Source organism: Pinus tabuliformis, chromosome X (assembly GCF_031772625.1).
Source record: "Pinus tabuliformis cultivar Carrire ecotype Pingquan chromosome X, CPIR1, whole genome shotgun sequence".
NCBI lineage: Eukaryota > Viridiplantae > Streptophyta > Pinopsida > Pinales > Pinaceae > Pinus > Pinus tabuliformis.
The window spans coordinates 558,636,196-558,780,374 of NC_142308.1; the positions used below are offsets into that span (position 1 = coordinate 558,636,196).

At 38.2% G+C, this 144,179-nt stretch overlaps 2 long non-coding RNA genes across 4 annotated transcripts; one reads left to right on the plus strand and one right to left on the minus strand.

Moving 5' to 3' along the window:
• Positions 1-9,838: 9,838 nt before the first annotated feature.
• LOC149141242 (uncharacterized) lies at positions 9,839-106,472 on the minus strand. Its single transcript, XR_016264822.1, has 2 exons — positions 105,953-106,472; positions 9,839-10,553 (listed from the first exon to the last, which is right to left on the minus strand). It is a non-coding gene; the product is annotated as an uncharacterized LOC149141242 (long non-coding RNA).
• LOC149141243 (uncharacterized) lies at positions 99,355-100,666 on the plus strand. Of its 3 annotated transcripts, none has more exons than XR_016264833.1 (3): positions 99,355-100,103; positions 100,313-100,420; positions 100,529-100,666. It is a non-coding gene; the product is annotated as an uncharacterized LOC149141243 (long non-coding RNA). The 3 variants fall into 3 exon arrangements; XR_016264835.1 differs by having other exon boundaries at positions 100,319-100,420; XR_016264834.1 differs by having other exon boundaries at positions 100,543-100,624.
• Positions 106,473-144,179: the final 37,707 nt, after the last annotated feature.

Below are 144,179 nucleotides of genomic sequence, written 5' to 3' on the forward strand. Positions count from 1 at the left end.
CTATATGCAATGATGTCATATAAGTCAATAAGTCAAGAAACTTTTAATTGATTTTTATTTAACTATCATGTGGTTTAATATGAATGTATAAATGTGACAATGTTATTTCTAGAATAAAAATCCATGTAAAAAATTGAAATTTCTAATAAAACATGGATTAATGAATTCACAATGCGCATTAAGTAGACTATTTAAGATCATTCAATAGATGGGCCATAAATGGATGTCTTTAAACATTTTGCACCATATGACATGATTTTCCCATCAATATTAACATTTTGTAAATTTCAATTCTTAAATAAGCAATTTGTACTTAAAATAATCTCATAGCATCCAACAAAACTTAGAAGCTATTTCTTGAAATCCATTTAGTTATATGTATTCATATAAGTTTATAAATGTAATTTATTTTTTAAATAAAGCTCTTAACCTAAGTAAAGATATATCTTTTACAAAACTAATTAGAATTAATTGATAATGAGCTTTAAGTGGTTTATTCATACTACATGAAAAATTAGGTGCCATAGATGATTGCCTTTTAATACATATTTAATGTTCAAAATCAATATCTTAACGATAATTTATTTGTATTTACATTAAGTATTTAATAATTAAAGAACACGGGGACTTATATAAACTTCAACTAAAATCCATGAGTTATGTTTCATAGTTATTTCTTCCCCATTAAAAATTCTTATCATTTTCTCTTCTTAGTCAAAGTAATGGTCAATCATGGTTTTCCATACAATTGGTTGGCACTACTACATCGAGACTATTATTTATTTTGACAATGTTGACAAGGAGAGATCAATATCCACACTACCATCAACTATAATAATCTTTGAAAACCCTTGCCTCCACTACTTACAAGAAGTCACCACTAAAATTTCTTGATTACTTCAATTTGTGACTTTGTCCATCATAATGGAATGGCTTGAATACCCATTCAAAAACTCTCATTTGATCTACTTGGATTTGAGTGGAGATAGATCAATGGTCCTTAAACTTCTTGAAATACCTAGATCCACAATGTTTAACTTCTATAGTGGACGCATGGATGCTATGAAGATGAACGATCACCCCCTCATCAGTGCTTCATAAAGGCACGAAGGGACCGTAGGAAATTGAACATAAAAACATTTTACTAAGTTTTTAGTAGATTAGTTTCAATGCAATGCAAGGGACGCACATCCTTTCCATTTACACTAAGATCCTCACATCACCATCATTCAATCAAAAAATCCCCTATATATTGGGGGAAAGGCGGTTAGAGTCGTCAAACACAAAATTCAAACATCAAAGAATCTAGTATGTTATCCATACTATTATGATGTTAGACATAATAATATGATTTAGCTTAAATCAATTGCTTCTAAGAGTTAGATTTCACAATCTTATTATGTATCTATAGTATTGTACATAACAACTCCATGTTTGACCTATTCATGATCTCTAATTGGTTTGAAATTACTAAAATTATTTTTATGTCGAATTAAGTTAATATGGAGATTTACAAATGAATGAATGTTGTTGAAGGCCTTGTAATAGAAAACTTCCAAATTTAATGAAATATGTGTTTCATACATTTTAATATATATTCTAGTATATTGAATGGAGATATTTATATTACAATTCTTTTGGAGTGTTTAACTTGCTATAATGAACCTTGTTGGTTACATTGGTATCAGAGCATTCCTCTGAATATACGAACTTTGTTCGTTACATTGGTATCAGAGTTGTTCGATCCTATGGTTGCTCAACAACTGCACAGAGCCAGTCTGATCCAGTCTTTTGCCATCAAAATTTGTTAACTTTGTTGTTGTTGAAAACGTTTCGCTACTAGTGTTTGGAGTTTCTCTGTCTCGCCATCAGGGCTTTGTCCATATAGTTAAATATATATAATAAACTATATATAGGTGTTCGTCTATGAATAGGTATCTATTCAACCACTCTTCCTTCGACAGGGGCATATTCATGTTCTCCTAAGCTGCAAACACGTGCAAACTCTGATTTATCCACTTTTCAATCTCTTTCTTAGTGGGGAACCACTTATCACACATTCCTCATATAGATTCCAGTCTCGGAAACAGAACCATTTGTTCGCTTGATGGGCACTGACCGAAATTCAAAGTTATCTGCGCCAACCAACAAAACCCTAAATTGTTGGCCCTTTCGACAACAACTCAACTAGTGCAGGCTGCAATATCACCTGAAGCAGTATTGGGGGATGACAGAACTAGGTTTCTGCATGAGAGGCATGTGTGATGGGTTCCTACTGCTTCTAGGGCTTATTTTTGTCTTCATGAACCCTAATCTTCTCGACACAGATAATTACAATGATTCACATAAACAAAATATATACATTTGTGAAGGTCTTTAAACATTCATAACATCAATAATTCATACTAATCTACTGCTTTCACGCATCCATTAAGCAATCATTCCTATAAATTCAAATACAGAGCGAAAATACAGAAAACTGCATAATTAAATACATATACACAGATGCACAATTTATGGATCAAAATTATCTTTATTATATGTATTCTTTCAAATACAAACTCTCTTTCCTGCGCACTCAGTTGTAGGGGCCCATGCACTCAGCCTATGGACTTACCAAGATCTTCACACACTCAGCTGCAGGAGTCTTCCCCTTCGCCTAAGTACATGAAACATAATTCCTTTCTTAGCTTACTTTCCCATACAATGATCTTCTATCAATTAGTTAGTTCCCTCATAGACTCGCTATGACCATTATATATATATCATTTTCTTTTACAATACCATGGTCCGCGGACCATGGGCGAGTCTCAAAACTTCTTATCTCCTAACAACCTAAAGGACAAAATCCCCTTTGACTCTTATTATCTTCGCACTTCACTTCAAAAAATTACGAAGACTTTACAATTATACAAAAAGTAAGTACCAAAACATGACCCGAGGGGACCCTATCCCAACAATTCTCCAAGAAAGAGTTAGGCCAAATCTCCCACGATGATCGATTATAGACTAGTTTAGTAGAGCGAACTTGTATGAAGTTCCACATGTCATTGTTTCAACCTTCGACCCTAAAAACAATACCCAACAAACTACAATCTATCCTATTTATGTCACTTTTCACAAAATTTAGATTTGATGCCCAGAGAGAAAGTTATGAGGCTTTTCGCAAGGTCACTTGTTTGCGATGGAATTCAGGAGCCTGGAAAAATCTTAACTTCCTCAGATCATATCTCTAAAAATATAGTGACAAAATATATGAAATTCATACATGAGGTTCACCACAATTTCGGCTCAAATGGGTTTTAATTTTAGCTTCTAAAGCTTTATATAAAAAACATTATAGTGAAAATTCTACGATGACATGTTTGAAGCAATGAAACCTTAAAATCCAAAGCTCTAATACCAAATGTTATGCAACCAACTCACAAAATAGAAGAAAAGATACACCAACAACTTCTAAATAAGCCTCTTTGAGAGGGAAGCCTCCTTTAAATTACACAAATGAACAATTCTTGGATGATACAAATGACAAGACCTCATTTCTATATATAGGAGTCTAAGGGGTCACAATATAATCAATGCCTACATAACAATAATGTTGTAAGGGCACAACAATAACAATAGGGGGTTGCACTAATAAAAATAATAGGCTACACTAGTAGTATAGGGACCTAACATTATTTGTCCTTCCACCTTGCAATTTCAGCTTGACTTTTCTGCGTCGCATGATTTTAGCCTTCCTATCATCCCCTAAGAAGACATCACCACCATCATATTTCTCATACTCGCAGAACCACTCCCTATGGGGAGTGAAGTGAAAGGATGCACCTGAGACAATCAACCATGACTCATGATATACATGTGTACTTGAAGAAGAAGCCAAATACACATCCCCGCCTTCATCTAAGGTGGTTTTTGGCTTTGCAGAAGAAGCATCATTAGATCCCTTTCCTTTCTCAGGATCTTTAGATCTACAATCCTTTTTGAAGTGCCCTTCCTTTCTGCATTTCTGGCACACCTTTACAAGTTTTACTAGAGATTAAGGTCTCCATCTATATTTAGATCTCCCCATTAAAGGACTTTAACTTATTTATGTTTCGAGACCATCCTCGTACAAACAAGGCATCTCCATTCTGACCCTCCATATTTTTTCGTCTCATCTCCTCCAATAGCAAGGATGAAACTATTTCATCAAACTTCAAGGTAGTTGTATCGCTAACTATTGCAACAACCAGACTATTTCGCGACACTAGTAGAGAACACAACAAAATGATGCACTTATCTTCATCTAAAATTTGAATATCAACAGATACCAACTAGCTTACCACAATATTAAAGGCGTTCAGATGCTCTGTCACCGAGTCTCTATCCTTCATCCTCAGGTTATACAGATTTTTCTGTAGGAACAGTTTGATCATCAGATACTTAGATTGGTACAAAGTCCCTAACTTGTCCCATAAAGCCTTTGTCATAGCTTCCCCCAATACATTCAATAATATTGAATCTGAGATGCACAACTGTATTATGTTCTTTTTTTTTCGATCCAACCTCTCCCAGTATTCATCTAACATTTCCATTGGTTTAGTACCTAGATATACCACGATCCACTGATATTTATCCACCAGCTGATCCTCCATCTTGAGTTTCCACAACTCAAAACTCTGAACATTAAATTTCTCGATCTCTATATTTCCATTGCTTGCCATCTTCTTTCACCACAAGAATCGATCACATAGATATCCCACTGAACAGGGTCTATCACAAGCCCGAGCAACACCCCTTAGCAGAAAAGGAATCCCCTTGAAGCCGAAACAACTATGATACCAAATGTAGGTTTTAACCCTGCAAAAAAACTAACTACAAACAAATTCTAAAAACTGAAAATAAACAATGACAAGAATATAAAACAAATAGACAAATATTTTCTCAAAACCAGGACTATCAGATTGATTTTTCATTATGTTGCTTTCAATGTTACAATGTGTATATATACATGTCAAAGCATTCATAACCCCAAATCCATTAACGCTAGATTAGATCATAATCATAGTTCCCTGGACTGGATCTACAAAATGCCATGTGCAAAAAAACATCATGCCTAAAACCATGTGAAAAACCCATGCACAAAATGATGGCTAGGTCCACCCACCTAATATAGGGTTCAAAAAAAAGGTCCCAGGTAGACCATGTGCAAGGGGCTACCTCCCCCGCTAAAACCCCCTGGGGGGGTTGCGCTTGCTTGTGACCCCCCTGTTGCGCCCAACACAACAAACATGTCACTTCTTCTCCTTGGGATCTTTACTTCTAGAAGTCTAGCTAGGGTTGAAGTTAGACTACTACAACACCCAAAGACACAACTCCTATCACAATGTTCCCTTTTCCAATCATGTTGTTGTCTCTGTTGTCCGATGAGGAATCCATGTTGAAGAATCTAGGTAAATTAGGTGTAGAGTGATTCTCTGAGACTAGACAACAATTTGTGAAGTCTTTTTACAATTTGTCTTTTGTTAGCTTAATATTCCTCTTCTCTTATTAATGCATGTGTGTGTGCTTCATCAAACTGCTATCAAAACATAAAACAAGAACAAAAGATGTTGGCTCTCTATCAGGGCCAAAACCTCTCTTCTCTTGAGAGGAAAACCCTTCGATAAGTTTTCTCTTATTGAAGCTCCTTTCTTGATCAATGCCAAACCCTAGACCCTTGACTACAAAATCCTCCAAGCACAAGTCAAGTCCTTCCTTTTCTCTGCACTATGTTTCCCCAGCACTTTGTCCACCTCCTTCCATTACTTCGTTCCCCGACACTTCGTCCTTCTTCTGGCACTTCATTCTTCCTTCCACTGTTAATAGACCTTCTAGAAGAGATACATGTCTTTAGTGATATTATTCACCTAAGAATATTCCCTCCTCCTCTTGATCAACTAAGTTCCTTCTTTATGTATAGTGATAGGCTAGATGTGACAACACTGCAGCCCTAATTCTCACATGTGTGAGAGTTCTTGTTGATGTTATATGACTCCTTTTTCCTTCGCTTGAGGTACTTCCTTCTTCTCTTAGATAGTAGGCCTAGTTTGTAGCCCAAACGATGAGAGATGAGCAAATTTAATGTTGTTGGTGTAGTGACCGCAGACAACACCCCTATTCTTCCCACGTGTGACTGCAATTCACCCAAAAACAATCCTTTATACTTCGGTTATATTTCCTCCTTCACTGCACTAGAGGCTCCTTTAAACTCAACTTTTCCACCTTTTATTTGACTTTAATTTCTTGTTGATTTCAAAGATGATTGTGTTCTCTTTGGAGGAGTGGACAGCCTCTATATATAGAGGATTATCCCTCCTTTAGGCCGAATTTTAGGCTAACTTTCTTCCTTGAGGAAGACTTGAATTCCTTAGCTTTGATGAGTGCTTTTAATGGTGCCATTACTTCTTTTGATGACGTCTTTGCTAGGAGATTTGACTTTGCTTGGAGGTCAATTCTTCGACTCTTATACACAATGTAAAATACCCTTAAGTCTTTAACATAATTCTTTCAACCTTTTGACTTACCTATAGCACTTTAACATGTGCTAGACCTACTTCAATGAGCAAGAAACGCATTGACATATATCATAAAATAATATATTTTTCTTGGATAAATACAAATATCAAAAGTACATTTATGAAGACCAAATCTAGTTACATTTCCTTCAACAATCCAAAGCACTTGTTTTAGGGCCTAAGGCTCCTCCTCAATGCATCCTACAATAACATATCCACCAAAAGAAAGATATGCAGACTCTAGCACATAAGAATACCCCTATTATGGTTGTGGTCTACCCCCGTTCTCCTATGTTATCCATCTTATAGGATGCATTGTGAAGGGAAGACCCTTACTAGCCCTCATGACACCCAAACCAACCTCAAATACACATTTTTCTACAACAGGTGTACCTGTGGCCCATATCAGAGACTAATCACACATATAATAGCGCATAAATACCCATCCTCTTACCTCATAAATGCAGCGTCAATCCAACAATAAATTCACGCCCAAATAGTATCAAGACACTTCCAAAAAATCGTCTTCCTTAGCCTCGGACTTCACTACCCATTTCAAAGTTTATCCTTGATGTGATTGCATATTGGATGTGTGAAATGAGGTCTCCCTTACCTCTTATTTATGCATTTCTCATGTGGCACGCCTAGCCCTAAAGGGAACCTCTACAAGCCAAGGTCGAGTTGTCCTTTATGCCACAAGCCCACATAATAACTTCAAAAATTCATATCTTCATTTCTACAATTCAGGTTCGAGTTATTTTAGTTGCGTCCATTTACTCTCGGATTCTTCTATCAACTCAAATCATCACATGTATAATTATCCTCATGAATTCAAACCCACATGTTTGGGCAAAAAGCCTACAGGCTTGGGTTCTTAGCCCATAAGCCACTTTTGTGTGCCAACTCCTCCACAATGTCCCTCTAGCCTAGGGTTTGGAGTAACTCCCATGCTATAAATGTCAACATATATTCACTAAGATTCTTTTTTTTAGTAAAAGGGACTTTGTTTTGCCCCTTGCCTTTAGAGCTTGATGATTTTTACTTTTTCCCATGTATTACGACAGTTATTTTCTTCTCTGAAATTGGAGCCATTCTATCTTTTTTTGTTTTCGCTTTTAAGGTTCGAGTTGTATTTTCCATTAAATTTTGTCCACAACTAGAAGGGGACTTTTTCAGTGCATAGAAAATTATGTTGAAATAATTACAAAGCACATCCAAACAAGGTTCAATATTTTTAAGATGAAGTTATTGTCTTGGTGTTTGCTAGAGCTACAATTGTTTCCAAAGAATAGTATGAGTTGAGTGGTTCTCTTGGAAATGAATATTGCAAAATGCAATTTAGATATTTAGAAAAGGGATCTATGTATAAAATATATAAATGTGAAACAAATATGGATTCAAATTCACTACTTTCTATATCTTGTAGTTAAAAACTATATTATGTTTTGAATGTCCAACTGTGATTGGAACACTTTATTCCTCTTTAGGAAATGTCAGGTATTATTTCTCATTATTTGTCATTTAAGAGGTGTTACTTGAAAATTATGGATCGTATGTTCTATGGATTATCAATCTAGATACTTTCGTGCATTTTTAAAAATTATTAACAATGCTCTGTTTTTCATTTAATGGATTATGTTATCTCACAAGTTCTTATGTGGATCTTTTATTAAATTATTGTAGCCTAAGCCTCCACTAGACATAAATAACCATGTTTATTAGATATGTGGATATGATGTTGGATTAGCAACAAATGGGGAGCTATTTGTATCTTGCAATGAGTGTGCATTTCTAATATGCAGGCCTTGCTATGAATATGAGTGGAAAGATGGAAATCAATATTGTCCGCAATGCAAGATTGAATACAATTTGCATAAAGGTTGGTAGAAGTTGGCTAGTGGAATCACCAAGGTAATGTTAGGGAAAGTGTGTGTGCAACTAGATCATGAGAAAAATATATAAATGTCACCTCATACAGTATGAGTGGTAACACTTAGAATGGCTAGATTCATGGTTCTTAGCATTGATGAATTAAACCTTAATGTTTGAAAATATTACTAGTTACTTATGTTTTCACACTATGTACAATGAAGCTCTATGCCAATTACATATATAATCGAATTCCCTTCTCTTTTACAACAATTAGATCGATGAGATTCATTGGAATATTCTATTCATTTGAGAGGAGTGTTCTATTGGAACGGTTAACAATAAATGATTACATAATTTCCCTATTTCATTGTATGTTTCCTAAAAAAATTGTGGTGAATTCTCCTTTCTCTATATGTAAACATTTATACACCCTCCTATAGAGCAATATTTAAAAATGTAGTGCATAAAAAAAAATGAAATCTAGTCAAGGAACATGAGTTGTGAGCAGTTCAACAACTTATTGATAGATGACCAAACTGACTTATAATGTGGTTTCATGATATGAGATGTATTGGTGTTTGTGCTGGAAATGACCCTGTAGTACGTAATTTTGTAGTGTCCATTATATTGTAATATCAAAATTCTATAGGAGGGAGAGGAATTCTGATAGATGTTGTGTTATGGGAAAAGAAAGATGTAGATAATTTATTCACATGGGGTTTTCATATGTTAACTGTCTACCTCATAAAAGTTGCAATTCACTAACTGGGGTTGGTGCACTATGTGTGATGATTACAATTTTTAGACAAGAGTAATATTGAGAGGGGGTGGGGGAGGGGGGATGAATCAATATTATGAGAATATTATAAAAATTTATGCAATTAGAACTTATTCATAAATTCACTTACACATATATAACAATATCATGCACATGAAAAACACAAGTAATAATCACATATAGACACTTGGATTTTAGGTGGAAAAACCCCCCTCCAGGGCAAGAAAACCACCAAACTGTTTGTTGTTTCTTCTTCTTAACTATTGATTTAAAATATTCTCATTTGGATTACATCAGCTAGCCACCACTAGCAATGGCGAACCTACCCCTTGACTAAAATGAGAAATGTTTTCCACAACCAACTCGGAGCACCCACTCCTATAATAGACAATCAACATGCACTTAGCTTCAAGCCCCTACTCCAAGTACAAACAATTCTTCTACAAGAAAATATGATTCAGAACTGAAAAATACAACTTCATAAACAAGACTAGCAACAAATTAGCACACTCACGCAGTCACAATTTCACACTCCAAATGAGAGAAGAATTCTCTCCACACACACTCTCTAAATTGATCTTCAATCTCTTCTCACAAATCTAAAACACTGCAGAAGAATACTCTTTGAAGCACAATGCAATTATGAACACTTTTAACTCTCTCCAATACTCACTTGTTGTGCACTTGCACTTTCATGCACAATCATTCAATCACACTGCTAGAGAACCAACCAAATGAGCAACCTTTCTCCACATATATGTAATATCTGAGATCAATTAATTATTGAGGTGATGTAACTCACCCAAATAGTATTCACATGCTTCAGATTTTATTGATATGTATTTTTTTTACCAAATCAAGCCCCTCATTCCACTAGTCTTTTGATAATTTTAACTTCGATCACCTTCTAGAGACCCCACGACTTGTCTTGACTATTTTCTAGAAAATTCTGACAATATACTTCATCAAAATAAATTTAATTCCAAATGAAAGTGAGAAATCTAGAGAATTTATCATGTTTTTACTTGGTCGCACACACAACAATAAGCATATCTAGTTAGTCACTCCCACAACACAGCAAGCCAACGACTGGAAAGTTTTAGTATCTCCCACAAGACTTTATCCATGTGACTGGGGGAAGAGCATAAGGTAAAACATGAGATATTTCCCTCAAACTTGCAACAAAGCTTCAGAAGGGTGACATGACCTCCAGAATTCCTTCAACCCATTATCTTCCAGCATTGCCTCCATCATGTCCTTCCAAGCAACATAATTCGAGCCACCCCCAAGGGCATACTCGAGCCTTAGTCCATAAAGAGACATCTTGCTAGCTCTGAAGAATTGATCCTGCAAATTCGATCTTCCTGCAAAGACAACTTCAAATTATTTTCTCTACTATGAATCCTGCTCTTATACCTTGTAGAAATTCTATGTAGATTCAAAACTACTCTTGTAATTTATTAAAACATAAAACTTGATTCTACTCTACTCAGCTACGGAAAGTGATTCATGATCGACAAAGGAAATCATAAACATGCGACATGAATCAATACACAAAAATGGAGAATTATCTAGGGGAAATCAACTGCTCAAAACCCCTTCCTATTTGTATTGCATTAATGAGAAAATAGAGAATAAATACAGTTCTTGCTCAAGCCTGAGTAACCTCTACACTAGTATATTCTATCTCATTGTTTCACAGACTGACATTGGCCAACACTTAACCAATTTTCCTACCTGCCAAGCTCCTATTTCCTTGTGGTGTTCCTTGATGAATTAGCCCCTATTAACTATGGAAATTTCTCTATGAGAATTGTGAAAACCATGTAGGCCCTTCTCTAACTACATGCACCACCTGTACACCTCGAAATAATCCACCGATGATAATACCCTCCCCTTGAAGTTCAATCTCAACTAAGTAACTTGAGTTAATTATTCTAGGTTGATTGATGAGTTAATTGGTTGATCACTGAGGTACACACCCCACTACTGGACCCTCCACAAGTTCTCTAACAGTTAGAACTAGTTAAACTCACAATAATTCAAATTAACTGAAATATATTGCTAGAAAATAGCAATCAATCATACTAAACTGAACTCAAGTGTCTCCTACTCGAATTAACTGAGTTAACTGAGTGACAAGTGCCATGTCACCTCAATTAACTACCTCCAAGTATTTTATTGAAATTCAAATTCAAATTTTAATCTAGTTTGACCAAGGCAAAGTCAAAACTAGTTTTTCTAGCTGTATTTTCAAAATATTATTATTATTATTATTATTATTATTATTATTATTATTATAAGCATAAACATGATATATGTTCAAATCATTTTATTAAATATTCATCAAATAGTTTAATTCATTAAATATATAATTTTAATTTGTTTAGACTTAAATTACTTTTTCTAAGCACAAATAATTATTTCCAAGTCTTTTTTTTCAAATGCCATCGATAACATACTTCCTCGCACTTGGAGTGGTTGAAAGGCACTTTGAGTGGTTGAGATGTAACGCTTTACCTCTGCAAGTTTAAATAACTATGACTAATACAATAGCATTAATAAATGTGGTTCATATATGTCGATAAGCATATATTAATCACATACACAACCACATTAATAAATATGGTCAATAAAATTTAATATTAATATTGATATTAATAAATATAAATAATAATATTAATAATTATTAAAAATATTCTTAAAAAATTGACATGTTCAAATGATTTCAATAACTATTCAAATAACCTAATTCATTAAATATAATAATCTTAATTTGCTTCCAATTCAGCCGATTTTTCTAAACACAATTAACTATTTCCACATCTTTTTCTTCAAATGCCATCGACTATGTGTTTCCTCACACTTGTAGTGCTTGAAATGTAATGTTTTACCTCTGAAAGTTTAGTTGACTATGAATATTTTTATGATTATGAAAATCATAAATTCACCTAACATTTTTATATTCTGAAACTTCGTTGGATTCAAATGACACACAAAAATGGAGAGGGACATGGGGAGGTGTCGAGGGAGGGCAGCGCTATAATCTTCCCTTCATATTGCACATCGATATTTTCAATTCCACATCTAACATCAATTAATTAAATGAAAATTATTATTAAATCAATTGTTACGCCCATGAAACGAATGAGTGAAATCACCTAGTAGAATGTTTTATCGAATGAAGAATATTCCATTGTAAACAAAATCCAATTCATTTATTTTAAAAATATATTAAAAATCCACAAGCCCACATCCACTTTAAGTTGAAATAGTTATGCTTATGTCTGTACATATTTCTATGATTACAGGATTCAAAAATTCACCTAGCACTTTTAAATTTCAAAGTTAAAAAACCTATTTCAATTTCAATATCCCAAAATCATTGAGATATGGGCTAATCGAAATTAATAGTGGTGAAGAAGTGGAAATAAACAAAAACATATTGGAATGAAAACAGGCCTAGTAAAATCAAAATAACTTGCCATATTAGCCCACAGGAATATTGTAATTTCCATATTCTAGTTTTTAAATATGTAATGGAGTGGATAAAACACTTGGCAATAGTTTGTCAAACTGAATAGTTGTGTCGATTAAATTATGTCACTCTAATTTGGAATATTTGAAGGTTATTAAATTTGGAACATTAATATAAAATTTATTATTTAAAAGAATTAAATTATAAAACTTGTTTTTAAATAAAATGAAAAATCCAGCATAGGATATGGCGTAGTTTTGCCATTTAAAGAAAATTTATACATAATAATCCAAAATAATATCCAAAGATCATTTTAAAAGAATTATTCCTTGAAATCTTGCACAAATAACTAGGCATAAATAACCCTCACTTACACTGCCTCTGCGTTTTAGTATGAATTGAATTCTTTACCTAAGATCAAGAAAAATTGTTGGCACAAAAAATAGACTAGGGTATCTATGCTAAAGGAAAGGCTTATTCGATCATCTTATGGGGTAGCATTTACTGTTGCATGTTAGCATTGAGTAGAAATTGAATTGCTTCATGGTTTTGGATGTAAGTATAAGTGGAAACAGTTTATATTGGGTGGATGTGATGGGCTAATTATGCTAATGTTTTATTATCTGATCCATTTATGTATTCACATGTGGAATTTGAAGCAACGACCAAACGGTGCTATATAGTATGAATCTAATCCAATTTGCAAACCAAAATGCGTTAAGTTTGGTAAAGCGGGAGCAAACAATAGTGGTTGGACAATGATGTTTGATGTGGAATTGAAAATATCAATATTCAATATGAAGCGAATATTATAGCACTTCGCTCCCTCAACCCCTCATTGTAGCCCTATCCAAAAGGAAAAATGAATTTGGGGACTTTCGTTACAACAATTATCCTTAATCATAAATTTTGATCACCATCCTTGCGATTCTGGTTGTCGCCATATATAATCGTTCTCATCTAACAATATAGAGTGCCTCCTAATAGCATCAAAATCCCTGGAAACAAAGTTCCATTGGGTGACAGGGTGATAAGTTAAGCATCCAAATGTTTACTCTAAGGGCTAAAGGATGAGGGATGGAGGAATAAAATAAATTGTTGTTTGTATTATATTCTTCTAAATTGTTTAAGAAACAGGTGTTAACTGCAATCAATTATTTCCATTGGGTGAGAGGGTGATAATCTAAGTATTCAAACGTTTACTCGAAGGGTTGAAGAATGAGGGACGGAGAAATAAAATAAATGGATGTTTGTATTATATTCTTTTAAATTTTTTAAGAAACTAAGTGTTAACTTGCAATCAATTAGCATCGGTTGCTAACATGAGAAATTCGATCCATTCTGACACCATCATGGTGTATTGAAACAAACCATCCCCCATAGCCAAACATCTAGGAAACTAACGAAATGTGACGCACACTATAGATTAATTAAATAAAAATTATTATTAAATCAAATGTAATGCCCAATAAGGAACATGTAAGTGAAATCATCCCATGTAATGCTTTATCAGGCGGAGAATATTCCTTGCAATCAAATCTTCTTTGTTCATTTTTTTTAAAATTAAAAATTTCCAAGCCCACATCCACCCTGAGTTGAAATAGGTATGCCTATAGGGGTAACTAAGTATTAAATATAAGATTAAACAATAAAAAATACTAAGATTAATAAAAATGTAATGATAGGTAGACATAACTCCTCTATTTTATAAATGGTATAATTATGTTTACTATTTTTTAAGATTAAAATATAAAAAATAAATCTTATGTGAGAACTTCTCTACATTAAAATGCAGAGATTGCCTTATAAATTATTAAGACCAGTAGAAATGTAATGATAAAAAGGCATTTCTCCCCTATTTTGTAAATGGTACATTTAGTTACTAAGTCTAATAGAAATCTAATGATAAGTAGACATTTCTCTTCCATTTTCTAAATGGTATAATTAATTACTAAGAGCAATAAAAATATAATGATAAAAAGACATTTCTAGACTATTTTGTAAATGGTACAATTAATTACTAAGACAAATAAAAAAGTAATAATAGATAGAGATTTCTCCTCTAGTTTGTAAATCGTAGAGTTAAGTTTGATTTTTTTTCCTAAAACCAGATATATTAAACTACAAATTATGTATGAGATTAAAAAACGAAAAATTAAAAAATAGATCTCCTATAAAAATTCTCTACATTGAAAATGTCTTATATAATTACTAAAACAATGAAAATGTAAGGATAAATAAACATTTCTCCCCTATTTTGTAAATGGTATAGTTATATTTGATATTTTTTACCTAAAACCAAATATATTGAAATTAAATATTAAAACTAAGTAATATGATGAGTTTTGTGTAAAAAACCAACTAAATATATTAAAAGCTAAGCAATATGGTTGAGTAGTATTGTGTATGACATTAAAATATAAATATGTTATCTTTAAAAAATTAGAATATTGTGTACGGCATTAAAATATAAATATATATGAAGATTATCTTAAAAAATGACGTATTGTGTATGAGATTAAAATATAAGATAAAACACCTAAATTGTCTTATAATTATTAAGAACAATAAATATGATAAATAGACATTTCTCCCTTTTGTAAATGGCACACTTATGTTTGAAATTTTTTCCCAAAACAAATATATTTAAACTAGGTATATGTATGAATATTGTGTAAAAAATTAAAATAATGTATAAGACATTAAACATAAATATATATGGATATTAGCCAAACAATTACAGTATTGTATTTGACATTAAAATATAAATATAAAACACTTTAATTTGTCAATTAAAGTCTGCCATTAAATTTAATTAATTATAAATTGCTTTGGTTTTCAAGAATATATTATTAATAAGCCAAAATGCTCTACAATTACCAAGACCAGAGCACTAAAAATGCAATGACAAATAAATATTTATCCATTATTTTGTAAATAGTAGATTGGTTTTTTAAAATCTAAAAAAAGATATATTAAACTGAGTATTTTTTTTAATGTGTTAACATTATGAAGTATTTTGTATGCCTAGAAATAATCAAAATATATTATCAAATTAACATTTCCCAAGTATTTTGTAAATTATGCACTCTGAAAACAGATATATTAAAACTAATTATTATGTGTGAGTAATATGTTTCTTTTTAATGTATTAACGCCAAGTATTGTGCATAAAATTAAAAATATGATATGAAAATATAAAAATTAAAATTAAAAATATGATATGAAAATATAAAAAATAAATCTCATGTGAGAACTTCTAATAGTGAGAGCATGAAAAAAATATATATAACCGTACTAATTTATTTTAATTTATTATCCCTCTGTACAGGCAAGTAATATTATAGCTATTAAACCGACCATTTATTATCCCCCTCTGCAGGCAAGTAATATTATAGCTATTAAACCGACAATTTATTATCCCCCTCTACAGGCAACTAACATTATAATTAGTTTCCCGGTAAAATAATTGATTTTTTTAGATTGCACTATGCCGGAAAGCTGGTGGAAGGGTAAACCGGCTTGACTTTTTGTGATAGTAGTTTTGCCAATACTCTTGTGGAAGGGTAAACCGGCAATTTATTACCCCCCTCTACAGGCAAGTAATATTATAATTATTTGCCATGTGAAATAAATTTAATTGTTTTTTGTGATTTTAGTTTGCAGCAAGTTCGTGGAAGGGTAAACAGGCGGTAAGCTGAGAACTTCATAAGCAAGCTACATTTCTATAACATACACTGATCTGGCTAGCACACAAAACCATTTCATAGTATGAAAAACACACAAAGAATGCTAAAGGAATCTTATCTTAATACCAGTATTGTTACGAATACATGTAAGAAACTATTACAGTATATGTACTTCATTAAGTATAGTGTTCCACCTTAAAACAAAATCAAGGTTTTTTCCTAAAACCCCTGAAAAAAAAAACAAACTTCTACTTACGAGTTGCTAACTAAATTAGCAAATTCTAAAATTAGATTAGAAAAAGAAAATATAGAAAACAGCCAAACAAGAGAAACCTTGATAGAAAGGTCTACTGCTGATGATCTTGTCTTTTTTTCTTTTTTTTTGAATCTAGGATAATCAGTCACTGGTGAGAGTTATTCTGAACAGACCCAGGATCAAATCTAACTGGCTGCCACTATAAACCTAGGCTATGTGCAACAACCTGCAAGCCGCACAATAGCAGAGAACTTATGCCTCAACAAGAGCCGAGACGTCCTCTATGTGGTGGCCTACTCTTCTAATCAAGACACAACAGGTCAAATATATACTCAATGAGATTTGAACCCTCATCTCGTGGGTTTCACCCATGTGGTGTGTCAGCAAAACCATGCATTGGCAACCCAAACAAAGAAGGAAACAACCTGATTCCGGCAGAAAATGTTATATTACCAAAGGACCAAATAGCCACTGGACCTTGGCTTTCTATGAGATTAAAACCCTGTGATGGGTAATGATGGTCTGTCGTGCTAACTATGAAGTCTCTGTCCAAAGGGTCTGTGAGGAATATTAACACCAGGGAGTGACTTTGTTCTTGGATCAGCCGAACCCACCTTAGCCCTCCCATATAAAGGAATTACATTCTCTTCAACTACGCCCTTGCAAATGGGGCATTTTTTTTTTTATTGAGTGCATCCATAGCCATTGGTGTAGGCAAGGCCAACAAAATAGATGACCACATTGAGTCACCACAGGATCCTGGGCTCATTCTAAGCAAATTTTGCAACCAAAACTACTTCCATCACTTCAGCCAGATGCTTGGTTTTTTTGTGAATGTCTCTTCATAAAATTGTAAATTTCTGTCCATTTCTATCTCGTCAAATTGTTGATAGAAATGATAGAGAGGTTTTAAGAATTTTATATCTTGTAATGTTATCTAAGTTTAAATCTTTAGCGATAATTTGATTTTGTTTTGTGTATCTATCATTAGTAAAATTGGAATAATTCGAGTCCAGGCCACAATATTGGAGAACAATGGTTAATTAATAAAATTGCAGTCCAAGTCACAATATTGGAGAACAATGGGAAAATGGGAGAAAAGCCCGTGAAAAGAGCTATACAAACCTTGACGCAAAGAAAATAATATGACAAACAGGGCCCAACACAAAAAAGGTCCTCCGAAAGCAAAAAGCCTTGAAAACAGCTACATAAGGCCTTATGCAAGGAAAATAATTTGTCAAGTAGGTCCTAATTTCAAGGCTAAATATTTTCGGCCAGGTTAAATATTTTTTGTCACAACAATTTCTTATTTGATTGTTTTAAGATTTCTGTGGTGGGTATCTTGATTTTTTGTTGCAAAATCTAGCATTTAGTTAACATTCAAATGCGAGGAATCAACAGAGCTCAAAATTGAAGTTACAGGATAGCTAACACTTGACCTGGCATTGAATCTAAAAATATTTTTTTGACAGGCAAGCCCTCACACAAAGAAAGCCCTCCGAAAGCAAAAGCCTCTGAAAACAACTATACAAGGCCTGATACAAATAAAATATTGACCAAGCCTAAATATTTTCTTTAGCAATAATTTGTCATTTGCAAAATCTATCATTTAGTTAACCTTCAAATTCCAGTAATCACAGAGCTCCTAATTGAAGTTACAGACTGGTTCACACTTGACCAGCTTGTATGGTGAATGGTCTAGGCAAGCATTAAAACCTATGCAGCCAACTAACAACCTGTGAAATGTCTTTCCCAAAGAACGCCTTAAAATTTTATATGTTGGAGTTGGAGGAGCCAATAGTTTTGCGTATATACTTACATGAGCTTAAGATGGTAAAAGATGGCAAAGAATAGGGTAAAATCTTGCAAGGCATGTTGAGCAGATTCTGAAGTGCGGTGTAGTGGCATTATCCATGGAAGGGTATTTTGCCTCGAATCCTCTCATGAAGGTGCTACAACACATTTTCCACATAAGAAGCCGCTAGTCCTTTGTGGTCAGAAAAACAAGTGCAAGTGATTCGAAGACAAATGGAGCATTGCAAGGCACCTGTTGTAGGTTCGAGTAAGGTCCCAACAGATAACAGGGTGGATGATTGTGGTGAGGATACTTCTTCTAATCATACCAATGGTGAGAATAGATGAGCTATGTCCAGAGGAATCAAATTGGATAGTCAGGTGGACTTCCCTTTCGGTCAAGAACGATTTCTAGACATCAACGTATGATAAATTCTATAATGCACGTTACCTATTTGGATTTATCGCTGTGTGATTGCTTTTCTAGACATCAATTGTATGATAAATTCTATAATGCTTGTTACCTATTTGGATTTATTACAGTGTGATTGCTCAGGCAAAAAGTGAGTTTGTATTTATTATTGTGTGATTGCTTAGTGAAAAATAAGTTTGTACACCCGTCTCTCTTTCTAAAACACAAGCAAATTGTAAACATTAAATTTATCTAAATTCTCTAATGCCCGTGACCCATTTTGGATTTCTTGTACAATTTGTGAGCATCAAATATATAATAAATTCTTCAATGCCCGTAAACCATTTTGGACTTCTTCTTGCTTGTGAGTTTCTACACCTCTCTCTGTTACATAGTTTATGAACACTAAGTTCATGTAAATTCTCTACTGACCGTCATCCATTTTGTATTTATTCTTGGCTGCTTATGATGAAAAACTGTGTTTTGGAATCATATATATTAGACTTAAAATTTCCGAGCATGGTTTTTAAATTAGTTTTCAGTGCACAAAAAATATTTGTTTTGAAAAATTACGAATTAATTCCCAAGTAACAACTTGTCAAATGTCTTTCACAAAGAACACCTTGAATCCCCCAATGATAAGGCAAGAGCTAACCAGCCATACATAGGGTATTAAATGCCCCTATGGAGGCTGGCCCATCTATGGATGTCGAGCGGGTCATGGGGGCGCATCCATCTCCATGGATTGTAACTCCGGCGGCCACCTTTGCGTTTCCGGCAATGAACGCGGGACCCACCAACCGCGAGCCCGCACCGTCTTGCCTTTGACAACAGCGACCTCGTGCCAAAATGGTATTGACTCCCGTTCGAAAATACTCTGCCTCTGCAACCCGCATGGACGAAACGCAAGAGCTCTGTTCAACCGCCGATTGCTTCCCCTCGCAGACTGGTTCCCGGGCTCCTGGTACATTCCTGGTAAAGATATGCTTATATGTATATGAAGGATATGCATTTGCGTTTAGAAGCACTTGCAAAAATGTTTTTAAGAGGCGGAAACTATTTTGCATTCCTTGTCTCAATTTTGTCTAGAACTAATGCTGACAAATGAGCACAGATCATGGTGATACGTTTATGTCAGTCTATAATGCAATTTAAACATCTGTTTGAGATGTGCGATGGAAAAAGTGTTCCAAACTCTAAGCTTTTCTGATAGCATTTCATAAATTTCTTGGTGATTATGAACCAGATGAAAATGTTTGAATTTAATATTCCAGCTACTTTTAAATACAGTAAGGTTTCACCAGTAGAGAGAGATTAATAGTCAAGTCGGATCCTTGTTCTATTGAAACCTGTTTCTATATGCCATTTCCAGGAGCTGTGATCTGTCAATTTAGTTTAATTAGTTGATTTTGACTTTTATTTTGAGCTAGTGAAGCTCAGGGCTAAAATGTAACTTCATGATTATTGTGTTCATGTCATGCATCTGGCTTGTTCGCTGTTGATAGTTTACATCATTAAGAGTTTGCAAACTGCATCTTTTGAATCTTAAATATTTTGATATATGTAGGCTTTGGTCATTAAGAAACCTTCCTTGCTTTTACATTATGTGAAGAATACTGGCATTTCTACATTTAACATGCATTCATCCCAACATACAAAGTGACAAGTTCCTGCCCCATAGGATTTCTCCATCCATATATAAAATTAAACACATTCGAGTTAAAGTTTGTTCTATAATGCATCTCATTTCTTCTACTATTTACGCTATTTTGAACATTTGTAAATTACTAGTATGAATTTGAATATGAAACCTTAAAGAACCACATAGCAGCAAACAGAGATTCATATGATGGAAGTTTTATTTTCGTGCAAGGAACTCTATTATTTGTAATGGATCGTCATTGTGGTAGATTCATGAGAAATCAAGACTCTTGTTCAGCTGACTTGTTTACACCATTATTCTTTGGAGTTTAATCAGAAGAGACTACTTGTGTAAGAGCTGGATGGAAAGCCTCACCCCATTCTAGCGGAAGAAGAGTTAGAGATTAATGTTCTAGGTTAGTGATAGACAAAATACTCTTTTCATTGAGAAGGTCTCCACTCCCATTGTCCTGATGCTCAGATATATGCCTTCTTTGCATAGACAGAAGATTAAAACGTGGATTAGTTTCTAGTTCCACCTATTGTTTAGTCCCAGGCTATTCCACCTCTGCTCAGCCCAGAGCCACATTTTTCAAAGAAGAAAGGTGACCTTGGTCTATTGAGAGTGAAAAAATTGTCTCCAGTCAATATTATTCATTATGCAAGTTGTCTTTCTTCCATTGATCATATATACACAAGTAAAGTGAGTTTCAGCCATGCAATCAAAATTTTTTGGATCACAATTTTCTGACCATCAATATAAACGTTTTCTGTTTTTTAGATGATGTATCTTATATTTCACTACTGAACAAATATATATCAAGAAATATACAAGTTGTCCCACCTTGTGTAAGCAAAAATAGCCAGCTTAACCACTTTGGCTACAATTTTGAAAGATTCTACATCTTTCCCAAAAATGCCAAGCCCAGCTATAATCTTAACTGCCAGCCCTTGAATGCAATGCCAATTAAAGAGTAATCTCCCCTAGGATATTCAATCATAAGCTTTTAAAAAAATAACATGCATATCATATGGACACTTTGTTATGTAATTGTTTTGGACTTCATCTGCGCATAACAAAGTGGAACAAACTGATTAAAGTTGTATAACAGTTTTTTCTTTGCAACAGATTTTGCATGTTATTATGTTTCTTTCAGCAATGTATTGATTATACCAAGATGAAGCATTTGAAAGTCTATAATACTGTTTTGTGCATGGGTAGGAAATATTGAAGGGGAGATAGGGAATTATGCTGTAAATGTGTTTATATCTAGTGGGGTCTTCAGTGTAAATTCTACAAACTACAAAAAATTGCATTTCAAGTGGTGTTCAATATTCATAGTATGAACTGTTGCTCATATGTTTAGTCAATATTCGTGTTCCCTCATTTGTATAGGGATTTGAAGAATGAAGAAGTGGGAATTGATCAATGAGTTGGAGGTTGAGGACCCAGAAGGGATGATAGAGTTTTCAGCGGAAGATTTGACATGGACAGAAGTAGCAGGAGACCATGTCGCGATTATTCCATATTGTCGACTTGAGGATTTTATAAGGGGAGAGCAAATGAGGGAAAGTGCACCTACTCAATTTGTTGCTAAAATTCGACGAATTAAAGATGTGAAGGATATCAAGAAGACAAATTCTTCAACATATCTAGAATATGTTGTGAGTCTCTCTCTTTCTCTCTCTCTCTCTCTCTCTCTCTATATATATATATATATATATAAAATTTTGATTTTAAGTTCGCTATGTCAAACATGCCTAAATATTTTATTTAATTTTTGGTGAATTCTTGATCACAGATATAGGTGTGCCTATGGTCCAAATCATGTACAATCCAGCAATGTGGCTGAACCTGGATCCACAACTAAGAAACGTCTTCCACGTCACAGCATCAAAGTTGGTTGTCAGTGTCACTTTATTATGCGACGACTTGCTCTTAGACCAAATGATGTCGTTCTAATATATACAGCATGCAGACATATTGATGACAAAAATGTGGTTTGTCATGGAAAAGAGGCAAATGACATGCCCAATAAATTCAATTTTGCGCCGCATTTAACAGAGCATATACGAACTATTGTTGAAGATTTGGTTCGTGATGGTTTTAATGCTACGATGATCTGGGAAAAATTTATCTTTGATTTAAGGTATGGATCTGGTGAGTTTTTCACAGGGGCACCTCGAGATTCTTTCATGACAAGAAAGGATGTGTCAAACATGTACAATAATATCAAGAGGCTAGAGTATGTGAAGCATGAAAGTGATCCAATGAGTGTGGATTGTTGGGTTAGTGAGTGCCCAGAGAGCTTTTTCTTCTACCAACAACAAGATGATGTTAAAAACATTCCTTTCATTATAGGAATACAAAACTAAGTGGATGCTTTCAATGATGGTGAGATACTCACACAACAACATGTTATCAATGGACTCCACTTTTAGCACTAACAAATATGGGGTAAACATATTTCCCAAAACTTCATTTATTCTACTTTATTTCAATGTCGTCCTCTTATATGCTTATAATCTTGTTTTCTTATTGTAATGCAGTATCAACTGTACACCATAATGGCTTTTGATGATCATCACAATGGGATTCCAGTGGCATGGGTAATATCATCTCGGAATGGTACTCCTGATATTTGTAAATGGATGTCGCAATTATTTGCAAATGGGAAAAAGGAAAACCCAGATTGGCATGTCCGAGCTGTCATCACAGATGATGCAGCAGCGGAAATCGAGGCATTAAGGTGAACCAGTTTTTTATTTTTAGAAGAGATAAAAAGCAATAATGTTCAAGGATATTCTCTTATAATGTTATATTATTTTAGGACATGCACAAACTGTACACTATTATTGTGTGTATGGCATGTCCGTAGAGCCTGGTTGAAAAATGTTGGAACGAAAGTCAGGGAAAAGGAAAATAAACTCCGTATCTTCCGTGCTCTGGGATTAATTATGCATTCGTGTGAAGATGATGCATCTGTACAACATGAAATTCAAAGTTTGATGAATTCAAAGAAGAAACTGTGTTTTTGGATTATTTTGCAACCAACTGGTTAAACAACAACAAGCTATGTAAGTTTCCTAAGGTTGCATTTTATCAATTTATTTTGTAATTGACCATTTTCTATTGTTTTTTCGTATCTAATATATGTTTTTTTTCCAGATATGTGGGCAAAAGCATATAGGGACTTCCCACATTCCAACCAGGATACTAATAATGCTATCGAATCTTATCACCAGTATCTAAAGCAAAGGTACCTCTGTGAGAAGAATGATGCGTCCCGTAGAAGGGTGGATTGCCTGTTGCACCTATTATTAAAAAAGGTTGAGTTGTATTACATTCACATGCAACGTCTAAAAAATGTTGGTTTTGTCCGAGCTTCAAAAATTGAGCAACAAATAAATTTAAGTAAGTGCAAAGCAAAGAATATCTCAAATGAAGATTGTATGGCGGATGGAAACAAGGAAAGTGAGTATTTGGTTCGTAGCCAAACTACGGCAACTCGTGATACATGGTATCATGTCATCTATAAAGGGCTGAACCTAAACTTTTGTAATTGCAAATGGGCCCTAAATAGCAATATTTGTAAGCATATTCTAAAAATTGAGATGGTAGTGACTAGCAAGGTTTCAAGGGGCAATGAATTGCCTAATGTCTGTAGGTCTATTACAGAAAAACCTGGATATTTACTTGATTTAAATGAATCGTTTGTAATGAGCCCAGAAATTGAAATGAACCTTCCAGCTTCTCCTTCCACTGATTCAACCATTGTAAGGCAAGATAGCGCCCTAACAATCGATGAGGAAATTAAACTTGTGATGTCATCAACTCATAAGAGATTGAGAGGTTTATTACAAATAACACCCACATCTTTGGAGCAAGCATATGCACTAAATCAATTGGTAAAAAATGTAAGCCAAGAGTACAATAATAAGAAATTTGATGTTGTAACTCCATCCAAGGTCACTACCAAGAGGCGATATAGTTTCTTGAGCCCAACAAAAAAAGGGGGGCAAGTGTTCCTGCATTGAAATCAAGAAAATACGGACCACAGTTTCTAAAGGTTGGACGGTGTCGTGGAAGGAAAAGAATCATGAATGAACAATTGGAGATTTCTTCTACAAAAGAAATCAATCTGGACCACACATCTAGAAGGGTACAAGGTTCTATTTTGCAAAATACTGGTATGGAAATATTAATTGATGTACCATTTAATGTGAAATTCAAAATATCATTATCTTCTTTGACACTTTATAAACTTGATGTTTTTGGTTTTCTTTTGTCCTGAAATTGACTAATTTGATGCTTTTGCTCGATATTTTTTGCAGGGATAACATATGAGGGATCTTGGCAAGGGAGCCAGGGTTACATACTGTCCTTTGAAGCCTTTTGAAATTTTACCATTTTTTACAAAAATTTGAAAAATGACCTTGGCTTTAAAAACAGGGTTTTTAAATCCAAGGTGAAAATTAACTGTACAAGATAGAAATTTTCGAAGAAACACTTTGAAAATCATCCCTCTGGCTTGCTGGGCACTTATTGACCTTCAGAGACATGACCTTGAAGACAATCTTGACCAAAACCCTAGACCTAGAATTTGACTTCAAGACAAGACAAGTAAGCTTCAAAAGAGTTTAAGGACTGAAACAACTTTGATCCAGCAATGCCAAGAGGGGGACAAAAACACCAGCTCCTCCATCAGGGTTATGGCATGCCTAATGGAATGCAAAAATTGACACTGATGAGACACCTACTTATGCAAATGCAAAGAGCTTTGATCGCTGATGGAGGGCTACTAGACCGACTCTAACACCGAGGAAGGACAATCTTCTCACATGCTTTCGACCTTCATAATGAGAATAGTTGGTCGATGAAAATGTTATAAATTTTATGAATAAAATTGTGTATAAATCAAAGTTACTACTTATAATTTAAATGAACCTATATTGTTAATTTGTTTTGTACTGAATTAACCAAAAGCATCTAAAAACATTTTTCTTAATTTGTTTTACAAGAAATAACGAGTGAAAAGAATCATCAAAGTGTCAACAATCAATCACAAGATGGAAGATATTCTAGCCTGAATATTCATATAGAAAATATGGACATAAACCTATAAAGGGCTATCTGCATCCAAGGGCATCTTGTGTGCATGACTTGTTGAACATGTCTCTAAATATTTCCAACATTATGTAATTTCAAATTTGTGCGGTTATGGTTTCAAAATTGGCACCGAAATGTAATGTCACATTTTGGTTCCATTAAGCACCATATGCACTTTATGGAGATCAAAAAGGAGAGTTGGATATGGTGAAGCAAATGGAAAAAGTACCAATGTACTCCCCATATTTAGATTTACGGAACTACAATATTCTCATCAAATAATCAACCTTGCTAGCTTGAAGTATTGTGAGATATGGAACCTTCAACTATAACAATAAAACTCAGATAGTTATGTGATTGCATGAAAGGCAGTGAAGATAAAGATATTTTTCATTTCACATTAAATGATACATTAATTGAAATTCCTATACCAATATTTGGTAGAATAGAATGTTGTACCATTCCGGATGTGTGGTCCAGATTTATTTCTTTTATAGAAGATATCTCCAATTGTTCATTCATGTTTCTTTTCCTTTCATGACTTCGTTCAACCTTTATAATTGTGGTCCATATTTTCTTGATTTCAACACACGAACACGTCTCTTCTTTGTTTAATTAGGCTCAAAAAACTATGTCGCTTCTTGGTATTGACCTTGAATAGAGTTACAAAACCGATTTTTTTTTGTACTTTTGGCTTATATTTGGTATCAATTTATTTAGTACATGTCTGCTACAAAGTTGTAGGGGATATTTGTAATAAACCCACCAATTACTTATGAGTTAGTAAAATAACAAGTTTAATTCCATCATCATTAGTTAGAGCACTATCCGATCTTACAATGGCGAATCAGTATGGTATGATAAATCCTTCACGTCGTAAATGTGGTTTTCATTAAGACAAAAAATTTGAAAGAAAATGGAAATTTCGTTTCAATTTTTGAAGTCTTTACAAATGTTTCATTTAAATCAAGTAAAATTCTAAGTTTTTCGGTAGTATACCTAGAGATATTAAGCAATACATTGTCCCTCAAACATTGTCAGTCACTGACATCTCAACTTTTAAAATATGCTTACAAATATTTCCATTTCTCTTATTTGCAATTACAAAATTGTAAGTTAAACCTTTTATAGATGAGATTATACCATGTACCACGAGTCTCCATAGTGTGACTACAAACCAAATACTCAAATTTACTAAGTCCATCGGCCACATTTTTCATCTGGGATATTTTTTGCTCTGCAGTTACTTACATTTAATTGTTGCTTAGATTTTGTAGCTCGTACAAAACTAACATTTTTTAAACATTTCATATGAATGTAACATAATTCATTATTTTTTCAATAACAGATGCAACAACCAATCTACCCTTATGTGAGATGGCATTATTCTTCTAACGAAGATACTTTGATTTATATACTAGTTATAATATTGAATAATGGTATTCGTATCTTGATTAGATTGTGGGAAATCCCTATATGTTTTGGTCTACATCTAATTTTTAAAAAAAGACAAACATATATTAGATGCAAAAAAAAATAGAAAATTGACCATTATAAAAAAATTGAAAATCTCAACTTCAAAATATTTGCATAATTTATTGTTGTTAACCCATTGGTTATAAAATAATTCAAAAGCGTAGATCCTTCTTTAAAATCATTAAAAAAAAAAATCAATTGCATGTGGTACAGATTTATTTTATTTATACAAATACATAAAGTCTCTTAAAGCACGGAATATACAGACATTATTTTATTTTCCCTTGACTTTATTCCCAACGTTTGTCAAACACGCTTTATAGACGTTCCATACATACAATAATAGTGCAGAGTTTGTGAAAGTCTTGAAATAACATAACATTAAAAGAAAATATCCATAAATCTTATTGTTTCCTATCTCTTCTAAAAAGAATAAACATTTCACCTTAATGCCTTGAATTTCGCTACTGCATTATCTATGGTAAAAGCTCAAACATGCCAATCTGGATTTATTTTTTCCATTTGCAAATAAATATGACATTCATTTATAAATATCAGAATTACAATTTCGTGATGATATTACCCAAACTACTAGAATCTCATTGCGGTGATAATAAAAAACTATTAACGTATAAAGATGATATTGAATTACAATAAGAAAACAAAATTATTAGTATATAGAAAGATAAAATCGAAATGAAGTTGAATAAATGAGATTTTGGTAAATGTGTTTATCTCGTATTTATTAGTGTTGAATGTAAAGTCCATTGATATTATATTGAGTGTGAGTGTTCAACCGTTATTGAAAGTATACATTTTTTTGTATGCCTACAATGAAATTGATGTTTTTAACACCTGTTGTTGGTAGAAGAAAAAAACTTTTTGAGCACTTACTAATCCAACAATCCACTCATTGGATCACTTTCATCCCCCACATATTGTAGCATTTTGATATTATTGTAGATATTTATCACATCTTGTCTTGTAGTAAAAGAATCCCGACATGCCTTTGTGAACACTCACCAGATCCATACCTTACATGAGAGATAAACTTATTCCAAATCATCATAAGCATTAAACCATCAGGAATCAAATCTTCAACACTAGTTCTTATATTCATTGTTAAATGGGCCGCATAATTGAATTTCTTGGGCAAGTCATTTGTCTCATTTCTATGACAAACCACATTTTTCTCATCAATTTCTGCACGCTGGATACATACAACCAATGTACAAAGTTTGATTTTGAATGGTTTTAATGCTACAATGATATGGGACAAGTTTATCTCTAATGTATAGTATAGATTTGGTGAATTGCAAGCGAGATGTTTTTATGACGAAACAAGAAATATTAAACATCTCCAATAATATCAAAAAAATAAAGTATATGAAAGATAAAAGTGACTGGAATGGATTATTAAGCTATTGGGTGCCCAATAAGTACTTTATTCTACTAAAAAAATGTTAAAAAAATAATTTTCATTGTACGATGACAAACAAAGTGAATACATTCAATGATGGTCAAACACTCACAACAACATTATATCAGTTGAACCTCTTAGGCAAGTCATTTGTCTCATTTCTATGACAAACCACATTTTTCTCATCAATCTCTGCACGCTGGAGACATACAACCAATGTCCAAAGTTTGATTTTGAATGGTTTTAATGCTACAATGATATGGGACAAGTTTATCTCTAATGTATGGTATGCATTTGGTAAATTGCAAATGAGATGTTTTTATGACGAAACAAGAAGTGTTAAACATCTACAATAATATCAAAAACATAAAGTATATGAAAGATAAAAGTGACTCGAATGGATTATTAAGTTATTGGGTGCCCAAAAAGTGCTTTATTCTACTAAAAAAATGTTTAAAAAATCATTTTCATTGTAAGATTACAAACAAAGTAAATACATTCAATAATAGTCAAACACTCACAACAACATTATATCAATGGGTTCCACATTTAAAACTAAAAAATATGATGTAAATCTATTTAACAAAATCCTCATTTATTCAATTTCGTTTTGATGTTTATATCTTATATACTTGTAATTTTTTCTTCATTATAATGTAGTATCAACTTAACATATTAGTGGTTTTTTATGATCATCTCAACATAATTTCATTAACTTATGTAATATCTTTATGAAATATTACATATGATATCTGTAAATAGATGTCATCATTATTTTCCATTAGAGAAAAAAAAAACAAAAATCGTTGATATTGTCATGTCCATGATTTCATCACGGATGTTGAAACAATAGAAATTAAGAGATTAAAATAAAATGTTTATTTTTTCTAGAAAAGATATGAAACAATAACGTTTATGGCATGTTCATCGAACGTAGATGAAAACTGTTTGAAATAAAGTTAAAGAAAAGGAAAATAAAATCTATTTTCTTCGTGCTTTATGAGAAAGGATTCCTTAGTGTCAAGATGATGAATCTGTACAACATGCAACTCAAAAGTTTTTTAATGTATTTAGATAATAAAAAATGTTTTTCTGAGTATTTTAAAACCACATGGTTAACCAACAATAAAATATAAGTTTTTTTAAGTTGGGTTTTATCACTTCATTTCGTAATTGAGCATTTATAGTGATTTCTTTAAACTAATATATGTATTTTTTCCCGAGATACGTGGGAAAAAGCATATAGAAAATGTTCACTCCAATCAAGACACAAATAATGTTATTGAATCATGTCATCAGTGTCTAAAGTAAAAGTACCTTCATAAGCAAAACAATGTATCACATAGAATGGTATATTGGTTAATGCATATGTTATTTACAAATGTTTAATTATATTACATTCACTTGCAACATTTAAAACATGTTAGTCTTGTATAATCTAGAAAATTTGAGTTACAACTAAATGCATGTAAGCGCAGAACAAAGAAAATCTCAGATGAAGAATGTGTGGATGATGGAGATAGTAAAAATAATTATATTGTTCGTAATCATAATAAAGATATTCATGGTACTTGGTATAATGTCATCGATAAAGGGTCCAATCTATGCTTCTGTAATTGCAATTAGACTCTACATTGGAATATTTGTAAACATGTTTTAAAAGTTGAAATATTAGTGAATAATATTGTTTTCAAGGATAATGTATTGTGGAATGTATCTAGCTTTATTACCAAAATGACTAGGATTTTAGTTGATTTAGATTAAACAATTGTAATAACCATGTTAAGATAGGATCCCCTAAGGTCAATTTTCAAGCAAAAGCCCAAGTTTTTGCATGTAAAGTGTAAAGTCTCCTAAAATTGTGGTCACGTAGCGCATAGATATAAAGTGTCACAAAAGGGATTTCCCCTTCTTTTATGTAAGTTGTGTCGGTTTTAGAAGATCTATCCATGGTCCACGGACCATGGGAGTGTATAAAAAGGAAATTCTTAGAGAGTTCTAGTTAGTGGAATGAAGATAAGACGAATGTAATGGATCAATAGGAGCTAAGAGTGAAGACTCTTAGAAAAGAGAGGCTCTGCCGCTGAGTGCGCAGAGGCCTAGCGTAGAGTCCGCAGCTGAGTGCGCAGGCCCCTGCAGCTGAATACACAGGGTAATTTAACTCTATGCACAAATCTGAAGTATCGATAAAGAGGCTATTCTGAAAATAATTGTGTTTTATCCATTTATTCTGTTATGAATGAATGCATTTATGTATGACAAATATTTGGTTTATGATTTAATATTGTATTGATGCGCGATTCTACATGGTTTACATTCTTATATGAACGAAAGTATTAATATACGTTTACACGAAGAATATCTTAATGCATGGTAAACATATCAGGCACTTCAGTCAATCCGAGTCATAACAGGCTTACGAGTGATTACAGAGACACACAAGTGATTGGTTTACCTGTTTAAGGTCCGCAAAAGATAGTCATAGACCTTCGCGAAGTTCTAATGGTGAATAAGAGAGATATATCGATAAGCTCTAAAAGGGTTATTGATCTACGTGAAAGCAGAGTTAGGGCATAAAACAACATCATAACCATCTCTGGGTGTGAAAACTTGGTTCTAGCATCTCCCCATACTGCTTCAGGTGAGATTTCAGTCCGTGTTCCGTGGATTGATGCCGAAAGGGCCAATAGTGTAGGCATTTGTTTGACTAACTTAATGCCAAACCTCGATCAAGGCCTTTTAAGCCAACAATTGGTTTCGTTGTCAAGATTGGAATCTGCATTAATAGATGTGTGATGTCACATCACTGGAATCCAACTAAGAAGGAAATTGAAGACAAGTTGGATAGAAAGATCCACGAATTCGGGGCGAAAGAAAACAGAAATCCGCAATTAACGAAAAAACAGTGGTTGGACAGATATCTATACACAGAGATACACAAAATCTTATTATGTTCCTTTCCAGTTGAATTATACGAATAGATCGCTCAATTAGCAGACGACTAAGAAAGGTGGAGGCTTGACGGTCCGATAGTGTGGACCCCGGAGTAAGTGCGAAGATTGGAAGCCTCTGAATATAAGATCACGCACGTTGTCGATCACTAGCTTGATCATATCATAGGAGGATTAGTGACAAAGTTCGCAATTGACACTTCGGTCAGTTACAGTGAGGCAGAGCATCACTTCTTCAAGAGATTGCAAGGTAAGTATTTGAGGTCTTTGAATACTTGGATTAAGATGCTCCTGTGTGAAAAGTGGGTTATGCAGTTACGTTGATATTTGGAGCTACACGAAGTGGAAATCTCTTCAGGGATAGTGGGAGAACAGGCCCAAAGTATATAGCCCGTCGATTGAACCTCCTCTGAGTGATGACGAAGAAGCAGCGTAGGCTTCACCGCAGAGCGTTGTCCAGTTGATAAGGCGATGGTTCCCACAAATACCCCATTCACCCACACCACCTCCATCTTCACCTCTGCCGCATGCACCTTCGCCCACACCGCCACCACCTCCCCCACCATTCAATATGGCAAATGCAGTGAAATTGCACATTTTCAAGGGTTTGGGAAATGAGGATCCGAACTAGTTTTGGTTCGTCGCGAACGTTGTATGCCAAGCTTAGGATATTACAGAGGATCAGATAAAGAAAGCAACGTTGGTTACTTCTTTGCAGGAATGCGCACTAACGTGGTACATTAAGTATTACACTAATAACCTGACAACTATGTTAGTAGGTATTCAGACTGCGCTGAATAAGGAATTCAGTAGGGCCAAGTTTGAAACACAATCTGTCGTTGAATTCAAAGAAATCATGATGAGGCCTGGCGAGACGACCTGGGAGTTGGATCAGAGATTGAAATTCAAGATCCGCAAAGTTAACATGATTCTTATGGATGGACAGCGCCGCAAATGGTTTATGGCTTCGCTCTTGCCTCATGTGAGGATTTCCTTATCATAGCAAAAGATTTGGACCCAGGCAGAGGCCTTGGAGATTGCGATGAGATTATATAAGACACCGATTCAAGATACTATGAGAGTTCAACAAATTCACGTGGAGTTGCAGAACCATTGCTTAGAATTCCAAAGTATGAAGAAGGATAGAGTAGTTCAGCCAGAGGTGCACGGAGAAATTTGATGCTTGAAATGCAAGAGTTAGGGGCATGACAAAGATCATTGCTCAATCTTTGCGAATTATGTTGCAGCAGGAGGGTCGATGACTCTGAGGCCAAAAGCTCAAGCATGACCAAGTAGAGGGGCTGTGATGTGGTGTGCCATCTGTCAGGTAGCTGGAAAACATGCAACGGCCAATTCTCACTTGCTGCAGAAATTTGTACAGACACCGCAACAACTCTTCTGCAACTTCTGCCAATCCGTAGGTCACGATGAGCGTAATTTTCGTAGTTATGAGTTAATGATGGAGAGAATGCCCGTGTATCGGATGTAGACAGAAACTCGGCCTATGGATCAAGGCACTAGGGGGTCACAAGGAGGATTTCAGGGACGCGAACGAGGCCGAGGCGGAGGAGGACCTGCGAGAATGTACAAACCCCATGCATCTGTCGTGCCAATATTGTACTCAGTTTGACCACGTGACAGAAGACTGCAATGTATTACGAGCTAATATACGTGAAAAAGGGGCAGAGCCTCAGCAGCCTACCCAGAACCTGCACATGATGAGGGTTGAACTGCGTGTAGAAGATCTTAATGTGAACATCGTTCTGCGAAGTGGAATGACGACTAACGAAGACAAAGGAAAGCAGCCTGAAGAAAAGGAGGGCGAGTTTGATCTAAAGCACGCAAGGGAAACGTTCATGGAAGTGAAGAAAAGCTTCGCTGAGGCTTTTACCTCAAGAAGTGAGGACAAGCTAGCTGAAGATATGGACCCATCTATGCTTACTTCTTTTTTGAACACCTATATGAAGATGATGCGCAATAGCAAGGCTGTGAAAGGATTACTGGAGTTGATAAATAAGTGCGGGGAAAGGAAATTCTCCTGACGCACCGCGCGGAGTCAAGAATATTGGTAAGCATAAGGAAAGAACGACGCGTGAGATGAGGCTCACTGCGCAAATAGGAGAGTATGAAATGGATAAAGTTATTTTGGATCTATGTTCAGTGTAAATGTTTTGCCTAAACAAATGTGGGAGACAATTGGGAGACCTAAGTTGCAGTGGTCTCCGATTAAATTAAGAATGACAAATAAACAGAGGATTATCCCCATGGGAAGATTGCATGGGGTAACAGTGGATATTGAAGGTGTGAGTGCGTTGGCCGATTTTGAAGTGATAGAGATTGTAGATGACAAAAATCCCTACCTTACACTCCTTGGGATTGACTGGGCCATTGACACAAGTGGGGTGATCAATTTGAAAAAGTGGACAAGATCATTTGGAAGAAAATCGCTCCGCGTAGTAATACCATTGGACCCAATCTTGTTGCAACTAGCAGAACCAGTTACATGAAGTGCCTATGGTACGCTATAATATGATGACTAAACCGATGCGCTGTGTATTTTCAGAGGTAAGAAGTCTTCTTTATTATGATGGTTTAACTGACATAGATAAATTTTTGGATGCATTTGAAAGGGAACTAGTACAAAAGCATCGTTTCCAAGCCTTGGATTTGGCGATATGCGCTATGACTGTAAGATGGTGGAGTATGCACAAAGACAGCGTTGATGACTGGCGCAAATACAAAAAAATTATGAGAATACGGTTTGGGCGCCCTAAAGTTAGATTGACGGAAAAATATGATGGGAGGAATCATCTGTGCAATCATTTGGCAAAATGGACTGAAGTTCATGGAACGGAGACTCAGCCTAAGTGGGTGCATTTGTTTTATCATACTCTCGATGTAATACCAATGAATTAGTACTTGGAAATAGAACTCCACCATGGCACAGAAGAATGGGCCGTTTTGCAATAGGTATTCTTGATTACATTCAACTTCGAGGATGGATTTGAATGTATTGATGAGGCGTTACAAGAGGTCAAGGCAGCAATCTTCAAAATACCGCAGGATCCCTTAGATTTAATTCAACCAGATTGGACCACCCAGCTGCGCCACGCCCTGGAGCGCTATAATGTGACCGCTGAAAAAGAAGACGAAGATTCGAGAAACATTAACATCTTGGAAACAGAAGGTCACCGCGAAGTTGAGGGGCCGCATATAGAGAATCCATATATCACCGCACCGCTTGTTATCGGGAAAACTAGTGTCCATTCAGAGCTGCTAGTCCCACTAAGACGGGTAGCTATCTTAGAAACAAACAGATTAAAGTTACTTGTGTTTTCCTTTATGAGAGAGAAGCAGAGAGCACCAACCTCAATGTTTCGCTAGTCTCCTTGCTTGTTTCCTCTCTCCTTTGATAGAGCTTTCGCCACTCCTTTCTCGCTTGTCCCGCTTCAAAGAACACCTGTAGAGTCAAGGCAGCAAAATACCGTCAAATCATAGAGATCTATAACCATAAATAATGTAGGATCAGATGTACATTAACCATATAAATGCATACACAAACAAGATTCAGAGATATACAAGCATATAGAGGAAAACGCAAATATCTTTACTGATAGAAGTAGTAGAAGAAAGGATTACAACCCATTGGTCTAACCCAGCGCCATCCTCCCAGCATGAAAGCCCTCTTCACCTCATGAAAAGCTTAGATCACCCAACGATACAGTGTTGCACAGATAAACCAACAGCGCTTCCTTACAAAATATAAAATTCCAACCTTTCGATCTCTAGGATGAGGGATCCATATATAGATGTTTGCAGGTGGGTGAGTCAGCTTCTGTGATTTTATTTAGTGTCATCTCTCTGATAGTTCTTGGTTCCACTTGGAGATTTCATGATCTCTTACTCATCCCTGGGCGAATTCAGAGAGGCAAGGTTCAAATGGGCAGTTTCTAGAAGATTCTCTGCGTTTCCACCTAGCCAACTGCCTCTGCCATTTTTCTGCTCTCGCTCATCACACCTTATAGAAGGGCTTTTCAGTATGCATCGCACTTTTTGCATGTGGCAGCTGAGATGCATCGCACCCTTACCATTGGGCAGTCTGTATGGTCCTGTTTTGACCAGTTTTGAGTAGTTTTTCAGGGAGAACTTCTAGGAGATGATGTAATCAGCTAACCTTGCTCCTTTAGGGTATGAAACAATGCTTTTAGGAACTTATAAGCCCTTGGTTTATGGACATATGTGATTGGGGTTGCAGTGCCCAAATATGTCTATAACAGTTGCCCCCTAAAGCATGAGGTCGTAAATCTTCTGATGTCGAGTTTTTTCGTAATGCTTTATCATGAGGATTCGAGGTTTTTCGAACTGGAAGGTGACCTGTAATAAGATACAATACAATACATTATCTTCATAATATTTTCATGATCTAGCTGAGGCGAGCATTCCCATGCTTAGCTTTATAAATTCATTTTCATGTACATTGGATAGACAACCATCTGTATGGCAGACTGATGATTCTAGTAGAGCCATCATCATTTGGCTTGGATGATTATCTGTGCAGCTATGATGTACATTTGATGTCTTTATTTTCCTGAATATATCGCAGCCCGGATGGATGAAACTAGATCCGGGATCTTCAAACTCGTTCAATCTTCGCCCGAAGTACAAGTTGATCCATGTGAAAAGATGTTCTGGTGTCGAACATGGAAAGACATCGCTTAATTACCAGCCAATGATGTAAGCTATTAACAGGGGCGAGAGAAATCACCGATAATGATAATGACCCTCAAGGCACTGCAGTACAATTCACGTGGTGTGAAAAGGGTTTTGACGTCAAACACCACGCAAAATATTTCGGTCGAAGGCCATTGATGTAAACCTGTCACTGGAAGTGAGAAACTTGCCATTGAGGCATGCAAGCTTCAAAGTACTGAAAGGGTTGTTCCTAAGTCAACTTCTTGGATAATGAGCTGATGTCGACAAAAGCTGACCCATCGTAGGAGGGCCTTAATGAATCTCGCATCTACGACACGAAACGGAGAAAACAATTTTGTGGAGGTGAAAACGATATGATGATATAAGGTTCAGGGTGGCGGTCATGAAATAATGAAGAGTGAAGGTATTGCAGCAGATGAGACACAAGCTGGGTTGGTGAATTCTCTGAGCGACTTCTCTTGAACATATCGGTGACACTAAAATGGATTGGTAGCGTTAACCCCAAAAATGGATGGTACGGTGGACCAATGGTGATATGACCGGTGAACAGAATAACCCAACCCGACTCAATCATGGTGATGGAGTGAAAGTGTCATGTTCAAGAGCGCCCTGCTACCAATAAAGTTTCTTCAAGTTTTCTTCCCAATTTTTCCCCAGTCATTTCTGACCAGTACCTCTTATTTTTGTCAAGCTTGAGGAGGATAACATATGCTTGTTCTATAATTTGCCTTTCGGGCAAACCCGTCGCTATGTTTTAACGAGCCTAACGACAGTGAAACTCGCTCTTGTCAGCATGGACAAGTTTGTCGCTATTGTTTTAACGAGTTTAACGACAACGATAACTCGGTTCTTTTCAATTTTAGAGTCTGAAAAGAGATGGAAAGGAAACTCCAATATTTCTTTTTCGTAATGTAATCCCTTAAGTCCAAAAAAGTGTAAAATAATATGAAAGGTATGACTTTTCGATAGTTTTAACGAGCCGAACAAGACAAGTGCTCAAAAAATTACAAAAAAATGAAAAACAATTTAATAACAGGTAGTGAGAATGCAATAGTATATGTAATTCAGTAAAATCAACTTGAGCCTGAGGACATTCTGGTAAGTTTCGACGTGGTCTCTCTTTATACTTGTATTCCTATCAATGAGGCCATGACGGTAATTAATAAGCTAACTGACCCAGATACGGCTAAGTTAGCTGAACTTTGCCTTACCTCCACCTTTTTCAGCTTCGAGGGAGAATTCTATGAGCAGACTTGCGGAGTTGCCATGGGCTCCCCCTTGTCCCCTGTCATCGCTAATCTCTTCATGGAGGAGTTTGAGTCTAAGGCTTTGGCCTCCTCTCGTCTCTTACCGAAGCTTTGGAAAAGATTCGTTGATGACACTGGTGTTGTCTGGTCTCATGGTCCGGTCGAGCTGGATCGTTTCTTCAGTCACCTCAATAACCAATCCGCCGCCATTAAATTCACGATGGAAAAAGAAGATAATGGTTGTCTTCCGTTCTTAGATGTTCTCATCTCAAAGAAGGTGGATGGTTCCTTTTCGCATCAGGTGTTTAGAAAGAAGACGCATACTGAACAATACTTGCATGCGTCTTCGCATCATTTCCCCGCTCAGAAGTTAGGGGTCCTTAGCACGCTCGCCACACGTGCTGTTAGAATTTCGGATGAGGAGAGCCTGGAAGCGGAAAAGGCTCATCTCCTTGATGTCTTTGAGAAGAATGGTTATAATAGGCACCTAGGTCATAAAGCCTTCCTCAGGGCCAAGAAGGAGCCTTCCATCCGAAAGGTTCCCAAAGACCGTACCTTGGGTGTGAATCTTCCTTACATCCAAGGGACCACAGATAGGATTGCGAGGGTTCTGAGGAAGTACGATGTGCCCGCAACTTTTAGACCTCTCCGCACTATCCGTAGCTCCCTCAGGTCTGTAAAAGACCCTATTGACCCTAAGGACATGAAGGGCGTCTATGTCATTCCCTGTTCCTGTGGGACCCCTTACATTGGTGAGACTGGTCGCTCTATCAATCAACGGATTAGCGAGCATTCGGCTGACTTAAGACATGGTAGGACCAAGTCCTCAGCCTTGGCTGAGCATGCGGGTAAGACTATGCATCATGTTTGTATAGAAGATGCTCAAGTCATTGCCAAAGTTGCGCAGTTTCACCATCGCAAATTTAGAGAGGCCCTGGAGATTGAGAAAAGGTCGAACAATCTTAATAGGGATGATCGCTGGAAGATTAGCAGTTGCTGGGTCCCAGCCTTGTCTCCCTAGCCTCCTCCTTCCCTTTTGTTAAGTCATAGGATTTCTGTCTTCCCTCCTCAAGTTCTGGTTTTGGCGGGTTTTTCTTAGTATTATGGAGTGCATGGGGTATTAATATAATTTTCGGCTTATTAGATTAACCTTATTCCAAGGGGTATTTCAGAATTAGATTTGATTTTTACCTTTATCTGATTTCCTTATATCGAATTAATAAAGACCCCCCTTTTTAACTAATAACATAGTTAATATAAATAATTAATGAATATAATTATTAAATTAATGATAAAAGGTGATCTAGTTTTACCAAATGACCCTTAGGTTAAATGGTAAACAAGAAATTAATAAAAGTATATAATGGATATACTTTTAATAAACTTGTACTTTTATTTTACCTAATGTAACTATATTCTAGGAATATTAATGGTTTAACTAGAATACTATTTATTGTTTTTAATAATATTAGAACTATAAATTATTAAGAAAATATAGATTATTGTATAGAACTTATTATTTTAATTTCGATTGGGCCTTTACATTTAAATATTAAATTAAAATGATTTTTTGGATTTAAACTTTTACCTATGATAACTAAATCCTAAGAACAATTTAATAATATTTAATCGTATTTAAATAATTTGAATAATAATAAATATAGGTTTTATGAAGATATAATTGATTAATGACCATTATATTTGGTTTACCATTATTAATTTACATTAATTTATTAATGACCATTATATCTAGTTTACCATTGGGTCCCTAGATATAAACAATTATTATTAAATAAATACACAGATAGTAATTTAATACTATTTATTTGTAATTAAATAATTTACGAATAATAAAAAAAAAAAAATATATATATATATATATATATATATATATAGGTTTTTAATAAATATGTAGATTTAATGACCATTATATTTAAAATAATAAATTTATTGTATTATTCAATTAACTAATAATAATATGTCCCTATTAACAATAAAATTATTAGTTTGACTTTGGTCATCAGGTCAAAATTAGCCGTTGCAATATAGCCGTTGGAGTCTCTGCACACTCTATTTAATCAAGCTAAGCTAGATTAGTTCTTCATCTTGTCCTGACGATGAACCACACTGGTTGGTTCGAAACGCGTCGACATAAGATTGATTATGTGATTTTGCCCAAGATTACTAAACAATGTTATGGATCACAGAAGTCTAAATTCCTTAAAAATCAAAATCCTTACCCGATACTTAAAAAATTGATTTAAGAGTATTCCACACTTGAGCATCAATACATAGAGAAGTCTTCGAGACAAAATCTTAAACTAATTATAAGCTACAATCGTTTTACAAATATTCCAAGGTCAAAAGACCGTTTATTATCATTACATTAGCCAAGATAGTATATTTAGCAACAAATACAAAAACTAAAATTGCCAACAATAGCACAAGTCAAGATGACTCTAGTGATTTTGCTGTGTTCACATTTGCATGTGCACCATCAAAGATGGCCCATTTGGGCAACAAGTCTTTCCCCTTTTCAGCCCGAAAAAAGCTATATTTTTGTATTATATTCATATAGAGGAAATTTGTATAGCAAAAAATTGTTGGAGACCACAAGATATAGCTGATATTTGTGGAACAAGCCACTATCATTAGGGATGGACAAAAAAGACCTATATATCTATTCTTCTTCAGATGATCATATGGTGAAACATTAGATACAGGCAAAATAAAAGGCTGTAACCAGATCCAAAAGTCGAATACTTAAGAATATTTTTCAAAAAGGAATTCTATTTAGTGGGAACCAAATACATACTGGATTGACAGCAATGAGAAAAGGAAGTTATGTACCCGGCATGCAAAATTCTTGAGTCTAGAAAGTTTTGTTGTCCACCGTTATCTGCATCATCCAGACTTCATGTTGAGATGAAAGACCCTTTTTGGATAAAGCATCTGCCATCCTGTTTTTTCCCCTGTCAAAGTGGATTATTGAGTAGTCTTTCCTGCAACTCCATAAAGCCTCAATCTTGTTCAGCCATCCTGTTAACTTGATATTTTTTATGACATGTTTTGACCGAACATAATCGATGATGACTTTTGAATCTCCGTAAATTTGAAGCTTTTGTATGTCTAGAAAATCACAAAAAAGATAGAAAACCAGCAAGAGCCGTAGCCTCTGCTTTATTGTTGGATCCGGCACCTACATTCCAATATATTTCGATCTGCTGTCCTTTTTCAATAATAATATAAACTCCGCAGACACATATTCCGTGTTGTGCCGCCCCATCAAAATAGGCACGCGGAATCCTCGTAGGATCCCTTGTTAGAGTCCTCCTCCCACTTCTGTCTCTGGAATGATAAGTCAATCCTAGCGCGTTGTGTAAACAAAGGATAGACTCAAAAACTATAAAATGACATTCCCTTTTTGAGTTGAAAATTGACCCATTCCGCCATTTCCATATGGCCGATATGGCCAATAAAGGAATGGGCCTCCAATCAATGTTCATGTCACCCCACCATTTAAAAGCCTCTGACATGGAAGGGAAGGAGATTCTTTTGATTCCAAAATGGGCTGCTAGATTTTGCCAAGTCATCTGATATTGAGGACAGAGAAAAAAAATGTGTAAATTGTTATCTTTGTTTGATCTACAAAGGGGTCATATGGCTGGCCAACTCCAATTTCTCTTTTGAAGATTTTCCCATGTGAGATTCTTGTTGTGGAAAACCAACCAAGCAAATATTATGATCTTAAGGAAGCAGCCTGTTTTCCATAAGGATGTTGGAAAGATGTGAGCCATTTGTTCAGATTCGGAATTAGGGAGTTGCTGATAAATCTGCTTAACATAAACCGAAGAAGTGCCACCATGCCCCTTCCAAATAAGGAAATCCACGTTCGCAGTACGAAAAATACCATGAGCCCGCAAAGTCGAGGTGATAGCATTCCATTGAATTCCTAGATCGTCATTTAGACTCAATTCAGATGTAGATTTCCATATTGGAATGGCACCCTCCCATTTGCGAATGGCCTTGTCCCAGAAAAACATACCCCTATTGTGCAATGCCCTTAGTAACTGAGCAGAAATAGGAATCTTCCCATCCCCACTTGCAAAAGCATCCAAACCAATAATAATTTTTTTCTCGGACTGAAATTTTCAGATCAGGTTTTGTCTGAAGAAGGGCTCTATTTTCCAGAAACCTCTCCAAATAGCAAAGCCCCGAGAGGATCGAATGGAACTCTATCTATACCAGAAAGACATGTCTTTATTATCCATGTACTTAGATATTATGGCCTTGCTCCAACAAGATTCCCCCATAATAGCTTTCCACATGCATTTACAAAGTAGAGCTTTTCGAAACAAATTTAAGTCCATTATGCCCCAACCTCCCATTTGTTTAGGTCGAGACAGCATCACAAGTTTTGTCAAATGATATTTTTTTGTTCTTTGTGACCTCCCCGAATGAAATTAGCAGTCATTCTATTTACACTGTTGATAATGGATGCAGGGATATAGAAGAGATGTGCCCAATAGACCATGATTTGCACCAACACAGCCTGGGTCAGAATCGCACAACCACCAATGCAAAAACATTTGTATTCCCATGTGGCGATTTTCTTATAAAAACGGTCGAAAATCCATGACCAGTCTGCAGCAGAATATCCAACAAATTTCAAATTGAAACCCAAGTATTTTAGCCCAAGCTGGATAGGAATAGCTTTAATATTGAAGGGTTGTGAAAGGAAAGAAATAAGATCCCCATTGATATTCTTGACATGAAAAGACGATTTTCCTTCATTGACACACATTCTGGTGACTTTTTGAAACTTCCCCAAAATTTCATGTAAACATATCCAAGATGCCCTGCATAGCATTACCGATAGAAGAATGTCATCGACAAATAGACTATGGGAAATGTAAATGCCCCTGCTAATAGGGAGTGGTCGGCATCTATTTTCAAGAATCGCCCTCTTTATATGTAGACTCAATGAGTCCATAACAAGAATAAAAAGTAGTGGAGACAAAGAACAGCCCTGCCTCAAACCCCTGGCAGCCTTGAAAAAAGGAGTTGGGATTCCATTTATAAGAACTGCAAAATTAACATCAACCACACAAGCCATAATCCATCTGGAGCATCTACCATCAAGGCCAATCTTAGCAAGGAGGCATCAAATAAATCCCCAGTCAACACAATAATAAGCTTTTTTTAAGATCAATTTTTAATAATGCAGCTTTTGTCTTCCTACAATGCATGGAATGTAGACATTCTTAAGTGAGAGCCACTGCTTCCAGTGTATTCCGATCCTTTAGAAATCCATGTTGCTCAAGGGACAAATGAATAGATAAGATATTCCTCAGCCAGACAACAATAATTTTAGAAATAATCTTATATAGAACGTTGCACAGAGAGATGGGCCTATAGTCCATAAAAGAAAGGGAGTCCTTTTTTTTTGGAATTAATGCTATATATGTGGAGGAAATATATTGGTTGATAATGCCATGAGTCCTGGATTCCTCAACCATATTCAAGATATCCAATTTAAATAAGTCAAAAAAATGGATGAAGAAATCAATAGTCCACCCATCCGGACCAGGACATTTATCTTTTTGAAAAGATTTCATAGTAGCTAATAACTCCTCTTCAAAAATCGCAAAATAAAGAATGTTGTTTTGATTTGCATCTAACATGGTAGGATATAGGTCGATACCCCATAATATATCCTCAATGTCACAACCTACATTCCTATTGTAAGCCCGTTTGAAATATTTCACCGCTTCTTCAGCAATGACTTGCTGTGAAGAATATGATATGCCTTCTTCATTCTTAATCTCCCAAATAGTATTTGCTTCCCGCCGTTTATTAGCGAGTCTATGGAAAAACTTTGTATTTTTGTCCCCCTCTTTGGGCCATATAGCTCGGCTTTTAAGGCGCCAGGAAGCTTCTTCTATTGCTAATAATTTTAGCTTTCTTTTCTCTAAATCCCATATTTGTTAACAGATAGCAAGAGGCATACAGTGAGCTTTAAAGTGCATAGATAATTTTTCCAATTTCTTACATATTTCCAACAGACCAGGTGTATTGGAGAACGATTTTTCACGTTGCTACCTTTTGACCCCTTTCCGATAAAATGACAATCGATCTAAAAAGGGCATGGGGGATCATGTTCCGAAAGAGATGGACGATGCCAAGCTTCATGTATGAATTTGTTGGACTGTTCATCTGCGAGCCATGTGCGGTGAAATTTGAAAGGATAACCAAATCTGTGACCAATATAATTCCAATGGATAGAAATGGGTCGGTGATCAGAGATGAAGGATGGAATGATCTTTATCGATGGGGATCCAAATCTTTCAATCAATCTCTCATGTAAGAGGAATCTGTCAAGTCTCTTAGCCAGAAAAGATTCATTCGATCGCCCTTTGTCCCACATGGGGCCAAAACTAGTTGGCAGAACATCTACAAAATTATGTTGAATGATGGCATCTCGAATCAAAACCCCCACAGGGTCATTCTCCCTGCCATTACCCCATATTTCATCATTACATAGAGTACAATTTAAATCTCCGCCAACTAATAGGTAATCAATTTCAAGAAGTTCCAAAGAGAGAAATAATTCTCAGAATGGAGTACGATCTTTGTATGGAGCATATACATTTAATATATGAACGGGCCCCGGAGAACCACAGAAATAGGCAAGAATAAGGATAGCAGCAAAGCATTGAAAGGCTACCGCCGTGATCCATTTGGGATCCCATAAGACTACCAAATCCCCAGACAAACCAACCGCGTTTGTCGCAACCATATGCCATGTGGGAAACATGCGTCTAAAGTATATAATAGATTCAAGACTGTCATGCATGGTCTCTTGAATTAGGAGCATTTTTTATTTTGAGGAGAGAGACATTTTTGAGGGCCTGAAACTTTGGGCCTACTCCGAGACCCCGGATGTTCATCGATAGAATGTCAATCATTTTTGTACCTCTGCAGGTCGGCTTGATCTAAGGGGCCCCATGTCAGAGATTCCATCAATAGCAATTTCAGAAATTGGAATGTCAACTAGGGAAAGGACCTGAATTGACACATCCTGTCTACCTCTCCTTCCCCTAAAATGCCTACTTCCCTGATTTTCTTTACGCCGAACAGTGATATTCCCTGCCGAATTTGGGCTAATAATAAGGGAAGGGGATCGAATCGGTCTATGGACAGTAAGACGCTGAAGTTTCAAGGATTCACGTTTAAGAAGTAGGTCTAAATCACAGTCGAAAGAATTACTGGGCGAGGATTCGTGGGAATTTGTAGGGGTGATTGAAATACAGGGAGCTTTGCCTTTGGGATCCATTCTGTGGATATGAGAGGGAGAAGATGAATCCTTTGGGGAGGGGTGTAGTGGATCTAGCTAGGGTACTAGACTAGACTCTATATTTAATATCGACCGAGGTGCGTAAGCTTAGAGGCGTGGTCTAAAATATATAGACATAAAGAATCTCTGGCCAAGTGAGTAGGATGTAAGATACAATGCTTCTTTACGAAAGACTGGAATATGTAGCCTATCATTCACACACTTAGATTACCCTACTGATATGCTTGATTACAGTGCTTTTTATGAGATGCATCTATCAAATCAAACCATGAACCTAAGTACTGCGTATGACTGTAACAATGGTTTTAACCTCCTTACAGAGATATCACTCAGAAAACCCTTGTTTGGTAAACACACACAGCATGCAAAGATATTTACACTATCAAACTATATAAAGAAAGCATAAATGAACTGTGAAGCAAAACAGAGTTTATGATAATGTCTCTATGAATCACACAGGGATCAAATCCCTTACAAGACTCCCTTCCAGATCCTAGTGCTGACCATTCAACATAACCATAAACCATTCATAAGCGCACACAATATACATGCAATGAAAATCAAAAACTATGTAACTGCTATGCAAACCGTGAACTGTATAAATCGAAAGCTATGTAATCGTCCTGTGATGCAAACCATATGCGATATAAATCAAAAGCTATGTAAATACTGTGATGCAAACCATATGCGATATAAATCAAAAGCTATGTAAATACTGTGGGAACATGTGATAACTGGAATGTAACAAAACAAGTGAACAGTATACCAATCGAAGAACGCAGGGCCCGTCCGCCCCTAAGGGTATACTGGTTACAACTGATTAGCTATCAAATCAACGCAAGAAGGATACACACGGTCGTGACTGTAAATAGGTCTGTGTATTAACTTAAAACTCTGTTCTGAGAAATACGATTCAACAATTCAACAACTAAAAAAACTAAACATAACCCTGACTGTATTTACATATGTGTACGCACAGCCATGTCATCGATACAATGAATGTACATTCGGCTGTTGCCGCTTTTATCACATAAGCCTTTTCAAAATGTTTCCATGCCAAGTGTTTCAAAAAGAACAAAAAGACTAAAATGAAAATGGAACGATGCTGTTTCTGCTTTTGTCTGTCAGAGTGCCCTGCTTTGACTTGAGTTGACCGCATACATAGGAGGCTCGATTTGGCTGGGAGAGAGGTGTTTGTCCATGCTTGGACATTCTGCTTTTCACCCATGCCTTTCGTTCCAGCTCATCTGCTGCGCCACATGTCAAACGATAAGCTCATTACAGGATGTGGGTACTTCCTGTAACCAAGTCATCAAAAACTTCCAATTCTTGAACATAAAACCCCTAAATTAATTTCTATGCAATTTAATAACTATAAAACGATTAATAATCAATATTCAAGGATTTTGAGGGATATATGATGAAAATGTATGGATAAATGACATGTTTTTGGGAAGGAAAAAGGGTCTTGGGATGATACCAACATCTCTCCCCGACTTAAGGACTTAGCATGTCCTCATGCTATCCCGGAAGTACTCCCCTTGAATTTTGTCCCTGCATGGATCTCTGCTGCCTTGAGCAAGGTATCTACATTCTTCTGCACCTGGTGGTCTTTCTGTCCCTTGAGCTCCTGCTTTAACTTTTTATATTTTTCTTTAAGAGCCTTCTTCTGATTATACCACTTAGTGGCCCAGTTGGAAATCTCAGTTTGCTCAGTCTCCAACTCACTGATTCTTTCCTTTAGCTTTTCATTTGTTTTCTGTGTTTCTTTGCTTTGCGCCCTGAGCATTTCATTTTCCCTTTTAATAACTTTTTCCAACATGTTAGCTTCCATGAGCTCTTCCTTCAATTCTTCAATCTGTTTTTCTAATTTCTTCTGTCTTTTGGTGGGAGGTGGTGAACATTTTTCTTGTTTGTTATGGCTCTCTACCTCTATGTCAACTTCTGGTGCTGGTAGTGAATGGTCACCACTCTCAGCGTCCATTTGTGCAGGTGCATGAGATTCAAACTGGTCTTCTTGCAGCTGAGTTTTTGGTGTCCTTGTTCTTCGTGAGTAAGTGGTAAAAATTTTGTCTTTCTCAGCCCTCTTGGCATCCTCTTTTTGCATGTTCCTGGTCTTTATGCTGCCCACAGGTAGAGGTGCTCTACTGGATTTGGACATTGGAAGTTCCTCATCAATGTCCTTCATAAACCCTGAATCTTCTTGCACTTCCTCTTTTTCCTCCTCATCTCTGATTTGATTGACAGCTAAGAATTCTTTCCATGGCTTCCCTCGCTTCTGCAACTCATGTTCAATGAGGATTTTAATTAGGCCAAAATGGTACAGGCTTTTGTCTTCATTCCCTTTTTGCTTCTGGATAGTTTTGGCCATCTTTGTCAAACTTTAAAGCAGAAAATATGGCACACTGATCACACATTGTTTCTTTAAATGGAGGAGTAGCTTGATGTGGTATAGATAAACAATACTATACCTACCTTCACAGGTTATGAACTTTTGGATAATGTAAACCATTTCATCCCAAGGATGAACTACCCAGCTTCTTGGAACACCCTTCTTCCAGTTTACTGAAGAAACTCTAGATCTGGACATGAACTGAGTCCAACTGCCTGAGCTATAGTATCCTCTGAGATTCTGAAGGAGAAGGTGCCTATTAGGGCCTTTTCTCCATTAAAGGTGAAGGCAAATTGTTTGGTGATTTCCTCATTACTCCCATGGAATTTTTCCAGAAAAGGTAACCACTGTGCTTCTCTAAGAATCTCAATGCAATCTTTATGGTATTGTGAGCTGTCAAATGTACTGGGTTCGACCCTATTAGTCATGGTGATGGCAGAGGGTTGTGCCTCGAACCCTTCTCTGTCTATACTCTTTAAAATTTAAACACAGAAATGCCAAGTTGGTTACCTGGTATATATCGCTTCTTTCGGCCTTCAATATGGTGCTTGGCCGGTCGATATGACTGTGATGGGAGTTAGAAATAGAATGGTGATGCTGTCCCTTTCGGCGCTCACTGGTTTCACTGTGTAAACCGACCCCAAACGGTGATACTCTCCTCGGCGCTCCTTGCTTCAAATTTTCACTTTGTAACTCCACCAAATGATAATAATCTCCTCGCGTTCCTTGCTTTTGATTCTCACCAACTCCACCCAAATGATAATAATCTCCTCGCGCTCCTTGCTTTTGATTCTCACTTTGGAAGTTATGGGAATCGAGGGTGGAAAGGGTGATGAAATAACCCTGTACTCACTTCACCATATAATCATTCATTTAAAACAGAGTGTTGTACGCTTGCATGCATGTCATCACAAGAATGCTGAGAGCGTACCCATAGTGCTGGGCTATAATGCTGGGTGGCGAAGTTATGATTCGGCTGTGTGTGTGGAGTCAAATATATATATAGGCCGCTTTTTATGATTTGACTGTATGGAGTGAAAAATATATATATAGGCCGCTTCCACATCTATCTCATCCTTTCTATTTAAAAATACACAGCTCACCACGTGCCCTCTTAAATTAGCATTCGGTCACATAGAGAATGTTGGTATGCCTGTAGGGATATGACAAGGTGGATGTGTTGGTAATGGGTGTTTGGGGTATGGATAGGTTAATGTAGGGGAATGATGAGAATTGGTGGGATAAGGGTGATAGATTGATGCATATGGGTATCCTTGAAATCAATTACAACAGCTTATAGTCACCAAAGTTACATTAAAAACCAATCTAGGAAATTAAATGCTTAAGAACATAAATACATTACTCCTTTGTTGATCATTTGACATGCTGAGTTGCTAATTCTTTTTGATTGTTCTTTTTGGCAGGTCCTCTGAGGGAGGTTGAATGCACAGGTCACAGGTCTTTTGAGAAAATTTTTTGAAGATATAACAGGTCCCTTTGAAAGATTTGAATGTACAGGTCCCTTAGAGAACTGAAGATGTAATAGGTCCCTTAAGAAAACTGAATGTAACAGGTCCTTTGAGAAAACTGAAGATGTTCATGCAGCTCTTTGTATTGTTACAGGTTCACTGAGCTTGCCATTTGCTTAAGTGTTGGTGCCCAAATCCTTGTAGAAGCTTGGTGGAAGTCTGTTGAAGTAGCCTTTGATGTCAAAAACTTTTTCTTAACAGGTCCCAACTGAATGTTTTAAACAGGTCCCATTACTGCTGGTTGGAATGTCTTAACAGGTGTCAATTGCTGAAACAGGTCCCTTCTGAAAATCTTAAACAGGTCCCATGACTGCTGGTGTTGGACTACTGGTGTTGGTAGCATAGATGTCTGAACAGAACAGGTCCCCCTGCAAAATATTTATAACCAGGTCCCTCTGAAATAAAATCATGACAGAACAACTTATTTGTTAAAGTCTGGAATTACTGCTGGTAACAAGCTGCTGTTGGAAAATTTACAGTGAAATATAGAATAAGAAATCTGAAGTATTTACAAGGGAGAGATAAAAGTAACAGAACAGGCATGCTGATGCCTCTCTCCCCGACTTAAGGTTTGACTTGTCCTCAAGTCATGATTCAACTGAGAAATGAAACAATGAACAAAAGAAAGAGAATTCATACCCGCCAATAAATTGGTTTTCAGGTAGGAATTCGGGGTTAGATTGTGCCAGATACTGGTTTTCACATCTAACCCATTATTATTTTTTAGTTTTTGTTTTATTTATTTTTTTATTTTTATTATTATTTTTTTTTTTCTTTTTGATTTTGAAATTGAAAGGAAATGAAATTAAGGCAGTGATACTGCAGCTGAGGGCTGCAGTATCTCAACCTCTTCTTGCTGAGATAGTGTATGGAGAAAATCTTGCTTGTTGATGGGCTTGTTGTACAGCTTCAGGCGATGACCGTTGACTGTGAAGGAATGACCTTCGCCATCAATAGTTTGGAGTTTTACTGAACCATTGTCATAAGCCTGAACAATTTCATAGGGGCCCATCCAGTGGGTGGTGAACTTAGCTTTATGATCCTTGAATTTTGAATCAAAAAGCAGAGCCCAGTCACCTTCCTTGAAGTGCTTCTTCTTAATGTGTGAATCATGCCATTGCTTCCTGTGTTGTTGCATGAGGATGGTGGTTTGTTCTGCTTGCTGCCTCATCTCATCCAGCTGGTTCAACTGCTGGATTCTCTCTTTTTGTGCTTGATCCAAATCAATTAGTAAATCTGCAGCTAATTTAAAAGTGTGAATTTGGAATTCAATAGGAAGCATGACATCCTTACCGTACACCAATTGGTATGGTGTAAATCCGGTGGTATCTTTCCAAGTAATCCGGTAAGCCCAGAGTGCCTCTTTGAGCTTTTCCTCCCAGTTTTTCCGGTTCATTGCAACAGTTTTGGTAATGATCCCCTCCAAAATCTTGTTGGTTGATTCCACCTGCCCATTGGCCTGTGGATGGTAGGGGGTACTTTTCCTATGCTTTATTTGGTACTTGTCTGTGATGTCTTTCATGAGCTTGGAGGTGAATTGAGTAACTTGATCAGTGACAATTTCTCTAGGCGCTCCATACCTCACAAAGATCTCCTCAAAAAGGAAATTGACTACTGTGTGTTCGGTTGCTCTTACCAGTGCTTTTGCTTCTGCCCACTTGGTGACGTAATCAGTACATACTAGGATGTACTGCTTACCATTAGAGGCTGGGTTGATAGGTCCTATGAAGTCCAGAGCCCACTTATCAAATGGTTCCAAGTGAACTTGGGGCTGAAGGGGCATCTGATCGGTAGCTGTTGGTCTGCCCATTCTTTGGCAGCTGTCACAACTCTTTACATACTTCTTGGCATCCTTGAAAATGGATGGCCAATAGTATCCAAGGGTAAGAACTTTGAAGGCTGTCCGCTTCGCTGCAAAATACCCACCACAAGGTTCATCATGGCAAGATTTTAAAATGTCAATTACCTCATCATTGCGTACACATCTCCTAATGATCATGTCAAAACCAGTGTAAAAGAGATCGCCATTAAGCCATGAATATCTAGCACTTTGTTTAATTAGTCTTTTCCTCTCCTTTGCAGTGAAATGTGGAGGTGTTCTACCTGTAGACAAGTAATTAGCTAAATCATCAAACCAAGGAGTTACTATGGAAATTGCAAATAAGTGCTCATCCGGAAAAGAATCCTCAACAGGAACAATCTCACCTGGATTTTGCAGTCTAGACAGGAAATCTGCCACCTGGTTTTCTTTGCCTGCTCTATCTAACACTGATGTTAAATTCCTGTAACAATAGTAACCATCTGGTAACTCTGCCACTAGTTATTTGTTTATTCATAAGATGTCGAATGGCAGAATGATCAGTATGTACAAAGACTTCATAACCAGTTATGTAATGGCGGAATTTATTCACAGCATAAATGATGGCAAGTGTTTCCTTTTCTGTAACTGTATAGTTTAGCTCGGCAGGTGTGAGATTTTTACTAATGATGCCTAAGGATGCACCTATTGCAGTGTCAGATGCATCGGTAAAAATATGAAATGGTAAACTCCAGTTAGGCCCTCTCAGGACTGGTGCGATAGATAGTTTCTTTTTGAGTTGTTCAAATGCATGTTGGCAGTTCGCAGTCCAATTGAAAAGTACATCTTTGGCTAAAAGTTTAAACAAAAGTCAGGCTATCTTGCTAAAATGCTCAATGAATCTGCGGTAATAACTAGCATAACCAAGAAAACTTCTTACCTCTCTCTGATTCTGTGGAATAGGCAAATCGGCAATAATCTGGATCTTGGCTGGGTCAACCTGGATGCCTTGAAAAGAGATATAATGGCCCAACACTATCCCTTCATTTAACATCATGAAGCACTTTTCGTTGCTGAGGGACAGGTTAGCTTCAATACACCTTTTCAAAACTCTCTCTAGATTTTCTAATGCATGTTCAAAAGAATTGCCATATACTGAAAAATCATCCATATACACTTCAACACAATCATGAATCAAATCAGCAAAAATAGCTAACACAGCTCGCTGAAATGTAGCTGGAGCGTTACAAAGTCCAAATGGCAAAACATTGTAGGCATAGGTACCCCAAGGACAGGTGAAGGTGGTTTTGTCCTGGTCTTCAGAGGCAATCCGGATCTGGTTGTAGCCACTGAAACCGTCAAGAAAGGAAAATGATGATTTGTCGGCTAGAGTGTCTAACACTTGATCAATGAATGGCAGTGGGAAGTAGTCTTTGAGTGTTGCTTTATTCAGCTGTCTGTAATCAACACAGATGCGCCACTTGCCATTTTTCTTGGGCACAATAACCAATGGGGATACCCACTGACTGTCAGAAATAGGATATATAAAGTTGACTCTCAAAAGTTTTTGCAACTCTTCTCTGACAATGTCTTGGAGCATGGGGTTCATTCTTCGTTGTGGTTTCTCACCGGTTTAATGGTGCTATCTGTGTAGATGTGGTGAGTGCATGTGTCGGGGTGAATCCCATGCATGTCAGTGTAATCCCAAGCGAAGGTTTTTTGGTACTTCGTCAAGAGTCTAATCAATTTGTCTTGTTGAGATGAGTCTAGGTGGTCGCCGATGTTCAAAGTTTTCCCTGGACTGATCTCTATGACTTGACTCTGTGTATTGGTGATGGATTAAACTGGAAAGATGTCATGAAATGTAGATTGCAAGGAGTGGATAGTGCATGTTTCTTGAAAGTTTTGAGCCAGAAGTACATCTGCAGAATTATATTGTTCATTTCTCAAATTTTCAGATACATCAGGTTGAGAAAGAAATAGTTCTACCAAATCATTATTGTCTTCGTGGAAATCATAGATCTGGTCAATGCTAAAAACAGATTGTACTTCCTCTTTGTCATTAAATTTATCATCAAGCCACAAGTTATGTGTTACTGCAGGTGATTGTGCCGATGGATAGAGGGTGAGTTGTTTCCTTTCGGTCCCTCCAGAGATGATCATGTTACCTGATAGGCATCCAATAAATGCATCAGCAGTCGCTAACCATGGTCTACCTAGAATGATAGGATGTCCTCCTAGATTGGATTTGGGTTGAAGGACTAGGAAATCCACTGGATACTCCCAAGAGTCCAGTGAAACAATGATATCTTCCAAAATCCCCTCAGGAATGACTTTGGACCTATCAGCTAGTTCAAGAACAATCGTGGTATGTTGCAAATTTATAAGCTGGAGTGTTCTCATGGTTTCAAGGGTCATGACATTGATTGCGGCTCCTAGATCTATCAAAGTGTTTGGAATCCGTATGTTGTTAATGATGGTGGTCACTTTTGGAATGCCCGGATCAACATACTTCTCCATGGAGATGGTATTGGTCATAAGGCCTGCTAAATTGCCTAAAACATGAATGGTCTGAGGATCAATCCTCTTTCTAGCAGGTTTCTTGAGACACATGTCTTTGATGGCTTTGGTGTAGATAGGAATGTCCTTTATAGCTTGCAGCAAAGGGATTTTTATGTAGACATTTTTAAGTTCATCCAAGACATCAAATTGTGGCGGAGGCAGTGGTGGTTTTACTTGAACCAAACGGTCCGGAAAAGGTGGTTGCAGTGATTGCATCTGTTTGTCCTTGGTTTCACTGCTTGGTTTTGTTTGAGTGGTCATTTCATTTTCTTTTTCTAAGTTTTCTTCTTGCTGATCTGTTATTAGATAATCCTTCTGAAGCACCCTACCAGACCTCAGATTAATGGTTTTGCAAAGGCAGTGTGGAGTAGGAGGTTCCTTCCTCTACGTTATAAGCTGGCTCTCTGCTCTATTGTTCGAATTTGGGACAGTTTGAGCAGGTATTTGTGTGGGTCTGGGAGGTTGTGGGTTAGTTGGAAATTGAAGTTGTGGTACATTTATTTGTGGAGGAGCAGGTAAGGTCTGTTGAGAGGGTTGGGCCTGATAAACAACTTGCTGAGGGTGCTGCTGATATGGCTGTGAGTGTGATGTATATGGCTGTTGGTACTGCTGATATGACTGTGGGTAAGGTGGGTATGATTGAGGATATGGATGGTAGGATTGGGAATACTGTTGAGACGGTCTCCAATGATTTTGTTGTTGGTTTCCATGCTGCCATGGCATAGGTATATTCCATGAGTTTTGTGCATACATCTGATCATTCATAGGAAATTGCATATTTTGATTAGGAAACATACCTTGGGGTGCTTGCCTTGGCTGCCATGGTCGCTTTGCACCCATGTAGTATACGTTCTCCATCTCTGTGCTGGCTGCCATGTTACAGTTCTGCAAAATTTTAACTTTAGGACAGTTAAACATGTCATGATGCTCAGTACAGAAAGCACATACTTGGATATTCTCTAGAGGGCAGTCTTTTAATGCATGTTTCTTGCGACACTTGGGGCAGAAAATAGCCATGATATTGTCTTCTTCCTCCTGTTTCTTTTTGGCTTTTAAGGTATCAATTTGGTTTCCTAGAGTGCTCAACAAATCTGTTTTGAACTCCTCTAAAAGATTACCAATTTCAGCCCGGGTGACACTAGCAGAGGCAGTTTTTGTGACCCTAGATGACAAGGTTCTCTTTCCCATTTTGGCTTTACTTCTTGAATATTTTTCACACAGTTCAGCTATTTCTTCAAAGGGTAAGGCAGAGATGTCACCTTTGCCCATTAAGTTGAGATCATCCATGTATTCTTCCCGGATACCTTTCAAGAATATTGTGCGGACTAGATCAGGAGGCATTGTTCGGTGTTTAGATTTTTGCAAGTTATAGACAAACTGTTCTAGGTATTCTTCTAAGGTTTCACCCTCCTACTGACTCATTCTAAAGATGTCATCTTTAGAGTCCTTGGATCTGCAATAACGCTGATATTTCCTCAGAAATATTCTCCTCATGCCATCCCAATCTACTATGGCATGCTCACCTAGCCCCATAAACCATTTCAAGGCTTCTGCCTTTAATGTGGCTGGAAACAATCTGAGTCTATGAGCATCATCCGTATAGCCATAAGTTCGACATACAATGTCAAACTCGAATAAGAACGAGTCCGGATCTTCTGAGGCCATACCATAGAAATTGGGAATAAAAACAGAGGTTATGATAATGTCTCTATGAATCACACAGGGATCGAATCCCTTACAAGACTCCCTTCCAGATCCTAGTGCTGACCATTCAACATAACCATAAACCATTTATAAGCGCACACAATATACATGCAATGAAAATCAAAAACTATGTAACTGCTATGCAAACCGTGAACTGTATAAATCGAAAGCTATGTAATCGTACTGTGATGCAAACCATATGCGATATAAATCAAAAGCTATGTAAACACTGTGATGCAAACCATATGCGATATAAATCAAAAGCTATGTAAATACTGTGCGAACATGTGATAACTGGAATGTAACAAAACAAGTGAACAGTATACCAATCGAAGAACGCAGGGCCCGTCCGCGCCTAAGGGTATACTGGTTACAACTGATCAGCTATCAAATCAACGCAAGAAGAATACACACAGTTGTGACTGTAAATAGGTCTGTGTATTAACTTAAAACTCTGTTCTGAGAAATACGATTCAACAATTCAACAACTAAAAAAACTAAACATAACCCTCGCTGTATTTACATATGCGTACGCACAGCCATGTCATCGATACAATGAATGTACATTCGGCTGTTGCCGCTTTTATCACATAAGCCTTTTCAAAATGTTTCCATGCCAAGTGTTTCAAAAAGAACAAAAAGACTAAAATGAAAATGGAACGATGTTGTTTCTGCTTTTGTCTGTCAGAGTGCCCTGCTTTGACTTGAGTTGACCGCATACATAGGAGGCTCGATTTGGCTGGGAGAGAGGTGTTTGTCCATGCTTGGACATTCTGCTTTTCGCCCATGCCTTTCGTTCCAGCTCATCTGCTGCGCCACATGTCAAACGATAAGCTCATTACAGGGTGTGGGTACTTCCTGTAACCAAGTCATCAAAAACTTCCAATTCTTGAACATAAAACCCCTAAATTAATTTCTATGCAATTTAATAACTATAAAACGATTAATAATCAATATTCAAGGATTTTGAGGGATATATGATGAAAATGTATGGATAAATGACATGTTTTTGGGAAGGAAAAAGGGTCTTGGGATGATACCAACAAGGGCCGTTGTGTGACAGGGGAGATTGGGGAGATGAGGAAATATATTGTATATGTGGGGTAGATGGACAAACCCGAGATGGCTTGGGAACAGATGGAGGATGAGGAATAGTAGAATCTGGATCCGGCTCCTGAGGCGAGGGAATAACTGTGAATATCGGCTGATGTATAGGCGGATCAATATATGACAGAATCGGGGATTTAGAAATGGAGGAGGATCGAGGGCAGGTCTCCGTGTTGGAACTATTCTGACAGAAAGGGTCCGCAGACAATGAGCGAGTGCGGGGAAGACTAGAAGACTGATTCCTAGAGAAACCCTGAGGCGTTGACAGGTGATCAATAGAGAATACAGGGTAGATGGACAAACCCGAGATGGCTTGGGAACAGATGGAGCATGAGGAATAGTAGAATCCGGATCCGGCTCCTGAGGCGAGGGAATAACTGTGAATATCGGCTGATGTATAGGCGGATCAATATATGACAGAATCGGGGATTTAGAAATGGTGGAGGATCGAGGGCGGATCTCTGTGTTGGAACTATTCCGACGGAAAGGGTCCACAGACAATGACCGAGTGCGGGGAAGACTAGAAGACCGATTCCTAGAGAAACCCCAAGGCGTTGACAGGTGATCAATAGAGAATACAGGGTCACGAAAAATGTTAGGAGGAATCGTGTTGATCCATTTCTACACTTACGTTCTCTTTCTTTACTATCTCTATTGCATCAACTCTAATTTTCTATCTTTCGTGTCAGTTGCTCCACCCTATTAGTCCTTTTGATTTCATCAACCGTGAAATGTGGGTGCTCCCCCTTCATGTCTTCCTAAGAATCGTTCACGATTTGCTTGAATCCCAATGAATGCGGCTTGGGATTGTTGATGATTTGCTTCGATTCCAATGAAACCTTTTCAATTGGTCACATTACGACACTCTCTTCTATAACTAAAATAGATTGGATGTTCTCTATTACTTGCTCTTACTTTATTTACATCTTCTCTGTTACCGCACCAGATTTTAAGGACAATTAACACGGTTTTTCCATTAAGAAAATAAGTACGCTAAAAAAACGAGTTAAACCATGCAATTTACAGGAAATAAAGTGTATCTGATGTCACAAAACTTGATAATGACTATATGTGCCGTAAACTACGCGAGAAACCAAGCAACTCATTCACTATGGCATTTTCGCGTTTTCTATGGATTGTGGTGAGGGATTATTTTCATGAAGGCTCGCCACGTCTTGTCTACTTCACCCATCTTAAAAAAATCTTGAGAGTTTTGGAAAAAAATGGAACAATCTACCAATTGTGGATTATCGACCTTTGTGAAAGAGATTCAAGTTAAAAAAAACGTGATCATAAAAAAAATGATGTGGTTGAGGACGTAGACGATGACATGTCCATAGTCAATGACATGGACCATACAGAAAGATGACACGCATAATGATGTGTGTAAATTCCACGATAAAAGTTTGTGGTTAATGACGTGGACGGTATGGATATGACGAAAGCAAGATCCATGTGGTGGTTTCAACGGCTGGCATTTAATTTTGTTTGATACCTTATTGGGTACTTTTATAGAAGATCCATACACCATACGTGGAAAAGGTTGTGTATCAATTTTGGTACTTCTAACGTTTTCACCAAATGTCAACACCTTCATTTACGATTGATGAAATTATTGCAACACCCCCAAGATTTTTACAAACACCAATGGCTTCCTTGGCGATCAACGAAACCTTTGCAATTTTTTATCATTTCACCCCATGGATTTATCTTTACGCTTACGCAAAAGATGAAATAGAATTTTCTCGAGATTTTTGAGTTAGAAAACAAAAACAAATTTAAACAAACCACTGATTAAAAAAATTCAATATAAAAATTTACATGAAATGTGACCAAATCTACCACGTTAATATTAAAAAACTAACACTAACAAAGCATTTATATCCAATTTCTATTTCTTAATTAGATTTAGATTTTGAGTTAACTAGTGTCAATATGAGTGAGTTCGAGTTCAGTTTTATATTTGGAAACTTTAAATTTAGTTAGTATTTGTATGTTGAAAGATAATTGGATTCATTATAATGAAATGGACTTGTCTTTAGTGTGATTTTCTTGGAATTTTTTGATGGGTTATTAGGGTTTAATTTCTCCAAAATCTGACAGAAAAAATTCATTGAAATCACAATTTTAATGGATAATCTTTGCAAAATCCAAGTGCACGAATAGAATCAAGATTATGTGTTCAATATAAAAACAATAATTTATATTATTCGTGTGTGTCAAATTCGTATCTTTCCATAAAATTGATATTAGAGTAAGGTTTCACAGAATCGTGGAAGAGCTAAGGAATCAATAGCAGCATCTATGGAGAAAAAAAATTGGTTTTGGTCGAAGATGCAGATGTAACACGCCCTATAAGTTGGAGTCAGGACATTATAACTCAGGGGGTCCTAGAAGTAGGCACTTCAAGGGAAGGAAACAAAAACAGGATGTGTCAATTTGGGACCTTTCCCTAGTTGACATTCCTATCTCGGAAATCGCTTTTGATGGAATCTCTGACATGGGGCCCCTTAGAGCAAGCCGGCCTACAGAGGTTCAAAAATGATTGACATTCTATCGATGAACATCCGGGGTCTCGGTGCAGGCCCAAAGTTTCTGGCCCTCAAAAATCTCTCTCTCCTCAAAATAAAATGCTCTTAATTCAAGAACCCATGCATGACAGTCTTGAATCTATTACATACTTTAGACGCATGTTTCCCTCATGGCATATGGTTGCGACAAATGCGGTTGGTTTGTCCGGGCATCTAGCTGTCTTATGGGATCCCAAATGGATCACGGCGGTAGCCTTTGAATTTTTTGCTGGTATCCTTATTCTTGCCTATTTCTTTGGTTCTCGAGAACCCGTTCATATATTAAATGTATATGTTCCATACAAAGATTGTACTCCATTCTAGGAATTATTTCTCTCTTCGGAACTTCTTGAAATTGATTACCTATTAGTTGGTGGAGATTTAAATTGTACTCTATCTAACAATGAAATATGGGGTAATGGCAAGAAAAATGACCCGATAAGGGGTTTGATTCGCGATGCCATCATTCAACATAGTTTTGTAGATGTTCTACCATCTAGTCTTGGCCCCACATGGGACAATGGGCGATCAAATGAATCTTTTCTGGCTAAAAGACTTGACAGATTCCTCTTACATGAGAGATTGATTGAAAGATTTGGATCCCCATTGGTAAAGATCATTCCATCATTCATCTCCAATCACCGTCTCATTTCTATCCATTGGAATTATATTGGTCACAGATTTCGTTATCCTTTCAAATTTAACCGCACGTGGCTTGCAGATGAACAATTCAACAAATTCATACATGAAGTTTGGCATCTCTCATCTTATTCGAAACATGATCCCCCACGCCCTTTCCTAGATCAACTGTCTTCTCTACAGAAAGGGGTCGGAAGGTGGCAACGTGAAAAATCGTCCTCCAATAGACTGGCTCTGATGGAAATATGTAAGAAATTGGAGAGTTTATCTATACACTTTAAAGCTCACTGTATGCCTCCTGCTATCCGTCAACAAATATGGGATTTAGAGAAAAGAAAGCAAAAATTATTAGCAATTGAAGAAGCTTCCTAGCGTCTTAAGAGCCGAGCTTTATGGCTCAAAGAGGGGGACAAAAATACAAAGTTTTTCCATAGATTCGCAAATAAACGACGGAAAGCAAATATTATTTGGGAGTTTAAGAATATGAAGAAGGCATATCATATTCTTCACAGGAAGCCATTGCTGAAGAGGCTGTGAAATATTTCAAACGGGCTTACAGCAGAAATGTTAGTTGTGACATTGAGGATGTATTATGGGGTATCGAACCGTATCCTACCATGTTCGATGAAAAACAGACAACATCCTTTTTTCTGCGGCTTCTGAAGTGGAGTTATTGGCTACAATGAAATATTTTCAAAAAGACAAATGTCCGGGACCGAACAAGTGGACTATTGATTTCTTCATCCATTTTTTTGACTTATTTAAATCGGATCTCCTGAATATGGTTGAGGAATCTAGGGCTCATGGTTATATTAGCCAATATATTTCCTCCATATATATAGCATTAATTCCAAAAAAGGAGGACTCCACTTCTTTTATGGACTATAGGCCCATCTCTCTGTGCAACGTTCTATATAAGATTATTTCTAAAATTATTGATGTCCGGCTGAGGAATATCTTATCTATTCATTTGTCCCTTGAGCAACATGGATTTTTAAAGGATCAGAATATTTTGGAAGCGGTGGCTCTCACTCAAAATTGTATACATTCCATGCATTGCAAGAAAACAGAAGCTGTTTTTATTAAAAATTGATCTTAAAAAAGCATATGATTGTGTTGACTGGGGATCTATTCGATGCCTCCTTGCTAAGATTGGTCTTGATGGCAGATGCTCCAGATGGATTATGGCTTGTGTGGTTGATATTAATTTTGCAGTTCTTATATATAGAATCCCATCTCCTTTTTTCAAGGCTGCCAGGGGTTTGAGGCAGGGTTGTTCCTTGCCTCCACTACTCTTCATTCTTGTTATGGACTCATTGAGTTTACATATAAAGAGGGCGATTCTTCAAAATAGATGTCGGCCACTCCCTATTAGTAGGGGCATTTACATTTCCAATAGTCCTTTTGTTGACGACATTCTTCTATCGGCAATACTATGTAGGGCATCTTGGATATGTTTGCATGAAATCTTGGGGAAGTTTCAAAAAGCCACCGGAATGTGTGTCAATGAAGGAAAATCGTCTTTTCATGTCGAGAATATCAATGGGGATCTTATCTCTTTCCTTTCACAACTCTTCAATATTAAAGCAATTCCTATCCGACATGGGCTAAAACACTTGGGTTTCAATCTGAAATATGTTGGATATTCCGCTGCAGACTGGTCATGGATTCCCGACCGTTTTTATAAGAAAATCATCGCGTGGGAATACAAATTTCTGTCCATTGGGGGTCATGCGATTCTGACCCAGGTTGTGCTGGTGCAAATCATGGTTTATTAGGCACATCTCTTTTATATTCCTGCATCCATTATCAATAGTCTAAATAGGATGACTGCTAATTTCATTTGGGGAGGTCATAAAGAACAAAAAAAATATCATTTGACAAAACTTGTGATGCTTGCTCGACCTAAACAGATGGGAGGCCGGGGCATTATGGACTTAGATTCCCGACCGTTCTTATAAGAAAATCACCGCATGGGAATACAAATGTCTGTCCATTGGTGGTCGTGCGATTCTGACCCAGGTTGTGCTAGTGCAAATCATGGTTTATTAGGCACATGTAACTATGGAAAATATTGAATCCACGTTCCTAGATTTCCATACTGTTGTAGTGTTTTCCGACACCCTTGAAAGTAAAAAAAAAAAAAAAAAAAAAAAAAAATGAAATATGTTAGTGTATTCCTTGACACAATTCTGAGGCATAAAGGTGCATATACTACTCCCTGGGTTATTTTAATTTTGAATTCAATTTTTAAATAAATTCAATTTTATAAAATATATAAAAATATATTTCTTATAAAATGTTTTTTATTTAAAATATTAATTTTGTGTAAAATTATTGGGTCCATAACCCATCTCTACGTCAAACTCATGTTACATATGCCTTTCAAGTCTACAAACTCATCAAAGTCATAAACAAAGTTAAGTTCAACACTTAAGCGCCAAGCCAAGGGACGATCCCACAGTGGGCATGGTAAATAATGGGAGCATAAGAGGTAAAAGTCTCGTATTTTTGGATGACCAATGCTCTAAACTGTTAAACATGTGCAGACTCTTAATTACTTATGATATATTAGAAGCGCTGACTCTTCACCTTTAATAGAATTTATCTTTGAAAAGACGTGTAAAGTCGAACTTTAGAAAATATATTATTCTTTAAATATTCAAACAGAGTATTTAACTAGTCATATACGAATGATGCGTGTAAAATCCTTTTACAGCGAAACAAAATATATTTAAAGCTTAAAGGGAAGTGACAACTAAAAGATGTAGAGTTAAATAAAACATAAATTTCAATTAACTAATCTTTGTAACTGATTATAACTTCGTGGAGGCTTTCATATAGATTGAGCCTCAATCTTATCTTACCCATAATTCCCATTAATTTCAAGCATATGCATATTTAAACAAAATGAAAATATAAATAACATAGAAGTACTCAAAGGGACACAAGTTGTTTCAAAATGAATCCAGAGTCTTCTATTAGTCTCAGAAAATAACTTCAGAGGATTTTCAAGTCTGCTCACGAGTTTATCACAAGGATTCAACGTTTCTAGCAAATAGATTAGAGATATTATTTTATTTTTAGTTATTGTTCAAGATTTTATTCCAGAAATATTGTAACAGTTTAGGAGAGATTTATTCTATATATTGTTTCATTTGTAATGTAAAAGGGTTGGCTTTTGATGCCAAAACCCTGTCACTTTGTAAAGATTTTATTACAGAAATCCTAATTGAAGTATTCTAGCTCTAGTTCTTGACAGAAATTATGTTTCTTGTATGTTTTTCTAGTGCTTTCATACCTTATTTTATGCACATGTTCAAAGTAACATGATTGAGTGTAAATCTCTCTAAATCCCCTGCAAAGTTATAATCATTTAAAGAGATTAATTAACTAGATTGTTTGTCTTGGTTAATTCATTTACATCTGTTAATTGTTGTCTTATGTCATTTTTTGAATGTGTTTTCTTTGGTTGTAGACATTTTCTACACGCATCCATTCTATTTGGTTGATTAAGTATTTAGTATAACCACTTAATTATCATGAATTCCCTTATATTCTTCTGTAAAATCATGTTATTCTGTCAAATTGGACGTTGGCAATTTGACCAAGAACTTTGCAAGAAAGGGATTTATCCATAAACAGAGATTGGACAATCATTAGCAACCACCCAAAATTAACCATAAATCTGGTCATTGTACTTCATAGATTGTTGTCCAGTGACAGTGAACAATGTTAAACAAAATCTCGTAACAATTGAGGGAGCCCCCTTAGGTTCAAGGGACAATTTGAACCTAAAGATTGGTCGAGTTGGTTTCTCGACGTAGTTTTTCCAACCAAGAATTGCCTACAAGAATTAGACTACAACACATACCATGCATAATCTTTTTGATCATGTTCGGCTATTAGATATAATTTCCAATAAACACATGACTGGCAACAAAAATCTGGTTGCAAATATGGATCAATTGATCAAGACAGAGGTAAAATTGGAGACTTACGAGAATGGCGATGAAGATGGCAAAGGAGTGGTCAACATTATGACCAAGCAGGTGAAACCGAAAACAATTTTAGAGATATATTATGTCCTTGGTCTTAAACATAATCTGATAAGTGTTAGTCAATTAACAGAGAAATGATACAAAGTTATTTTTGAGGGACAAGATTGTGTTATATATGACAAGCCTCAAAGAAAGCAGTTGATAATGAAGGTGCAGATGATGATGAACAAATTGTTTCCTCTGATCATCATGAATTACAAAAATCAAGTCATTTCTTTTACATTTGCATGTTTTGATGATCACTGGTTATGGCAATTTCGATTTGGACATTGCATTTCTCTGGTTTGAGATTGTTGCAGCAGAAACAGATGGTTAGAGGATTACCTCCCATCAATGATCCCTCTAATACTTCTGAGTGTTATATCTCAGGAAAGCAACAAAGTGAAAATTTTCTGAAAGGATTTGGATACAAAGCAAAGCAGCCACTAGAGTTGGTTCATACAAACTTGTGTGTACCTATGTGTACATAGTCGATTGGTGGAAGTTTATACTTCCTTGCAATTATTGATGATTTCAATAGAAAAATGTAGATCTATTTTTGAACTAGAACTGTGAAACTTTTGAAATGTTCAAATAATTTAAAGCCCTAGTAGAGAACCAGAGTGTTCATAAAATCAAGGTATTGAAATCAAATCGTGGTGAAGAATATGATTCGAAGGCATTCCACGCTTACTGCAAATAACATGGAATTAGAAAGAAGTTTACAACAAAATACACACTTGTTGACAATGCTAGACCCGCCAACATTCAAGGAATCACCCCTGTATGAAGTCCCAACTAGACCACACATCGTTTGGTTTAGGAGTCCCATCCGATATGATGGACCGGTTGCCATTGTCTTAAGGATTTGCCTCAACTCTTGCTTGTTAGCATAGGAAAGTGGTCTGCTTTGTCTTTGTGAAGTGGTGTTTGCGTGCCTGGTGAGTGCTAGTGTTACTTGTGTCTTGATGGTTCTTTCACTATAGAGGGAGAGGGTGAGAGTGAGTCCCAAGTTGGTTTGGAGGAAGCTCCAACTCTGCTAGGAACACACAACACAACGGGACATTCATAGCTTCTAGAGGAGCATTGCACACGGATGCGACAGTCACAACACACAAGGGATGATAACACGTACAACACTCAGCGGATGAGTCCACACGAGTGCAATGGTTGTTGCAACAAGTTTTATGTGAAAGGTTTGTCTGATGTCTGGGGAGGTAGCCACCACGGGCAAGAAAGCGTTAACAACATATACAACATATTTTCATTAACAGGTTATGTATTACAACAAGTGAAATAAGTTCAAGTGTTCAACATAGGTTAAAGCAACATGCATTACAGGTCTTCAAGATTAGTTTTACAATAGTTACAATACATGTGTGAAAACGTGTTGGCCTGTTAGCAGGCTTCTGAATTAAGCGAAAGTTCCAAGACACATCGTTACACCATACATAACTAACTCCGTGCGTGAGGCATTGGAGCCACTACTTACTCCTCAAAGAAAAGATTCCGGACTCTCTTGGCTATGTGGGAGGAGTTGAGGTGAAAATTCATTTCCATGTACAAATGAGGGGGTATTTATAGCCAAGGCTGAAACTAACCCTTGTGGTAGTTCGACTACCTCACGACTATTTAACTTCCATGACTTTTTGACTCTACATGACTCTTTGTACAACAAGTGGGTCTCTTGGAATTCCACGTTACATTACATTGATTGACAACATGGCCCACAATAGAGATGTGGACCACATGACTCATGACACAACTCGACATGACCGTGTTGGTACATTCGTGTTGATGTTAGATTGCATGTCAAGTTGTATTGATGTTGGATGTCTTCATGGTGTGTTACAGCTTCACCTGCGTATGGCAAAGTGCACAGGGTCTTCAATGGTCGTTGGTTTGCTTGATGTTTCTTTGGCACATTGCTTCTTTCTTGTATGTTGGGAGGCTTGACAGATTCGTATGTTCGCAAAAGGTGCATGTTTGTTCGTTCGTTGGTCCGTCCTTGAGCACATATTGCATGTTTGCTAGTTCGTCCGTCTGCGAACACATCATTGCATGATCATCCGTTCGCAAGCACATCTCTTTGCATGCATCGTTCGTTCGTCCATTCGTAAACTTGTCCTTCTGCATGTGCTCCCTTCGTTCATCCCATTTGTCGTCGTGCCATGTTTGTTGGTGTACCTGTACCTGCAGTCACTCATGATGAGACAACATCAAATCTAAAAAGCCTCCTAGTCTACCATGACACATGATCATTTTGGATGCAGGTGACCGGGAGAGACAGCAAGGTTGCGACGCGGGATGATGGCTCCAGGGACTGTTGATGGAAACTACACAAGAGTCATTGGGTGATGAAGATGGGCAAACTGAGACGACAGTGGCTGTCCGCGAAGTCTAGCTTGGATGGAAGGCAAAACTGCGCAAATTTTGACAGGGATAGTCTAGGCTACGGGAAGGCAAGGCAGACAAAAGCTACGCATTTTCCGAAACGAGCAGGTAGCAAGGCTTGATAGCAAAATTTGCACAGTTTCTTGGAGGAACAGGTCGAGCTGCAGGGAGGGCTGGAAAACAGGATTTGTGCAGTTTTTTAGAGGAACTGACCAGGACCCTGGCAGCCAAAACTGCACAATTCCTGGAGGGAACTGGCAGCTGGCTTCTTGGTCATTGGCAGCAGAAAATTCCCAATGGGAACATGCAGTCAATTGATAGGAGCTTGGCAACAGAAACTATGCAATTCCTGGAGGGAACTGGCAGTCTGTTGCTGGCAAGAGAAATTGCACTGAGGTTGGGAGGTCGGCCTATTGATCATTTCTACGTAATTTCTGAGCTAAGCAAACTGTTGGACAACAGAGGGCCTGCTCCAAAAAACTGCACACTTTTCTGGATGAGCAGTCGACCAACTGTAGGGAGGATTGACTAGGAAAACTACACAATTTTCTGAGGGAGACAAGGACGGGCACTGGATGTCTGTCCGACCTATCTACTCAATTTCCTTAGTCGGCAATGTGGGCAAGGTCAGCAGCCTCTGCACAATTTTTGAGGGGAGTCAATGCCAGGGTGGCTGTCGGGTCCAACTCTCTAGGTGACCAGCATGAAGGTCGATTGAATTGCTTGCGGGCAACGCAACTTGAACAAGATTTCTTGGTGCTTCTTCGATGTTCTGGGTGGCAGTCGATCGATTCGATGGCGAGGTGATGATCCGGCTATAGAGGGGATTCTAGTCCTCAGAACTTCAACAAAATGACTAAGTGTGTGAACGAGTGAAATATGCAAATGTGATATTACAAACACACACCCTCATGATTTGTTGACGAGACGACTCAAACCAACCAGGCACACATGTTCAACATGACTAACTGACAGTGCAAGTGACAAGCACGACACTCGTGATTGACCGTTGATTGATCGTGACCACGCTTGCGTGACAGTGGATGTGACTCCTCGTGTAAGTGTGACAAATGTTTTCATAGCCAACATAACATGTACACACGAAACGAAAACCTTGAGCATAACCAGAACATGGTCGCAAGCAAGACATTGACATCAACATGCAAAATCTTGGGTGGAATGAACAAGCAAGGTGGGTGTGAAGGCTCACACAAGCTCACGAAATGAACCCGAGTGTATGCCACCATCAAGTGAAACTCTCAAGGGAGGCCCTGAATTTGGTTGCAGACCAAAATTTTGGAGGGTGGTTGTAGTCGCTACAACACTTGGCGACACACTGATACAACTCCAGCTTCTCTTTTTTGGTTCATTGATAGCACAGGGCCTTGGTCTTTCGGGGAGTATTGAATCACTGTGCAGGGTACTTTGGCTTCCCCACTTACCCCATGGACATACATGGTTCACCTTTTGCCAACTCAGTTAAACACAATCAAAAGTTCATCTTGATCGCAGTGTTTCGAAACCGGGAAGGGTAGTTTAGCTCACAAGTTGAAGATTTTCAGAGTATAAGTTTTCATCTCTAGTGTTGCTCCGCTGCCAGCAAGGCTGGATAGTGCCCCGACAGAGTCATGCAGGAACACACACATTGCTCCACTGCCAGTGAGTCTGGTCAGTACCACTATGGAGTTGCATGCTTCACCTCTCCACGTAGGAAGCCTTTCTCTTCTTTCGCCTTTGTATTTTTTCAAGAGGACTGTGCATATGCACTTATTTATTTTTGGGGTGAAAGAGGGATCTAGACTTATTGAGAGCAAAAGAGGTTGTTCCTTCAAAGAAGCATGTAAGACCTCTGACATAGGTTTGCACATTTAGATTTTCCCCTTCTCCATTTCTACTAGTTGAATGAGCTTAAACACATAGAGCAAAAGGGTGAGTATAGACATGGTGATTCCCAGTGTGGACACAGGTTCATGGTTGGACCAAAACTTCCCTTGCAAATAGTTCGTATTTCCGTCAAGACTTCATCCACTATAGGTTATAACCAAGCACAGAGAAAACGGACACAAGGTTGGCCAAATGATATAGTGTCACAAGTCTCTTCAAATTTCAGCCACATACTCTATTCAGGAACCAGAACGTAGTAGTTGACAGCAGTTATTTTCGGAAACAAAAATAGTAATATACCAAGAAAATAAGACAAACGTGAACAAAAATACTAAGCAGAGCAAACAAAGATAATAAGCAAAGCAAACAAGATGAAAACAACAAGTAGCAAGCAGACTATGTACATGGCACAGGCACAACTCGGCCTACTGAAAGTAATGCTTGAGATCTTGGTCGTTGACAAGAAGGTTGTCACTCCTCCTGTCAAGTGATTGCAGACGATACGTGTGTGGGCCAAGCTTCTTGTGGACTATGTATGGACCAATCCACAAGGACTGGAACTTCGTATGCTTGCCTTTGTCTTCATGGGGCTTATCCCATTTCAGAATTAAGTCACCAACACCGAAGTTAGCTTTCCCGGCAGACTTCTTATAGAACCATCTCTTAATACGATTCTGGTGGAGTGTGAATTTTTCTTTTGCTTTCATCCTTTCTTCTTGGAGCTTATGGAGGGCATCCATCCTACGTTGTACTAGCTGGCAAGGCTTGCCTTGGGATTCTTCGGAAAGCTGAAGTGCAAGCAAGTAGATATTTGGTAGAAGGATGGCTTCTTTACCATAAACCAGGAAGTACGGTGAGGTATTTAGAGAGGGCTTGGGTGTCACACAATTAGCCAATAATGCATTCGTCAAGGCAGTATGCTAGTTATGTTGCTTGGAGAAAACGGTCCTCTTGATTATGCGAATGAGGTTTTTATTTGTGGATTCCACGAGATCGTTTCCTTGCGAGTAATAGTTAGATGAATGCTTCAACACAATACCATTCTGTAATACAAAATCATAGAGTTTAAAAGACGAGAAGTACGTTGCATTATCAAAAACAAGTGATACCAAATGTCGAAGCGTGAGATGATGTTCTGCTTGAGGACGCTAATAACCTCCTATTCGTTCACTTGTTTGAGCGGAACTGCTTCTATCCACCGCGTGAAGTAGTCAGTCACTGTTAGGATGTAGCGATGTTGCTTTGATGAATGTGGAAAGGTTTCCCCAATGATGTCCAAGCCCCACGGTGGAATGGTTGTTCACTGCAACAGGGTGCAGTGGGGTTGCTGAACTTTGTGTTCTGTCGGCGCATCACTGACCAACTGGACACTTGTGGGCATAAGCATGTGCATCCTTGAATAATGTGAGCGAGTAAAAACCATCTTGCATAACTTTGTGCGCAGTGGTGTTTCCCACAAAGTGACCCCCAGTGGGTCCGTCATGTAGATCTTGAAGTACCTTCTCTGATTCATGTGCCTCCAAGCACCTAAGAAAAACTCCATTACTGTGCTTTCTATAAAGCACTTTGTGCACCGACTGATATGTTAAGGCATTAAGGCACAATGCCCTCTTCTATCTAATGGAAAAGTGAGAAGGTAAGGTGTCGTGCTCAAGGTACTGGCGCACATCTGCTTACCAAGAGGTTTTGTCTTCAGTGGGTGTTGTTTTCCTTATATCTCATCCTTTTGAGTGAGTGCAGCTAGTGAATTGTCGGAGGTGAAAGTGTATAGCAAGAAATCCTTCTTGATGTCTAGGTTGTAGAGTGCAAGCACTTCCGCAATGGTCTGCTTGATCCGGGCAAATGCATACTTTTCCCTCTTACCCCAGTTGTAGACTTCTTCTTTCTTGATCATATCCTGCATGGGCTTAACTATTTGTGCATAATCCGAGATGAACTTCTGGAGGAAGTTTAACTTGCCCAAGAAGGACTGCATGGCTTTCTTGTTGGTTGGGTAAGGGATCTATGTGATAGTCTGGACCCAGTCCGAATCCACCTTGATCCCGCTTTTGGCAACAATGTTTCCAAGGAGGTTCCCCTCTAACACTGCGAGTACACTCTTTTTGGGATTCAAGGAAATCTCATATCTCCAGCATCGCTCAAAAATTTTCTTCAAACGGCGTATGTGGTCCTCGTCTTTTTAAGAACACAGTCACATCATCGAGGTATACCACTAAGCTTTGTCCGATGAGTCCGCGAAAAGCGATGTCCATGGCACTCTAAAATGTTGCATCTGCATTCACAAGCCCAAACGACATTCATCTATAAGCGAGCATACCCCCTTGGTACGTAAAGTAGTTTTGAGTCTGTCAGGTTCTGCTACCAGAACCTGATTGTATCCTGAAAAACCGTCAAGAAGGGAAAACATTTGTGCCCCAGATATTGTTTGCAAAATATGGTCCATAGACGGCACGAGGTAGTTGTCTTTGTCCGAGGCGAGGTTTACGTTCAGGAAATAGACACACAAGCGGATTTCCCCGGACTTCTTACGTAAAAGAACAAGATTTGAGACCCATGTGGAATGACGAACTTTGTATATGATCCATGCATCCAACAGCTTAGTAAGCTCTTTCTGTATGAGGGGTTCAAGCAGCGGATGTACATTCCTCAACTTCTGTTAATATGGCTTGACCCCTTCTTTGATCGGGATGATGTGTTGGATGATCCGCGTGTCATAAGTTTTCAAATCATCATACGTCCACGCAAACACATATCAATGTTGTTTGAACAAACAGATAAAGGTCTGTCACTCTTGTTGTGTACAACATGTACCAAGATCGACAAACTTCGGATCTTGTTATGTTCCCAGGTTAATCAGTTCGTGCCTCATGGTGGAACTATGGGTCTTGTTGTTCCTTGGCCCCTGAAAACGTTCTTGCAAGTCATAAAGCTTTTCCAATATTGTCACAGCTTTTGTAATAAGGTAGCCTTTCCTGTTACCAGCTTCTGCTTGCAGAGAGCGCTCGTGCTCATCATCATCTATCGTTGCATCTTTGAAGACATCAGCATTGTCCATGAAATGCAGTTATGTTGTCCGGGATAGATGGTTTGTACAAAATTTCAATAGTAAATCTATCCCTAATCGGTGACATTCTCGAAGCTGCATTTGCCAGTGCATTGGAAGTTGCATTACGCATACGTGGTACAACAATGATATTAAATGCTTGGAAGTTTGAGATTAGTCGTCATACCTCTTGCTGGTAACTTTTCAGATGTAGTGGTAAACAGTGAATGGTGTTATGTACCCTCTATACTACTATCTCTGAATCACCTACCACTTTGAGTGCAACCACGTCGAGGCTTATGGCTTTCTGCAAGCCTAACGCGAGTGCTTCGTGCACTCGAACTCCAAGCGACTTGAAACCAGATGCTTCCTATTGTAAGGGTCGATCAAGACACCTCGGACTCCTAAGCCATCCTATGTCTTTGATCCATCAAAGTACATGGTCCACAACTTGTCTGTATACTATTGCTACTACTGGATCTGCTACTAATGGTACAATGTACTGTACAAGTTTCACTACCATCAGTTGGGCAAGGAAGGAGTCCCAACTGCGTGTATGGTGGGGTTGGCGCTGGCCGTGCAGGAGGCAATTGTTTCAAGGAGGCAGTTGTCAAACATGAGATCTACGAAGGCCAACGGTTCATTCTCATCGTTAAGGGGAATGACATTATGCTTCATGTACCTCTCGGACAACATTCGGATTTGGTTGCACTTGCCCTTGTACAAAAGCTACATGTAAGACCAATCGAAAGCAAATTATCCATCTAGCTTGTTGGACCAGTCCCTGCTGAGTAGTAGACCATGCACTTCCTATTGTCCACAACCACCCTGTTAATGCATTGGTGGCCTCGACCGTCATGAGATAGTCGAATGATCATGTCTTGTAGTTCACCAATGGCTAGCACTGATGTTTGATCAAGTTGGATGATTCGCACAGAGGTCTCACTCCATTGTGCATTGATCTTTTTCGCAATGGAGAGCGGCATGACATTGATTCAACGAAGCAGTTATCAACATTGCAACTGAAAATTTCAAAAGATAGCATTAATGGAGGGTAACCTAAGTTCGCTTCTTCCATTCGGAGTGTATTGAGCAAAGTGGAAAGTGATCCAGAGGTCTTCTTGCTCCCTTGCTGGTAGAGATTGTGTTATTCATTGTTGTTTGTCCCAATGCGTGCAGCAAGATATCTCGCTGACTCTGGATCTTAGCCAATTCAAACAAACTGATGTTCGCTCGAGCTTTCTTCGTGTCATCAACAATGTTGTAGTCCAGAGGTAGTGAGGTGTCCGCGGTAGGATGGATGTTCGTGTTGTCCGACGTAGTGTTTTGCAGCTTGCTTCTCATGGATGTGCTCTTATCCATCATTGTGTTCCTAGACATATTTTGTATTTTCTACTTTGGGGAAGCCAATGCATCGACCTTCTTCATCAGCGGTCTCATCTTCTCTTGCATTTCCCCAAGTGTGGGGGGAGCCCCTTTACTCCTAAGATTGTAACGGTCAGTTTGCTTTTGGGGCTGCTTCTTGGTATTCGTCTTTGACATCGTTCGCGAGCACTGATACACGTTCACCACATGCCCAGAGCTTGATGGTTCATCAGGTGCAACCTCTTCATCATCATCAGTGTCTTTCGGTTGCTCCTACATATTGCTTTCCGCATCGAGTGTATGACTGCAGAAAGAGCTTGCGACTCACTTCCAGTCTGAACAAGAGTTCTCGAGATGATGTTCTTCATGGAAAGAACAGAACTTAGGATCTGCACACTATTCGACCTGGAACACAAGCTTCTGCATAGTTTTGGAAGCGAATCAGTTGTTGTTTATCTTCAAGGCTTCATTTCTGACCTTTATTTCCTTGAAGATATCTATGGTGCTTTTCTCTGGCTCGCTTGAAGTAGATGTACCTATGTGCATAATCTGTTGCTGCTCTTGTGAGGTTGTGGAGGTGGTAGGAGATTGTGTAGACTGATCACCCACTAATGAAGATACAAGAGGCTCATCAGTGGTGATGAGAGTTTGTTGCTCTGACTCTTTGCTAAGACTTAGTCTCGAGCTAAGCTTAGCCTTCTTTCTGTACATGATTTTAAATCCTTCACTAAAGATACCAGTCCCTATAGTAGACTCTTCCTCTCTACTCCTCTTCGTTGTCTTTTCTTGCATTGTAGGAGTTTGCACTCTTGATGAGGAGACCTGTTGTTCTTCTGCCTCTTGCAACGTGTTTTCAATCCACTCTAGCTAATTCTTATATTTTTCTATCTCTGGCCTAGGTGTGTGAAAATAAGGAGTAGACTTGGTTTCTACCCTTAATCTAGAAATTATCCCTAATGGATCATAGCACCAGGTCAAACTAAGATTAAATTGCATTTCCCTTAATAGTTTATCAACCCCTTGACCTACTGCCCTGTTGTTGCAAATGAATGGACCAACCTGCGTTTTTATCTTGAACTAAGACGTTTTCTTGGCAACAACAAAATGGACTTCATCCATGTTGATAATCTTCCTGATGTATTCTAAGGTAAAAATCCTCATTAGGAGGAATTTTGGCAGCATATATGGTGGCAACTCACACATCCAAAACTCCTTATCTTTGTGTAATTCTCATATAAGTACCAGTCTCATGTTTGTACCTGTTCTAACCACTACAAGAACTTTTTGATTTCTCCACTAATCCTTGGTTTAGTTCTGCTGCTTAGGAGGCTTATGGATGGGCGGACAAACATCTCAGTAAAATGTTTGTAAGTATATTCTTTCTGCTCTTTCATAACCAGAGGTGGTCCACAAAATGACCGACTGTTGGTTTCCTTTCTCATCCAGCTTTTGCAATGGCAAGTTCATGTTGTCCCCCTGAAAATATAGGAACATGTAGACTAAGACAGAGGCATATTTGAATAACTCCTCTATAGGAAACTTGACCAGCTGCTGATGGATAGACTCTGTAAGGAAATGGCTGAAATTGAACACAATTGAGGGCTGAGCATCATTAGAAAAGATGGATAAAAATCCTATAATGGCCTCGTCTACCATTTGGTCAGAATGGTAGCCAAGGAGGTAGGAAATGACAGTGATTATATGCTTGGCTCTCTCAAGGAATATGGATGAGGGATAAGGAGGATTTTTCTTTGGTGATGCAGCATCTTGTGTTAAGAATAATTCAAGATTTTGGGCTCTCTTAGCAAAGTCTAATTTCTGGTATATTTCAACCAGAGCTTATAGGAAAATGGGGTAGCATTGTTGACTTTGGGGGCTTGCATCATTTGATCAATAGCCTGAGGGGTTATGGTGAACAGAATTTGTCCATTGGGATTGACTATGGCCCTTTGGCTTGGCAGATATGAGGCATGGCATTTTCTAATGAAATTAGGAGTGTTGTGGGTACAAGATTTGACTCCCATATCTGGATATCGTCTGATTTATCAATGTATTTATCTTCGAGCCAGCGGTACATCTCGAAGAGGTCGAGCTCACAGAGTGTTTATCTATATCAACCATAGGGATATGATGAAGATCTACAGGAGGATAGATCAGAGGACTTACAATTTCCTTTGGTCCTTTGTCCTTGGGAGTCATGATGGCTAAGGCTGATAGTGAAAACTTTGATTGGGAAAGGAGACAATTCACGGACAGATAGAAAGTTTTGGGGCCAGGAACAGAAGGAATAATTTAAAAATGATCAGACGGGTTGTGTCGCTGGAAGTTGATAGTGTCAGGACCTGGCGAGCAACCTGTAATCAAAACAATGGCAATGTTAGAACAAGAATTCTATAACCTGTAAGCAGACAAGAAGAAGGTTTATATAGGAATTCTGGTTTTCTGTTGGTGGCGCGGGTCCGTTGAGTTAACGGCTAAGCAAATTAAATGCTTAACGGATTGATTATGGAGGGAATGGATATGATTTGATGGGGTTAACGGACAGATGAGGTGGCAGCAGAGAAATGGCAAATGCGCAATGGTCAAGTAAAGAGGAATTCAACTTTTCGGAGGGGGGGTGAGCGGTTTATGGTTTTGCTCACGGGGGGTCCAAAACGTTTTGGCGCTGCAATGTAGGGGCGGGCGCAGTTTGGTATACCGCCCATTTCGCACCCCCCCCCCCGGGGCAGTAAAGCTCGAATGGCGAAGGGGGGCCGAAATGGCATGAGGACCATCGGATGAGAGGTGATAGGTGGAAATGAAGAGTGATATGGCGGAGAATTAACGTGATGTGATGGGATGGATTGGTGGGATTGGGAATCAACATTTAATGTGATGTCGGGAAAATGGTATATAAGGGGGTATGAACTTAGGGAAATGATATAAAGAGAATGAATTGGTGGAAGAACGATACAGGATTAATACTTAAGATATGGGTTTTTTCAAAACTTAGGATAGTATTAATTTCTTCCGCACATGAAAACACCATGGATGTTTGATTATGGCGCATTTAAAATGAAGCTTTTCTTTTCTTTTGTTTCCCTAACATTTTATTTTCCTTTGCCTTCTTTATTTAGGGTAGCTAAATCCTAACATTTTATTGATATGGATGCCCTATAAAACATCAAATTTCCCAACATTTTAATTTTTCATTCTTTTGCATCCATATCCTATCTTAACATTTTCTCAAAATTATTTGACTAATATGCTAACTTATCAAAACTAGATAATGTTACAACATCGGCTCCAGCTAGGAACTGCTCCCCCCTATGGGATGCAGAGAACAAGCAAATCCAAGTGCCTTCTCCTCTAGTTATGGAGTCTTTGCTGAAACAGATACTCACTTGCAATTTTCAAAAATAAATAAACCCTATGAATATTTACAGATGATGAATGAATGAAGAATCAGTACTGAATGTAGTGTTTGAGGTATATCCCATTAACTGGCAATGAGGAATACTCTCCTTCCAAATTCTGTAGAATAAATGTATTGTTCCCTTTGACTTCTGCAATGTTGAAAGGACCAAACCAGAGGTTGTCAAATTTTGCATGCTTGCCTTGTCTTCTCTCCTTACATGCCACCTGAGCACTAGGGCACCTTTCTTGAAATTTGTCTCTCTAACCTTTCTATCAAACAACTCTTTCATCTTTTTCGGGTATTTCCTTAGCTTGCACTGAATTTCATCCGTCTTCATTCAACTCACTTATTTGATTAATTCTTCTTGAGAAATCATCTTTTTCTTCATAAGATTCTTGGAGGAACCACATAACAAGCAAAGCAAGATGAGTAGGAAAAATTGCTTCCTCGCCATAAACTAATTGGAAAGGAGACTTGCTTGTTGATCTTTTAGGAGAAACCATATTTGCCCAAATGGCATGAATAAAATGGTTGTCCCAACTCTTTTTATGGCCTTCAAGGGTCTTCTTAATGACCTTAACTAAGCTCTTGTTGGAAGACTTTTCTAGCCCATTACCCAGTGGATACTATGGTGTAGAATGATGTAAAACGATTGAATATTTTTGACAGATTCAATCATCTTAACACTGTTGAAGGCTGTTGCATTATTTGTAACAATTTGTTCAGGACATCAAAATCTTGACAGGATGTTTTCTTCAAGAAAGTTAATTACAATAGTATCAGTGGCATTCTTCACCGGTATGGGTTCTATCCACTTGGTAAAATAGTCTATGGTAGTTAAAATCCATCTATGTTGATTGCTTGACTGCCAAGGCAATCATTTTCATAGGGGATATGTATACTGATATATGACATCTAAAACATCTAGATTGCATCTATTTGGAATCACCTACAGTGATATTTAAAGAAAAAGTGATGCCATAAGTTAGATAAAAACCACAAGTTAAATGTAAACCTTTAAGATTCATTGGAGGATGCAAACCTAAAGGATGCTCCTTAAAATTATTCCTTGTCATTGTCAAATGTCTTTGTCGTTGATTGACTTCGTCTATCCAAAGCAACCAATTTTTCCTAAATCTAATCTAAGAATTGCACAAATTCTTGAGATAAATAAGCTATACATTTCAACTAAAATTAGTTTTTCTTCTAAAATTAAGAGCACAAATAGAACTTTTCAGGTCATTTTCCCAACAAAATCAAGGACAAAAGCCAATATCCAATAAAAAAATTTAAAATCATAACCCTACCTAGATTCTAATTATGTGTACTTTGTGAAAAAATACACGAGGTCACACAATACCTATACCATCCCCAAATGGTAATAGAACCTATTTTGGGTGGAAACCTCCTATCGTGTGGTGTGAACATTGGTACATGATTTATATGTAATTGGGTTTGATCTATGTTGTTAAATAAATAAATAAATTTCATCTAACCTAACACTACACAACGAGTTTAAACCATCTTTGATTTTCCCTTTGACAATGTCATCTAGCACTTCTGAAAACTTTTAGCTCGGGGAAGCATGCATAAGGAAAAAGCACCAGACTAAACATAATTAGATATAAAACAAAAAAATCATGTTGCAGACGGATACAGTTTAATTTGCATTAAAAACCATGACCCTGACATAATATAGGTCGCCTTTCTAATTGGAAAAAATCAAATAGGAATGAACAAAGGAAACCCACTTGCATTCTTTTGTTATATATATATACACACACGCAAGGTGCCATGGCTTAATCAGCGAAGTGTTTTACTTTTAAGTCTCTGACATAATAGGTCACGACCTGTCTAGGTGGAAGAAATCAAATTATGAACTAGGATTGAACGAAGGAAACCCACTTGCATTCTTCCTAAGAAAAAAAAATATATATATATATATATATGTGCATGATACCATGGCTTAATGACGTGTTTCACTTTTAATTAGTAGTTTTGAATAAAGCAACTTCGCATTAGTTTTATAATAGTTTTGAAATATGTATGCATTAAATTAAATATTTATTTATTAAATAAAATTAATGGTGGTTACATTTTATGTAGACCTTTCCCGATACTATCGAGGGAGCCATACAAACCATAAGCTATTTAGTAGATTGATCTCAATCTATTGTATCTACTTCAAGATCTCGATCTTCAACAGATAGGCCTTACATATGATCCTTCTGAATTAAGAGAGTATATGCCTTGATGGCCATGTAAGTATTCATTTTTATGTCTTGACGTAAGCAATGTGCATATGTATGTAAGCAACCTTAATGCATGCTTCCTCCCTTATTGAAAGACTAGGGATCCAATCAATACTTACCCCAATCGAAGAGAGAAATATAAGCTTCAACTCATATCCCAAATTCTTTTCTTATAACTAGTCGAGGATGGCTTAGAATGGCTTTTCTTAGGGCTTAAAGTTTATGGGGATATTGTACGGTAGCCTTCAAATTTTGATTCACGAGCTTTCCACATCACCACTTTTCTCTATGCAAACTCTTTCAGGTTCTACACTACATATCACCACTTTTCTCTATGCAAACTCTTTCAGGTTCTACACTACATATTAGTCTCTGCTAATTTTCACTGATTTTCACTGCTAATTTCCTTTTAGGAAAGACCACTCTGAGATAAACTTTGTCCAAATGCAAAATGGACATATGAAATTCTACTTGTTTAAACTTCAAGCCTTTGCTAGATGAACTTTGTTCAAACCTCTTTTTTATTTTGGGGGTGTACCTAAAATCATCCACATTGTTTTATCCATTTCTATACCCACAATAAAGGATGAATATATGTATTTCCATTTCTCCATCTAGAGGAAATATACCATCGTGGCTTATGCTTCCCATAATTGGTACACAAACATGAAAGAAACCATAATCGGTACTCATTCTCATGGTCCTCTTTATTTATGAAAATGTCTTGTGATATTGTTGAAAACACTCATATTTCCTAGTGAATACAATATTTAATACCCTGAAGACACTGACATTCTAATGTCCCCAACCTTTAGTCGGGAACCACTAAATCACCAAAACCAAAATTCACCATTTAAATTAACCACAATTTTTGCAAAAGCACACATAATTTGTCTATTCCATTAATGAGCCTTGTAATTCAATGACCTAGGAATGCACGACAATTATAATTAACCACTTCCCCATTCTTATTTAGGCATAATTTATTAACAGCCATCATCCACATAACTATAATTCACAGAATTTAGGGTTAATTATATCAATAACACATAATATTAAAGTATTGCACCATGGATTAACAAATAATGACAGACATTTGAGCAGAAAACTCTGGAATTAGGGTTTCTTAACACATCCATAATTGAGTACATGAATTGTGGATAACATATATCCATAAAAATAGATACCAACGCACAAAAGTATGCAAGCACTCGGAACCCCAAAACTAGGTTTCTACATAGATAATTTTCATCATACATCAATCAAAATACTTATCTGGACAAAATGAACTAACTGACCGGGCGATCTCCAATGTCCCCGACCTTCAGTCGAGAACCACTAAATCACCAAAACCAAAATTCAACATTTAAATTAACCACATTTTTTGCAAAAGCACACATAATTTGTGTATTTCATTAATGAGCCTTGTAATTCAATGACCTAGGAATGCACGACAATCATAATTAACAACTTCCCCATTCTTATTTAGGCATAATTTATTAACAGTCATCATCCACATAACTATAATTCATAGAATTTAGGGTTTATATCAATATCACATAATCTTTAAGTATTGCACCATGGATTAAAAAATAATCACAGACATTTGAGCACAAAACTCTGGAATTAGGGTTTCTTAACACATCCATAATTGAGTACATGAATTGTGGATAATATATATCCATAAAAATAGATACCAACACACAAAATTATGCAAGCACCCAGAACCCCAAAACTAGGGTTTCTACATAGATAATTTTCATCATACATCAATCAAAATATTTATCTGGACAAAATGAACTGACTAACTGGGGGCTTGATGTAGGAGCATGAGACTTGGAGGGAAATGACCTCAAACTTATTCCAAAAATACAAAAAAATCCACAAGCAAAGGAGTGGGATCCTTTAGCCATCAGTTTCCACGTTTTTCTAGTTAGGCATAGAGCTAGAATATAGGGTTAAATCATGATATAATAAATGTTAAATAGTTAAACTGTAGTGGAGGTTCTCGAGGAGAATACCTCGCTGAACAGATAGGATTAGTTAGCATAGTGGAGGTTCTCGAGGAGGATGTCTCGCAGAACTGATAGTTGCAATAAATTAAGCCTCTGTTTTAGGATCTGGTTGTTAGCATGAACCAGTATATATGTAAGTTTGATGTTATTGTAAGGGGATCTTGACCGAATGTGTTTATCTAGTATTGTTGAAGAAAAGAGCAGACATCTCTGTGTATTGGTCGATCCCGGAGACATTGAGATCTCCGAAACCCTTATGTGCATCTGAACTTATGTTTGTTTGTTAAACCTGGTGTTTATGCATATTTTGGCTTCACGCAACGGTTTCTTTTAAATCTTCACAACAACAGTTCGGTCTTTGTTTCCAATTAATATTTTGATTGAAGTCTGTTTAAGTGTGTTCTCTTCGAATCGGCGTGCTATGTTTCCTTTATACACATCGTTTAGTCCCGCAGGCGAAATTCGGGTTTACACTAAGAAATCGTGAAAAACTTAGTCCGTATTGAAAATCCGGACTTGAAATCTTATCAAGTGTGGTTGATATTCAAGTCGGGTCCGTAGACGCTATTGCATCGCAGCGTTTGAATGGAGAGGGACCGACCTTTGGGGCCACTGAAATCTAAAGTAGTGATACATTCGGATCTAAAATACTATAGAGGAGGGTTTGATGACCTATCGGGTCCACGAAGCTTATTGCATCGCAAGTCTTAAGCGGAGGAGCCTAGCATTGGAATGCTGAAAACCCCGATTGCGATTGTCGATAACACTAGAGTGTTATTACATTGAGAAAGGGCGTTAGCGGGTGCGATAGTGTTGTTCCATTCCCTGTGTAATCGCCGATAGCGACTGCCAATAGTGTTATTCCATTCCTATGGAATAAAGACCCACCGATAGTGTATTTGCGTGTTAACGCATCCCATTGGGGAAAACTTTCGCCGATATTGTATTTCCATGTGTAATGGCATTATGGCAATTTGAAACTGCCGATAGTGTAATTTACGCTTATTTGCGTTATTGCCATTTTAAACCACACCGATAGTGTATTTAACAACAATTGCGTTCATTCCATTCAAAAACCCCGCCAATAGTGTATTTTGTAGTTCTCGTGGAATTACAGCTCCGATAGAGGAAAAGAGGCTCTGTGGTGTGAATTGTTCCCGATAACAAGGGTCGGGGAGATTAAAGGAAAGGGATTGGTAATAGTGGCTAAAAGGGGGAAATTATGAAACAGTCAGTCTAGGAATAGATGATTGATACTCCAGTTAGGATTGAAGAAGGGTTTTCGCCAGAATTAGAGGAAATTATAATAGGACTGGGGCCACCATTAGTGGTATCAGAGGAATCTATTGACACTGAATTGAATCTCAGAAGTAAGATAAGGAAATCTAATATGGATTTCGGAGTTGGAAGAGGACGAGGACGTGGTGGAAGAGGTTGACCAGTTGAAAATGTTGAAGTGATGGAAGCTATGCACCAGATGCAGACTAGATTAGAGGCATTAACAGTAGAGAGAAATATAGATGATGGGGATATTAGTGAGCCTGAGGTTGAAGCTAAAGGAGAGGAGGAAATTGTAGCAGTTACTCCTGAAATTAGATTCTTCCAGTCGATGTTGAGATCCACAGCTAGGCCAAATACTAAGGTTTCAATATATGAAGGAGGATTGAATCCAGAAGAATTAATAGACTGGATTAATGGCATGGAGGAATTCTTTGATTATGAAGAAACAGATGACAAGGAGAAAGTAAAGTTCGCTGTCACCAAGCTAAAAGGACATGCAGCACTTTGGTGGGATGGAGTGCAGGCAAGAAGAAAGAGACTTGGCAAGCAACCTATCAAAAATTGGAGTAGGATGGTAGCACAGCTAAGAGGTAAGTTCCTACCAAGTAATTATCAACAAACCTTGTTCATACAGATGCAAAATCTTAGACAGAGGTCTATGACAGTGAAAGAATACATGGAGGAATTCTATAAGGTAAGCATAAGAGCTTGACAAACTCAAGATACAGATGAAAAGGTGGCTAGATATGTGAATGATCTTAAGATGGACATTCAAGATGAGATAAGTATATTGTCTCCTAAAACAGTAGAGGAAGTTTATCAGATGGTACTGAAAGCTAAAGAAAAACTCGTGAGGAAGCAGTCTTCCAGAGGGAGAGGTACTTAACGAGGAAGGGGAAGTCAAGGTGGTAGAGGAAGATCTACAGCACCTAAAGATGCAGCTAGCAGCAGCTCAACCCACCATGCAACCACATGAGGTGATGCAAGTGGCAGAGGGAGTTTTTCCAGAGGAAGAGGAGGCAGAGACAGAGGAAGAGAAGTAAGATGTTACAGATGTAACAAACTAGGACATAGAGCTTTTGAGTGCCCAGAGAATGCAGGAACAAGCCAGAGGAATGCAATTGTTGCTCAAGTTGAGGGAGAAGCAACAGCAGCAGCAGTGACAGAAGAAGAAAATATATCAGAGAGAGGAGAATCTTTGGTAATCAATAAAGCTTTGATCAAGCCAGTGAAGGAGATAGTTGAACCATCACAAAGAAAGACTTTGTTCAGGACAGCGTGTAAGGTTCAAGGGAAATGTTGTCAGATGATCATTGATAGTGGCAGCACTAATAATTTGGTCTCTACAGAAGTGGTGGAGAAATTGAAGCTGAAGATAATGAAACATCCAACACCTTACAAGGTGTCATGGTTACAAAAGGAACATCAGTTATTAGTGAATGAACAGTGTGAAGTGGAGTTGCAGTTGGGCAAATATAACGACAAAATTGTATGTGATGTGATGCCAATGGATGTATGTCACATATTTCTTGGAAGACCTTGGTAATATGACAAAGAAGCTATGCATGATGGGAAAAGAAACACCTAAAAGTTTGGTAAAGATGGTATCAATCATATGTTGTTGCCTATGGGAGAAGAAGATGCATCAAGGAAGAAGACTGATCCAAAAACTCTGTTACTGGGAGGAAAGGAATACTTGCAGCAGATTGAAGAGAATGAGTTAAATTTTGCTGTAATTTTCAAGCCCAAGGTAATAATGACTTCCACTAAAGTTTTTGATTTACCCATTGAAATTCAAGAAATGTTGGACAACTATTGTGATATCATTGTTGATGATTTGCCTAATGAGTTACCACCCATTAGAAGAATCAGCCATCATATAGATTTGATTCCTGGAGCAAATCTACCTAACAAAGCAGCTTATAGAATGACTCCTACAGAAAATGAAATGGTTAGGAAGCATGTGTAGGAACTGCTTGACAAAGCGCTGATCAGAGAAAGTTTGACTCCTTGTGCAATACCAACAATGTTGAGTCCAAAGAAAGATGGAGGCTAGAGAATGTGTACTGATTCAAGAGCCATCAATAAAATCAAAATCAAGTATAGATTTCCTTTACCTAGAATTGAAGATTTAATGGATTGCTTGGTGGAGCAAGGTATTTTACAAAACTAGATCTTAAAAGTGGGTATCATCAGATAAGAATAAGAGAAGGGGATGAGTGGAAAACTGCCTTTAAGATAAATGAGGGATTGTATGAGTGGAGAGTAATGCCCTTTGGGTTGTCAAATGCACCAAGTACGTTTATGAGGCTCATGAATGAAGTTCTTAAAGAGTTTATTGGTAAATTTGTAATAGTATATTTGGACGATATTTTAGTTTACAGCGGGTCTAAGGAGGAGCACATGAGACATTTGAATTATGTCTAACAAAGGTTACAGCAAGAGAAATTATTGTTGAATTTGAAGTGTTCATTCATGAAAGAGGAGTTAGTGTATTTGGGTTTTGTTATTTCTGCTGAAGGGATGAAGATGGATCCAGAAAAGATCAAGGCAATCATGGAGTGGCCTTCACCTAAAAGTGTTTTTGAGGTAAGAAGTTTTCATGGTCTTGCTAGTTTTTATAGGAAATTCATTAAGAATTTTACTAAGAATAATGCTCCTATTATTGAGACCATAAAGAAGGATAAACAGCTATTTATATGGACTGCTGAAGCAGAAAAGAATTTTCAGCTATTAAAGAAGAAGATCACTGAAAAACCTATTTTGGTTCTACCTGATTTTAGTAAACCTTTCCAAGTGAAGTGTGATGCCAGCGGAGAAGCTATTGGAGGTGTTTTAAGTCAGGAAGACAAACCTATAGCTTATTTTAGTGAAAAGTTCAATGATTCAAAGAAGAACTATTCTTCTTATGATAAAGAGTTCTATGCAGTTGTGCAGTAATTGAAGAAGTGGAGACATTATCTGATGTCAAAGGAATTCATACTTTATTCAGATAACCATGCATTACAGTGTATTATGCAGAAGCCAAAACTTAGCCGGAAACATGCTAAATGGGTAGAGTACCTTCAAAGTTTCCATTTTGCCTTGGAAGCACATAAATGGCCAATCAAACAAAGTTGCAGATGCCTTAAGTAGGAGAAATGTATTACTTCAAGAGAGTCAAATTCAAGTATTAGGTTTTGATTTTCTTAAGAAATTATATGAGACGGATTCAAATTTTAAAGAGGCATTTGAAGCTTGTAAGAACCCTGTTTTGATGGATAGGGATAGATAGTTGGATTATTTCTTACAAGATGGACTGTTGTTTAAGAGAAATCAGTTGTGCATACCAAACGGTTTTATGAGGGAGAACTTAATCAAAGAGAAACATAATGGTGGACTTGCAAGACATTTTGGTATAGAGAAGACTTGTGAACAGTTCAACAGATTTTATTTTTGGCCGAAAATGAGATCTGAAGTGGAAAAGTCTGTGAAAACTTGCAAAATTTGTCAATATGCAAAGGGAAGAAGCCAAAACACAAGTTTGTATGTGATAGGCCTTGGGATATGGTAAGTATGGATTTTGTTTTGGGCTTACCAAAGACTCAAAGAGGAAATGATTCAATTTTTGTTGTAGTGGACAGATTTTCAAAAATGGCACATTTTATTCCATGTTATAAAACTAGTGATGCTACTCACATTGCTAATTTGTTTTTCAAGGAGATTGTAAGATTGCATGGGTTGCCTAAGAGTATTGTCTCAGACAGGGATTCCAAATTTGTTGGACATTTCTAGAAGACACTATGGAGGAAGTTAGGAACTAAACTGAGTTTTAGTTCTGCCTATCATCCACAGACTGAAGTAGTGAACAGGAGTTTGGGCAATCTTTTAAGGAGTCTTACTGCAGAAAATCCAAAACAGTGGCATCAAGTGTTGGCACAAGCTAAATATGCATATAATGACTCACCTAACAGGAGTACAGGACAGAGCCCATTCCATATAATTTATGGAATGCTGCCAAGAGGAGTATCTGAGTTAAGAAACTTTGGAAAATATGAAATGAAAAGTGCAGAGGGAGAAGATTTTGCTTCAAAAATGCAAGCAATACATGAGCAAGTGAAACAACAACTACAGGATAGCAACATCAAGTACAAAACCAGAGCAAACATGAGAAAAAGAGAGGTGAACTTTGAAGTTGGAGATTTGGTTTTAGCACACCTAAGAAAGGAAATGTTTCCAAAGAGGGAGTATAACAATTAAAGTTCAAGAAAATTGGACCATGCAGAGTATTAAGGAAGTTTTCTGCAAATGCAAATGAAATTGAATTAGCCACCGATGTTGGAATATCTCCAATTTTCAATGTTGCTGACCTGTACAAGTATGAAAGTGAAATTGCAGATGATACAGAAGAAGATTAGGAGACACAAGAAATTTACTGGGTAAAACAGTTACCTACAGCAAAAGCATTACAGCCAAAAAGGATATTGGACAAGAAAGTGTTCAAGAAAACCAGAGGACAGGAGTACTTTCAGTATTTGATCAAATGGAAAGATCAGCCAATTGTTGAAGCTACTTGGGTAACAAAAAGCATGCTACAGAAGCTGGGCAGTTCTGTAGAAGATCTCATGGATAGGAGCCCATGAAAAATTTTGTCCTCAGGAGTCTGATGCAGGAGCATGAGACTCGGAGGAAAAGTCTTCAAACTTATTCCAAAAATATAAAAAAATCTTCAAGCAAAGGAGTGGGATCCTTTAACCATCAATTTCCATATTTTTCTAGTTAGGCATAGAGCTAGAATATAGGGTTAAATCATGATGTAATAAATGTTAAATAGTTAAACTGTAGTGGAGGTTCTCGAGGAGAATACCTCGCTAAACAGATAGGATTAGTTAGCATAGTGGAGGTTCTCGAGGAGGATGTCTCACAGAACTGATAGTTGCAACAAATTAAGCCTCTATTTTAGGATCTGGTTGTTAGCACGAACCAGTATATATGTAAGTTTGATGTTATTGTAAGGGGATTTTGAACAAATGTGTTTATCTCATATTGCTGAAGAAAAGAGCAGACATCTCTGTGTATTGGTCGATCCTGGAGACATTGAGATCTCTGAAACCCTTCTGTGCATCTAAACTTATGTTTGTCTGTTAAGCTTGGTGTTTATGCGTACTTTGGCTTCACGCAACGGCTTCTTTTAAATCTTCACAACAACAGTTCAGTCTTTGTTTCCAATTAATATTTTGATTGAATTCCATTTAAGTGTGTTCCCTTCGAATCAGCATGCTCTGTTTCCTTTATACGCATTGTTTAGTCCCGCAGGCGAAAATTCGAGTTTACACTAAGAAATCGCGAAAAAACTTAGTCTGAATTGAGAATCTAGACTTGAAATCTTATCAAGTGTGGCTAATATTCAAGTCGGGTCCATAGATGCTATCGCATCGCAGCATTTGAGTGGAGAGGGACCGACCTTTGGGACCACCGAAATCCGAAGTAGCGATACATTCGGATCCGAAATACTATAGAGGAGGGTTTGATGACCTATCGGGTCCGCGAAGCTTATCACATCGCAAGTCTTAAGCAAAGGAGCCTGGCATTGGAACGTTGAAAACCCCGATTGCGATTGCCGATAACACTATAGTGTTATCGCATCGGGAAAGGGTGTTAGCAGGTGCGATAGTGTTGTTCCATTCCCTGTGGAATCGCCAATAGCGACCACCGATAGTGTTATTCCATTCCTATGGAATAAAGACCTGTCGATAATGTATTTGTGTGTTAACGCATCCCATTGGGGAAAACAACACTGATAGTGTATTTCCATGTGTAATGGCATTATGGCAATTTGAAACCGCCGATAGTGTAATTTATGCTTATTTGCGTTATTGCCATTATAGACCTCGCCGATAGCGTATTTATACACAATTGCTTTCATTCCATTCAAAAACCTCGCCGATAGTGTATTTTGTAGTTCTCATGGAATTAAAGCTCCAATAGAAGAAAAGAGGTTCTGTGGTGTGAATTGTTCCCGATAACAAGGGTCGAGGCGATTAGAGGAAAGGGATTGGTAATAGTGGCTAAAAGGGGGAAAATTATGAAACAGTCAGTCTAGGAACAGATGATTGATACTCCAGTTAAGATTGAAGAAGGGTTTCAGCCAAAATTAGAGGAAATTATATCAGGACTAGGGCGTTTGTCAATATCACCTGCACCCAGGCCACCAGGGCTCTCCACATTTCTCCTACCCACAGACCTTATGGTTTGTCAATTTCAACAAGGGGTCACCCTTAAGCAAGGGCTGCAACATCCACGGGCAATGGTAAACCAATAATAACATGTCTGTCATGGCCAAGGTGCCAACCCAACAATCATGGCTATAACCTCAACTCTGCTTCCCAAAAACATGTTCTGAAATGATGCCTTACGGCTAGCCAGGAATGTCTCAGTTGCTTCCCTCGAACCTGCACCCAAGTGGTGCCTTGCGCCCAACCAGGGACATTGGAGGAAATTTCAGCCTAAAAATGGCCTCCTAAAGAGAAATAATAAAATAATAGTTAAAATAATAAAGTAAGAGTTATGAATTTTAGAGGGGAAAGAAGGAAACTATTTTTTTTAATTGTATTTTTCGCTTATCTCCTTATAGGTTTATTCAAGTGTAGACACTTGTTGGATAAGCCAAAAATACACGAGTGTCTACACTTGAAATTTGAGTAAATCTCTAAGGAGATAAGCCAAAAATACACGAGTGTCTACACTTGAAATTTGAGTAAATCTCCAAGGAGATGAGCCAAAAATACAATTTAAAAAATAAGAGTAGTTTTTCTTCTTTTCCCTCCAAAATATTTACATGTACCTCTTTTTAAATTTAAAGCATTTTGATTGGTTTACATATTATGACATGGAAATTACGTGAAAATTTCATGGGCACTTTTACGCTAAAATTTCCTCTAATGCATGTCACCTCTGGACTATTCAAGAGCCCATGTTGCTCCAAGGTTCCAAGCACCCTCCAATCCATAACTAGTTCAACAAGTCAGTTAGTCCAAACCCTAATTGACACACCCTTTTCTGGGATGACCACTCTCTCTACAGTGCGTTATCCCCTACAATGTCCCAGCTTGAGGAAGAGATCGAAAGAGGTAACCTCGAACCACTTTCAGTTCAATAGCTAGCCCTACTGAACCAGAGAGGGATCTAGGGATGAGAGCAGGCAATTAGGTCAAGGTATCAAGTGTGTAGTAACATGCATAAAGAGGAGCTAGATAACAGTGTGTTGTGGTGAACTTAAGATTTAGTCAATGTAGTATAGCTCTGAGAGTTTAAGAAATCATAATGAGCATGTGTAAGCATGAATTCATTAATCTTAGAAGAAAAGAAACACAAACATGATTTTCCACATAAACAGAGCTTAAATCTAAGAAATATGTCTATATGATTATAAGGAAAACCATAAGAAGAAGGAAAAACATGTAAAAAGAGATGATCTCATCAATTAGAAACTGACATAGACTCACTGAACAAGTATTCCTGAAAAATAGTTGCAACTACTCCTTGATTAGCTACAAGAAAACATAAGGTACAAGTCTCAAAACAACCATTTCCCCACCTTCAAGGGTCGAATCCCTAAGTGGTGGAACAGTTACCAAGAATCTCTCAACCAACAAGAGAGATTAAGAAGGTCAAACATAAACTCCTGTTTTAGACTTTGATTTGAGTTTTGCTACCTTTATGAGGCTTAATTAAACACAAAAACAACCTATCATGCCTATTAACTTCATAATTACATCATCAAGTTTTTAAAATGTCCAAATTACATGATAAAACAAAAATCTGGCGAAATTGAAGTGAAAAAGACAGCTATAGGTATAAGCGTAGTGCATTTGGCTATAAGCGTAGTGCATTCAGCTATAAGCATAGCGCCACATTGCAGGCAGATTTTGGAGGCCTTCAAGAAGTCAAATTCGAAAAGTAAGAGAACATTGAACTAGAATTTTATGTCTAGTTTCCAGATCAACTTTAATTTTTGGAAATGGAGCACGGGAAGGCCTTCAAAAATAAATTCTCCCGAGGTGACTCTACAAGCACAACGCCTATTCCAAAACAGTGGTAGAAAGTGTCTTTTTCACCCCTTTTTTTACTTTCTCTCTTCACCACTTTGTTGCCCTGCTTCAAAAAGTGGATTTTTGAGATCCTTAGGGCAAAAGCTATCCAAGGATATAAAATTTTCATCATTTGGAGCTCTGAGATGAAATCCAAGGCACTGCGCTTATATAATTTCCTGTGTTTTCAAAATAGTCAAAAATGACCAAAATTTTGGAAATGACAATATTTTCTCCAAATTTCCTCAAAATTGCTAAGTGAGGGTATAATAGGATATGTTATGCCATGAGTGAGGCCTCATCAAGTAAATCAAGCTTCTACTTGTCCTTTTGACCAATTATGTTTTCCTTGAGTTTGCTCTTCAAATGCTTGATCCTGACTTGAGATACTTTGTTTTTGATATAGTAGTGCATAGCCATGTGCCCCTGCAAGTTGTTGTTCCCGTTTGCCTTCTTGAGGAGCTCCTCTAGGTGTCCATTTACCTTATCAAGCCAAAAAAACCTATCTTCAGTAATTTCTCTAGTGATTAGGCCATCTACCATAAGCTGCTCTTTTGGTGGAGAAACCTCTCTTTGTAGCTCAAGGGGCTCTTTTAGATGCTCTAGTCCTTGGTCTCCCTAATGCACTTTGCTTTACTTTACCCTTTGACACTTCTATTTCAACAACTGCTTTGCCCTTTGTATCTTCTTTCCTTGAAGTAGTTGCTTGTTTGTCTTGAATCATCTGGTTCACCTTTAGTTGCATATTCTCTAGTTGCAGGCATGTTATTAGAGCATTTGCCTCTATCAATTTTCCTTCCAATCTCTTGATTTCAGCCTCCTTATCCCTAATGATCTGATCTTTAACTCTACCCTCCTGTCCTTTCTCCATAGCTGACACATGTACCTGTATGAGAGGACTCTTCATGTTGTGAGAAAATTGTGTCTTTACCTGTTGTAGGCTTGGCCCCTTCAACAATCCCTTGAGCAAACACAAGCCTATCACCTCTAGAATAAGTATGAGACCCTTCTGCCATGTATTTCCTTTTGGTTGATCTACTTGAAGAAGCAACCTATTGTTGCATTAGTAAGCCTGTAGGTGTTGTTTCATCACTAGACCTATTTGAAGAAGATGGAGGAAATGTTGAACTTGCAAAATGGTCCCAAGACATATTTTCTTGTGCTATTTTATCACAAACTATCACTTTCACTAGGCCATGATGAAACATACTAGTGTAGTGATTCTCCCCTTGCTTTTGTACCTTTTCTGCCATTTTGACCAAACTTTTGTATAGGACAAATTGATTTGTTGTACACCAGTGAAATGCATCAGAACTTTCATGTGATACTTACATATCCTTGAATACTTGCCTTCACATATGCAATACCTCATAATCATTTTCATGAGAGGGGTGTACCTATCCAACAAATGTCTGAATGGAAAAATATATATTGGAGCTACCTTGTATTGTGCGTTTACGTACATCTTGTAGTTTTGGAACTCAAGGTCTTCTCTTTTGAACCAGGTTTCTCTAGTGTCTGGAATCCCTGTAGCTACGGAGATAAGTTGCCTTGAAATAATGATTTGAAACCCTGCACCAGTCAATTGGTCATGATACTTCAATTCTTCAACCCTCTGATAGAATGTAAGGCACCTTCATCTTCAAATGATTTCCTAATTAAGGAAGATGATAAGACCTCATGGGTTGATGTAGGTTCATATCTGATGACATGTCCTCCTCTATGCTTCCTTTGCTCTGAGGTTTCAGACACCATCTTAGGATAGCAACTATGGTTTTGACCATAGGAAAATAGGGGATTTTCAGTAGCTGTGAGGGAGTTTGGGGAAAATGAGGGGGATAAGGATATGAGAAAATTCCAAGAAAATTTGGGGTGGTAGTGAGGGAGTTTAGGAAATTAGGGAAAGTGGAATTACAAGATTTGGGTGAGTGGAAGGTTTCCAAAACAAGAAAACACAGTCCTATAGTAAAAAAGGGTGCAATTTGTCTAGGGTTTAGGTAGAATTGATGAATTTTGGGAGTGGGTTTGATGGGAGGTGTTTGGGTGAGTGTATTTAGGATAGATGATGGTGTGGAAGCACTTAGATATGAGTTTTAGCAACAAATTTAACAAGAGAAGGATGAAAACCTTGCTAACTGCATTCAAAACCCTAGGAGGTAAACATGAGACAAATGAGCATAGATGAGGGAAATGAAAGAAGTTTGAACCCTGAGATAGATCACCAACCTGTTTCAGCAGTAGAACAATGTCACCATGATGGAGAAAACAACTACAGAGGATTCGCACTCTTGGAGAGATGATGGAGCAGCTACCTAGTATATGCGTAGCACAGTTTCAAAAATCAAGTGTTGGACGCAACAAACATTCTTGGCATGACAGAATTACCTTGGTGGAATGAGATGGAGTGTTGGAAAATGCAATGGGCAAATGAGGAATCAATGAGAGTGAGTGATGAGCTTGTATAAGTGGAGAACACTGATTTTCCCTTTGTACAATAATAGTGGACCCACCAAACAGTTTACACTTGGACTTGACACTTTATTTTTGTGATAGTATGATGATATTTCATTTGAAAGAATGAAATAAAAAAAAAAAAAAACATAAATTTCAAACCTTAGTTACTAAACTAATCTTCACTATTCCTCCTAACATGAATTTAAATGGTAAAAGGACCAATTTTCCATAATTACACCTAGTAACGTAGTGGTGACCTAATGATGACTTATTTAGTGGATTATGAACAAAGTGATTAATGGAACTCTAGTAATGATTATATGTCTCGACCAAAGTAGTGTTTATGACCATGAGACTAAAAGGAGTATAAGAGACTGACCTTCCTAACCAGTGTTCAAATTTTTATTGAACAAAAATTGAAACTAAAAATTTGACCAGAAAACCCTAAAAATAGCTATATAAAAGCAAATTTGATTGTCGGTGACTGACATGACTTAACAGGCACTAACACAATTCCCACCTTTTAGGGCTCACTAATCAATTCATAACTGAATCCAATGGGTTCATAACCAAATTGGTTCATATGAGCTTCAATAGGTATGAGTTTATAACTCACATTTCAAATCCATTACAAAGTACATCACTTGTTTCGTTTAATAATAATTAAAATAGATGTTCAACATATAACCTAAAGATATATGTTAAAGATGGTTTTACAGTTCTCATCTGCTATTGTGGAAACTAGGTTTCAGCCCTAGCCAACCACTTCCCCCTCCTCTTCTAGAGTTTGTAAATGGAGGTTTTTCGGGCTCTTACGACATTTCCTGCATCCTCGTCCTTTGTTCCACTTCAAAGCTTAGGCTTTCCCTTCTCGATGTTTTCAATCAAGTTTTCCTTTTCAATTCCGAAGAAGAATTCGACCTCTTCAGCAGTCAATTCCTTTATGTTCATGGTCTTAGAATCTATCACTAATAAGGGTGTTGGGTCCTTCACATCCTTGTTGGTCGATTCTGGTTTGCCCTCTAAAGAAGTTCCTAGCGTTACGAGCCTAGTTTCTTTCTCAACTTAGGTGGGCACTCGTCAAGCAATTCACCTTGTTTCTTTTTACAACATTGTTAAATCTGACCTTGGTAATGTTCCCTTGGGGTTGTTCCACGATTCTGTAAACCCTTGCTCTAGTTCCCATTTCTATGGGATGCGTGTTATTGAAGTGCCCTCAATAGAAGTCCCTTTAGTGGTTAAGGATTTAAGTGGAGCAAAAAAAAATTAGAACGTAGGATAATTTGTAGGTTCAATGGTCTATGGCCGAGGCTCGTAGATCTCCATTCTTGGATTTCTGAGCAAGGGAAACCTTTAATCTCTGATGAGTTGAACATCCATCCTCTGGCAAGAGGTTTCTTCATTACATTATTCGACAAAGTTGAATACCATGCATTGATTCATAATTTTGGTCCACAATTCTGGGGCAGTGCAGAACTCTCTTTGCAGTTATGGTTTCCCTCCTTCAACCCTCTCACTGCATCAATCTCCATTGTTCCATTTTGGGTAAGGCTCTCTAACCTTCCTTTGCATATTTGGAATCTAGCTTCTTTGACTACAATTGGTAATGTTTTATGTAGATTCTATTTTCAAAGCAAAGATACAATATATTATCTGAAGACCACATATGCACGCATTTGTGTGGAAATGTACTTTAGCAAACAATTTCTTGTTCAAATTTAGTTAATAGTTCTTACATATTTATGGGTGCAAAAATTGGATTATGAAAACATTTCCTTCCGTTGCAAAGTTTACTATGAGACTGAGCACTCCCTCAAAAGTTGTCCCAAAGATGGGAAGAAAAAAGTAGAGAAAATCAATCGAAAACCAAGATGGTGGGAGAGCACCACTTCTGATCATTATACAATCTCCAAGAAGAATCCTCCTCCAATCCTCTGCAATGATATCAATTTGCAAAAAGGCATACAGTGTTTAGATTCAATGTTTTCTCTTCCTAAAGATAAAGGTGTTACAATAGTAAATCAAGTAAAATGCAACAGTAGTGCATAGGTTTCAGACATCACTAGTAATTCAAATGTTCCATCAGAGAATTCCCTTGGAAAAAAGACTTTTGGGTTATTTACCCAATTTTGGACAAGAGAAAAAACATTGATTCAAATTTCAATACCTCTAAGTGTGTATCTCCATAAATCAAAATAAAGAAGGCTCCATCTTGGGTTGATCAGGAAGAAGTAGAAGAGCCCCTTCCAAGTCAAAAGAATGAAATTGCAAGTAGAGGTCATTCCAAGAATGGTGGTATGTTCGATTTTGAGAAAAGCTTAGGTTGGACTCAAGTGGGAGAACAAATGAAAAGCAATTCTCCAAGGATAATTAGAATTCATTCAAAGCTAAAATGATTCTAAGTTGAGAATGGGCTGCAAATATATTTGGTCTCTACAAGTTTTTTAGGAAAGTATTCAGTTGGAATGGGAACAATTTTTTTGTATTGAGTTATTTTGTAAGGATTTGGTTTGAGGCTTCATGGAGAAAAATTGAAGTGCTACTATGGTTGTTGCAAAAGATGATTTAGATCCACATCTAGTGTCTATAACAGATTCACCAAGGGGTGGTGTTGTAGCATCTACAACCACCCTCCAAATATGTTTGGGCTCTATGAGTTTTTTTGGAAAGTATTCAGTTGGAATGGGAACAATTTTTTTGTATTGAGTTATTTTGCAATGATTTGGTTTGATGCTACATGTTCTAACCCAAATTTTCAAAGTATTTTGGTTTTTATTGTTCTCAAAAGAATTATAACGGCTGTGTGTCGGATCTCATCTTTATTAATATGATAGAGTCTACTCATTTCTTTAAAACAATAATAATAATTAAATTTTATAGTTATTATTTATTAATTTAATTATTAATTGTTTATTAATCAATTAATTATTATTATTATTATTTAACTATCATAAATAATCATAAAATTATAAATAAATAAAAAATTAAATAATAGAAAGAAAGATAAAATAATTAAAAGTTATAAAAAAACATTGAATAATGTAATAAAACATATATATATATATATATATAGATATAGATATATCAAATGACGCTTCGTGGAGAAAAATTTAAGTGCTACTATGGTTGTTGCAAAAGATGATTTAGATCCACATCTAGTGTCTATAACAGATTCGCCAAGGGGTAGTGTTGTAGCGGCTACAACCACCCTCCAAAATTTTGCCTCAGCTTCGTTCTGGAGCCTCCCTTCTGACATTTCACAACAACCTATCTTGCTTCATCAAGTTCACAAGCTTCAGTGTCTTGCTTGCACAAAGGCAGCCTGTCGATCACAGCTCGTTGCATTCATTCCCCTCACAAGTTGTTCACCTAGACTCTGTCCAGTTGCAGGCTGAGCAGCTTCCCCAAGAAAATTGCGCATTTCTGGAGGGCAACCAGACTTCCCTCCAGAAATTGTGCAATCCTGTCTGGCAGCTTGCTGGGCTCCAAGATTGCACAATCCTGCTAGTCAACACTCCCAGCAGCAATTGCGCAATTTTCCACAACAGGGCTGCTCAGCGCATAATTTGCGCAAATCTGGGCAGCAATCAGCTGCTCTGCCCAGAAATTGCGCAAATCCCTTGGGCAGTCAACCCAGCGCCCAGCCAGAAATATGCATTTCCTTCCAGCAGTCTAATAGCCTCTTGCATGTGCAGTTGAGTTGACAGGTTCCCTCCGAACTGAGAAAAACAGACTTGCATAAATAGGTTGTTTCTCCTAAGGCAGTATGCAAAGGCATCCCTTGTCTCAGGGATCTATGTTTAGCAGTTGGAGGTTACATGCAAGGAGCAATTCAAAAACCTCCCACCAAGTGTCACTTCCCCTAGATTTGTGGCATGTGCATCACAAACTCAGTGTTATCAAAACTCATCAGTTGGACATTGTAGACCTCATTCCTCACTTCAACCTTGCAGCTCTGACATCCCACACCACATCTAGGAGCAATCGGCACATTCAGCTCCGTTGTTTTGGGGTAAGCCAACTTCTCATGCCTTATGCTGCATTTTTGTCGCTTTCTGTGTTTTCGCTTGTGGAGTAATGTTTGCTTGATTTCTTTGAATTCTTGTTGTCGTTTACATGTATTCTAGCTTGTCCTAGCTCTGTTTCAGTTTTCATATCATCATATAAGCGTGCATTTGCATATCATAAATGTTGACATAATCTGGGGTAAATTCCACCTTTTTTCTGGTGTCAGTGTGTGTCATCTGATACACTGAAGAAGATTCACAGAAAGCCTTGGAATATGCAAGACATTCTCAAAACTTCCATCTTCAAATTGCTCAAGTTGCTTCACCTATTGAATTGTCCCCCATGAGAATAGGAGGTCCAAAGTATGCATGTAGAGGAGAAAAGGATTCCTTTGAAGGAGCCATATGATACAACGCTCTTGAATTGATGATCCATTCTTGCGATGTAGAATGAAGGGAAATCAAAGCATGACCATTACCCCTTGTTTCTAATGGTTTTTCTTCCTTCTTATTGGCACTTTTTGGAATGTGATGACCAAGATTATTTTATTAAAGAGTCTTTGCCATCAGATCAATAGTATTTTGCATGCAAGAGGATTCAAGATGGTAGCCTTTGTTACAAAGGACACTTATACTTTCCTTTCTTTCCCTTCTTAGCCTTGAAGTTAGAAGAGAGTCATCTGGAGGTTCTGGATTTCTTCCCTTTCTTGGACCTCGCTCTCTTGCGTTTCCTTTGCCTTTGGATCAGTGATTTGGTTTCGAGTTGGACTTTCTTTTTTCATGCATGGCAAGTGCATGTGCATTTGAAGACTTTAATGAACCCATCTTGATGAGCTTATCCTACTCGTGAATGAGATACTCAATAAATGCTTCAAGTTTGGGCATTTTCCATTTATCTACAATTGCAAGTCTAATTGTATGAAATGTAGAAACAAAAATAGCATATTCGGGACTTAATTTAGACAAAATAGAAAGGACCAATTGACCTTCGTATTTGGATTTATCGATCCCGCAATATCGTAATTGTAGAATCAATAATTTGAATTTTGTAAAAAAAATCTTGAATGTTCTCAAAGTTATTTGGTTCTAATGAATTTAGCTCATTTTCGAGAATATCAACCCGCATCTCATCCTGCTTTCCAAATATATTCTCCAAGGTTGTCCAAACCTCATTCGGAGAGCTACATGTGTCCACATGAAAACGCAATGTTGGATATATAGACAACAATAAAAGACCATGTGTCCACATGGAAACGCAATGTTGGATATATAGACAACAATAAAAGACCATGTGTCCACATGGAAACGCAATGTTGGATATATAGACAACAATAAAAGACCAAAAGCCTAGTCCATCCTATTGAAGTATTTGGATTTTTCAATGGAGGAATTGGGTTCAACTTACGTATTTATAACTATCTCATACAAGCCTTTGCCTTTGAGGTGAAGCAAAATCTTTGGCTTCCATTGGAAGTAGCTATACGGAGTGAGAATAGCTGAATATGGGAACTCTATTCTTTCACCTTGTGGTTGTAGCAATAATTCCAGCAGTTCTCTAGTATTTTGATCTGCGAACAATTTCCAATTCTTTGATCTTCAAACATGCAAAAGATAGTACATGCACTTTCTCCAAGCCCCTACAACTCTAATACCATGCAAAATTATTAAAACATGGATAAGGATCTAGTTGAAGAAGAATTGAACAAACTTGCAAGCATTGATAAAGAAAATTGGAACAAAGAATGAATCTGATTTTGATTTGAGAATCGATACATAAAGCAACTAAGTTAAGCTTAGTTGTACATGCAATAATTAAGGCTAATTAAAGCTAAATGTGTTTTATGTTATGTTAATGTGCACATGCACCACATGCAAGCACTAGAGTTAACTAAATAAAGCCAAGTGTACACCACATGTAAGCACTATATTAACTAACTAAAGCCAAGTGTACACCACATGTAAGCACTATATTTAACTAACGCTAACTAAGTGCACATCACATGCAAAAACTAGAGTTTAACTGAAGCTATTTAAGGCTAACTATGTGCACGTACACCAACAAAATCATGTAATATGGAAAGATACTCAAATCGTGTAATCTAGCAAGTGCTTCATGGGAGCTGGTAAACCTAGCATAGTTTTGTGGTTTATCAAAAACCAATTTTTTGAATACTAGGTATTGCATAGATATTATACATTTATCGTCTTTGGTTCTTCTTCTTTTTTGGTATGATTCTCAAAGCTAATTAGGTTAAACTTCTTTGCTTGTCCATTTGAATGATCAAATCCTTGTTCTTGTGTGCCTTTTATAAGCTCCTAGAATTACTATAATGTGATTGCCCACCAAGCAAGGTAAGGTTAGGTTTTGATACAGAGGGAGTATATTTGTAGCCAACGATGTAATAAAATGAAGGTGTTAACACTACTTGGCTTCTCAATTTGTTGTAAACAATTCAGGGCAATGTTTCACATATTCCATTGAGATCAGTCTTTCACATATTCTGACTTATATTATTCTTTATTCTCTCTTTCAAATATTCCTACTTATATTATTCTTTATTCTCTCTTTAGGATTGTGCACAATGTCTTTTCAGAAAATTCATGAAATTTGAAGCTTTGAAAAATTAGACAAATGCAAAGGCATATGGAAATAGAAACTAACATACACTCGCAAGCTCATATGCTACAAAGGGTTAAAAGCACTTTAAATTGTTAAGACCTTATTGCATAGCAACAATACAATTCATTTCAAGTTGTGAAGACCTTTCTACAAATTAACAATACAATTCGAAAGCCATTTCGACTATGAAGACTTTTTTGCAAATTAATAATACAGTTCAAAACCCGTGGTAAAATAACTTGATTTAAATTAAGTAAAAAACAAAAAAATCTAAAGAATAAAAAAATAAAAGTAAATAAATACATTTTTGAACAAAAGTTGATTAAGAAATTAATAAAATAAATAAATAATTTTAAGTGTACAGTCTAAATAAAAATTTAATAAAAAAAAATTATATAGAAAATTAAACTAAAACACGATTAAATAAACGATATTAAAAAAATTAAAAATATTGAATGGTAAATAAACTATAATAAATTATTTTCTGCCAACGTTTCAAATCCCAATCGGTATCTATCATCAGGACAACTTGAATGCTTGATAAAAGAATGAGGAGAAAAAAGAGATGTGATGAATGTCGGCTTTAAATTGAAAGCCGACATTCATCACATCTCTCTTTTCTCCTCATTACTATTTAATCCCGCCAATAAGCTCTTCTTCTATCAAGCATTCAAATTGGGATTTGAAACGTTGGCAAAAAATGATTCTTACTGTAGATTTTCCGGTAACTAAGTTGAAAGTAATTAACCAATCCAATATAATAAATTAATTAAAAAAACAAATTAGATATAAAATAATAATTAAATCATCCATATAAAAAAACAAACAAAAACAAAACAAAAAAACTTAAACTTAAACTTATCCTACTTTTGAACATTAATTCATTCCAGGACACTATCTTACTTCATAACGTCTTATGAAAAAAAGTTCCCAAAGTACGTTTTACTGGCGCTTTATTTATTTTGTGGAAAGGTTATGATGTAGATACCGTGGCTGATCAAATGTAATATTTTCTACTTAGTCGCGTTGAATTGAATGACGAATGACATGGTAACACTGAAAGCTTTAACAAAAAGGAAACCAAGCAAGCTTTATTTATTTTAAAAATCAAAATTCTCCAAAGCCCAATCCCAATATAGACCAATCTTACAACGTAAATATAAAATATTTTAATTTGTTAATAAAGAATATTTTTTTAATTTAATCTGGTTTACCTACCTATTTAAGTAAAAATCAAAATTCTTCAAAGCCCAATCCCAATATAGACCAATCTTACAAGGTAAATATAAAATATTTTAATTTGTTAATAAAGATATGTTATGAGTGATCAACTGAATTATAAATTACAAATTACTATGTTAAACACAAAATGCCCTATAATTCCTAAAACCCATGAAAATGTAATGATAAAGAGACATTTCTCCCCTATTTTGTAAATGATATAGTTATGTTATTTTTTATAAAAAACTAGACATATTAACACTAAGTATCAGGCCTGGAATTTGACGTCCTGTGGGACGTATTTTTGATTTTAGGACGTATTTGACGGCAGCAAAAAAATCTTCCACGTCAAACCTGACGTGCGATATACTTTTCCAATCCGTCATTTTGACGTCCACTTTCATAAAGAAAACGTAAATATTTATAATATCTGTAACCGGGAGTATGGGTCTGGATTACGTTCACCACCGGGAGTATGGGTCTGATGATGGTACAGTTGAGATTTTCGGAGTTTCTGACCATAAACAATTCCGGTAATAAACCAAACGTCCTTCAATATAAACGGTGACAGAGATGGTGGGATCGAACAGCCCTGGCAACAGGTTCAACGACTCTGCAATAGGGATAAGGGTTGCCGATTCCGCGTGAGAAGAGTTTTGACATGTGAGCCATCATTTAATAGCGCTTTATCTTGGAATTTCTAATTCGTTGCAACTGCAGGCAAAGGAGAATAATTCGTGGCAATTGCAGCAGGTTCAGACAGGTTAGTGGTAGTTGACAGGCGCATCAGGCGCATCGAAAATTTCACCGCTGCCAAATGGTATTGAATTATTTCCCACTAAACCTGCTATAATGCGTGCTAATTGACAGGAGCCTTGAGGATTTCAATGCCACGAAGAGTCATGGAATTTGGACAGGTGAGTGCTATATTAATCGCTTTCGTCTTCTATGTTACAACATGCCCAAATCAGCGAAGGGAAGTAAAATTATCAGGACTGAGCAAGGGGACTATCGAAGCTACAGCGAGGTCAGTTTTAGTCTCAGAAGGGAATGCATGCATGATGAGTATCCCTTAATATTTTCATTATTTCTCAGCGGAAATATAATAACCCATGATTGAAGCTTCTCTGGTTTAATCAATCATTCACGATATTGAAACTTTCGGAAACCCACAAGAAAATTATTTTCTGCATGTTTCTTTATCAATATACTGTCTGACCTTTTGTGTGTTTCAAGCGTAAGGGAAACGTACTGGGAACAGAAGCAGCCACAAACGAAGTGTTAAGATCCCCATCAACCTTTCTGTAGAGCACTTGGCTTCTCTGGAGGCAACCATGGTTACCTGTATGTATTTTCTCTGTCAACGATCCTTGTTCCAACTTCCAATGTTTCATTGCTGAAAGCCATTAAAGTCGAAATATTTTATATCTCAATCCCCATTTTAAACTGCAGGGGATAAACTGCAGGGGAGCTAGATTCAAACGCGGATGAAACTAGTATCGACACCGACATTGAAACCGTTTTTGAACCGGTATGCATATCCTTGGATTCTTGACCTTTGAAAATTCTTCAAGTTTATGTTTAAGGGAGGATCTATGTATTGAAATATTCCTATTGATAAAAAATTTTGTAGTTTCTCCATAAAGTTTGACTTTTAATGAAGTATAATAACTGTTTATTATTACATAACTTTTCTGTATTTTATCTAGATGATTTATTTATAGTCCAAGATTTATTTATAATTTCACTAGATAATTTATTTATAGTCCGTGGATTGTAAGTTTTTTGCAAAGATTTTATTGTTTAAATGGCCCCACCATAAATCTGAGCTATAAATATGATAAACTGCAAATCTGTAATTTCAATCTAACAAGAAACATTATAAACAACAGTGATAATCATCGTCCATTTGATGACTTATTATGTGTTGTGGAATAAATTTACAAAAATTATTAAAATAGAATTTTCTGTGACACTCACATATTTAGTTAAAACGTAAAACGAAGGGTAAAAAAAATACAAAAACGTCATCAAATTTTAATTTGACAGGCAAAAAAAATTTGAAATTCCAGGCCTGCTAAGTATTATGTCTGAGGATTCTATATGAGATTAAACTAATAAAAACTTAAATCCTATGCCATGAAATGTTTTAAATTGTTAATAAAGGAATGCCTTTTGTTAATTTGCTAATTCACTTGAACATTTTATTCATATAACCCAAATTGTCTTACAACCACTATTGGGGCCTTCGTTTAATTTTGAAAAGGTTTTGATCAATTTTGGCTGACCGAAGGATGAGAAGGAAGTGGGTGGCAGCAATGGTTAGCTTGTGGAGGAGTCAGCTGGACAGCAAGGCAGGAATAGGGAGTTGCGGCAAGGTGGCAGCGGAAGACAAAGACAGCCGAGTAGCAACTGTCAATCCAAGGGGCAATAAGGAATATAAAAGGAGAGGGCCAGAAAAGAAGAGAGGTTGGATGGTTAATGGGATAGTTGGCAAGGTTGTTGGAGTTGGCGAGCAGATATCTGGTTGCGGTAGACAAATAGCAGGACACAGGAGTCCAGGCGCACTAAACCCTTGAGGCTGAGACTGAACCCATGGATCTGAATTGGGTATTCATTGTAGTTTCTTGCGGCGAATGCCGAAGTTATGTTGTATCGTTTTATTGTTAAGTTAATAGAAAGAAGGCTGGACTCGTTGCGAATCATGATATGTATGGGTCCCCTGGTGTGATGAGTTTCTAAAAAATTTAAATGTCCCATCAAATGCATGTATTTAGTAGTTCTTGTGTAATCGCTGTTATGTTGTTATCTCTGTTTCGTGTGTAATGAATATACTTTTGTTATTGGATGATGCCTCGATTGGTGCTCCCTTGACCCCATGCTGAACCTTTCGTACTTCTACTCGCGACACGCCTCGGGTGAGACTCCTTACCCTTTGGGTAAGGTGAAAATGTCGGCGTTGTCCTAGACTACAACAGACCATTGTTGGCCCTCTGCGCCCGAACCCAGGGTCTTTTCTCCCTGATGACTCTTTCGTGCCAACAAATGGTTCCATTGTCAGGACCTGAAGTTACGAGAACTAGTTCAGAACATGGTGTCGAGGATATTCAAGAGAGAGATCAGGGATTGGTGGAATCATAAAGTAGATCAGTTTGTAGCAGAGCAAGCTACCCGTAGAAATCAACCAATCGGCAAGGTAAGTGAGGGGATTTTATATGCCGATGGTACCAATGATCAGTATGAGATTTTCTGGTGCAAGTTTCCAAAAGACCTATACAATTGGTTAAGAAGGTTGAAGAGGCAGAACCAGTTAGGCAGATCGATGATAGTTCGCCGCAACTGGACTCTGTCAGATATCGCACTACTCCAACAATTGGACAATGATCTCACTAGAGCAGTCGATTTTTGGGTAAAGACTACGATGGAAGGATATATAGTCGAGTTTGCTGCGGAGAGTTATCAGTCTTTCTCAAAGGTAGAAGCTGTATTCGGCTCCGGATTAAGAGGAAGGTTGATGAAGGAAGTACCGACGTGGATTAAGATGTTTATGGTAGAAGAAGGATTACTGCCCTTGCCCACCGTGGGGATGGCAGCGTAAAACCCCAGTACCGAGGGAAGGACGTAGAGGGGGGAATGCTACCAGTTGAGGAATAGAGATGTTGTTGAAGGGATGGATGCGGAAGAATTGAAGAAAGCTAGAGATGTCAAAGCGCAGAGGAGAGCACTGCTAGTGGATAAGTGGCAGACGAGAGTGATTAAGACTCTAGGGAAGAGGAGGATGGGCCCCCACCAAGTAGGAGTGGTGATGGGAAAACCCCGAGTCGAGGAGGGAGGAGAGGAAGACACTGGGTAGAGCAAGAGCGGTGACGGGAGACGTAGGAGTCAGAGGAATGAAGAGGGACCTTCCCTACAGGTTGTGGAAGGTGGATCGCAAGAGCAGAGGCCGAGTGGGTATGGAGAGGAAAGAGAAGAAGACATGGGTGACGATTATTTAATGAAGGAGAAACATCCATTAAGAGTCAGCAGCAATACCCTCGAGACACTAGTGGCATTTCCCCCGATCTTCCCCTGGTACCTTATTACAATCCGGAGGAATTTGTTATTAGCTTAGCCAAGGCAGTATGGGTATATAGTGCGCGTGAGAAATACAAAGCCAGTTTTAATATTGGGAGCAACAAAGGAGCCAGTAGTATCAGTAACTTAGGATTGCAGGGATCCCAGCAGCCTGGGAACAAAGGGTTTGTGCTATTAGCTTACACCCAAGTCAGTATGGCGGGGTCTTTTACCAGATATCGAGAATTTGCAAGAAGGGGAAACAAGGATGTGGAGCAGCACTGGTATCTTTGTGAAGCTATTTGGAGAGCATGTCAGACTCCAGACAATGTTAGGACAGTGGAATTTTAGACCACGTTGAGGGAGAGGGCTCTGCGCTGGTTTATAAAATGGGCGGAGCAGAACCAGAACCCCACGATAGATGATATCAAGAGAGGATTTGTGCAGGAATTCAAAGTACCACAGACGGACCAGTAGGGGCTGTCGGAGCTGTGGGAAATCAAGCAAAAGGAGGGTGAGACGGCCTGGGAGCTCATGAAAAGGTTTAAGGATGCCATCGTGAGTTGAGTTACACCCTAGACCCGAATCACTAGCGGGAATGGTTTATCAAGGCGCTCTTGGCTCTAACCAAAACGCCACAAACGCAACAAAAAATTGGAACCCTCCAAGATGCGTTGGAGCAAGCATCTTGAATAGAGGACATGGCTGGGTATCATCATGAATACAGGAGAGGGACGAGTTTGAAAGACCCGTCGATCACAGGTCTCTAGAATCAGAGTTGCAAACGGAGAAACTGAAGGATCTTCAGCTGGTACGACTAGCCAAACCCAATGTATGGTGCACCCACTGCATGGTGGAAGGGCACGTTGTGACAGAGTGCCCTAGGTTGCGACGGATTAATCATCCAGGGTGAGTCACGGGGTCATCAAGGGTCCCCCCAGGGTGAGTGCAAAGAGCTTTCCCGGGAAGGAATAGCCAAGAATTTTGCGAGATCTGTAGATCGTATGAACACATGCCACGGATATGCCCCATACTGTAGAAATAGTGCAACATCCCCAATAACAACTATTGTGAGTTCTGCGCATCTACAACACATCACACTGATCAGTGCAAAGCACTAGATGCTCTAGCAGAACGGTTGGACAGATCTACGTTCAGAATTAATGAGTCAAATCAGGGAGGATGAGGAGGAAATGGGCGAGGAGGGAGAACTGGAGGAAGAGGGCCCGTGAGGTGTTACAACTGCGACCAGGAAGGGCATGTCGCCACGGAATGCCCGCTCCCGAGGAGACCTTGGTGCTCAGTGCAGGATTAATACCCACGCCACAGGATTAATACCCACGCCACGCCACGAAGGATTGTCCAAAACTCATTGCAAAGTGGGAAGAAAGGACCAAGCAAAGGGGCGCTAACCTGGTTAATGTCGAACCGCGACCCAATACCTGTCTTCCCGCAACCAATATTAATATAATTACCTTAGGAGGAAAGAAAAAATGGGAGGATCGTAGCACAACGGACCCACCCTTGATTGTTAAAGCAACATCTCCACAGAAAGTATATCAGCCCGAACGCCAAAGGCAGTATTATCATGAGGCAGCTAAGTTGTTCAAGGGGATGACCGAGAAGAGAGACAACTAGAAAACCACAGGATCTCCAAGTTATACTTCCTGTCCTACATCTACCAGATCCAGAGATTGTTTGGCTAGGGTTGGGTTTGGAGTGCTCATGTCTCCATGGGTTGTCGAAAAGGATTTGGAGTTGCTTACTGTGAAGCGTATCCCCATTGACGTAAGTCTTCGCCTTCTATCGGTGCATGTGATCTACAAACTTGGAAAGTTTGTCGTCATTTGGCATGTCTGTGACTGGTGATATGAAAATTCTTCATCGATCAGTTTCTCATCCGCTTTCAGGGAGTGGAACCTCTTCGCTAGTCTTTCTCTAGCTCACCCAGATCTGCCCTTATCTGAATCTTTGAAACAGAGAGTTCCAGATTCGCAAAGAGTTGCATTGTCAAAACCCTCGCCTCTCTGCATTCACCAGAACTCGCCATTCGTCCCAAAACCATCCCAACTACTTATTTCAAAATTAAAACCAAAAAACTCTCGGCTGTAAATTATTCTTTAACTATCTTTCACTAGGGTTTTTAGTATAAGACTATTTAAACTTTCATGCCAACCTTCAGTATAAGCATCTTTTAACTTTGAAGAAACTCATAAAAACTCATAATAAAAGTAAAATGGCTTAAACTAACTTATGCGTTGAATACGGCCCATGCACAACCGGGCTAACAACGCGAGAAACCAGAACTTTATATAGCATAGAAAAGAATGTTTTATTTAAATCATTACCAAAAAAACCAAGCCCAACTGATCCGTGAACATTGGTGATAACATCAAATTTTTTTCATAAAATTGTCTGATATAAACCCAAAAAGATAATACCCACATTCAGAAAACTCTATTTAGAGTAAGCAACGACAGAATTCTATCCATGAAAAATTCCGAAATTTACACTTACATGATATATCTAACAAAATTTCCTACAACCCAAACTACTGCTTTTGATATTGCCCACACGCAGCCAAGCTAAAAATGGGAGAGCCCAAAATTAGAAATTTAACTTTAAAACAGAATAAAAACAAGAAAAAAAGAGAAGGCATCATAGGTTTCATATTAACTTCTGGAATACGATGTTCTCTCGTTACAAAATTTATATTTAAAACAACTAATCGAATAATCTTACAAACAATTTCTTACTTGTTAAATTGAGACTTCTGTGATCCATATCAATTTTATAAAAAAAAAATCGGCGTAAATTCCTTACCTCTTTTTGAAAAAGATTTCCGTTCGATGTCCTCCAATGCCCATCCCAATGTCATGTTTTCTAAATCTCCAGTGAACATTTTATTGCTGAAAAAGAAATCGCTAATTTCTTCATTCCACTTCTTTTTGTTGCTCTGCGCCACTCTGGTGACTTCTCCTTCAAACCCAAACGATCCTCACTCGATGGCTGCTAGGATGCCAAGATGAACAAGGCTCACCCAGAGCGTAACAATTTGGGTGCCCTCATACAATAACATATGTTTCAGACCAGTAATACAAACTGGGAGGCATGCAATTGAAATGGCCCCGAAACCAACCCCAGTAATTTGGTATTTGGTGTATGCTGGTGGCTAGCGCCCTATTTGAATAACAAAGGGTACCGTTTCAGGACGCGTGCAGAGCACCACACGTTCTGGCTTTGTGAGAGAGAAAAAAATGCAATTGAATGTTAATTCTGAAACGTACGATAGTCTTGAGAAGCACGTATTAATTTAGGCAAAAATATTGACGGCGTTATTGACAGCATTGAATATAATATTATTAACATCGAAAAGCGTTAGGATTCTCCATAAATACATAATGGTAGGGTGGATTTGGTGATGATTACACTGGGGATATTTTGCTTTTATGACCTGGAAAAATATTAACTATTTTCCACGTGAACATTCTCGAAGCGGAAGTATGACACTGTTTTTGCTATTAATATGGTTAGGAAGTATGAGATATGATAATTTTAATTTTAAAAAATTATATTAAATTGATGATACTGTTTTTGCTATCAATATGATTAGGAAGTATGATACATGATAATTTTATTTTTTTTTAAATATACTGGTTTTGCTATTAATATGATTGGGAAAGCATGCTATGCTATCATTTTATTTTAAGTAAGTTTTTATAATTAAAGGTTGATTTTATTATATTGCTAGTCAAAATGGTTGGATCTTTGATCTTAAATTAATAGTATGTGAATAAGTAAAGGTTTAAGAAGTTGATAAAAATAAATTATATAATTTTAAATTTAAAAAAAAAAAATTATTAGATGAAATGAATAAAGGAATTGTTTTTTTTTTCTTTATTTTAATATAAATTATCAATTTAATAATGCAAAATAAAATAATATTCAAAAAATTAAAATTACTATTAATCACCATTTTGACTTATTATTCAATTTCATCTGTAAAATTTTAATTAATTGTAATTATACCTATCACTATTTGTGAGTTACTTGAATTTCAACTAATGTATGGTTTGTAGGGTAATGAAATTCGTCACACTAGTCCCCACGGTGTCACCCAAACCCCTCACAACCAACAGTATTTCTAACCCTTTCCCCAACAGGAATTTAGTCACTAATAATCAAGATTTCCTTCGTTGAAAAAAAATCAGGATTCCGAACATCTTCTTCTTCTTCTAGACCCCTTAGGTTGGAGACCCTTCTTCTCAACACATATACTTGAACTCTAGTGATATGCACCTTCAAACATGCACATACACATATGGAACGCCCTACATTGAATCTACCAGTTAGGACAATGCCTAGCCATCTTCTGCTTGGATTCGGCTTCATGTTTACACAAGCTTGAAACAAAAAACTATGCTTGTTATAAGTCCGCATGCCCCTAGCATAATAACGCAAAATGAGGTACATGTCCCCCAAGCTTCATTGCATTCAACAAAGTGGATGGAATGAAGGTTCACTCTCGAGATCTATGAAAGACTCGACTTGTATTTTACGAGATCTTAATCAAAGACTCGATTTGGAAAGAAGGAGATGTTTCATTTTTTAATGAGGTTGACCTAGGAAAAGAACTATCCTCATAACCCTTATTTCATTTTTTAATGAGCTTGACACAAGATCAGGAACTATGCTTGGCCAGACCTAGTTTCATTTTTTAAGGAGCTTGACGTAGGAAAACAAACTATGCTCCGCCCGAACTTCATTAGAATGAACAGGAAGTCGGGGCTTCCAAGAGTGCCACTCCGGGTGGTAGGGTAATATCTCGGAAGTCAGGACCCAATGCCCCCAGGACACTATGCACGATGGTGGCATCACTAGATCTAGGCACGGGATAAGTGGCCACGTAGTTGATCTGTGGTGGGGCAGATGCAACTGGAGGGGATGACGACTGCACAGGAGGCACCCGGGGACGAACGAATGATAATTGATCTATAGTCACTATCCTTCCATCGTGTGGAAAGCAAACCACATGGAAAAGTGAAGAGACCAGGGCCCCCATGGCATAAACATAGTCACAACCAAGGAGAAGACTGAAATCTAAAGCACCTTGGGTAACCGATATGTCTATATAGACGGTTTTGTCTCCCAAAGTAATAAGGAACTTTGGAAGGATCCCTAATGGTTGACTAGTTCCTCCGTCAAAAGTCGTTAGATTCGGCGCGACTGGCACAAGTTGTGGGGAACCCAAAGCTTGCCAAGTAGTGGCAGGCATAAGACTGACAGATGCACCCTCATCCAAAATAGTGCTAGGTATTGCCCTATTATAGGCGTGTACCGTGACTCAGAAAGGCACATGGGATGGAAGGCGGGAGGTGGTCAAACGACTCCAGTCGAAGGAAATGACTGAACTACTTGGTGGGAGAATCGTATGATTGCCCCCCTGCTCTAAAAGAACCGAAGCAGGACTCTCGGGAGCAGCTGGGATAGGAGAGTCATTTCCGGACTCAAGAGAATCTGAGGAGACGAGAAGAACATGGGAATGATGCTCTTCCGAAACAGAGTGGTCGACAGGTGGTGAACTCGAGTCGACACTCTTTCCGACCAATGGTTGGTCTGGAGCAGGCTTGGCACAGCCAGGTTCAGGAAGAGGGGCCTGGACACGAGAAGAATTTGAATCAATCTCTTTGTCAACAGGGGGACGATCTGCGGCTGTAGAAAGATGTTGATAGCCAACAGGTAGTTGGGGTGAAGGAGCTGTAAGACTTTCCAAGACAACAGAGGCTTTATCGATGAGCAGACAAAGGTGAAGGGGATGATTGCCTTCACAAAGTCTACAAGGGATTTGAATCTTCCCTTTTCCCTTACCATTTCCAGCTAATAGAGTAGCATCGTCGTGAGCTTCAGAGGACGATGAGGGGCGGGCCGGATCGTGAGACCATACTTCTAAGACCCTGGGAATGCCAGGACAATCGCGCAGAAGATGGTCATCCTTGCATAATCTACAAGGAAATTTGACTTTCCGTGGAGGAGCAGAAGGTGGCCCGATGGGAGGTGTACTCGAGGGACTAGCTGCAGTTTTAGCCTCTCCCTTAGGAGACTTCTTCTTCTTCGTCTTCTTCTTCTTCTTCTTAGTCACCTGGTTACTCGAATCTAGACTTTCACCAGGCGAAGTAGAAGATGAGGACGTAGAAACAGGCGAAGAAGGGGAGAGGTCCACCTTAGAATCAACATGATGTTGTTCAGGTGGAGGGACTGATTGACCAGAAGTTGAGACGGCAGGGACCAAAGAGGTTGGGAACAACCAAACAGGCAACCCAACAATTAACCCTGGGAGGGACAACGTTGCCATGTAAGGAGCACCAACATTCCCAAAAGGAGCGAAATGACCAGGGTTTCCGTCAGAGGGGATCCCTGGGTTGGTGAACCCTGGAAAGGTTGGCATCGAAAAAGAAGCCTACTCAAGCTAACGCAAACAAGATCTAACTGGGTAAATGTGAATTGCGGCCGAACAAATTTTAAGACAAAGGAACTGAACTTGACCTTTTCATGTTTTAAGAGTCTATAAAAGGACGAAAAGGTGACTCTAGTCGCCTTCGAATGTTTAGTGAGCCCGAAGTGACAAATGCTCAGGTGAGCCTTTTCGTTTAGGGAGTCCGAAAAGGATCAAAAGTGACTACTCTGGAGAACTAGGCAAAGGGTTTACCAAACAAATCCGTAAAACTGCATATACACCTTGGTAATCATATGAAAACCAAGGACTTTCCGTACGACAGTCAATCTTCCCGAATGCTGTGTTCGGTGCGTTACGGCTTGTAAGGCGGCAGACACGGCTTCCTGTGGCTAAAAGATGATAACCTAGTGGGGTCTCCCCATATACTCGACGGTACGTGGGAGCACAAATCCGTGTTAGAACACTATTGAGTCACAAAAGGAGGAATCACCCAACCTTAATGCGAAACAATAGTGACTAGGTTTAACGACGCCGGAACACGTCTCTAGCCTAGACCTCTAGATGTATGCGTTAAGTTCCAATGCGTTTTTAAGTTTATTCAGTTCATTTTATGGTTGATCTTTGATTAGGTTTCAATTTCCAGGTCTTACCGTATGTAATCTCTCACAATTTCCTAAATGCAAGCTATATGCCAAAATATATCATTTCATTCGATGAACACTAGCTACAAGAGAGTTGAGATCTTTCAATCAAACAAAATGATCATAAAACAATCAAAAATAACTCTAATGCAGCTAATGGCAATAAACGAAACTTTTCTTTAAAGTCACTAATCAGTAACAACAACGAAAAGCTCTAATTTCCATTAACTAATTCAAAGCAAAAGAGATTGTTCGTTTTCTTTTCAATGGCAAAGTGCACTAAACAAATTTTGAGAGATAATAACAAAGAGTAAAAGAGACAAATTTCACTCAATGAAAACACAATCAAGTCCCTGAAACACCAAGGCAATCTTTCAAACCAAGAAAAATCACAAAGACCTCAATGAGCTATGTAATCTAAGCTCAAACGAAGCCAAGCGAAATCCAAGCGAAAAAGAGGTAAATCGCTCGAATAACACAATAAAAAGCTTTAACAATCACTGAACAAGTGCAAGAGAGTAACCAAAAAGTCGACTGGACCAACAGAAGGCCAAAACTCCTAAGGAAGGCTCGATGCACAAAGCCACTATATGCCCTAGGGCTAAAGCGTGAAATCGGTAGAAAAAAGCAAACACCCAAAGGGTAAAGGCCAAGAACCAGTCAAACAAGACTCTAACACACTCGAGTGATTGAGAGGAAGTATCCAGACACAAAAACCAATCTTGGAAGGCTCAAAACAAGCAAACTCTAAAAGGTTCCCTGGGCTGGTGCGACTTTCAGGCTAAAAGTAGCGCCAATTGAGGATTGGCGTGGGCTGTACATTGACAAGTGGCGCCAATGGCGCGACTGTCATGCAAAAAAGAGCGCCAATTGAGTTTGCTATGCTAAAATAAAAAACAAGCAATCCAAGACTAGGCCAGCAGTACCCAGACAGACCAAGAAGCAAGAGACAACCAAAGAATCAACCCAGAAAGCTGACCAAGCAAGCAAAACAAGAAAAACCAAAGAGGCAAGACAAACTCCAAGCTGTTTAGTTCGTAAACCAAACCGGAGATTGACTGAAGTGGCGTTGATCTACTTCGCTAATGCAAAGAAATAGCGTTTCGAAGGCTATCTGGTCGTACTTCAGGCTCCGTCTAAAGTTTACAAATCAAACAACAAGCTAACTCCCCAGTGGAGTCGCCAAATTGTTGGCGAGGTAAATCCCCTCTGCGGACAGAGGCGATCCCCACTAGCCCAAATCGGGATTAGCAACAATCAAACAATGCTATCACGCAAGTTCCTAATTGCAAATTAAAGGTGGATGATGAGAGCCTACTTGGATTCCAACGCTAATATTCGTAGAAGACTCGTCGCTCTCGTTCCTTTGCTCCGGCCGGTCACGATCCCCATGATCTCCGTGAATGGACACCTGCACATGCAAAGAACAACACAAATACAAGCATAAAATCCAATAGATGCAATTATATATCGGTCAGAAAATATATAACTCAAACATTATTACAATGAATAACAAGAGTGGAACCATAATGATAGTCATCTATTATTGATAAACAACAAAGAAGAATACAACCATAGGTCTGAAGTCAAATCCTCCTTTGGCTGGGTGATCAGCTACATATGCCTTGCAAAGCTTGTTGGGATTGGGAACAAGCCTCTCTCTCTTTGATTATGAATGCAAAGAAGACTCTTACAGCAATTTCTTAGATTTCTGAAAGTATAATTCTCCCTATGCTCGAACTAGCTTGTCAAAGGCAACAAAACAAGCTTTTATAGATGGAGGAGAAGGAGATAAGATCAATCACACCATCTATGGGATTGGGTTTATCCTCAAAAAGCTATTATGGATAGAGGAAAGGGAGATAAGATTAATCACGACATCCATGGGATTGGCATTATCCTTAAAAAGCTTCATGAGTCGAAAGGAAAAAACCTTCGCGCGTGCGTTTATTAAAAAGCTTTCCCAAACTCAGTTGGTGCGAGTATAGCTCTGAGACAGAGCACCAACTGGCGCACCCTCTTTGGAAGATTTCCCCCATTGGCGCGAATAATACATTGTGGATCCACGCTAATGGAAAAAGGGAACTTTTTAAGGATATTCTGCAGGAGATGTCTTTAGGGCATATGAAGTCCATACTTAGGGGAACATAATGCAAGTGTTTTCAAGTTATGTCATTTCTCACAGGTCCTGGAATGAGTCCTCCAAAGTGCGGGAGAGGGGTGACAGGGACGGTGACAAATGGTGACAAATTACTGTATAACATGACTGCTTCCGGTTCCAATATAATTTTTCCTTCCTCGTCAAGTTCTGGCAATATTGTTTGAATTGGGAGCTTGTCGCCTATAACCTTCTTTAAACATGAAACATGGAAAACTGGGTGCAATCGAGAAGCAGCTCCAATTTGTATGCCATAGTACCAATCTTTTGCAACACCTTGTACGGACCATAATACTTTGGTGATAATTTATTATCCTTCTTAGCTTGCTTTAGGGACATTTGCTTATATGGTTGTAGCCGTAGGAATACCCAATCACCTACATCAAAACTTCTTTCACTGTGATGTTGATCTTCCTGTTGTTTCATTCTGTTTTGTGCCAACACGAGGTTATCCCTTAAGAGTTTGAGGACTTGTTGTTGATGTTCGATGTGATGTTCCACTGCCTGAACCTTAGAATTTTCTCTTAAATATGATGTGATGGATGGTGGTTGATACCCATAAAGTGCCCTAAATGGGGTCATTTTTGTTGCTGTATGGAAGGAAGTGTTATACCACCATTCAGCCAGAGGCAACCATTTGACCCATTGTGTCTGTTTATCAGATACAAAGCAACGAAGATATCCTTCCAAACATTTGTTTACTATCTCAGTTTGCCCATCAGATTGAGGATGATAAGATGAGCTATGAGCTAACTGAGTACCAAGACAAGAAAATAATTATGTCAAAAAATTTCCAGTGAAAATGGGATCTCTGTCACTTACAATAATCTTTGGGTTTCCATGTAGCTTTTGAACTGTTTCCATAAATGCAATAGAAACTGTACTGGCTTTAAATGGATGTGATAATGCACAAAAGTGTGCATACTTGGTAAGTCTGTCAACTACCACCATGATGACACTCTTTCCCTCAGACTTGGGTAAACCTGTGATAAAATCCATTGAAACCTCCTCCCAACGTTGGCTTGGAATGGATAAAGGTTGTAATAGACCCGGTGTCTTAATTGTTTCAACTTTATTTTGTTGGCAAACCAAACATTCCGCCACAAACTTTTGAATATCTAATTTAAGGCCATCCCAAAAAAATTCCTTCTTAACCCTGTGGTAAGTTTTAAAAAATCCTGAGTGCCCTCCTATGGGAGAAGTGTGAAATTCCATAAGAATCTTTTGTTTTAGTTGGGAATTCTTACAGAGGTATGATCTTTGTACCATAACGAATCATTTTGCCAGCTAAATGTATCAGAAGTACTGGAATCTTGTTGTAGCGTTTGAATAAGTGCCCACACTTCTTCGTCATTCTTCCATTCCTCCCTTGCTTCGTTTATCCAATCTGGTTGGATAATAGAAATGGCACACAACAATGCTTCCACATCCTCATCCTTTCTTGAGAGTGCATCTACCACCACATTTTGCTTCCCTTTTTTGTAGATGATTTCAAAGTCATAACCCAACATCTTTGTGACCCACTTTTGTTGCTCTTCAGAGGATAATCTTTGTTCTAAAAAGTATTTAAGGCTATCATGATCCGTTTTTACCTTGAAGTGTCTTCCCATTAGGTAGGGTCGCCATTTCTTAAGTGCATGGAGTATTGCCAACATTTCCTTCTCATAAATAGCTTTGCTTAAAAACTTTCCCTTGATTGGACGACTTTCAAAAGCAATGGGTCTTTCATCTTGCATTAGAACAACACCAATTCCATTTCCTGAAGCATCACATTCCACAATAAAGGTTTTTGTGAAGTCCGGTGTAGCTAAGACCGGTGCTTGGCACATTGCCTCTTTAAGATGTTCAAAGGCCTTTGTTGCTTCCAGAGTCCATGAAAATGAATCTTTCTTCAATAATGTTGTTAGAGGTGCTGCTATTCTCCCATAATTCTTAACAAACTTGCGATAATACCCTGTCAACCCAAGAAATCCTCGCAGATGCTTTATGGATGTGGGGATTTTCCATTCCTTAATGGCTTTAATTTTGCTAGGGTCTACCTTAACTCCTTCATGAGATACAATATGACCCAAATATTCCACCTCCTGGACTCCAAAGAAACATTTGGATCTTTTTGCATATAATTGTTTCTCCTCCAATAGTTGTAGCACCCTGTCAACATGTTCAACATGATCCTTCCAAGACTTGCTGTAGATTAGTATATCATCAAAAATACTAACACAAATTTTCTAAGGAATGGTTTGAAAATTGAATTCATCAAACCTTGAAATGTTGAAGGTGCATTGGTAAGGCCAAAAGGCATGACCAAAAAATCATAATGACCCTCATGAGTTCTAAATGTCGTTTTCAGAATGTCTTCAATCTTCATTCTGATTTGATGATATCCCGAACGAAGATCCAACTTGGTGAAGTAAATTGATCCATGCAATTCATCCAGTAATTCATCAATGACAGGAATGGGGAACTTATCTTTAATAGTGAGCTTGTTGAGCTCCCTATAATCCGGACACATGCGCCATGATCCATCCTTCTTGTGCACCAATACTACTGGAGCTGAGAAAGAACTTTGACTCGGTTGAATTATACCAGCCTCTAGCATTTTTGCAACCATACGTTCAATTTCACTTTTTTGGACATAGGGATATCTGTACGGCCTGATGTTTGGAGGAACACTTCCTGGAATCAGATGAATAGCATGATCATGATCACGCATAGGTGGGAGACCTTTGGGAGTCTCAAATACCTTGGAATGATTGTCCAGGACTTTTTGGAGATCTGGAGAAATAGATGATTCCAATGTGGAAACATCTAGCGAACATAATTGTGCAATTACACCTCTTTTCTCCTTTTTTAGAAGCTTAGTCATGCCATTAGAGCTGATTATCTTTCCTGGTTTCCCTGCAATACCCCTTAATTCAACTTCCTTTCCTTCCATAGAAAATTTGATGAAAAGTTCTTGAAAATTAAAAGCTATTGTACCCAAGGATTGTAGCCATTGGACTCCTAGTACAACATCAACACCTCCCATTGGAATGGAAAGCATTGGGCTAGTCAATACATATTCTCCCATGGATAGCTTGATATTATGGCACTTTCCAGAGCAATTTATTGTTCCTCCATTTGCAATCATCACTTGACACTCTGGTGCTGGATATAGGAAGCAATTCAATTCTTTTGCTACCCTACAATGAATAAAATTGTGGGTGCTTCCTGAATCAATCAACACTATTACCTTTTTCTTCTTGATTTGTCCTTCTATCTTGATGGTTTGAGGAGTGGTAATTCCCGCCAATGCATTACAAGATATGGTCGATTTATTTGTTCTTCATCTAGGCTTTGTTCCTGGAGTATATCTTCTTCTTTTGACCTTTCTTGCTCCTTTTCTTCTTCCTCTTCACAATCTATGTAGAATAATTTCTTCTCAGCACACTTATGACCTTTTGTGTATTTGCTATCACAACTGTAACAAAGCCCTTTTGCTCTTTTTTCTTCCAATTGTTGTGGTGTCAACCTTGTAGGTTGTGGAAGACTAGGGGCAACAACACTTCTGTCTTTATAGTTGTGAGTGGTATGCTTCCTAGTTGCCATAATTTTGATTTCCATTTTTCTTGCTAACCTGAATGCCTTCTCTAATGAATCAGGTTCCCAAAGGCGAACATCATGTTGGATATTATCCTTTAAAGACCCTATGAACACATCAATCCTATGCTCCTCTGGAATATCTTTTACCCTTATGTTCAATTTTTGGAACTCCTCAATGTGCTCCATTATTGAACCCTTTTGTTTGAGACTTATCAATTGGCTAAAAAAAATGTTGCTTTTTGTATCCTCATAATGTGCTATCAATTCTTCCGTAAAAATTGCCCAAGTGATAAATTGTTTACGAGAACAAAGCCATTGATACCATACAAACTGATTTGGTTCCAAATATACAGTTGCCATACGTACCTTTTGTGCGTTTTGCACATTATTGAGATCGAAGAATTGCTCCATCTATAATATCCATGTGGTGGGATCCTTGCCATCAAACTTCCGCATATCGATTTTTGGAACATGGTGAGTCTTTGATCCAACATTAGAGTCTATGGAATCATGATTAACATTTCTTTTGTTCTCATCATGAGTTTCCTTTATTACCTTTTCACCCTTAGTGACCATTTCTTGTAGCAACTTATTCATATTTATCTTCAATTCTTCCATCTTATCATCCATGCCATCAATTTTAGCGTCCATGCCATTCACCTTAGCTTCCATGCCATCCATCTTAGCTTCTACACCTTTCTTTAAACCATCCATCTTAGCTTCTACATCTTTCCTTAAACCATCCATTTTAGATTCTGTTACTTTTTGTGCAAGTGACACTCGTTGCACTTGTTCTTGTAATTTTGATATATCATATAGCATTTCTTCTTCTTCTTCATGAGTCATTCTAGAGCTTTCAGGTTCCTTACTAGGTGTTTGCATTTTCTTTCCTCGGGGCATCAGTTACCGATAATAATGCTCTATTATGCCCTTTGAATTCCTTCTAAATAAATTTTCAAACCAAGCTTAAGCAAAAATTTAAGAAAATCTACACACCTTTTTTCACTTTATAGGAGCTCGATATTGCCTCTGATGTATCTCTGTACTTTTCGATCATCTAGTTCTGAATTTGTGACCTGAAGTAGCCCTCTGTGTCCTCTTTCCAATGCCACAAGTCTGACCCAAATTGGATTCTCCAAGGAAGAGTTATACGAAATATCCCACAGTGACTTGATTATAGACTAGTTCAGTAGAGCGAACTTGTACGACGTGCCACGAGTCACTGTTTCAATCTTTGGAACTGAAAAATGCATACAAGAAACTACAGTCCGTCCTCTTTCTGTACCTTCTTACGAAATTTCAATCCGATCCCCAGAGAGAAAGTTATGATGATTTTCCCCAGGTCACCTGTTTTGAATGTAATTCAGGAGTCTTCAAAAAGACCAACTTCCTCACTTCATATTCTGCAAATATCGCGCGAAAAGCTCTGAAATTTGGACCCAAGGTTCAACGCGATTTCTTCTCAAATGGGTTTTTTTTTGTAACTTCTGAAACGTCACAGAAAAAGTTATAGCGAAAATGCCACGATGACCTATTTGGAGCAGCGAAACCCTAGAATCCAAAGCTCTGATACAAAATGTTATGAAACCAGCTCAAGAAAAGATAGATCAACGCCTTAGAATTTAGCCTCTTCGAGGGGGAAACCTCCTTTACATTACATAAATGAACAATTCTTGGATGATTCAAATGACAAAACCTCCTTTCTATATATAGGAGTCTACGGAGTCGCAATATAATCCAGCCGACCTAACAATAATAATATAAAGCCACAAAAATAACAATAGAGGGATTCTATGGGGCACAGAAATAACAATATGGGGGTAATAGGGGCACAACAATATAAATAAGGGGTATAACTACAATAGTAATGGGGTAATCACTAGTATTATAGGGACCCAACATATATGGACTCCATACATCATGAACCAACCTGTTGCGTACGAAACTGCCCTACATTTTCCATACCACACAGTGGGACCTGTCATCCTGCCTCCTGAAAGCGCTCCCCAATACTGCCTGGAGTTTAAACATCCGCTTTCATGTAAGGTCCACAAACTGTTGTATATTCTCCTTAGACACCTCTGGATGTCTCGCCCAAAGGGGGTAATGCCTCTTCTTGAGTGTGGGCTCAAGGGTGGTGAAAATGTTACCTCTGCAGAAGATTGGACTACCCCCAAGCCTGCATCCACCAACCCGCGCCTTAACCATATGCCACAGTTGGAAAGCCTCTCTCCTGATGCACAGTGTCCCGTCCAACTGTCTCAGATGAGCCTCCTGGGTTATGTTGCTCGCGATGAGAGCATCAAGGGACGATATCAAAATCCCCGACGGTAGTGTGCAATGTTGGCGAGTGATAAAGGGAAGCTCACAGTCAACCCTATGATCAACTCTCTTTCCAAATTTGAGTGTGCCAAACCCAATGGGTTTCCTGATTCCCTCATCAGGAGATCTCTTTGGTGGAAACACCTCAACAACCTGTTGTACATCATCATGCCTTGTTGCACACAAATACACACCCCTACACTCCATTGCATAGCCCTGAACTTCATGGCACAACTCCATGCACCAATGGACATCAACGCTCAATGCCATGCCACCATATACCATAGGGAATCCCATATGTGCCCATGCATCCACCACTCTACTAGTACACCCACCACGATGTGATCTACATCTCCTCATCTGCTTAGGTACACCTATGTGGCCCAACTCCTCACATGCAATCGGGAATAACGCTACCATGTCGAACCTCAGTAGCCCTAGTGCCCAATACATCAATGAGAGAGTGTTGTCTCCATATGATGCCTTGTCTGGTGGCCTGACAATGCCACCTCCTGCCACCAACTCTTGACAAATTAGTCTAATTATCTTATAATCCCATGTCAACCCAACATGCCATGACAGCTCATGAAATTTGCCTGCTCCCCTGTCAATCCATCCTGTCACTAGTGTTGTCAGGTACTCTGAAGGGGATATGAAAAGGTGTATGCGCCCAACCATCAAGTCCATCACGCAGCTACTACCATCACCTACCGACTCCACAATGTGATGGAGAATCCCACTTGGATCCCAACAACAATCTGCCCCTCGAACCCCTCTGGTAATCCACAACCTTTGTTGAACTATGGCCATGGATGCATTTAACATCCTAGCCAGCTTCATCAAATACCAACTCAATATCTCTCGCCATCCAACCCTGATAGAGGGATCAAATGCATTAACAACAATACACAAAAAATGTCCTCCATCGTGCGAATGTTGCACCCTGCACAACTCATGTCACCCCATCTCACTAGTTTGGTTAATCCATGCAATATGCCTAGGTAATGCGGCCTCTCTCTCACCAAAATGTGGAGGTGGCCCAATAATGCTACAGACCTCATCGATGTATGCCTGAAGGGGACTGTCATCTGAAATTATGACATCTTTGTTGGCTGCCAATGCATCTGATTGCTCCTCATCGATGGTTGACTCTAACGAGAGTTTCTCATCCTCCTCCACCATGGGTTCAACATGAGCCACTAACTATCCCTCCAAAGATAACTCATCATGCATAACATCCTCAACAATCAGCGATAGATAGCTACTGTCTGGAAACTCTGTCACATATGCTTCTATACCTATCAACTCCTCATCAACAGTGGATATGTCTCCGAGCACCTCATCAACCTCTTGTGTGTTGCTATCACCTGGAAACTCAGACATGGCCCTGGACACCTCATCAATGGATCTCTCAACAATGGATGGCATCTCATCCATGGGTGACTCCTCTCAACAAATGACCCTCTGAGTGTATTCTCTACTCTCTCCACTAGGGTGTCAACTAGAGCTACCAAGGGGATCTCCAACAAGGGTGACTCCTCCGTTACAATGGGCACATTGACACACTCTTCACACTCGTGTGTTCCCACAATCTCATGCTCAACCTCCTCCTCAGGCTCCTGATATTTAAAGTCGGGTCTCCACCAACGAAAGCGCCTCTCAGTCCCATCCTCTAACTGTCCTCCTTTATGCTCTTGAAACGAGAAAGCCCTCCTGATCCGAGGGTCCAACGTCTCACATTATTCAATCATATCCATGGAGGGCCTCATAAAATTCGCAAAGATGTCTGGTTCCCTCTCCTTCCCTGGTTCACGCAGAAAATGAGGCATGGTAGGTCGGCTAGGTTGGCCATGGGTATTGTGTTGCTGAACTGAGTGTGCATGTGTGTGTCTTCTCTTCTAGTTATGTCTCAATATCCCCATCATTTGTTGCATCCTCTTTAGGACTTGTTTGTTTTTCCTCCTTAATGTTCTGTTCTCTCTCATCAACTCCTCCATGTTCCCTTGTGTACTCTTCCCTTTCAATGTCATCGGAGTGCCCATAAATTCACCAGTCACTATTATTTAATTGCCAAATCCTCCATGATCTTGCTAGCTCCCCCACAACTAGCCAAGATCATGCTCTAATACCACTGTAATATTCCTAATGTAAATTTTACATGATAACATGCAAAGATAATAACACAAAAGATTTCAAAAATGCATACACATAAACCAGAAGATTCTCCAAATCCACAAACTAGCCAAGGTTTTATTAATAATAGTGTTGTGGTACAAATGAGTTGGAGAAAATATGCATAGGCTTGCACAAGGCAAGCTACAAGCAACATGTGATGAATACAAGAAAGCTCAACAACTGTAATAACAAGCTCCTTTAGAAAACTACGTTGTTGCTCCAAAATTGCACTGTTTCTTGACTTCGCCCCATGATTTTTCCGCTCTAGAGTGCCCATAAAATTCTATAAAATTAGGATAGTGCTCCTTGCCCAAAACCCAAACAAACCCAGAAAGGGTTTCCCTTAGTTCCAACTTTCAAAATTTGACCCTTCATAGCTTGGCCCTCCACCAAATTTGAATTATGTTACTGTGGTTGCTCCTATCAGTATTTTCTCTCCAAACTCTAGCAATCCTCCTCAAATTTCCCTCCCAATGATTTCCCAACACCCTAGCTCCAAACTTCCCCCGGATGATGCTATGCCAAAAGAGTCTCACTCTAATGACTACGCAGTCATGGAGGAGATGATGCAAACCTATGTATGATAAAGTGAGTGTTGTGGGTTAGTCCTCTTGGTTGTAGCTGCCCTCCACACTCATGAAAATGATCAAAGAACACTCTTTTAACTTCTTCGATCAATTCCCCAACAACCCAACTCCACAAACAACCAATGAATCCTCCCTATGTGCAGTAGTGGCTCTCAGACTGTGTGCTCTACTCCAGAAATGTGTGGGACCTGTAGTTGATGCCTCTTCCAGTTTGAGTGATGAAGGAAATCCTTCCTTGGGTGGCACTCAAAGTCCACTGAAGAAAGGTTGAGCTTCTCTCCTCGGGAAGCTCTTGTGCTAAACAACACAATATTGGCTCAGCTGAACAACTAAGGAAAATTTGATTTTCAAATAGACAATTGACCCCTATTGCTCCCTCATTCCTTCCTCTTATAATTGCCAGCCATGCATTCCTTATGGGTCCCTCCACCAATTCAATTTGCCTCAACGAATTTGAATTCCTTCTTTCCCAAGAGCGTACTTCATGTGGGCCCCATATTCCACCAGTAATATAATCTTTCATTTTCTCTAATGTTGGTGGCTTCCATCTCTCCAAAAATTAAGTGGGGACTCCCTCCATGCATTTTTTCTAAGTTTACATGCCAAAATATTTCCCAACACCCAATTACAAAAATAGAAATTCATCATAACAAAATTAATTTAATTGGGGACATGACACACATACATATAGGGCCCTCAGAATCACACCAGGTACGCTGTTCGCTTTGCACCCTTTGATTAATTGTTCGCAATGTACAAGTTATTATCATTGTTTATGATGTATTATTCCCATTACTTATACTTTAGTTATTAATTGTCATCATACAACTCACAACTAGGATTAGGGAAGTTGCAATCACAATTTCTCATTGAAATGGTTTTGACATGTGTAATAAAATTTGCACATTATTTGTGGACTCCCAAAATATTAGCACACATAAAGAATTAGACATACCTTAAAAACCATTTCATAATATAAAAAATAGAGATAGGTATACTTTCTATTTTTTGTAGGGGGAAGAAAGCATGATTTGTTAGAACTATAAGAAATCATATAGATATGGGTCAAGGGAATAGAGTATGGATGGAAAGAATTGGTGCATGTAAGAAATTGGGGGAAATTCTTAAACTACCTGGTTGATAAAATGGTTGATTGGAATGTTATATTAACAAAGCTTAGATTCAACATAATATTGAACTAGAGGTTTACTAACATCAACAAGAACCTTTTGACTAGCAAGAACTATAATTGTTAGGCAAACTAATCCTTCCTGCAGATAAGATAGATCTCCCTAGATCTCAAATGAAATTTAGTAACAAACAAGAAAATAAATGTTACCTTTCCTTAGCTTATGATTGATCGAAACAAGTAATATGCAATGGATCACTTATCGGTTTAACAAAGTTCTTGTTGAATTACTTTCAGTGCCTTCCACAGTTGGCTTCTCCTTGATGCTTTAGAGACCATTCTAGTGACTTCCACAACTTCTCCATGATGTTTCAAAGGAGACCTGCATAGACAGAAACACTCAAACGATAAAAGTATCTAGAACATAGAATGGAAGATAAATGAAATTCTGAACTCAACATACATCATAAATTGAATCAATAGCTAGTCGCAACCTATGTGAGTGATCAAGGAATCTCACAAATTATATCATAATAGACATGATTAGGAAAGAAAAATTGATTTTTATTGAATAAAAAGGAGAACAAACATAAAACATCGTTGTCATGATGTTACAAGCCTCTTCCCACAATCTCCAACCTTCTCCTTCCTACAACATAAGCCTACCTTCAATGGTCCTCTCTAATCCTCTTTCCTATGTTTGATTTATAGGCCAAGAGAAGGAGGTTTTGGATCCTCTTCCTAAGGGATGAGATCCACAAATGGAGGGTTAGGGGATTGAAAAAGAGAGGGAAGTAGCTCCATGATGGGAGGGATCATGCTTGAGTAAGCATCAACTCAAAGTTGTTAGTTGGGAGAGATTCGGTTAACAAAGATTATAGACTTTTCTTTTTATTTTTTACTTGTGTTGAGTTATGTGCACAGGGCATAGTGTAAGAAAAAGTTCACTTTTGCGCTTACTCTAATGATCACTTCTGCATGTGCACAGAAATTGACTAGGGAACTGTGAAAACAATAAAAAATAGGTTTTTGGGCATTGAGATCCAAGAATTTCATTCTCTTTGGGATTGTTTAGGTTCTAGCCTTGCAGGGGGATACTTTGGAACACTTCGATAGATAGCAAAAGATCCAGACTGATGGTGATTTGCCTAATGTGACAAAATGATGTGTAATAGATTTCCCCCTAAAGTGAAAAGTTAGAAAATATGTTTGAGGGTAGAAGTGCTTTATCATGCCAATGTTTGAGTTAGAGAATGCAGTTGGAGACCTGAAATAATCAATAAAATTTTACAATGCAATATAAAATCATCGCTGAGGGCAAGTGATTGAGCCTTCGGCCAGCCTTGAGCCTTGACTAAAATCTTTTCCTTACGTCACCCTCCAACATCCTTTTATCTTTTTTAGTTTTCCTTTCTTCCTACCAAAATCTGACAGTGCACCCTTGAACCTTTGGTTACTTGTACTAGTTCTTTCCTCTACAGACAAACAAGCTCAGGCTGGGTCTCCTTACATCCTCTCCCTGATTCTAAACACAAAAAGAGCGTTGGGTGGGTACACCATTTTAGCAGATCTATCCCATATATTGGGTGTGACTTCCTGCTCTCCCTGATTCTGACACCTTACACAAAAAGAGCGTTGGGTGGGTACACCATTTTAGCAGATCTATCCCATATATTGGGTGTGACTTCCTGCTCTCCCTGATTCTGACACCTTAAACCTTCTCTCCTTGACTTAACACAAAAATAGCATTGGGTGGGTACACCATTTTAGCAGATCTATCCCATATATTGGGTGTGACATCCTGCTCTCCCTGATTTTGACACCTTAAACCTTCTCTCCTTGACTTAACACAAAAAGAGCGTTGGGTGGGTACACCATTTTAGCAGATCTATCCCATATATTGGGTGTGACTTCCTGCTCTCCAGGACAGTTTAACGCATGATGTTAGAATGTCAAGAGCGAACTCAGCTTGACCCTTCCAAACGGAGGTTGCCACTTACTAGAGCAGATGAGAATGTATTGTGGTCCCGAGGGGAGCCTGACATGACACCCAACCACACGGCTGTCCAAATGAGTTAAACTGTACAGGAGGATATGGAGGCTGTCCATCAAGGCGTAGGATACAGATTCATGGATGACGTTAGGGAGCCAAGGTTAATGCTCTGCTTGCCTAAATGGGAGGTTTACCACACGGGGGTTACTACCGTGTGGACCTGAGGGGCAGACATGACTCTCAACCTCACTGCTGCATTAGAGGCTGTCCATCATTTGGTTAGGGAGCAAGGCAGCTTACTGGAGGTATAAGGTTACCACTGGCTGTAGTGGGCCTACAGGGCTACCAGGCATGAACTCCCAGCTTCCTAGTGTTGGTAGTGGCTGTCCCTTTACTGATCATCTATTTATCCATCCCGTGCCACAGACTTCTCTAGCTCTATGTTGGTATCTGAATTGTTGTTTGTATAGTTTTATTTTGGTGTCCGACTTTATGTTGGTTGTCTTGCCTTCATTTTCTAGATTTGGCTAAGGCACAAAGCCCTGTTTGGCTAACCCGGGCACCTAGCCCACTGTATTCACGATGAGCTAGGGTAGAGGACCCTAATTAATGATAGCCCCACATCGGCTTAGTGCCTTAGTGATTCCATGACAAGGCATAGGGGTGTTGAAGCCCTTTTTAAAGGTGTGACGTACTATTATTTGCACCCAATGGCTTACGGCTCAGTGTTGCTTCAAGCTCAATATTGCCTGCACGGAGTGAGCCGCATACGAGTATGGTCAATTTCATTCATGAGATGGCGTCAAACCCAAGAACACCATGCCTTGTTGGTGTCTTTGTCTAGCTCTATGTTGGTATCTGACTTCATTGTTGGTTGTCTAGCTCTATGTTGGTATCTGACTTCATTGTTGGTTGTCCAGATCTATGTTGGTATCTGACTTCATTGTTAGTTGCTTACTGGACACTTGTTTCTAAAGGGTGAGTAGGTGTGGGTGGTACTTTATATAGCATAGAAAAGAATGTTTAATTTAAATCATTACCAAAAAAACCAAACCCAACTGATCCGTGAACATTGGTGATAACATCAATTTTTTTTCATTAAACTGTCTGATATAAACCCAAAAAGATAATACCCACATTCAGAAAACTCTATTTTGAATAAGCAACGACAGAATTCTATCCACGAAAAATTCCGAAATTTACACTTATATGATATATCTAACAAAATTTCCTAAAACCCAAACTACTGCTTTTGATATTGCCCACACGCAGCCAAGCTAAAAATGGGAGAGCCCAAAATTAGAAATTTAACTTTAAAACAGAATAAAAACAAGAAAAAATGGAGAAGGCATCATATGTTTTATATTAACTTCTTAAATACGATGTTCTCCCATTAATATTTAAAACAACTAATCGAATAATTTTATAAATAATTTATTATGTGTTGAATTGAGACTTGATCCATATCAATTTTATGAGAGATTTTTCGACGTAAATTTTTTACCTCTTTTTAAAAAAGATTTTCGTTTGATGTTCTCCAATGCCGATCCCAAAGTCATGTTTTCTAAATCTCCGGTCAACATTTTATTTCTGAAAAAGAAATCGCTAATTTCTTCATTCCACTTCCTTTTGTTGCTCTGCGCCACTCTAGTGACTTCTCCTTCAAACACAGACGATCCTCATTCGATGGCTGCTAGGATGCCAAGATGAACAAGGCTCAGCCACAGCGTAACAATTTGGGTGCCCTCATACAATAACATATATTTCAGGCCAGTAATACAAACTGGGAGGCATGCAATTGAAATGGCAGTTGTCTATAACGCGACTTTTTGAAAGCTTTTCCGGCGGGTTTTTCCGGTCGAAATCCGGCAGGAATTTATTGGAATCGCAAGTTTGATAGCTAGTTTCTGCACAATGAAAGCGTCCCAGGGGTTTTCCAGGGTGCTGAATCCAAATATGCAGTTAAAAAACCATTTTAACTGCAACAAATCAAGATTTAACCTCAATTTCTTCTGCCAGATTCCATCACCGGAATCTCCAAAAAGTCGCATTATAGACAACTCCATTGAAATGGCCCTGAAACCAACCCCTCAATAATTTGGTATTTGGTGTATGCTGGTGGCTAGCGCCTGCAATGTTAATTCTGAAACGTACGATAGTCTTGAGAAGTACGTATTAATTTAGGCAAAAATATTGACGGCGTTGTTGACAGCATTGAATATAATATTATTAACATCGAAAAGCGTTACGATTCTCCATAAATACATAATGGTAGGGTGGATTTGGTGATGATTGCACTGGGATATTTTGCTTTTATGACTTGGAAAAATATTAATTATTTTCCACGTGAACATTCTCGAAGCCGAAGTATGAAAGAACCCCAGCCTTATATCATTATATACTTTTGAGGGAGCTATGGCAGGTAGTTTCCAACGGGCAGAACGCTGGATTCTTCACACTCAAGTTCAGTACTGTTTAGGACATATATAAAAAATTATATTAAATTGATGATATTGTTTTTTCTATTAAAATGATTAGGAAGTATGATACATCATAATTTTATTTTTAAAAAATACACTGGTTTCGCTATTAATATGATTGGGAAAGCATGCTACGCTATTTTGTAATTAAAGGTCGATTTTATTATATTGCTAGTTAAAATGTTTGGATCTTTGATCTTAAATTAATGAAGAAAAAGAAGAAATTATTTTAACGTCCACGAGGCTAAAGATAGTCTATGGGACAGATTGCTTCTTCATCTGCTTGATGTCTCTTTTTTTGTGAAGCTTCACAATAAATGCTCCCATCTTCTCGACAAACCCCTCATTAAATAGATTATCCCAAGAGCTAGTTGTCAGCCTATTTGCATAACTTTCCTTGTTGCCTTTGAAGGCTTCACATTCTAAAATGAAATGTTTTTCTGTTTCCACTTTTCCAGAAGAACAAAAAATGCATACCCTTTCCTCCCACACTTCCTTTGGCCTTTTCCAGCGCCATGTTTCACAACGGAGTTGATGAGAATTAGTTCTTAACTGAGCAATAAGAATTTTGGCTCTCCAAGAAATATTGGCCTCTATGTATGCTTTTGGTTGATGATTATGAGTGGGATTAAACACTTCAATATAGTAATTTTTCTTTCTTCCTAGCTCTTTCTCCCAAGTAATGGTATGTGAATAAGTAAAGATTTAAGAAGTTGATAAAAATAAATTAAATATTAAATATTTTTTAATTTATAAAAGGTAAAAATTTTATTTTTTTATTAGATGAAATGAATAAAATAATTGTTTTTTTAACTTTATTTTAATATAAATTATCAATTTAATAAAACAAAATAAAATAATATTAAAATTACTACTAATCACCATTTTGATTTATCATTCAATTTCATTAGTAAAATTTTAATTAATTGTAATTATACCTATCACTATTTGTGAGTTACTTGAATTTCAACTAATGTGTGGTTTGTAGGGTAATCAAATTTGTCACACTAGTCCCCACGGTGTCACCCAAACCCCTCACAACCAACAATATTTCTAACCCTTTCCCCAACAGGAATTTAGTCACTAATAATCAAGATTTCCTTCGTTGAAAAAAAAAATCAGGATTCTGAACATCTTCTTCTTCTTCTAGACCCCTTAGGTTGGAGACCCTTCTTCTCAACACATATACTTGAACTCTAGTGATATACACCTTCAAACATGCACATACACATATGGAACGCCCTATGTTGAATCTACCAGTTAGGACAATGCCTAGCCATCTTTTAGCGACCCCTTGCAAATACTTCGACTTAATTTCTCCTATATTATAAATGCAAGTCATGAGGCAAGTAATGATCCCTTAAATTCATGAGGGAAGCAACCTCACCTTGATTAAGGTAAATCATGGGCCAGGTTATCCTCACCTTGTCATAAGGCCCATTTTTTGTTCGTGTAGGCTCCTACCTAGCTCGCTCAATCCATTCGTCAACTCAGTTTTGTATCCCAGCTAGTTGCATTCTCCTAGAACTAAGCAAGTTGCTCGTGCTTCTGGCGCTCCCTTTGTTGTTGGATCAATAAGATCTAGGACCTATGCTTAAGAGGGGCAAACCTCCTTCTCTATTATTGTCTCCCATGCTAGTTTCTCGTCTACTGTTGCTTATGTTGTTGTAAGTGGCTATCAAGTAAGGGATGCTAGCGCGAGAGCTAGATCTAAACCTGGTGGAAAGTATGTTGCAGGTATTGGAACTACAACATCAACTCGTTTTAGGTCATCAAGGTTAGACGACGCTTCAGTTATTGACCTGTAAGAGATGTTGGTAACAAGTGCTAGTGCAAGCCCCAAAAAGTGAAAATCACCAAATAAGTCCTTCCCCCAAATAGTATCGTGTACCCAAACCACTCGTTAACCCACCCTGGTCTTAGTCTTTCCTTCCAATTAATAAATAAAGAAAAAATCCCTTCAAGTTATCAGCAATGGTTTCTCCCTCAACAGGTAGGTCCCCAGGCCTTAAAGTCCCCACACCTTCATGCCATCTTAAGTTGTTGATCAAGCATGGGTGCTTCTTTTAGATGTCTTGGCATGGAAGGGAGGTGTAGACGAATGCTTAATATTTGAAGGTTGAGGTTCCATCTTTAGAGTATAGTATATTATAATGTACCCCTCTATCACAAATGTTTCCTAACTGAAAGCTAGGATAGTTTGGTTAGCCAGGCTAATGTATGTTATTTCCTCTCCCCCATCCCACTCAATTCCTTCATTTATAGGAATAGATATTCCATTACTCACCACCTCACCCCATTCACACTAGCTCACAGACAAGCAATTTCACGATCACTTGAATTATTTTGAGCCAAGATCAAACTCTTTTGTTTTGGAGTAAGTAATGTTAGAGACAGAGATGAAGCATACCAAATCCTTATATATATATATGAAATATCTATAGAATAAAGTTTCCCTCTCTCCTAATGAATGTTATATTAACTCATGCATCCATCTAATGTATTCTTATCTTAGGCATGCTTTTGGTAATAACAACACAATATCAACACTAATTCAAAATATGGGGGCTTTCTTTCAAAATAGGGGGCCTCTATCAATAGGAATTACTTACAAAAAACAGGGGGGATTATTTCACTCAGTATATAAGAATATAACCCTTATTTATGTAGAGTTGTTAAAGTAGAGGCCTTGAAAGAGAGATCAACCTTTGCCTATAGAGTAAAAAGAGCAGGGAAAGGAGTCGTAACTAAGGGTTGTTATGAGAGATCAATCTAATAGAAATAAAGGCCTTTTAGTCAAGGCCTCCATTTGGGTGAATAACATCCTTATTAATGAGCATATTCCATCCATCTTTTATTTGATGGATAAGCCTGACAATTGGGAAGATTTGAGCTCTTTAGACACTCAACCAATGTATTGCGATTGAAACCCATCAACAAAGGCCAATAACCTCGACCAAAAGGTTTTGAGAGGATGAATCAACCAACGGGAATGAACTTAATCGAACAACTCGAAAGTACTCCCCGAGTAAGCCTACCTGTATAACTTGGGGGATTGACCTGAGATAAGTAAAAGGATGGGCCTAGAAGACAATTCGGTGTCATCAATGAACTACATTTATGAATGTGTGGGTAAACCCCTATCTTCATAGTTGTACTAGTTTTCTCTCTAAAACTATGCAAAAGGTACATTGTTAGGGCGCATCTAGGTCAACCCAACCCAGAGCCTTTGCTCAGGTATTTGAAACACATTGTAATATTCCTAATGGAAATTTTACAATGATCACAAAGTCATGCAAAAATAATAACACAAAATTTTTCAGAAATGCATACACATAAACTAGAAATTTCTCCAAATCCACAAACTGGCCAAGATTTTATTAATAATAGTATTGTGGTACAAATGAGTTGGCGAAAATACACCTGGTATTGCACAAGGCAAGCTACAAGCACCAGGTAATGAATACAAGAAATCTCAACACCTATAATAGCAAGCTCCTCTAGAAAATTGCGTTGTTGCTCCAAAACTACATTGTTGCTTGACTTCGCCCCCTGATTTTCCCACTCTAGAGTGCCAAAAAATTTCTATAAATTAGGAGAGTGCTCCTTGCCCAAAACCCAAAAAAAGCCAGAAAGGGTTTCTCTTAGTTCCAAATTTCAAAATTTGACCCTTCATAGCTTGGCCCTCCACCAAATTTGAATCATGTTATTGTGGCTTCTCCTGTCAATCTCTGCTCTCCAAACTCTAGCAATCCTCCTCAAATGGCCGTCCCAATGATTTTTGAGCACCCCAGCTCCAAACTCTCCCCGAATGATGCTGCCCCAAAAGAGTCTCACTACAATGACTGTGCAGTCATAGAGGAGATGATGCAACCTTGTGTATGATAAAGTGAGAGTTGCATGTAGGTTGGTCCTCTTGGCTGTAGCTACCCTCCACACTCATGAAAATGATCAAAGAACAATCTTGTAGCTTCTTCGGTGAATTCCACAACAACCCAGCTCCACAAACAACCAGCGAATCCTCCCTCTGCACAGTGGTGGCTCCCAGACTGCGTGCTCTACTCTAGAAATGTGTCGAACCTGTAGTTGATGCCTCTTCCAGTCTCAGTGATGAAGGAAAGCCTTCCTTGGGTGGCACTCAAAGTCCACCGAAGAATGGTTGAGCTTCTCTACTTGGGAAGCTCTTGTGCTAAACAACACAGCATTGGCTTAGCTGAACAACTAAGGCAAATTCGAATTCCTTCTTCCCCAAGAGCGTACTTCATGTGGGCCCCGTATTCCACCAGTAATTTAATCTTTCCTTTTCCCTATTGTTGGTGACCTCCATCTCTCAAAAAATTAAGTGGGGACTCCCTCCATCCAATTTTCCTAAGTTTGCATGCCAAAATATTTCACAACGCCCAATTACAAAAATACAAATACATCTTAGCAAAATTAATTTAATTGGGGACATTATAGTCCTCCCCACAAAAACTTTCTTGTCCTCAAGAAATGCCTGAACAAGCACCCTCTCGATCAGTTGAATCTAATAGTCTCTACACACAATACCGAGTTCCCAAATGTACCACCCAACCATTGATCTTTGTGCTGCCCTTTCAGGATCCCAAGCCATCCTGATCATAGTGAGGCATCCCTTGCTCCACTCACTGTACAACTCAACATAGGCATCAGACACCCTCTCCATATCGCTACTAAGTAGAGCATCATGGTAGTATAAAATCTTGGTCATCTCCTTCTATAATTGGTCTACCAAATAGTCCCTCTCATGCATTCCAGGAGTGGAATCCTGAATATGCAATCCAATCCTAGTGGGATTGAACCCTCGTCTGCTTAAGCTTCTCCTGGTCTTCTCCTATTGATCACCCTGCCACACCGGTGAAGTTCCCCACACCATCAATGAATCACTAAAACCCAATGAACTTCCCCTATAGAAACCATCTCACCTCTACGGGTAGCTGAACTGCTAAGCCCTGCTATGCCAGAATCCCAAGCTAGTCCAAACAAGGTGCCACCATGTTGTCGTTGCACCACTCTGATCATGAAGGTCTTCTCATTAAGTAAAAGATATATCCTCCTCTCCTAGGACCTGATGGAAAAATATCTATGGAGTCCCAAAGCATCTGGCCCAAGCATCCCCACGATGTCACAACCTACCCATCCAACACTCACTCTAATTCATAATAACAACAAGGAAAACCAACCTTGCCATGCGACAAAGGCCTCAATGCTCCCCCGCATGTCAAACCAAGTTGGAGTTGGATCATCCTTTGTCCTGCTTCCGCTCATCATGAAACAAAGTGTCCAATCAACCAACCAAATCCCTTAATCCCATAGCCAAAATGGTTGCGCATAGTCCTGACAGCTGTTGGTGCCAACTCGTACCACGTCTCAGGCCCCTGCATGCAATCGATATATGGACTCCATACATCATGAACCAACCTGTTGCGTACGAAACTGCCCTACATTTTCCATACCACACAGTGGGACCTGCCATCCTACCTCGTGAAAGCGCTCCCCAATACTGCCTGGAGTCTAAACATCCGCTTTCATGTAAGGTCCACAAACTGTTGTAGATTCTCCTGAGACACCTCTGAATGTCTCGCCCAAAGGGGGTAATGCCTCTTCCTGAGTGTGGGCTCAAGGGTGGTGCAAGTGTTACCTCTGCAGAAGATTGGACTACCCCCAAGCCTGCATCCACCAACCCGCGCCTTGACCATATGCCACAGTTGGAAAGCCTCTCTCCTGATGCACAGTGTCCCATCCAACTGTCTCAGATGAACCTCCTGGGTTATGTTGCTCGCGATGAGAGCATCAAGGGACGATATCAAAATCCCTGGCGTCAGTGTGCAATGTTGGCGAGTGATAAAGGGAAGCTCATAGTCAACCCTATGATCAACTCTCTTTCCAAATTTGAGTGTGCCAAACCCAATGGGTTTCCTGATTCCCTCATCAGGAGATCTCTTTGGTGGAAACACCTCAACAACCAGTTGTACATCATCATGCCTTGTTGCACACAAATACACACCCCTGCACTTCCATTGCATAGCCCTGAACTTCGTGGCACAACTCCATGCACCAATGGACATCAACGCTCAATGCCATGCCACCATATACCATAGGGAATCCCATATGTGCCCATGCATCCACCACTCTACTAGTACACCCACCACAATGTGATCTACACCTCCTCATCTGCTTAGGTACACCTATGTGGCCCAACTCCTCACATGCAATCGGGAATAACGCTACCATGTCGAACCTCAGTAGCTCTAGTGCCCAATACATCAATGAGAGAGTGTTGTCTCCATATGATGCCTTGTCTGGTGGCCTGACGATGCCACCTCCTGCCACCAACTCTTGACAAATTAGTCTAATTATCTTATAATCCCATGTCAACCCAACATGCCATGACAGCTCATGAAATTTGCCTGCTCCCTGTCAATCCATCCTGTCACTAGTGTTGTCAGGTACTCTGAAGGGGATATGAAAAGGTGTATGCGCCCAACCATCAAGTCCATCACGCAGCTACTACCATCACCTACTGACTCCACAATGTGATGGAGAATCCCACTTGGATCCCAACAGCAATATGCCCCTCGAGCCCCTATGGTAATCCACAACCTTTGTTGAACTATGGCCATGGATGCATCTAACATCCTATTCAGCTTCATCGAATACCAACTCAATATCTCTCGCCATCCAACCCTGATAGAGGGATCAAATGCATTAACAACAATACACAGAACATGTCCTCCATCGTGCGAATGTTGCACCCTACACAACTCATGTCACCCCATCTCACTAGTTTGGTTAATCCATGTAATATGCCTAGGTAATGCGGCCTCTCTCTCACCAAAATGTGGAGGTGGCCCAATAATGCTACAAACCTCATCGATGTATGCCTGAAGGGGACCGTCATCTGAAATTATGGCATCTTTGTTGGCTGCCATTGCATCTAACTGCTCCTCATCGATGGTTGACTCTAAGGATAGTTTCTCATCCTCCTCCACCATGGGTTCAACATGAGCCACTAACTATCCCTCCAAAGATAACTCATCATGCATAACATCCTCAACAATCAGTGATAGGTAGCTACTGTCTGGAAACTCTGTCACATATGCTTCTATACCTATCAACTCCTCATCAACAGTGGATATGTCTCCGAGCACCTCATCAACCTCTTGTGTGTTGCTATCACCTGGAAACTCAGACATGGCCCTGGACACCTCATAAATGGATCCCTCAACAATGGATGGCATCTCATCCATGGGTGACTCCTCTCAACAAATGGCCCTCTGAGTGTATTCTCTACTCTCTCCACTAGGGTGTCAACTAGAGCTACCAAGGGGATCTCCAACAAGGGTGACTCCTCCATTACACTGGACACATTGACACACTCTTCACACTCGTGTGTTCCCACAATCTCATGCTCAACCTCCTCCTCAGGCTCCTGATATTTAAAGTCGGGTCTCCACCAACGAAAGTGCCTCTCGGTCCCATCCTCTAACTGTCCTCCTTTATTCTCTTGAAATGAGAAAGCCCTCCTGATCCGAGGGTCCAACGCCTCACACTCTTCAATCATATCCATGGAGGGCCTCGTAAAATTCGCAAAGATGTCTGGTTCCCTCTCCTTCTCTGGTTCACACAGAAAATGAGGCATGGTAGGTCGGCTAGGTTGGCCATGGGTATTGTGTTGCTGAACTAAGTGTGCATGTGTGTGTCTTCTCTGCTAGTTATGTCTCAATATCCCCATCATTTGTTGCATCCTCTTTAGGACTTGTTGGTTTTTCCTCCTTAATGGTCTGTTCTCTCTCATCAACTCCTCCATGTTCCCTTGTGTACTCTTCCCTTTCAGTGTCATCGGAGTGCCCATAAATTCACCAGTCACTATTATTTAATTTCCAAATCCTCCATGATCTTGCTAGCTCCCCCACAACTAGCCAAGATCATGCTCTAATACCACTGTAATATTCCTAATGTAAATTTTACATGATAACATGCAAAGATAATAACACAAAAGATTTCAAAAATGCATACACATAAACCAGAAAATTCTCCAAATCCACAAACTAGCCAAGATTTTATTAATAATAGTGTTGTGGTACAAATGAGTTGGAGAAAATATGCATAGGCTTGCACAAGGCAAGCTACAAGCAACATGTGATGAATACAAGAAAGCTCAACAATTGTAATAACAAGCTCCTCTAGAAAACTGCGTTGTTGCTCCAAAATTGCACTGTTTCTTGACTTCGCCCCATGATTTTTCCGCTCCAGAGTGCCCATAAAATTCTATAAAATTAGGATAGTGCTCCTTGCCCAAAACCCAAACAAACCCAGAAAGGGTTTCCCTTAGTTCCAACTTTCAAAATTTGACCCTTCATAGCTTGGCCCTCCACCAAATTTGAATTATGTTACTGTGGTTGCTCCTATCAGTATTTTCTCTCCAAACTCTAGCAATCCTCCTCAAATTTCCCTCCCAATGATTTCCCAACACCCCAGCTCCAAACTCCCCCGGATGATGCTACGCCAAAAGAGTCTCACTCTAATGACTACGCAGTCATGGAGGAGATGATGCAGCCCTATGTATGATAAAGTGAGTGTTGTGGGTTGGTCCTCTTGGTTGTAGCTGCCCTCCACACTCATGAAAATGATCAAAGAACACTCTTTTAACTTCTTCGATCAATTCCCCAACAACCCAACTCCACAAACAACCAATGAATCCTCCCTATGCGCAGTAGTGGCTCTCAGACTGTGTGCTCTACTCCAGAAATGTGTGGGACCTGTAGTTGATGCCTCTTCCAGTTTGAGTGATGAAGGAAATCCTTCCTTGGGTGGCACTCAAATTCCACTGAAGAAAGGTTGAGCTTCTCTCCTCGGGAAGCTCTTGTGCTAAAAAACACAATATTGGCTCAGCTGAACAACTAAGGAAAATTTGATTTTCAAATAGACAATTGACCCCTATTGCTCCCTCATTCCTTCCTCTTATAATTTCCAGCCATGCATTCCTTATGGGTCCCTCCACCAATTCAATTTGCCTCAACGAATTTGAATTCTTTCTTTTCCAAGAGCGTACTTCCTGTGGGCCCCATATTCCACTGGTAATATAATCTTTCCTTTTCTCTAATGTTGGTGGCCTCCATCTCTCCAAAAATTAAGTGGGGACTCCCTCCATGCATTTTTCCTAAGTTTACATGCCAAAATATTTCCCAACACCCAATTACAAAAATAGAAATTCATCTTAACAAAATTAATTTAATTGGGGACATTACACACATACATATAGGGCCCTCAGAATCACACTAGGTACGCTGTTCGCTTTGCACGCTTTGATTAATTGTTTGCAATGTACAAGTTATTATCATTGTTTATGATGTATTATTCCCATTACTTATACTTTAGTTATTAATTGTCATCATACAACTCACAACTAGGATTAGGGAAGTTGCAATCACAATTTCTCATTGAAATGGTTTTGACATGTGTAATAAAATTTGCACATTATTTATGGACTCCCAAAATATTAGCACACATGAAGAATTAGACATATCTTAAAAACCATTTCATAATATAAAAAATAGAGATAGGTATACTTGCTATTTTTTGTAGGGGGAAGAAAGCATGATTTGTTAGAACTATAAGAAATCATATAGATATGGGTCAAGGGAATAGAGTATGGATGGAAAGAATTGGTGCATGTAAGAAATTGGGGGAAATTCTTAAACTACCTGGTTGATAAAATGGTTGATTGGAATGTTATCTAACAAAGCTTAGATTCAACATAATATTGAACTAGAGGTTTACTAACATCAACAAGAACCTTTTGACTAGCAAGAACTATAATTGTTAGGCAAACTAATCCTTCCCGCAGATAAGATAGATCTCCCTAGATCTCAAATGAAATTTAGTAACAAACAAGAAAATAAATGTTACCTTTCCTTAGCTTATGATTGATCGAAACAAGTAATATGCAATGGATCACTTATCGGTTTAACAAAGTTCTTGTTGAATTAATTTCAGTGCCTTCCACAGTTGGCTTCTCCTTGATGCTTTAGAGACCATTCTAGTGACTTCCACAACTTCTCCATGATGTTTCAAAGGAGACCTGCATAGACAGAAACACTCAAACGATAAAAGTATCTAGAACATAGAATGGAAGATAAATGAAATTCTGAACTCAACATATATCATAAATTGAATCAATAACTAGTCGTAACCTATGTGAGTGATCAAGGAATCTCACAAATTATATCATAATAGACATGATTAGGAAAGAAAAAATGATTTTTATTGAATAAAAAGGAGAACAAACATACAAAATCGTTGTCATGATGTTACAAGCCTCTTCCCACAATCTCCAACCTTCTCCTTCCTACAACATAAGCCTACCTTCAATGGTCCTCTCCAATCCTCTTTCCTATGTTTGATTTATAGGCCAAGAGAAGGAGGTTTGGGATCCTCTTCCTAAGGGATGAGATCCACAAATGGAGGGTTAGGGGATCGAAAAAGAGAGGGAAGTAGCTCCATGATGGGAGGGATCATGCTTGAGTAAGCATCAACTCAAAGTTGTTAGTTGGGAGAGATTCGGTTAACAAAGATTATAGACTTTTCTTTTTATTTTTTACTTGTGTTGAGTTATGTGCACAGGGCGTAGTGTAAGAAAAATTTCACTTTTGCGCTGACCCTAATGATCACTTCTGCATGTGCACAGAAACTGACTAGGGAACTGCGAAGACAATAAAAAATAGGTGTTTGGGCATTAAGATCCAAGAATTTCATTCTCTTTTGGATTGTTTAGGTTCTAGCCTTGCAGGGGGATGCTTTGGAACACTTCGATAGATAGCAAAAGATCCAGACTGATGGTGATTTGCCTAATGTGACAAAATGACGTGTAATAGATTTCCCCCTATAGTGAAAAGTTAGAAAATATGTTTGAGGGTTGAAGTGCTTTATCATGCCAATATTTGAGTTAGAGAATGCAGTTGGAGACCTGAAACAATCAATAAAATTTTACAATGCAATATAAAATCATTGCCGAGGTAGGAATTCCCATACTTAGATCATAAATGTCTCAAAGAACCAGCATGGAAATAAACCTAAAGATCCATGTCAACAAAAGACACAATATGGATGCATCCATTAATGGATCTATGTTTACAGTCATGAATATTTAATAAATCCATGCATCTTACATGGATGAAATTAAATCCAGGGTCTTGATCTCCATCTCTCAATTCATAGTGCGAATCTAACCATGTGAGTGAATGTCTCATATTCAAACATGGTAGAAACCACTTGATTGCCAATCAATAATGTGAACCATTAACAAGCATGAGAGAAACCACCAATAATGAAAATTGTTTTCAAGGTACTTCAAATACAATCTATGAAGTGTGAAAATATGTCCTGAGGTCGAACACACATAGGATCATTCAAGAAAAGGTCAATGATGAGAACATGTCATCAAAATTGAGAAACCTTCCATTAAGACATGCAAGCTCCAATGTATTGAAGAAGGATTCTAGATCAACTTCCTAGATAGTGAGCTAAAGTCGATAGGAAGCGACCCATCGCAGGAGGGCTTATGAAACGAAACGCATGTCAAGTTTTAAAGAACAATAGTTTGGAGAAAACTAGGACTGACTCAGGGATGGCTGATGTGATTAAAGGCTATGAATTGCAAGGTAATTTTAACTAAGGTTGGACTTCTCTTGAACATATCGACAATACGATATTCTGACTTGGCAGCATTTGACTAAAAAATAATAGGACCAGAAACCAGTTTCAATACTTTCAATGAGGTATGGTCAACTGAGAGGAAAATGGATTTCCCAACCCAGACACAAAGGTGATGGAGTGTCATGTTCAAGAGTGATATACTGCGTTTTATAATATAAACAAACGTTCTTTCTCAATACCCCCCCACCATTACTAGAAAGTACCTCTTTCTTTTTGTGCAAGCTCGAGGAGAATAACATATGCTTTTCCTTTAAGCTCATCCTTTGGATCAGTCATTTGGAGTATTTTTAATGAACCCTAGGAAGGAGTAGTTCAGTCTTAGTATGATTAACGAGTCCTACACTTTTTAATTTTTACGAGTCCATTGAAGGGGTATCTCGATGTTATTTTCATGTTTAAAGAGTTTCAAAAGACACGAAAAGAAAAATCTTTTAGTTCTTTCAACATAAAATTTTAACGAGCCTGAAGAAAGTAAACTCAATGTTTTTCATTTTTAGGGAGTCACAAGAAAAACTTAATTAAGTTCCACAATGTCCTTTTTCATAAATTTAGTCTCTCAAGCCTGGAAAAGGGTACAATAATGCAGGAGAGAACTCTATTGACCATGATTAGTCAATGCATACCTTTTTCGTAAATAGTCTAGTTCAATCCGTAAAAAGGTAAACTTATATTGAATAGAAAACTCTTCATTTACTTTTACAAGTTTGAATAGTCAAGTACTCGATGATATTTTCATTTTTAGGAAGTCTGAAAAGGGATTAAAGAGAACTCCTTGGTTTCACTTTTTTCATAAGTTTTTAACGAGTTCGAAAAAGTGATAAACATTGTTATAGACATTTTTGTGCCTTACATCATTGAGCATGAAGTGTCCATAATCCAAGGGATCCAAAGTCCCTAAATAAGTTGTTCCTACCGCTAAAGGAACAAGGTCAACCAAAGACAGCTTCTCCCAAAAGTTCTCCATCAAAAACCACTCAGAAACAGTCAATTCAGGATCAATTCAGAGGCTCCACTAGCTGTCTGCGCTGAAATGCAGAGGTTACACTGGCTAGGTGCACTGCAATGTAGGTAGAAGCACTACCAGGGTGCGCTGAGCGGGAAATGACAAATGGCAAGCTCATTCAACGAGGTGGAAAGACCCTGGAAGCTTCCAGAATCTTCCTCAATGACACTTGCCTCAATGAATTCGACTAGTGATGAGTAAGAGGTTCTCAACCTCCAAGTGGAAGCAAGAACTGACAGAGAGAAGCCACAAGTCAAAACATAAGCTGACTCATCCTCTCTGCTTACATCTATATATGGATCTCTCACCCAGAGGTTCAGGAGGCTGGAATTTTGTACTTTGCAGAGAATTGCTGTTGGTTTGAGATTGAGATTAGTACATTGGGTGATTTATGCTTTGTTGGAGGAGAGGAAGGGATTCTTTTGCTGGGAGGTAGATGCTGGATCGAGACTCATTTGGTTGTATCTCCTATTGAACCTTGTTATCATATCAATAAAGCTACTTGAGTTTCTCCTATATGCTTGTATTTCAATGGTGTTTTGTTATATTTGCATATTTAGTTTATATATGATCCTGAACTAGTTATGAATGTGAATCTATATCTTTCGTGTAGTCTTATGCTCTTGTGATCTTGCAGGAACCGTGTGAAGCTGGACCAGTGAAAGAGCAGGCAACGGGAAGCGAACGAAAGAGAGAGAGTGATTGGATCGACAAACTAGCGGAAGACACCGGTTAGTTACATCCTTCTTTCTCTATTTACATCTCATAAAGAAGAATACTCAGATAGCTTTCCTTGTTTGTTGCTAAGGCACTATCACCTCTTAGAGTGGGATAGGGGCATTCCGAATTGGATACTTTTCCCAACAACAAATTGGCGACTCTGCTGGGGAAAGTATCTTGTTAGTTTACTTGTGTTTCTATTGCTATTCATTTCATAAACTCAAGAGTGCCGAATCGAACTGCATTTGCTATTTACAAATGCAAAGTAGAGATCAGCTACTCTAGCCCTCTCACTGGGCCTGTTTATGATCTGAGAAGCTGATCCACAAGTGCTCTAACAGCCCTTTGTGATAGATCTTAGTCCTCCTATAAATCATCCTCCTAATTGTACCTAATTGATAGCTTTTATCTGGCCAAAAACTGTGGATCAAACTGCAAACCGTAACCCAGAACCCAGAAACAACTCTCGTTTCTGCTTCAACGCAGACTCTGTGAAGAGGTTCTGCATTTCAACGCAGGTCTCGTGAAGGCTACCTGCGCTGAATGTCAAAACCTCTGTGTTAAGAGTGCGCTGATCAGTCTTTGCCTTGTGCAGCTGTGGTTCCCTGCTTCCTTTTGCTCAGTTTTATCTCTGTTTTTTGCAGCCTGTTATCAGTCAGTGTACCTATCTGAAACCCCTTTTCTTTGCCTCAATTCCACCTCAGTTATATAAATAAACTGTATTTGTTCTTTGTGTATTTGTTACATCATTTTCAGTTTCCCATTACAAAAGTAAACTAGTCATACTGTCGCCCCTAGATCTAGACCTGTCGTAAGTGTCGTTTTGATCTTAAGAGTGAGTTTGTTTGCTGTTCACAGTTGATTTAGCTTTTACTTTTGTCTTTTGGTTTGAATTTGTGCATTTCAAAGTGTCGAAACAAGTAAATCATAAAGTGTCGTAATCGTCTTTTTGATTTCGAAAAAGGAACTTGTTCGCGTTTTCGCTTGAAATCGAATTCAAATTTATATAACAGCTTTCTTTTTAGGCATCAATATTAAGAAAGCGAAAACAAATACATGCATATGTGCATTTGCATTTTGACAGTTTGTATGTTGATTTAGGGAAAAGTGCATTACTGTGTGCTCTATGCTCTTTGAGAAAAGATGGTGTCTTTCTTTTCCCCTTGTAGCTAGGATTTTCATTGTTGAAAAGATATAAAAGCTTGCTTATCATCTTTAGACTGCATTTAGGAATTGTATCATACATCTCGTGGTGATCCAAAAAGGCAAACTTCTAAGAAAGATCAACCTAAAATAAATTGAATGAACTTAACAACGCTTTGTAACATAACGCACAACATAGAGGTCTAGGCTAGAGACGTGTTCCGGCGTCGTAAAACCTAGTCACTGGTCGCCTCACTAATGGTTGAGTGATTCCTCCTGAGAGACGATAAGTGCCAGTACGGATTGTGCTCCCACGTACCGTCGCGTATATATTGGGAGACCCCTATAGGATTATAACCTTTATCCATAGGAAGCCGTGTCGGCCGCCCTACTGATCGCAATGCACTGAACACAGCATTCAGGAAGATTGACCGCCCGTACCCTAAAAAGTATTCTGCGGTTTTGCGAAAAGTTTGGCACACCCTCTACCTAGAACTCCAGAGCAGTTCCTTTTGGCCTTTTTCAGACTCTATAACGGAAAAAGTCCATCTGAGCATTTGTCACTTCGGGCTCGTTAAAACATCGAAGGAGACTAGAGTCATCTTTAGCTTTTTCTCGACTCTTTAAAATTGAAAAAGCAAGTTGTGTCTAAGTGTCGTTAAAAATTTATTTTAAACGGAACAATCACCCCTTTCTCCTGCGTTGATCTTTAGGTTGAGAAAATGGAGCCCACCAACCAAGGAATTCCCCTTGGTGGAAATCCTAGTCCCTTCTCCTCTTGGGGAGATGTTGGTGCGCCCCATATGGCCACATTGTCGCTTCCAGCACTGACAATTGGCCTGCCGGTCTGGCTTTTCTCAACTAATGTCGTTCAGAACACCACTATTCCTGAACAGTCGAATCAACAATTTGACGAGTCTAGAATTTCCCACCAACCTTCTACTTCCTATAATTCTTCCTCTCTCCCTTCCTCTTCGCGTGACGGAACTGGTAAGACTAAAAACCAAGTTCCTAAGGAGAAGAAGGAAAAGAAGAAGAAAGAGAAAAAGAAGAAGGAGCCAAAGGCAAATAAGGGAAAACAGGTGTCGTCTGATGAAAATCCACACACAGCATTGACCAGGCCTAAATCGCCATGTGTCATCTGCAAGGGAGACCACTTTCATAGAGATTGTCCCTGCATCCCTCGGATACTAAGGGACTGGTCTCCCCGTTTGCACAATCCGGTGTCGTCAACCTCTGATAGCCATGTTGAAAGTACACCGTCAACTAGCGAAAGTGAAGTCCCTGGAAAAAAAGGGAGAGCTAGACCTCCCTGTAGACTTTGCGAAGGCAACCATGCCCTCCACCGTTGTCCCTTCTTAGACGAGGCTAAAAGAGTCTTGGAAGATCGTCCGGTCTCACCGTTACAACTTCCTCCTGGATATCAAAAACTCTTGCCAAGTCCTTCGTTAGTTGAGAATCCAGCTGGCCCGCTCAAGTGGTCAGCTGAAGCGTCTATCATCGAGGATAAATCGACTGAATCCATACTAGACGAAAGTCAAAAGGTCGAGGCGGAAGTTGACCCGGTCTTGCCTTCAGAGGATTTATCTTCGAATGATACAGTCACTGAAGAGGATAAGGATGACACCATCCAGATTCTTTTCATCAACACAGACTCCGACGAACACGGGGGCAATGCACCCATTCCTTTATCGCAGGAAGGAAGTTCATCAGAGCGATATCCGGCCATCTATTTGGTCCCACCACCAAGCAACCTAGTTGTGTCCTTCGACTGGAACCAACTAGGCAGACCCCGGTTGCTAGCCAGCATACCATTCAGAATTATCGTTCAAATATACAGAATGGTAATGGCTGGCACAATCATTGATGAGGGGGCATCTGTGAGTATCCTTTCCTCTATTGCTTGGAAAGCGCTTGGTTCGCCAGCGCTTTTGCCTGAAATGAGAAATCTGACAGGCTTCGATAAAGGAACCAGTCGACCTTTAGGGATCCTCCCCAATGTGCCGATAACATTGAAAGGGAAGACCGTTCAAATGAACGTGATGGTCGTTCAAGGACCCTTGGATTATAACCTACTCCTTGGACGAGACTATATATATTGCATGGGAGCCATCGTCTCCTCACTCTTTAGAGTAATGTGTTTTCCGCACGAAGGAAGAGTGGTCAACCTCGTGGACCAGCTTTCATTTCCCGGATCACGCATCGCAAATAGTCATATACCATCCCTAAATGGTCTCTTTTCGCCAAAAATGTCTCAACCCACGGTCCGTCCTCCCGATGAGCGTGAGTGATTCGGAGGGATATGACTGGAACCCAAGGGGCATGCGTCCTGGTCTGCTTCGGCAGAAAAACTTTGGGTATAAGGTAGGTTTCCGCGGGAGAATATGACTAGTCCGTACCTCGTCCGTGATTGGAAGAGGGGTTGTTCTAGAATAAGATTCTTTTGTCAAAGTTATGTGGGTTGGCATAGCTAAGTCACTCACCTTTGTCTGCTTCGGTAGGCATCGCCGAAGAAGTGTTTTGTTTGCACCGCAAATAGAACAATCTTTGGGTAACCTGTAAGAGGTAGTACCCTTCCTGATAAAACGAATGTTTTGTCAGCTCGAATAAAGGGTGACCCTTCCTGATAAAACAAATGTTTTGTCAGCTCGAATAGAGGGAGACCTCGAAACTCTGTTTTATACCTGGGGGCATGCGAACCTTTTAGAATGCAAGCAAGGGGCGGCTATTTATTTTTTTAAATTTTTAGGTCCTCCCTTTAAACCTGTAGGTCTAACCCTTTAAACTCGTAGGATTAGTCGTTTCCGAACTTGCATAAAGAAAGGATGTGGGGTAAAAATCTAAAAGTTGCCGTTTTTATATGAGACATTCTTATCATATGACTGGATTAATCGAGCAGTTTTACCGTATAGTTCATGCTCGTTAAA